Consider the following 144,179-nt stretch of genomic DNA (forward strand, 5'->3'; position numbering starts at 1 on the left):
GCAATTGTAGAACTATAATAGTAATAGTAATAGTAGTACTACAACAATATTAATAGTAATAGTAGTACTACAATAATAGTAGTACTACAATAATAGTAATAGTAATAGTAGTACTACAATAATAGTAATAGAACTGCAATAATAGTAATCGTAGTACTACAATAATGGTAATAGTAGTACTACAATAATAGTAATAGTAATAGTAGAAATACAATAATAGTAATAGTAATAGTAGTACTACAATAATAGTAATAGTAGAACTACAATATTAGTTATAGTATTTATAATAAGTAATTAGTAGTAATTATTAGTAGTAGTACTACAATAATAAGTAATAGTAGTACTTCAATAAAAATAGTAATAGTAATAGTAATAGTAGTACTACAATAATAGTAATAGTAATAGTAGTACTACAATAATAGTAATAGTAATAGTAGTACTACAATAATAGTAAAAGAACTACAATAATAGTAATCGTAGTACTACAATAATGGTAATAGTAGTACTACAATAGTAGTAATAGTAATAGTAGAAATACAATAATAGTAATGGTAATAGTAGTACTACAATAATAGTAATAGTGATAGTAGAACTACAATATTAGTAATAGTAGTACTACAATAATAGTAATAGTACTACAATAATAATAGTAATAGTAATAGTAGTACTACAATAATAGTAATAGTAGTACTACAGTAATAATAATAGTAGTACTACAATAATAATAATAGTAATAGTAGTTCAACAATAATAGTAATAGTAGAACTACAATAATAGTAATAGTAATAGTAGTACTACAATAATAGTAATAGCAATTGTAGAACTATAATAGTAATAGTAATAGTAGTACTACAACAATATCAATAGTAATAGTAGTACTACAATAATAGTAATAGTAGTACTACAATAATAGTAATAGTAGTACTACAATAATAGTAATAGAACTACAATAATAGTAATCGTAGTACTACAATAATGGTAATAGTAGTACTACAATAATAGTAATAGTAATAGTAGAAATACAATAATATTAATAGTAATAGTAGTACTACAATAATAGTAATAGTAGAACTACAATATTAGTTATAGTATTTATAATTAGTAATTAGTAGTAATTATTAGTAGTAGTACTACAATAATAAGAGTAATAGTAGTACTTCAATAAAAATAGTAATAGTAATAGTAATAGTAGTACTACAATAATAGTAATAGTAATAGTAGTACTACAATAATAGTAATAGAACTACAATAATAGTAATCGTAGTACTACAATAATGGTAATAGTAGTACTACAATAATAGTAATAGTAATAGTAGAAATACAATAATAGTAATGGTAATAGTAGTACTACAATAATAGTAATAGTGATAGTAGAACTACAATATTAGTAATAGTAGTACTACAATAATAGTAATAGTACTAGTAATAGTAGTACTACAATAATAGTAATAGTAGTACTACAATAATAGTAATAGTAGTACTACAATGATAGTAATAGTAATAGTAGTACTACAACAATATTAATAGTAATAGTAGTACTACAATAATAGTAATAGTAGTACTACAATAATAGTAATAGCAGTACTACAATAATAATAGTAATAGTAGTACTTCAATAATAATAGTAATAGTGATAGTAGTACTACAATAATAGTAATAGTAGTACTACAATAATAGTAATAGTAGTACTACAATAATAGTGATAGAACTACAATAATAGTATTACTACAATGATAATAGTAATAGTAGTACTACAATAGTAGTAATAGTAGTACTACAATAAGAGTAATAGTAGAACCACAATAATAATAGTAATAGTAGTACTACAAGAACAATAGTAATAGTAGTACTACAACAATATTAACAGTAATAGTAGTACTACAATAATAGTAATAGTAGTACTACAATAATAGTGATAGTAATACTACAATAATAGTAATAGACCTACAATAATAGTAATCGTAGTACTACAATAATAGTAATAGTAGTACTACAATAATAGTAATAGTAATACTACAATAATAGTAATAGACCTACAATAATAGTAATCGTAGTACTACAATAGTAGTAATAGTAGTACTACAATAATAGTAATAGTAGAACTACAATAATAATGGTAATAGTAGTACTTCAATAATAATAGTAATAGTAGTACTACAATGATAGTAATAGAACTACAATAGTAATAGTAGTACTACAATAATAGTAATAGTAGTACTACAATAATAGTAATAGTAATACTACAATAATAGTACTAGAACTACAATAATAGTAATCGTAGTACTACAATAGTTGTAATAGTAGTACTACAATAATAGTAATAGTAGAACTACAATAGTAATAGTAGAACTACAATAGTAATAGTAGTACTACAATAGTAATTGTAGTACTACAATAATAATAGTAGTACTACAATAATAATAATAGTAATAGTATCATTCATTCATTCATTCATTTTCCGAACCGCTTATTCCAATTCAGGGTCGCGGGGAAGCTGGAGCCTATCCCAGCTGGCTTTGGGCGACAGGCAGGGTACACCCTGGACAGCTCGCCAGTCCATCGCAGGGCCACACAGAGAGACGAAATCCCACACTCACGCTCACACTCACTCCTAGGGGCAATGTAGAGTGACCAATTAACCTATCATGCATGTCTTTGGATGGTGGGAGGAAGCCGGAGTACCCGGAGAGAACCCACGCATACACGGGGAGAACATGCAAACTCCACACAGAAAGGCCACTGTCCAAACCAGCCAAGGATCGAACCAGCAACCTTCTTGCTGTGAGGCCACAGTGCTAACCACTGCGCCACCGTGCAGCCTTATAAAGTACTACAATAATAGTAATAGAACTACAATAATAGTAATCGTAGTACTACAATAATGGTAATAGTAGTACTACAATAATAGTAATAGTAATAGTAGAAATACAATGATAGTAATAGTAATAGTAGTACTACAATAATAGTAATAGTAGTACTACAATATTAGTTATAGTATTTATAATTAGTAATTAGTAGTAATTATTAGTAGTACTACAATAATAAGAGTAATAGTAATACTTCAATAAAAATAGTAATAGTAATAGTAATAGTACTACAATAATAGTAATAGTAATAGTAGTACTACAATAATAGTAATAGTAATAGTAGTACTACAATAATAGTAATAGAACTACAATAATAATCGTAGTACTACAATAATGGTAATAGTAGTACTACAATAATAGTCATAGTAATAGTAGAAATACAATAATAGTAATGGTAATAGTAGTACTACAATAATAGTAATAGTGATAGTAGAACTACAATATTAGTAATAGTAGTACTACAATAATAGTAATAGTAGTACTACAATAATAATAATAGTAGTACTACAATAATAATAATAGTAATAGTAGTTCAACAATAATAGTAATAGTAGAACTACAATAATAGTAATAGTAATAGTAGTACTACAATAATAGTAATAGTAGAACTACAATAATAGTAATAGCAATTGTAGAACTATAATACTAATAGTAATAGTAGTACTACAACAATATTAATAGTAATAGTACTACAATAATAGTAATAGTAGTACTACAATAATAGTAATAGTAGTACTACAATAATAGTAATAGTAGTACTACAATAATAAGAGTAATAGTAGTACTTCAATAAAAATAGTAATAGTAATAGTAATAGTAGTACTACAATAATAGTAATAGTAATAGTAGTACTACAATAATAGTTATAGAACTACAATAATAGTAATCGTAGTACTACAATAATGGTAATAGTAGTACTACAATAATAGTAATAGTGATAGTAGAACTACAATATTGGTAATAGTAGTACTACAATAATAGTAATAGTACTACAATAATAATAGTAATAGTAATAGTAGTACTACAATAATAGTAATAGTAGTACTACAATAATAGTAATAGTAGTACTACAATGATAGTAATAGTAATAGTAGTACTACAACAATATTAATAGTAATAGTAGTACTACAATAATAGTAATAGTAGTACTACAATAATAGTAATAGTAGTACTACAATGATAGTAATAGTAATAGTAGTACTACAACAATATTAATAGTAATAGTAGTACTACAATAATAGTAATAGTAGTACTACAATAATAGTAATAGTAGTACTACAATAATAATAGTAATAGTAGTACTTCAATAATAATAGTAATAGTGATAGTAGTACAACAATAATAGTAATAGAACTACAATAGTAATAGTAGTACTACAATAGTAATAGAACTACAATAATAATAGTAGTACTACAATAACAATAATAGTAGTACTACAATAATAAAAGTAATAGTAGTACTACAATAATAGTAATAGTAGTACTACAATAATAGTGATAGAACTACAATAATAGTATTACTACAATGATAATAGTAATAGTAGTACTACAATAGTAGTAATAGTAGTACTACAAGAACAATAGTAATAGTAGTACTACAACAATATTAACAGTAATAGTAGTAGTACAATAATAGTAATAGTAGTACTACAATAATAGTGATAGTAATACTACAATAATAGTAATAGACCTACAATAATAATAATCGTAGTACTACAATAATAGTAATCGTAGTACTACAATAATAGTAATAGTAATACTACAATAATAGTAATAGACCTACAATAATAGTAATCGTAGTACTACAATAGTAGTAATAGTAGTACTACAATAATAGTAATAGTAGAACTACAATAATAATAATGGTAATAGTAGTACTTCAATAATAATAGTAATAGTAGTACTACAATGATAGTAATAGAACTACAATAGTAATAGTAGTACTACAATAGTAATAGTAGTACTTCAATAATAATAGTAGTACTACAATAACAATAGTAGTTCTACAATAATAATAATAGTAGTACTACAATAATAATAATAGTAATAGTAGTTCTACAATAATAGTAATAGTAGAACTACAATAATAGTAATAGTAATAGTAGTACTACAATAATAGTAATAGTAGAACTACAATAATAGTAATAGCAATTGTAGAACTATAATAGTAATAGTAATAGTAGTACTACAACAATATTAATAGTAATATTAGTACTACAATAATAGTAATAGTAGTACTACAATAATAGTAATAGTAATAGTAGTACTACAATAATAGTAATAGTAATAGTAGTACTACAACAATATTAATAGTAATAGTAGTACTACAATAATAGTAATAGTAGTACTACAATAATAGTAATAGTAGTACTACAATAATAATAGTAATAGTAGTACTTCAATAATAATAGTAATAGTGATAGTAGTACAACAATAATAGTAATAGAACTACAATAGTAATAGTAGTACTACAATAGTAATAGAACTACAATAATAATAGTAGTACTACAATAACAATAATAGTAGTACTACAATAATAAAAGTAATAGTAGTACTACAATAATAGTAATAGTAGTACTACAATAATAGTGATAGAACTACAATAATAGTATTACTACAATGATAATAGTAATAGTAGTACTACAATAGTAGTAATAGTAGTACTACAAGAACAATAGTAATAGTAGTACTACAACAATATTAACAGTAATAGTAGTAGTACAATAATAGTAATAGTAGTACTACAATAATAGTGATAGTAATACTACAATAATAGTAATAGACCTACAATAATAATAATCGTAGTACTACAATAATAGTAATCGTAGTACTACAATAATAGTAATAGTAATACTACAATAATAGTAATAGACCTACAATAATAGTAATCGTAGTACTACAATAGTAGTAATAGTAGTACTACAATAATAGTAATAGTAGAACTACAATAATAATAATGGTAATAGTAGTACTTCAATAATAATAGTAATAGTACTACAATGATAGTAATAGAACTACAATAGTAATAGTAGTACTACAATAGTAATAGTAGTACTTCAATAATAATAGTAGTACTACAATAACAATAGTAGTTCTACAATAATAATAATAGTAGTACTACAATAATAATAATAGTAATAGTAGTTCTACAATAATAGTAATAGTAGAACTACAATAATAGTAATAGTAATAGTAGTACTACAATAATAGTAATAGTAGAACTACAATAATAGTAATAGCAATTGTAGAACTATAATAGTAATAGTAATAGTAGTACTACAACAATATTAATAGTAATATTAGTACTACAATAATAGTAATAGTAGTACTACAATAATAGTAATAGTAATAGTAGTACTACAATAATAGTAATAGAACTACAATAATAGTAATCGTAGTACTACAATAATGGTAATAGTAGTACTACAATAATAGTAATAGTAATAGTAGAAATACAATGATAGTAATAGTATTTATTATTAGTAATTAGTTGTAATTATTAGTAGTAGTACTACAATAATAATAGTAATAGTAGTACTTCAATAAAGATAGTAATAGTAATAGTAGTACTACAATAATAGTAATAGTAATAGTAGTACTACAATAATAGTAATAGTAATAGTAGTACTACAATAATAGTAATAGAACTACAATAATAGTAATCGTAGTACTACAATAATGGTAATAGTAGTACTACAATAATAGTAATAGTAATGGTAGAAATACAATAATAGTAATAGTAGTACTACATTAATAGTAATAGTGATAGTAGAACTACAATATTAGTAATAGTATTTATTATTAGTAATTAGTAGTAATTATTAGTAGTAGTACTACAATAATAGTAATAGTAGTACTACAATAATAATAGTAATAGTAGTACTTCAATAAAGATAGTAAAAGTAATAGTAATAGTAGTACTACAATAATGGTAATAGAACTACAATAATAGTATTACTACAATGATAATAGTAATAGTACTACAATAGTAGTAATAGTAGTACTACAATAAGAGTAATAGTAGTACTACAATAATAGTAATAGTAGTACTACAATAATAGTAATAGTAATAGTAGTACTACAATAATAGTAATAGTAAGAGTAGTACTACAACAATATTAATAGTAATAGTAGTACTACAATAATAGTAATAGCAGTACTACAATAATACTAATAGTAATAGAACTACAATAATAGTAATAGAACTACAATAGTAATAGTAGTACTACAATAGTAATATTAGTATTACAGTAATAATAGTAGTCCTACAATAATAATAATAGTAGTACTACAATAATAATAGTAATAGTAGTACTACAATAATAGTAATAGTAGAAATACAATAATAGTAATAGCAATAGTAGAACTACAATAATAGTAATAGTAATAGTCGTACTACAATATTAATAGTAATAGTAGTACTACAATAATAGTAATAGTAGTACTACAATAATAGTAATAGTAATAGTACTACAATAATAGTAATAGAACTACAACAGTAATAGTAGTACTACAATAGTAATAGAACTACAATAATAATAGTAGTACTACAATAATAATAGTAATAGTAGTACTACAATAATAGTAATAGTAATAGTAGTACTACAATAATAGTAATAGTAGTACTACAATAGTAATAGAACTACAATAATAGTATTACTACAATGATAATAGTAGTACTACAATAGTAGTAATAGTAGTACTACAATAAGAGTAATAGTAGAACCACAATAATAATAGTAATAGTAGTACTACAAGAACAATAGTAATAGTAGTACTACAACAATATTAACAGTAATAGTAGTACTACAATAATAGTAATAGACCTACAATAATAGTAATCGTAGTACTACAATAGTAGTAATAGTAGTACTACAATAATAGTAATAGTAGAACTACAATAATAATAATAGTAATAGCAGTACTTCAATAATAATAGTAATAGTAGTACTACAATGATAGTAATAGAACTACAATAGTAATAGTAGTACTACACTAGTAATAGTAGTACTACAATAATAATAGTAGTACTACAATAACAATAGTAGTTCAACAATAATGATAATAGTAGTACTACAATAATAATAATAGTAATAGTAGTTCTACAATAATAGTAATAGTAGAACTACACTAATAGTAATAGTAATAGTAGTACTACAATAATAGTAATAGTAGAACTACAATAATAGTAACAGCAATTGTAGAACTATAATAGTAATAGTAATAGTAGTACTACAACAATATTAATAGTAATAGTAGTACTACAATAATAGTAATAGTAGTACTACAATAATAGTAATAGTAATAGTAGTACTACAATAATAGTAATAGAACTACAATAATAGTAATCGTAGTACTATAATAATGGTAATAGTAGAACTACAATAATAGTAATAGTAACAGTAGAAATACAATGATAGTCGTAGTATTTATTATTAGTAATTAGTTGTAATTATTAGTAGTAGTACTACAATAATAATAGTAATAGTAGTACTTCAATAAAGATAGTAATAGTAATAGTAATAGTAGTACTACAATAATAGTAATAGAACTACAATAGTAATAGTAGTACTACAATAGTAATATTAGTATTACAGTAATAACAGTAGTACAACAATAATAATAATAGTAGTACTACAATAATAATAGTAATAGTAGTACTACAATAATAGTAATAGTAGAACTACAATAATAGTAATAGTAAGAGTAGTACTACAACAATATTAATAGTAATAGTAGTACTACAATAATAGAAATAGCAGTACTACAAAAATAGTAATAGTAATAGAACTACAATAATAGTAATAGAACTACAATAGTAATAGTGGTACTACAATAGTAATATTAGTACTACAGTAATAATAGTAGTACTACAATAATAATAGTAATAGTAGTACTACAATAATAGTAATAGTAGAAATACAATAATAGTAATAGCAATAGTAGAACTACAATAATAGTAATAGTAATAGTAGTACTACAATATTAATAGTAATAGTAGTACTACAATAATAGTAATAGCAGTACTACAATAATAGTAAGAGTAAGAGTAGAACTACAATAATAGTAATAGTAGAACTACAATAATAGTAACAGTAATAGTAGTACTACAAAAATAGTAATAGTAATAGTAGAACTACAATAATAGTAATAGTAATAGTAGGACTACAATAATAGTAATCGTAGTATTACAATAGTAGTAATAGTAGTACTACAATAAGAATAATAGTAGAACTACAATAATAATAATGGTAATAGTAGTACTACAATAATAATAATAGTAGTGCTACAATAATTGTAATAGTAGAACTACAATAATAGTAATAGTAGTACTACAATAATAGTAATAGTAAGAGTAGTACTACAACAATATTAATAGTAATAGTAGTACTACAATAATAGTAATAGCAGTACTACAATAATACTAATAGTAATAGAACTACAATAATAGTAATAGAACTACAATAGTAATAGTAGTACTACAATAGTAATATTAGTATTACAGTAATAATAGTAGTCCTACAATAATAATAATAGTAGTACTACAATAATAATAGTAATAGTAGTACTACAATAATAGTAATAGTAGAAATACAATAATAGTAATAGCAATAGTAGAACTACAATAATAGTAATAGTAATAGTCGTACTACAATATTAATAGTAATAGTAGTACTACAATAATAGTAATAGTAGTACTACAATAATAGTAATAGTAATAGTACTACAATAATAGTAATAGAACTACAATAGTAATAGTAGTACTACAATAGTAATAGAACTACAATAATAATAGTAGTACTACAATAATAATAGTAATAGTAGTACTACAATAATAGTAATAGTAATAGTAGTACTACAATAATAGTAATAGTAGTACTACAATAGTAATAGAACTACAATAATAGTATTACTACAATGATAATAGTAGTACTACAATAGTAGTAATAGTAGTACTACAATAAGAGTAATAGTAGAACCACAATAATAATAGTAATAGTAGTACTACAAGAACAATAGTAATAGTAGTACTACAACAATATTAACAGTAATAGTAGTACTACAATAATAGTAATAGACCTACAATAATAGTAATCGTAGTACTACAATAGTAGTAATAGTAGTACTACAATAATAGTAATAGTAGAACTACAATAATAATAATAGTAATAGCAGTACTTCAATAATAATAGTAATAGTAGTACTACAATGATAGTAATAGAACTACAATAGTAATAGTAGTACTACACTAGTAATAGTAGTACTACAATAATAATAGTAGTACTACAATAACAATAGTAGTTCAACAATAATGATAATAGTAGTACTACAATAATAATAATAGTAATAGTAGTTCTACAATAATAGTAATAGTAGAACTACACTAATAGTAATAGTAATAGTAGTACTACAATAATAGTAATAGTAGAACTACAATAATAGTAACAGCAATTGTAGAACTATAATAGTAATAGTAATAGTAGTACTACAACAATATTAATAGTAATAGTAGTACTACAATAATAGTAATAGTAGTACTACAATAATAGTAATAGTAATAGTAGTACTACAATAATAGTAATAGAACTACAATAATAGTAATCGTAGTACTATAATAATGGTAATAGTAGAACTACAATAATAGTAATAGTAACAGTAGAAATACAATGATAGTCGTAGTATTTATTATTAGTAATTAGTTGTAATTATTAGTAGTAGTACTACAATAATAATAGTAATAGTAGTACTTCAATAAAGATAGTAATAGTAATAGTAATAGTAGTACTACAATAATAGTAACAGAACTACAATAGTAATAGTAGTACTACAATAGTAATATTAGTATTACAGTAATAACAGTAGTACAACAATAATAATAATAGTAGTACTACAATAATAATAGTAATAGTAGTACTACAATAATAGTAATAGTAGAACTACAATAATAGTAATAGTAAGAGTAGTACTACAACAATATTAATAGTAATAGTAGTACTACAATAATAGAAATAGCAGTACTACAAAAATAGTAATAGTAATAGAACTACAATAATAGTAATAGAACTACAATAGTAATAGTGGTACTACAATAGTAATATTAGTACTACAGTAATAATAGTAGTACTACAATAATAATAGTAATAGTAGTACTACAATAATAGTAATAGTAGAAATACAATAATAGTAATAGCAATAGTAGAACTACAATAATAGTAATAGTAATAGTAGTACTACAATATTAATAGTAATAGTAGTACTACAATAATAGTAATAGCAGTACTACAATAATAGTAAGAGTAAGAGTAGAACTACAATAATAGTAATAGTAGAACTACAATAATAGTAACAGTAATAGTAGTACTACAAAAATAGTAATAGTAATAGTAGAACTACAATAATAGTAATAGTAATAGTAGGACTACAATAATAGTAATCGTAGTATTACAATAGTAGTAATAGTAGTACTACAATAAGAATAATAGTAGAACTACAATAATAATAATGGTAATAGTAGTACTACAATAATAATAATAGTAGTGCTACAATAATTGTAATAGTAGAACTACAATAATAGTAATAGTAGTACTACAATAATAGTAAAAGTAGTACTACAATAATAGTAATAGAACTACAATTATAGTAATAGAACTACAATAATAGTAATAGCAGTACTATAATAATAGTAATAGTAGTACTACAATAGTAATAGTAAAACTACAATAATAGTAATAGTAATAGTAGTACTACAATAATAGTAATAGAACTACAATAATAGTAATAGTAATAGTAGTACTACAATAATAGTAATAGTAGAACTACAATAATAGTAATAGCAATTGTAGAACTATAATAGTAATAGTAATAGTAGTACTACAACAATATTAATAGTAATAGTAGTACTACAATAATAGTAATAGTAGTACTACAATAATAGTAATAGTAATAGTAGAACAACAATAGTAGTAATAGTAGTACTACAATAATAGTAATAGTAGAACTACAATAATAGTAATAGTAAGAGTAGTACTACAATAATAGTAATAGTAGAACTACAATAATAGTAATAGTAATAGTAGAACTACAATAATAGTAATCGTAGTATTACAATAGTAGTAATACTAGTACTACAATAAGAGTAATAGCAGAACTACAATAATAGTAATAGTAATAGTAGTACTACAATAACAGTAATAGTAGAACTACAATAATAATAATGGTAATAGTAGTTCTTCAATAATAATAGTAATAGTAGTACTACAATAATAGTAATAGAACTACAATAGTAATAGTAGTACTACAATAGTAATAGTAGTACTACAATAATAATAGTAGTACTACAATAATAATAGTAGTACTACAATAATAATAATAGTACTACAATAATAGTAATAGTAGAATTACAATAGTAATAGTAGTACTACAATAGTAATAGTAATAGTAGAACTACAATAATAGTAATAGTAATAGTAGAACTACAATAATAGTAATAGCAATAGTAGAACTACAATAATAGTAATAGTAATAGTAGTACTACAATAATAGTAATAGTATTACTAGAATAATAGTAATAGAACTACAATAATAGTAATCGTAGTACTACAATAGTAGTAATAGTAGTACTACAATAATAGTAATAGTAGAACTACAATAATAATAATAGTAATAGTAGTACTTCAATAATAATAGTAATAGTAGTACTACAATAGTAATAGTAGTACTACAATAATAATAGTAGTACTACAATAATAATAATAGTAATAGTATTTCTACAATAATAGTAATAGTAGAACTACAATAATAGTAATAGTAGTACTACAATAATAGTAATAGTAGAACTACAATAATAGTAATAGCAATTGTAGAACTATAATAGTAATAGTAATAGTAGTACTACAACAATATTAATAGTAATAGTAGTACTACAATAATAGTAATAGTAGTACTACAAGAATAGTAATAGTAATAGTAGTACTACAATAATAGTAAAAGAACTACAATAATAGTAATCGTAGTACTACAATAATGGTAATAGTAGTACTACAATAATAGTAATCGTAATAGTAGAAATACAATAATAGTAATAGTAATAATAGTACTACAATAATAGTAATATTAATAGTAGAGCTACAATATTAGTAATAGTATTTATTATTAGTAATTAGCAGTAATTATTAGTAGTAGTACTACAATAATAATAGTAATAGTAGTACTTCAATAAAAATAGTAATAGTAATAGTAATAGTAGTACTACAATAACTAATAGAACTACAATAGTAATGGTAGTACTACAATAGTAATATTAGTACTACAGTAATAATAGCAGTACTACAATAATAATAATAGTAGTACTACAATAATGATAGTAATAGTAGTACTACAATAATTGTAAAAGTAGTACGACAATAATAGTAATAGAACTACAATAATAGTAATAGAACTACAATAATAGTAATAGCAGTACTACAATAATAGTAATAGTAGTACTACAATAGTAATAGTAAAACTACAATAATAGTAATAGTAATAGTAGTACTACAATAATAGTAATAGAACTACAATAATAGTAATAGTAATAGTAGTACTACAATAATAGTAATAGTAGAACTACAATAATAGTAATAGCAATTGTAGAACTATAATAGTAATAGTAATAGTAGTACTACAACAATATTAATAGTAATAGTAGTACTACAATAATAGTAATAGTAGTACTACAATAATAGTGATAGTAGTACTACAATAATAGTAATAGTAATAGTAGAACTACAATAATAGTAATAGTAGAACTACAATAATAGTAGTCGTAGTACTACAATAGTAATAGTAGTACTACAATAGTAGTAATAGTAGTACTACAATAAGAGTAATAGTAGAACTACAACAATAATAGTAATAGTACTACATTAATAGTAATAGTAGTACTACAATAATAGTAATAGTAGAACTACAATAATAGTAATAGTAATAGTAGTACTACAATAATAGTAATAGTAGAACTACAATAATAGTAATAGCAATTGTAGAACTATAATAGTAATAGTAATAGTAGTACTACAACAATATTAATAGTAATAGTAGTACTACAATAATAGTAGTACTACAATAATAGTAATAGTAATAGTAGTACTACAATAATAGTAATAGAACTGCAATAATAGTAATCGTAGTACTACAATAATGGTAATAGTAGTACTACAATAATAGTAATAGTAATAGTAGAAATACAATAATAGTAATAGTAATAGTAGTACTACAATAATAGTAATAGTAGAACTACAATATTAGTTATAGTATTTATAATAAGTAATTAGTAGTAATTATTAGTAGTAGTACTACAATAATAAGTAATAGTAGTACTTCAATAAAAATAGTAATAGTAATAGTAATAGTAGTACTACAATAATAGTAATAGTAATAGTAGTACTACAATAATAGTAATAGTAATAGTAGTACTACAATAATAGTAAAAGAACTACAATAATAGTAATCGTAGTACTACAATAATGGTAATAGTAGTACTACAATAGTAGTAATAGTAATAGTAGAAATACAATAATAGTAATGGTAATAGTAGTACTACAATAATAGTAATAGTGATAGTAGAACTACAATATTAGTAATAGTAGTACTACAATAATAGTAATAGTACTACAATAATAATAGTAATAGTAATAGTAGTACTACAATAATAGTAATAGTAGTACTACAGTAATAATAATAGTAGTACTACAATAATAATAATAGTAATAGTAGTTCAACAATAATAGTAATAGTAGAACTACAATAATAGTAATAGTAATAGTAGTACTACAATAATAGTAATAGCAATTGTAGAACTATAATAGTAATAGTAATAGTAGTACTACAACAATATCAATAGTAATAGTAGTACTACAATAATAGTAATAGTAGTACTACAATAATAGTAATAGTAGTACTACAATAATAGTAATAGAACTACAATAATAGTAATCGTAGTACTACAATAATGGTAATAGTAGTACTACAATAATAGTAATAGTAATAGTAGAAATACAATAATATTAATAGTAATAGTAGTACTACAATAATAGTAATAGTAGAACTACAATATTAGTTATAGTATTTATAATTAGTAATTAGTAGTAATTATTAGTAGTAGTACTACAATAATAAGAGTAATAGTAGTACTTCAATAAAAATAGTAATAGTAATAGTAATAGTAGTACTACAATAATAGTAATAGTAATAGTAGTACTACAATAATAGTAATAGAACTACAATAATAGTAATCGTAGTACTACAATAATGGTAATAGTAGTACTACAATAATAGTAATAGTAATAGTAGAAATACAATAATAGTAATGGTAATAGTAGTACTACAATAATAGTAATAGTGATAGTAGAACTACAATATTAGTAATAGTAGTACTACAATAATAGTAATAGTACTAGTAATAGTAGTACTACAATAATAGTAATAGTAGTACTACAATAATAGTAATAGTAGTACTACAATGATAGTAATAGTAATAGTAGTACTACAACAATATTAATAGTAATAGTAGTACTACAATAATAGTAATAGTAGTACTACAATAATAGTAATAGCAGTACTACAATAATAATAGTAATAGTAGTACTTCAATAATAATAGTAATAGTGATAGTAGTACTACAATAATAGTAATAGTAGTACTACAATAATAGTAATAGTAGTACTACAATAATAGTGATAGAACTACAATAATAGTATTACTACAATGATAATAGTAATAGTAGTACTACAATAGTAGTAATAGTAGTACTACAATAAGAGTAATAGTAGAACCACAATAATAATAGTAATAGTAGTACTACAAGAACAATAGTAATAGTAGTACTACAACAATATTAACAGTAATAGTAGTACTACAATAATAGTAATAGTAGTACTACAATAATAGTGATAGTAATACTACAATAATAGTAATAGACCTACAATAATAGTAATCGTAGTACTACAATAATAGTAATAGTAGTACTACAATAATAGTAATAGTAATACTACAATAATAGTAATAGACCTACAATAATAGTAATCGTAGTACTACAATAGTAGTAATAGTAGTACTACAATAATAGTAATAGTAGAACTACAATAATAATGGTAATAGTAGTACTTCAATAATAATAGTAATAGTAGTACTACAATGATAGTAATAGAACTACAATAGTAATAGTAGTACTACAATAATAGTAATAGTAGTACTACAATAATAGTAATAGTAATACTACAATAATAGTACTAGAACTACAATAATAGTAATCGTAGTACTACAATAGTTGTAATAGTAGTACTACAATAATAGTAATAGTAGAACTACAATAGTAATAGTAGAACTACAATAGTAATAGTAGTACTACAATAGTAATTGTAGTACTACAATAATAATAGTAGTACTACAATAATAATAATAGTAATAGTATCATTCATTCATTCATTCATTTTCCGAACCGCTTATTCCAATTCAGGGTCGCGGGGAAGCTGGAGCCTATCCCAGCTGGCTTTGGGCGACAGGCAGGGTACACCCTGGACAGCTCGCCAGTCCATCGCAGGGCCACACAGAGAGACGAAATCCCACACTCACGCTCACACTCACTCCTAGGGGCAATGTAGAGTGACCAATTAACCTATCATGCATGTCTTTGGATGGTGGGAGGAAGCCGGAGTACCCGGAGAGAACCCACGCATACACGGGGAGAACATGCAAACTCCACACAGAAAGGCCACTGTCCAAACCAGCCAAGGATCGAACCAGCAACCTTCTTGCTGTGAGGCCACAGTGCTAACCACTGCGCCACCGTGCAGCCTTATAAAGTACTACAATAATAGTAATAGAACTACAATAATAGTAATCGTAGTACTACAATAATGGTAATAGTAGTACTACAATAATAGTAATAGTAATAGTAGAAATACAATGATAGTAATAGTAATAGTAGTACTACAATAATAGTAATAGTAGTACTACAATATTAGTTATAGTATTTATAATTAGTAATTAGTAGTAATTATTAGTAGTACTACAATAATAAGAGTAATAGTAATACTTCAATAAAAATAGTAATAGTAATAGTAATAGTACTACAATAATAGTAATAGTAATAGTAGTACTACAATAATAGTAATAGTAATAGTAGTACTACAATAATAGTAATAGAACTACAATAATAATCGTAGTACTACAATAATGGTAATAGTAGTACTACAATAATAGTCATAGTAATAGTAGAAATACAATAATAGTAATGGTAATAGTAGTACTACAATAATAGTAATAGTGATAGTAGAACTACAATATTAGTAATAGTAGTACTACAATAATAGTAATAGTAGTACTACAATAATAATAATAGTAGTACTACAATAATAATAATAGTAATAGTAGTTCAACAATAATAGTAATAGTAGAACTACAATAATAGTAATAGTAATAGTAGTACTACAATAATAGTAATAGTAGAACTACAATAATAGTAATAGCAATTGTAGAACTATAATACTAATAGTAATAGTAGTACTACAACAATATTAATAGTAATAGTACTACAATAATAGTAATAGTAGTACTACAATAATAGTAATAGTAGTACTACAATAATAGTAATAGTAGTACTACAATAATAAGAGTAATAGTAGTACTTCAATAAAAATAGTAATAGTAATAGTAATAGTAGTACTACAATAATAGTAATAGTAATAGTAGTACTACAATAATAGTTATAGAACTACAATAATAGTAATCGTAGTACTACAATAATGGTAATAGTAGTACTACAATAATAGTAATAGTGATAGTAGAACTACAATATTGGTAATAGTAGTACTACAATAATAGTAATAGTACTACAATAATAATAGTAATAGTAATAGTAGTACTACAATAATAGTAATAGTAGTACTACAATAATAGTAATAGTAGTACTACAATGATAGTAATAGTAATAGTAGTACTACAACAATATTAATAGTAATAGTAGTACTACAATAATAGTAATAGTAGTACTACAATAATAGTAATAGTAGTACTACAATGATAGTAATAGTAATAGTAGTACTACAACAATATTAATAGTAATAGTAGTACTACAATAATAGTAATAGTAGTACTACAATAATAGTAATAGTAGTACTACAATAATAATAGTAATAGTAGTACTTCAATAATAATAGTAATAGTGATAGTAGTACAACAATAATAGTAATAGAACTACAATAGTAATAGTAGTACTACAATAGTAATAGAACTACAATAATAATAGTAGTACTACAATAACAATAATAGTAGTACTACAATAATAAAAGTAATAGTAGTACTACAATAATAGTAATAGTAGTACTACAATAATAGTGATAGAACTACAATAATAGTATTACTACAATGATAATAGTAATAGTAGTACTACAATAGTAGTAATAGTAGTACTACAAGAACAATAGTAATAGTAGTACTACAACAATATTAACAGTAATAGTAGTAGTACAATAATAGTAATAGTAGTACTACAATAATAGTGATAGTAATACTACAATAATAGTAATAGACCTACAATAATAATAATCGTAGTACTACAATAATAGTAATCGTAGTACTACAATAATAGTAATAGTAATACTACAATAATAGTAATAGACCTACAATAATAGTAATCGTAGTACTACAATAGTAGTAATAGTAGTACTACAATAATAGTAATAGTAGAACTACAATAATAATAATGGTAATAGTAGTACTTCAATAATAATAGTAATAGTAGTACTACAATGATAGTAATAGAACTACAATAGTAATAGTAGTACTACAATAGTAATAGTAGTACTTCAATAATAATAGTAGTACTACAATAACAATAGTAGTTCTACAATAATAATAATAGTAGTACTACAATAATAATAATAGTAATAGTAGTTCTACAATAATAGTAATAGTAGAACTACAATAATAGTAATAGTAATAGTAGTACTACAATAATAGTAATAGTAGAACTACAATAATAGTAATAGCAATTGTAGAACTATAATAGTAATAGTAATAGTAGTACTACAACAATATTAATAGTAATATTAGTACTACAATAATAGTAATAGTAGTACTACAATAATAGTAATAGTAATAGTAGTACTACAATAATAGTAATAGTAATAGTAGTACTACAACAATATTAATAGTAATAGTAGTACTACAATAATAGTAATAGTAGTACTACAATAATAGTAATAGTAGTACTACAATAATAATAGTAATAGTAGTACTTCAATAATAATAGTAATAGTGATAGTAGTACAACAATAATAGTAATAGAACTACAATAGTAATAGTAGTACTACAATAGTAATAGAACTACAATAATAATAGTAGTACTACAATAACAATAATAGTAGTACTACAATAATAAAAGTAATAGTAGTACTACAATAATAGTAATAGTAGTACTACAATAATAGTGATAGAACTACAATAATAGTATTACTACAATGATAATAGTAATAGTAGTACTACAATAGTAGTAATAGTAGTACTACAAGAACAATAGTAATAGTAGTACTACAACAATATTAACAGTAATAGTAGTAGTACAATAATAGTAATAGTAGTACTACAATAATAGTGATAGTAATACTACAATAATAGTAATAGACCTACAATAATAATAATCGTAGTACTACAATAATAGTAATCGTAGTACTACAATAATAGTAATAGTAATACTACAATAATAGTAATAGACCTACAATAATAGTAATCGTAGTACTACAATAGTAGTAATAGTAGTACTACAATAATAGTAATAGTAGAACTACAATAATAATAATGGTAATAGTAGTACTTCAATAATAATAGTAATAGTACTACAATGATAGTAATAGAACTACAATAGTAATAGTAGTACTACAATAGTAATAGTAGTACTTCAATAATAATAGTAGTACTACAATAACAATAGTAGTTCTACAATAATAATAATAGTAGTACTACAATAATAATAATAGTAATAGTAGTTCTACAATAATAGTAATAGTAGAACTACAATAATAGTAATAGTAATAGTAGTACTACAATAATAGTAATAGTAGAACTACAATAATAGTAATAGCAATTGTAGAACTATAATAGTAATAGTAATAGTAGTACTACAACAATATTAATAGTAATATTAGTACTACAATAATAGTAATAGTAGTACTACAATAATAGTAATAGTAATAGTAGTACTACAATAATAGTAATAGAACTACAATAATAGTAATCGTAGTACTACAATAATGGTAATAGTAGTACTACAATAATAGTAATAGTAATAGTAGAAATACAATGATAGTAATAGTATTTATTATTAGTAATTAGTTGTAATTATTAGTAGTAGTACTACAATAATAATAGTAATAGTAGTACTTCAATAAAGATAGTAATAGTAATAGTAGTACTACAATAATAGTAATAGTAATAGTAGTACTACAATAATAGTAATAGTAATAGTAGTACTACAATAATAGTAATAGAACTACAATAATAGTAATCGTAGTACTACAATAATGGTAATAGTAGTACTACAATAATAGTAATAGTAATGGTAGAAATACAATAATAGTAATAGTAGTACTACATTAATAGTAATAGTGATAGTAGAACTACAATATTAGTAATAGTATTTATTATTAGTAATTAGTAGTAATTATTAGTAGTAGTACTACAATAATAGTAATAGTAGTACTACAATAATAATAGTAATAGTAGTACTTCAATAAAGATAGTAAAAGTAATAGTAATAGTAGTACTACAATAATGGTAATAGAACTACAATAATAGTATTACTACAATGATAATAGTAATAGTACTACAATAGTAGTAATAGTAGTACTACAATAAGAGTAATAGTAGTACTACAATAATAGTAATAGTAGTACTACAATAATAGTAATAGTAATAGTAGTACTACAATAATAGTAATAGTAAGAGTAGTACTACAACAATATTAATAGTAATAGTAGTACTACAATAATAGTAATAGCAGTACTACAATAATACTAATAGTAATAGAACTACAATAATAGTAATAGAACTACAATAGTAATAGTAGTACTACAATAGTAATATTAGTATTACAGTAATAATAGTAGTCCTACAATAATAATAATAGTAGTACTACAATAATAATAGTAATAGTAGTACTACAATAATAGTAATAGTAGAAATACAATAATAGTAATAGCAATAGTAGAACTACAATAATAGTAATAGTAATAGTCGTACTACAATATTAATAGTAATAGTAGTACTACAATAATAGTAATAGTAGTACTACAATAATAGTAATAGTAATAGTACTACAATAATAGTAATAGAACTACAATAGTAATAGTAGTACTACAATAGTAATAGAACTACAATAATAATAGTAGTACTACAATAATAATAGTAATAGTAGTACTACAATAATAGTAATAGTAATAGTAGTACTACAATAATAGTAATAGTAGTACTACAATAGTAATAGAACTACAATAATAGTATTACTACAATGATAATAGTAGTACTACAATAGTAGTAATAGTAGTACTACAATAAGAGTAATAGTAGAACCACAATAATAATAGTAATAGTAGTACTACAAGAACAATAGTAATAGTAGTACTACAACAATATTAACAGTAATAGTAGTACTACAATAATAGTAATAGACCTACAATAATAGTAATCGTAGTACTACAATAGTAGTAATAGTAGTACTACAATAATAGTAATAGTAGAACTACAATAATAATAATAGTAATAGCAGTACTTCAATAATAATAGTAATAGTAGTACTACAATGATAGTAATAGAACTACAATAGTAATAGTAGTACTACACTAGTAATAGTAGTACTACAATAATAATAGTAGTACTACAATAACAATAGTAGTTCAACAATAATGATAATAGTAGTACTACAATAATAATAATAGTAATAGTAGTTCTACAATAATAGTAATAGTAGAACTACACTAATAGTAATAGTAATAGTAGTACTACAATAATAGTAATAGTAGAACTACAATAATAGTAACAGCAATTGTAGAACTATAATAGTAATAGTAATAGTAGTACTACAACAATATTAATAGTAATAGTAGTACTACAATAATAGTAATAGTAGTACTACAATAATAGTAATAGTAATAGTAGTACTACAATAATAGTAATAGAACTACAATAATAGTAATCGTAGTACTATAATAATGGTAATAGTAGAACTACAATAATAGTAATAGTAACAGTAGAAATACAATGATAGTCGTAGTATTTATTATTAGTAATTAGTTGTAATTATTAGTAGTAGTACTACAATAATAATAGTAATAGTAGTACTTCAATAAAGATAGTAATAGTAATAGTAATAGTAGTACTACAATAATAGTAATAGAACTACAATAGTAATAGTAGTACTACAATAGTAATATTAGTATTACAGTAATAACAGTAGTACAACAATAATAATAATAGTAGTACTACAATAATAATAGTAATAGTAGTACTACAATAATAGTAATAGTAGAACTACAATAATAGTAATAGTAAGAGTAGTACTACAACAATATTAATAGTAATAGTAGTACTACAATAATAGAAATAGCAGTACTACAAAAATAGTAATAGTAATAGAACTACAGTAATAGTAATAGAACTACAATAGTAATAGTGGTACTACAATAGTAATATTAGTACTACAGTAATAATAGTAGTACTACAATAATAATAGTAATAGTAGTACTACAATAATAGTAATAGTAGAAATACAATAATAGTAATAGCAATAGTAGAACTACAATAATAGTAATAGTAATAGTAGTACTACAATATTAATAGTAATAGTAGTACTACAATAATAGTAATAGCAGTACTACAATAATAGTAAGAGTAAGAGTAGAACTACAATAATAGTAATAGTAGAACTACAATAATAGTAACAGTAATAGTAGTACTACAAAAATAGTAATAGTAATAGTAGAACTACAATAATAGTAATAGTAATAGTAGGACTACAATAATAGTAATCGTAGTATTACAATAGTAGTAATAGTAGTACTACAATAAGAATAATAGTAGAACTACAATAATAATAATGGTAATAGTAGTACTACAATAATAATAATAGTAGTGCTACAATAATTGTAATAGTAGAACTACAATAATAGTAATAGTAGTACTACAATAATAGTAATAGTAAGAGTAGTACTACAACAATATTAATAGTAATAGTAGTACTACAATAATAGTAATAGCAGTACTACAATAATACTAATAGTAATAGAACTACAATAATAGTAATAGAACTACAATAGTAATAGTAGTACTACAATAGTAATATTAGTATTACAGTAATAATAGTAGTCCTACAATAATAATAATAGTAGTACTACAATAATAATAGTAATAGTAGTACTACAATAATAGTAATAGTAGAAATACAATAATAGTAATAGCAATAGTAGAACTACAATAATAGTAATAGTAATAGTCGTACTACAATATTAATAGTAATAGTAGTACTACAATAATAGTAATAGTAGTACTACAATAATAGTAATAGTAATAGTACTACAATAATAGTAATAGAACTACAATAGTAATAGTAGTACTACAATAGTAATAGAACTACAATAATAATAGTAGTACTACAATAATAATAGTAATAGTAGTACTACAATAATAGTAATAGTAATAGTAGTACTACAATAATAGTAATAGTAGTACTACAATAGTAATAGAACTACAATAATAGTATTACTACAATGATAATAGTAGTACTACAATAGTAGTAATAGTAGTACTACAATAAGAGTAATAGTAGAACCACAATAATAATAGTAATAGTAGTACTACAAGAACAATAGTAATAGTAGTACTACAACAATATTAACAGTAATAGTAGTACTACAATAATAGTAATAGACCTACAATAATAGTAATCGTAGTACTACAATAGTAGTAATAGTAGTACTACAATAATAGTAATAGTAGAACTACAATAATAATAATAGTAATAGCAGTACTTCAATAATAATAGTAATAGTAGTACTACAATGATAGTAATAGAACTACAATAGTAATAGTAGTACTACACTAGTAATAGTAGTACTACAATAATAATAGTAGTACTACAATAACAATAGTAGTTCAACAATAATGATAATAGTAGTACTACAATAATAATAATAGTAATAGTAGTTCTACAATAATAGTAATAGTAGAACTACACTAATAGTAATAGTAATAGTAGTACTACAATAATAGTAATAGTAGAACTACAATAATAGTAACAGCAATTGTAGAACTATAATAGTAATAGTAATAGTAGTACTACAACAATATTAATAGTAATAGTAGTACTACAATAATAGTAATAGTAGTACTACAATAATAGTAATAGTAATAGTAGTACTACAATAATAGTAATAGAACTACAATAATAGTAATCGTAGTACTATAATAATGGTAATAGTAGAACTACAATAATAGTAATAGTAACAGTAGAAATACAATGATAGTCGTAGTATTTATTATTAGTAATTAGTTGTAATTATTAGTAGTAGTACTACAATAATAATAGTAATAGTAGTACTTCAATAAAGATAGTAATAGTAATAGTAATAGTAGTACTACAATAATAGTAATAGAACTACAATAGTAATAGTAGTACTACAATAGTAATATTAGTATTACAGTAATAACAGTAGTACAACAATAATAATAATAGTAGTACTACAATAATAATAGTAATAGTAGTACTACAATAATAGTAATAGTAGAACTACAATAATAGTAATAGTAAGAGTAGTACTACAACAATATTAATAGTAATAGTAGTACTACAATAATAGAAATAGCAGTACTACAAAAATAGTAATAGTAATAGAACTACAATAATAGTAATAGAACTACAATAGTAATAGTGGTACTACAATAGTAATATTAGTACTACAGTAATAATAGTAGTACTACAATAATAATAGTAATAGTAGTACTACAATAATAGTAATAGTAGAAATACAATAATAGTAATAGCAATAGTAGAACTACAATAATAGTAATAGTAATAGTAGTACTACAATATTAATAGTAATAGTAGTACTACAATAATAGTAATAGCAGTACTACAATAATAGTAAGAGTAAGAGTAGAACTACAATAATAGTAATAGTAGAACTACAATAATAGTAACAGTAATAGTAGTACTACAAAAATAGTAATAGTAATAGTAGAACTACAATAATAGTAATAGTAATAGTAGGACTACAATAATAGTAATCGTAGTATTACAATAGTAGTAATAGTAGTACTACAATAAGAATAATAGTAGAACTACAATAATAATAATGGTAATAGTAGTACTACAATAATAATAATAGTAGTGCTACAATAATTGTAATAGTAGAACTACAATAATAGTAATAGTAGTACTACAATAATAGTAAAAGTACTACAATAATAATAGTAATAGTACTACAATAATAGTAATAGTAGAACGACAATAATAGTAATAGTAGTACTACAATAATAATAGTAATAGTACTACAATAATAATAGTAATAGTCATAGTAGTACTACAATAATAGTAATAGTAGAACTACAATAATAGTAATTGCAATAGTAGAACGACAATAATAGTAATAGCAATAGTAGTACTACAATAATAGTAATAGTAGTACTACAATAATAATAGTAATAGTAGTACTTCAATAATAATAGTAATAGTGATAGTAGTACTACAATAATAGTAATAGAACTACAATAGTAATAGTAGTACTACAATAGTAATAGAACTACAATAAAAATAGTAGTACTACAATAACAATAATAGTAGTAATACAATAATAATAGTAATAGTAGTACTACAATAATAGTAATAGTAGTACTACAATAATGTAATAGCACTACAATAATAGTATTACTACAATGATAATAGTAATAGTAGTACTACAATAGTAGTAATAGTAGTACTACAATAAGAGTAATAGTAGTACTACAATAATAGTAATAGTAGTACTACAATAATAGTAATAGAACTACAATAGTAATAGTAGTACTACAATAGTAATAGAACTACAATAATAATAGTAGTACTACAATAACAATAATAGTAGTACTACAATAATAGTAATAGAACTACAATAATAGTATTACTACAATGATATTAGTAATAGTAGTAGTACAATAGTAGTAATAGTAGTACTACAATAAGAGTAATAGTAGAACCACAATAATAATAGTAATAGTAGTACTACAAGAACAATAGTAATAGTAGTACTAGAACAATATTAACAGTAATAGTAGTACTACAATAATAGTAATAGTAGTACTACAATAATAGTAATAGTTATACTACAATAATAGTAATAGACCTACAATAATAGTAATCGTAGTACTACAATAGTAGTAATAGTAGTACTACAATAATAATAATAGTAGAACTACAATAATAATGATAGTAATAGTAGTACTTCAATAATAATAGTAATAGTAGTACTACAATGATAGTAATAGAACTACAATAGTAATAGTACTACATAGTAATAGTAATACTACAATAATAATAGTAGTACTACAATAATAATAATAGTAATAGTAGTACTACAATAGTAATAGTAATAGTAGTACTACAATAATAGTAATAGTAGTACTACAATAATAGTAATAGAACTACAATAATAGTATTACTACAATGATAATAGTAGTACTACAATAGTAGTAATAGTAGTACTACAATAAGAGTAATAGTAGAACCACAATAATAATAGTAATAGTAGTACTACAAGAACAATAGTAATAGTAGTACTACAACAATATTAACAGTAATAGTAGTACTACAATAATAGTAATAGTAGTACTACAATAATAGTAATAGTAATACTACAATAATAGTAATAGACCTACAATAATAGTAATCGTAGTACTACAATAGTAGTAATAGTAGTACTACAATAATAGTAATAGTAGAACTACAATAATAATAATAGTAATAGTAGTATTTCAATAATAATAGTAATAGTAGTACTACAATGATAGTAATAGAACTACAACAGTAATAGTAGTACTACAATAGTAATAGTAGTACTACAATAATAATAGTAGTACTACAATAACAATAGTAGTTCTACAATAATAATAGTAGTACTACAAAAATAATAATAGTAATAGTAGTTCTACAATAATAGTAATAGTAGAACTACAATAATAGTAATAGTAATAGTAGTACTACAATAATAGTAATACTAGAACTACAATAATAGTAATAGCAATTGTAGAACTATAATAGTAATAGTAATAGTAGTACTACAACAATATTAATAGTAATAGTAGTACTACAATAGTTATAGTAGTACTACAATAATAGTAATAGAACTACAATAATTGTAATCGTTGTACTACAATAATGGTAATAGTACTACAAATAATAGTAATAGTAATAGTAGGAATACAATGATAGTAATAGTATTTATTATTAGTAATTAGTTGTAATTATTAGTAGTAGTACTACAATAATAATAGTAATAGTAGTACTTCAATAAAGATAGTAATAGTAATAGTAATAGTAGTACTACAATAATAGTAATAGAACTACAATAGTAATAGTAGTACTACAATAGTAATATTAGTACTACAGTAATAACAGTAGTACAACAATAATAATAATAGTAGTACTACAATAATAATAGTAATAGTAGTACTACAATAATAATAGTAATAGTAGTACTACAATAATAGTAATAGTAGAACTACAATAATAGTGATAGTAAGAGTAGTACTACAACAATATTAATAGTAATAGTAGTACTACAATAATAGTAATAGCAGTACTACAATAATAGTAATAGTAATAGAACTACAATAATAGTAATAGAACTACAATAGTAATAGTAGTACTACAATAGTAATATTAGTACTACAGTAATAATAGTAATACTACAATAATAATAATAGTAGTACTACAATAATAATAGTAATAGTACTACAATAATAGTAATAGTAGAAATACAATAATAGTAATAGCAATAGTAGAACTACAATAATAGTAATAGTAATAGTAGTACTACAATATTAATAGTAATAGTAGTACTACAATAATAGTAATAGTAGTACTACAATAATAGTAATAGTAATAGAAGAACTACAATAATAGTAATAGTAGAACTACAATAATATTAATCGTAGTACTACAATAGTAGTAATAGTAGTACAACAATAATAGTAATAGTAGAACTTCAATAATAGTAACAGTAATAGTAGTACTACAAAAATAGTAATAGTAATAGTAGAACTACAATAATAGTAATAGTAATAGAACTACAATAATAGTAATCGTAGTATGACAATAGTAGTAATAGTAGTACTACAATAAGAGTAATAGTAGAACTACAATAATAATAATGGTAATAGTAGTACTACAATAATAATAATAGTACTACAATAATTGTAATAGTAGAACTACAATAATAGTAATAGCAATAGTAGAACTACAATAATAGTAATAATAATAGTAGTACTACAACAATATTAATAGTAATAGTAGTACTACAATAATAGTAATAGTAATACTACAATAATAGTAATAGTAGAACTACAATATAGTAATAGTAATAGTAGTACTACAATAATAGTAATAGAACTACAATAGTAATAGTAGTACTACAATAGTAATATTAGTACTACAGTAATAGTAGTACTACAATAATAATAATAGTACTACAATAATAATAGTAATAGTAGTACTACAATAATAGTAATAGTAGAAATACAATAATAGTAATAGCAATAGCATAACTACAATAATAGTAATAGTAATAGTAGTACTACAATATTAATAGTAATAGTAGTACTACAAGAACAATAGTAATAGTAGTACTACAACAATATTAACAGTAATAGTAGTACTACAATAATAGTAATAGTAGTACTACAATAATAGTAATAGTAATACTACAATAATAATAATAGTAATAGTAGTACTTCAATAAGAATAGTAATAGTAGTACTACAATGATAGTAATAGAACTACAACAGTAATAGTAGTACTACAATAGTAATAGTAGTACTACAATAATAATAGTAGTACTACAATAACAATAGTAGTTCTACAATAATAATAGTAGTACTACAAAAATAATAATAGTAATAGTAGTTCTACAATAATAGTAATAGTAGAACTACAATAATAGTAATAGTAATAGTAGTACTACAATAATAGTAATAGTAGAACTACAATAATAGTAATAGCAATTATAGAACTATAATAGTAATAGTAATAGTAGTACTACAACAATATTAATAGTAATAGTAGTACTACAATAATAGTAATAGTAATAGTAGTACTACAATAATAGTAATAGAACTACAATAATAGTAATCGTTGTACTACAATAATGGTAATAGTACTACAAATAATAGTAATAGTAATAGCAGGAATACAATGATAGTAATAGTATTTATTATTAGTAATTAGTTGTAATTATTAGTAGTAGTACTACAATAATAATAATAATAGTAGTACTTCAATAAAGATAGTAATAGTAAAAGTAATAGTAGTACAACAATAATAGTAATAGAACTACAATAGTAATAGTAGTACTACAATAGTAATATTAGTACTACAGTAATAACAGTAGTACAACAATAATAATAATAGTAGTACTACAATAATAATAGTAATAGTAGTACTACAATAATAGTAATAGCAATAGTAGAACTACAATAATAGTAATAGTAAGAGTAGTACTACAACAATATTAATAGTAATAGTAGTACTACAATAATAGTAATAGCAGTACTACAATAATAGTAATAGTAATAGAACTACAATAATAGTAATAGAACTACAATAGTAATAGTAGTACTACAATAGTAATAGTACTACAGTAATAATAGTAATACTACAATAATAATAATAGTAGTACTACAATAATAATAGTAATAGTAGAAAAACAATAATAGTAATAGTAGAAATACAATAATAGTAATAGCAATAGTAGTACTACAATATTAATAGTAATAGTAGTACTACAATAATAGTAATAGTAGTACTACAATAATAGTAATAGTAATAGTAGAACTACAATAATAGTAATAGTAGAACTACAATAATATTAATCGTAGTACTATAATAGTAGTAATAGTAGTACTACAATAATAGTAATAGTAGTACTTCAATAATAGTAACAGTAATAGTAGTACTACAAAAATAGTAATAGTAATAGAACTACAATAATAGTAATAGTAATAGAACTACAATAATAGTAATCGTAGTATTACAATAGTAGTAATAGTAGTACTACAATAAGAGTAATAGTAGAACTACAATAATAATAATGGTAATAGTAGTACTACAATAATAATAATAGTACTACAATAATTGTAATAGTAGAACTACAATAATAGTAATAGTAATAGTAGTACTACAATATTAGTAATAGTAGAACTACAATAATAGTAATAGTAGTACTACAATAATAGTAATAGTAATACTACAATAATAGTAATAGTAGAACTACAATATAGTAATAGTAATAGTAGTACTACAATAATAGTAATAGAACTACAATAGTAATAGTAGTACTACAATAGTAATATTAGTACCACAGTAATAATAGTAGTACTACAATAATAATAATAGTAGTACTACAATAATAATAGTAATAGTAGTACTACAATAATAGTAATAGTAGAAATACAATAATAGTAATAGCAATAGTAGAACTACAATAATAGTAATAGTAATAGTAGTACTACAATATTAATAGTAATAGTAGTACTAAAATAATAGTAATAGTAGTACTACAATAATAGTAATAGTAATAGTAGAACTACAATAATAGTAATAGTAGAACTACAATAATAGTAACAGTAATAGTAGTACTACAAAAATAGTAATAGTGATAGTAGAACTACAATAATAGTGATAGTAATAGTAGGACTACAATAATAGTAATCGTAGTATTACAAAAGTAGTAATAGTAGTACTACAATAAGAGTAATAGTAGAACTACAATAATAATAATGGTAATAGTAGTACTACAATAATAATAGTAGTACTACAATAATTGTAATAGTAGAACTACAATAATAGTAATAGTAGTACTACAATAATAGCAATAGTACTACAATAATAGTAATAGTAATAGTAGTACTACAATATTAGTAATAGTAGAACTACAATAATAGTAATAGTAGTACTACAATAATAATAGTAATAGTACTACAATAATAATAGTAATAGTCATAGTAGTACTACAATAATAGTAATAGTAGTACTACAATAATAGTAATGGTAGTACTACAATAATAGTAATAGTAGAACTACAATAATAGTAATAGTAATAGTAGAACTACAATGATAGTAATAGTAATAGTAGTACTACAATAATAGTAATAGTAGAACTACAATGATAGTAATAGTAATAGTAGTACTACAATAATAGTAATAGTAGTACTACAACAATATTAATAGTAATAGTAGTACTACAATAATAATAATAGTACTACAATGATAGTAATAGTAATAGTAGTACTACAACAATATTAATAGTAATAGTAGTACTACAATGATAGTAATAGTAGTACTACAATAATAGTAATAGTAGTACTACAATAATAATAGTAATAGTAGTACTTCAATAATAATAGTAATAGTGATAGTAGTACTACAATAATAGTAATAGAACTACAATAGTAATAGTAGTACTACAATAGTAATAGAACTACAATAAAAATAGTAGTACTACAATAACAATAATAGTACTACAATAATAATAATAGTAATAGTAGTACTACAATAATAGTAATAGTAGTACTACAATAATAGTAATAGAACTACAATAATAGTATTACTACAATGATAATAGTAATAGTAGTACTACAATAGTAGTAATAGTAGTACTACAATAAGAGTAATAGTAGAACCACAATAATAGTAATAGTAATACTACAATAATAGTAATAGACCTACAATAAAAGTAATCGTAGTACTACAATAGTAGTAATAGTAGTACTACAATAATAGTAATAGTAGAACTACAATAATAATAATAGTAATAGTAGTACTTCAATAATAATAGTAATAGTAGTACTACAATGATAGTAATAGAACTACAATAGTAATAGTAGTACTACAATAGTAATAGTAGTACTACAATAATAATAGTAGTACTACAATAACAATAGTAGTTCTACAATAATAATAATAGTAGTACTACAATAATAATAATAGTAGTACTACAATAATAATAATAGTAATAGTAGTTCTACAATAATAGTAATAGTAGAACTACAATAATAGTAATAGTAATAGTAGTACTACAATAATAGTAATAGTAGAACTACAATAATAGTAATAGCAATTGTAGAACTATAATAGTAATAGTAATAGTAGTACTACAACAATATTAATAGTAATAGTAGTACTACAATAATAGTAATAGTAGTACTACAACAATATTAACAGTAATAGTAGTACTACAATAATAGTAATAGTAGTACTACAATAATAGTAATAGTAATACTACAATAATAGTAATAGACCTACAATAATAGTAATCGTAGTACTACAATAGTAGTAATAGTAGTACTACAATAATAGTAATAGTAGAACTACAATAATAATAATAGTAATAGTAGTACTTCAATAATAGTAATAGTAGAACTACAATAATAGTAATAGCAATTGTAGAACTATAATAGTAATAGTAATAGTAGTACTACAACAATATTAATAGTAATAGTAGTACTACAATAATAGTAATGGTAGTACTACAATAGTAATAGTAATAGTAGTACTACAATAATAGTAATAGAACTACAATAATAGTAATCGTAGTACTACAATAATGGTAATAGTAGTACTACAATAATAGTAATAGTAACAGTAGAAATACAATCATAGTAATAGTATTTATTAGTAATTAGTTGTAATTATTAGTAGTAGTACTACAATAATAATAGTAATAGTAGTACTTCAATAAAGATAGTAATAGTAATAGTAATAGTAGTACTACAATAATAGTAATAGAACTACAATAGTAATAGTAGTACTACAATAGTAATATTAGTACTACAGTCATAACAGTAGTACAACAATAATAATAATAGTAGTACTACAATAATAGTAATAGTAGTACTACAATAATAGTAATAGTAGAACTACAATAATAGTAATAGTAAGAGCAGTACTACAACAATATTAATAGTAATAGTAGTACTACAATAATAGTAATAGTAGTACTACAAAAATAGTAATAGTAATAGTAGAACTACAATAATAGTAATAGTAATAGTAGTACTACAATATTAATAGTAATAGTAGAACTACAATAATAGTAACAGTAATAGTAGTACTACAAAAATAGTAATAGTAATAGTAGAACTACAATAATAGTAATAGTAATAGTAGGACTACAATAATAGTAATCGTAGTATTACAATAGTAGTAATAGTACTACAATAAGAGTAATAGAACTACAATAATAATAATGGTAATAGTAGTACTACAATAATAATAATAGTAGTACTACAATAATAATAGTAATAGTAGTACTACAATAATAGTAATAGTAGAAATACAATAATAGTAATAGCAATAGTAGAACTACAATAATAGTAATAGTAATAGTAGTACTACAATATTAATAGTAATAGTAGAACTACAATAATAGTAACAGTAATAGTAGTACTACAAAAATAGTAATAGTAATAGTAGAACTACAATAATAGTAATAGTAATAGGACTACAATAATAGTAATCGTAGTATTACAATAGTAGTAATAGTAGTACTACAATAAGAGTAATAGTAGAACTACAATAATAATAATGGTAATAGTAGTACTACAATAATAATAATAGTAGTACTACAATAATTGTAATAGTAGAACTACAATAATAGTAATAGTAGTACTACAATAATAGTAATAGTACTACAATAATAATAGTAATGGTAATAGTAGTACTACAATAATTGTAATAGTAGAACTACAATAATAGTAATAGTAGTACTACAATAATAATAGTAATAGTACTACAATAATAATAGTAATAGTCATAGTAGTACTACAATAATAGTAATAGTAGAACTACAATAATAGTAATTGCAATAGTAGAACGACAATAATAGTAATAGCAATAGTAGTACTACAATAATAGTAATGGTAGTACTACAATAGTAGTAATTGTAGTACTACAATAATAGTAATAGTAGTACTACAATAACAGTAATAGTAGAACTACAATAGTAATAGTAATAGTAGTACAACAATAATAGTAATAGTAATAGTAGAACTACAATAGTAATAATGGTAATAGTAGTACTACAATAATAATAGTACTACAATAATTGTAATAGTAGAACTACAATAATAGTAATAGTAGTACTACAATAATAGCAATAGTACTACAATAATAATAGTAATAGTAATAGTAGTACTACAATAATAGTAATAGTAGAACTACAATAATAGTAATTGCAATAGTAGAACGACAGTAATAGTAATAGCAATAGTAGTACTACAATAATAGTAATGGTAGTACTACAATAGTAGTAATTGTAGTACTACAATAATAGTAATAGTAGTACTACAATAACAGTAATAGTAGAACTACAATAGTAATAGTAATAGTAGTACAACAATAATAGTAATAGTAATAGTAGAACTACAATAATAGTAATAGTAGTACTACAATAATAGTAATCGTAGTACTACAATAGTAGTAATGGTAGTACTACAATAATAGTAATAGTAGAACTACAATAATAGTAATAGTAATAGTAGAACTACAATAATAGTAATAGTAATAGTAGTACTACAATAATAGTAATAGTAGAACTACAATAATAGTAATAGTAATAGTAGTACTACAATAATAGTAATAGTAGTACTACAACAATATTAATAGTAATAGTAGTACCACAATAATAGTAATAATAGTACTACAATGATAGTAATAGTAATAGTAGTACTACAACAATATTAATAGTAATAGTAGTACTACAATAATAGTAATAGCAGTACTACAATAATAGTAATAGTAGTACTACAATAATAATAGTAATAGTAGTACTTCAATAATAGTAATAGTGATAGTAGTACTACAATAATAGTAATAGAACTACAATAGTAATAGTAGTACTACAATAGTAATAGAACTACAATAAAAATAGTAGTACTACAATAACAATAATAGTAGTACTACAATAATAATAATAGTAATAGTAGTACTACAATAGTAGTAATAGTAGTACTACAATAAGAGTAATAGTAGAACCACAATAATAGTAATAGTAATACTACAATAATAGTAATAGACCTACAATAATAGTAATCGTAGTACTACAATAGTAGTAATAGTAGTACTACAATAATAGTAATAATAGAACTACAATAATAATAATAGTAATAGCAGTACTTCAATAATAATAGTAATAGTAGTACTACAATGATAATAGCAATAGTAGTACTACAATAACAGTAATAGTAATAGTAGTACTACAATAACAGTAATAGTAATAGAACTACAATAATAGTAATAGTAATCGTAGAACTACAATAGTAATCGTAGTACTACAATAATAGTAATAGTAGTACTACAATAATAACAGTAATAGTAATAGTAGTACTACAATAGTAATAGTAATAGTAGAACTACAATAATAGTAATAGTAATAGTATTACTACAATAATAGTAATAGTACTACAATGATAGTAATAGTAATAGTACTACAATAATAGTAATAGTAATAGTAGTACTAGTATAATAGTAATAGTAATAGTAGAACTACAATAATAGTAATAGTACTACAATAATAGTAATAGTACTACAATATTAATAGTAATAGTAATAGTAGTACTACAATAATAGTAATAGTATAACTACAATGATAGTAATAGTAGTACTACAATATTAATAGTGATAGTACTACAATAATAATAGTAATAGTCATAGTAGTACTACAATAATAGTAATAGTAGTACTACAATAATAGTAATGGTAGTACTACAATAATAGTAATAGAACTACAATAATGGTAATCGTAGTACTACAATAATGGTAATAGTAGTACTACAATAATAGTAATAGTAACAGTAGAAATACAATCATAGTAATAGTATTTATTAGTAATTAGTTGTAATTATTAGTAGTAGTACTACAATAATAATAGTAATAGTAGTACTTCAATAAAGATAGTAATAGTAATAGTAATAGTAGTACTACAATAATAGTAATAGAACTACAATAGTAATAGTAGTACTACAATAGTAATATTAGTACTACAGTCATAACAGTAGTACAACAATAATAATAATAGTAGTACTACAATAATAGTAATAGTAGTACTACAATAATAGTAATAGTAGAACTACAATAATAGTAATAGTAAGAGCAGTACTACAACAATATTAATAGTAATAGTAGTACTACAATAATAGTAATAGTAGTACTACAAAAATAGTAATAGTAATAGAACTACAATAATAGTAAGAGAACTACAATAGTAATAGTGGTAGTACAATAGTAATATTAGTACTACAGTAATAATAGTAGTACTACAATAATAATAATAGTAGTACTACAATAATAATAGTAATAGTAGTACTACAATAATAGTAATAGTAGAAATACAATAATAGTAATAGCAATAGTAGAACTACAATAATAGTAATAGTAATAGTAGTACTACAATATTAATAGTAATAGTAGAACTACAATAATAGTAACAGTAATAGTAGTACTACAAAAATAGTAATAGTAATAGTAGAACTACAATAATAGTAATAGTAATAGTAGGACTACAATAATAGTAATCGTAGTATTACAATAGTAGTAATAGTAGTACTACAATAAGAGTAATAGTAGAACTACAATAATAATAATGGTAATAGTAGTACTACAATAATAATAATAGTAGTACTACAATAATAATAGTAATAGTAGTACTACAATAATAGTAATAGTAGAAATACAATAATAGTAATAGCAATAGTAGAACTACAATAATAGTAATAGTAATAGTAGTACTACAATATTAATAGTAATAGTAGAACTACAATAATAGTAACAGTAATAGTAGTACTACAAAAATAGTAATAGTAATAGTAGAACTACAATAATAGTAATAGTAATAGTAGGACTACAATAATAGTAATAGTACTACAATGATAGTAATAGTGATAGTACTACAATAATAGTAATAGTAATAGTAGTACTAGTATAATAGTAATAGTAATAGTAGAACTACAATAATAGTAATAGTACTACAATAATAGTAATAGTAGTACTACAATAATAATAGTAATAGTAGTACTTCAATAATAGTAATAGTGATAGTAGTACTACAATAATAGTAATAGAACTACAATAGTAATAGTAGTACTACAATAGTAATAGAACTACAATAAAAATAGTAGTACTACAATAACAATAATAGTAGTACTACAATAATAATAATAGTAATAGTAGTACTACAATAGTAGTAATAGTAGTACTACAATAAGAGTAATAGTAGAACCACAATAATAGTAATAGTAATACTACAATAATAGTAATAGACCTACAATAATAGTAATCGTAGTACTACAATAGTAGTAATAGTAGTACTACAATAATAGTAATAATAGAACTACAATAATAATAATAGTAATAGCAGTACTTCAATAATAATAGTAATAGTAGTACTACAATGATAATAGCAATAGTAGTACTACAATAACAGTAATAGTAATAGTAGTACTACAATAACAGTAATAGTAATAGAACTACAATAATAGTAATAGTAATCGTAGAACTACAATAGTAATCGTAGTACTACAATAATAGTAATAGTACTACAATAATAACAGTAATAGTAATAGTAGTACTACAATAGTAATAGTAATAGTAGAACTACAATAATAGTAATAGTAATAGTATTACTACAATAATAGTAATAGTACTACAATGATAGTAATAGTAATAGTACTACAATAATAGTAATAGTAATAGTAGTACTAGTATAATAGTAATAGTAATAGTAGAACTACAATAATAGTAATAGTACTACAATAATAGTAATAGTACTACAATATTAATAGTAATAGTAATAGTAGTACTACAATAATAGTAATAGTATAACTACAATGATAGTAATAGTAGTACTACAATATTAATAGTGATAGTACTACAATAATAATAGTAATAGTCATAGTAGTACTACAATAATAGTAATAGTAGTACTACAATAATAGTAATGGTAGTACTACAATAATAGTAATAGAACTACAATAATGGTAATCGTAGTACTACAATAATGGTAATAGTAGTACTACAATAATAGTAATAGTAACAGTAGAAATACAATCATAGTAATAGTATTTATTAGTAATTAGTTGTAATTATTAGTAGTAGTACTACAATAATAATAGTAATAGTAGTACTTCAATAAAGATAGTAATAGTAATAGTAATAGTAGTACTACAATAATAGTAATAGAACTACAATAGTAATAGTAGTACTACAATAGTAATATTAGTACTACAGTCATAACAGTAGTACAACAATAATAATAATAGTAGTACTACAATAATAGTAATAGTAGTACTACAATAATAGTAATAGTAGAACTACAATAATAGTAATAGTAAGAGCAGTACTACAACAATATTAATAGTAATAGTAGTACTACAATAATAGTAATAGTAGTACTACAAAAATAGTAATAGTAATAGAACTACAATAATAGTAAGAGAACTACAATAGTAATAGTGGTAGTACAATAGTAATATTAGTACTACAGTAATAATAGTAGTACTACAATAATAATAATAGTAGTACTACAATAATAATAGTAATAGTAGTACTACAATAATAGTAATAGTAGAAATACAATAATAGTAATAGCAATAGTAGAACTACAATAATAGTAATAGTAATAGTAGTACTACAATATTAATAGTAATAGTAGAACTACAATAATAGTAACAGTAATAGTAGTACTACAAAAATAGTAATAGTAATAGTAGAACTACAATAATAGTAATAGTAATAGTAGGACTACAATAATAGTAATCGTAGTATTACAATAGTAGTAATAGTAGTACTACAATAAGAGTAATAGTAGAACTACAATAATAATAATGGTAATAGTAGTACTACAATAATAATAATAGTAGTACTACAATAATAATAGTAATAGTAGTACTACAATAATAGTAATAGTAGAAATACAATAATAGTAATAGCAATAGTAGAACTACAATAATAGTAATAGTAATAGTAGTACTACAATATTAATAGTAATAGTAGAACTACAATAATAGTAACAGTAATAGTAGTACTACAAAAATAGTAATAGTAATAGTAGAACTACAATAATAGTAATAGTAATAGTAGGACTACAATAATAGTAATAGTACTACAATGATAGTAATAGTGATAGTACTACAATAATAGTAATAGTAATAGTAGTACTAGTATAATAGTAATAGTAATAGTAGAACTACAATAATAGTAATAGTACTACAATAATAGTAATAGTACTACAATATTAATAGTAATAGTAATAGTAGTACTACAATAATAGTAATAGTAGAACTACAATGATAGTAATAGTAGTACTACAATATTAATAGTAATAGTACTACAATAATAATAGTAATAGTAATAGTAGTACTACAATACTAGTAATAGTAGAACTACAATAATAGTATTTGCAATAGTAGAACGACAATAATAGTAATGGTAGTACTACAATAGTAGTAATTGTAGTACTACAATAATAGTAATAGTAGTACTACAATAACAGTAATAGTAGAACTACAATAATAGTAGTAGTAATAGTAGTACAACAATAATAGTAATAGTAATAGTAGAACTACAATAATAGTAATAGTAATAGTAGTACTACAATAATAGTAATAGTATTACTAGAATAATAGTAATAGAACTACAATAATAGTAATCGTAGTACTACAATAGTAGTAATAGTAGTACTACAATAATAGTAATAGTAGAACTACAATAATAATAATAGTAATAGTAGTAGTACAATAGTAATAGTATTACTACAATAGTAGTACTACAATAATAATAGTAGTAATAGTAGTTCTACAATAATAGTAATAGTAGAACAACAATAATAGTAATAGTAATAGTAGTACTACAATAACAGTAATAGTAGAACTACAATAATAGTAATAGTAATAGTAGAACTACAATAATAGTAATAGTAATAGTAGTACTACAATAATAGTAATCGTAGTACTACAATAGTAGTAATGGTAGTACTACAATAATAGTAATAGTAGAACTACAATAATAATAGTAATAGTTGAACTACAATAATAGTAATAGTAATAGTAGTACTACAATAATAGTAATAGTAGAACTACAATAGTAATAGTAGTACTACAATAGTAATAGTAGTACTACAACAATATTAATAGTAATAGTAGTACTACAATAATAGTAATAGTAGTACTACAATAATAGTAATAGTAATAGTAGTACTACAATATTAGTAATAGTAAAAGTAGTACTACAATAATAATAGTAATAGTAGTACTTCAATAATAATTGTAATAGTAATACTACAATAATAGTAATAGAACTACAATAGTAATAGTAGTACTACAATAGTAATAGTACTACAATAATAATAGTAGTACTACAATAATAATAATAGTAGTACTACAATAATAATAGTAATAGTAGTACTACAATAATAGTAATAGAACTACAATAATAGTATTACTACAATGATAATAGTAATAGTAGTACTACAATAGTAGTAATAGTAGTACTACAATAAGAGTAATAGTAGAACCACAATAATAATAGTAATAGTAGTACTACAAGAACAATAGTAATAGTAGTACTACAATAGTAATAGTAATAGTAGAATTACAATAGTAATAGTAATAGTAGTACTACAATAGTAATAGTAATAGTAGAACTACAATAATAGTAATAGTAGAACTACAATAATAGTAATAGTAGAACTACAATAATAGTAATAGTAATAGTAGTACCACAATAATAGTAATAGTAGTACTACAATAATAGTAATAGTAGTACTACAATAATAGTAATAGTAATAGTAGAACTACAATAATAGTAATAGTAGAACTACAATAATAGTAATCGTAGTACTACAATAGTAGTAATAGTAGTACTACAATAATAGTAATAGTAGAACTACAATAATAGTAATAGTAGAACTACAATAATAGTAATAGTAGAACTACAATAGTAATCGTAGTATTACAATAGTAGTAATAGTAGTACTACAATGAGAGTAATAGTAGAACTACAATAATAATAATAGTAATAGTAGTACTACAATAATAGTAATAGTAGTACTTCAATAATAGTAATAGAACTACAATAATAGTAATAGCAATAGTAGAACTACAATAATAGTAATAATAGTAGTACTACAACAATATTAATAGTAATAGTAGTACTACAATAATAGTAATAGTAGTACTACAATAATAGTAATAGTAATACTACAATAATAGTAATAGAACTACAATAATAGTAATCGTAGAACTACAATAGTAATCGTAGTACTACAATAGTAGTAATAGTAGTACTACAATAAGAGTAATAGTAGAACTACAATAATAGTAATAATAGTAGTACTACAATAATAGTAATAGTACTACAATAATAGTAATAGTAATACTACAATAATAGTAATAGAAATACAATAATAGTAATCGTAGAACTACAATAATAGTAATCGTAGTACTACAATAATAGTAATAGTAGTACTACAATAATAGTAATAGTAGTACTACAATAGTAGTAATAGTAGTACTACAATAGTAGTAATAGTACTACAATAATAGTAATAGTAGAACTACAATAATAATAATAGTAATAGTAGTACTTCAATAATAGTAATCGTAGTACTACAATAATAGTAATAGAACTACAATAGTAATAGTAGTACTACAATAGTAATAGTAGTACTACAATAATAGTACTACAATAATAATAATAATAGTAATAGTAGTACTTCAATAATAATAGTAATAGTAGTACTACAATAATAGTAATAGAACTACAATAGTAATAGTAGTACTACAATAGTAATAGTAGTACTACAATAATAATAGTAGTACTACAATAATAATAGTAGTTCTACAATAATAGTAATCGTAGAACTACAATAATAGTAATCGTAGTACTACAATAATAGTAATAGTAGTACTACAATAGTAGTAATAGTAGTACTACAATAGTAGTAATAGTACTACAATAGTAATAGTAGAACTACAATAATAATAATAGTAATAGTAGTACTTCAATAATAGTAATCGTAGTACTACAATAATAGTAATAGAACTACAATAGTAATAGTAGTACTACAATAGTAATAGTAGTACTACAATAATAATAGTACTACAATAATAATAGTACTACAATAATAATAATAGTAATAGTAGTACTTCAATAATAATAGTAATAGTAGTACTACAATAATAGTAATAGAACTACAATAGTAATAGTAGTACTACAATAGTAATAGTACTACAATAATAATAGTAGTACTACAATAATAATAGTAGTTCTACAATAATAGTAATAGTAGTACTACAATAATAGTAATAGAACTACAATAATAGTAATAATAGTACTACAATAATAGTATTACTACAATAGTAATAGTAGTACTACAATAATAGTAATAGTACTACAATAACAATAGTAATAGTAGTACTACAATAATAGTAATAGTAAAACTACAATAATAGTAATAGTAATAGTAGTACTACAATAATAGTAATAGTAGAACTACAATAGTATTAGTAATAGTAGTACTACAATAATAGTAATAGTAATAGTAGAACTACAATAGTAATAGTAGAACTACAATAGTAATAGCAATAGTAGAACTACAATAATAGTAATAGTAATAGTAGTACTACAACAATATTAATAGTAATAGTTGTACTACAATAATAGTAATAGTAATAGAACTACAATAATAGTAATAGTAATAGTAGAACTACAATAATAATAGCAATAGTAGAACTACAATAATAGTAATAGTAATAGTAGTACTACAATAATAATAGTAATAGTAGTACTACAATAATAGTAATAGAACTATAATAGTAATAGTAGTACTACAATAGTAATAGTAGTACTACAATAATAATAGTAGTACTACAATAATAATAGTAATAGTAGTACTACAATAATAGTAATAGTAATAGTAGTACTACAATAATAGTAATAGAACTACAATAATAGTAATAGTAATAGTAGAACTACAATAATAGTAATAGTAATAGTAGTACTACAATAATAGTAATAGTAATAGTAGTACTACAATAATAGTAATAGTAGAACTACAACAATAGTAATAGTAATAGTAGAACTACAATAATAGTAATAGTAATAGTAGTACTACAGTAATAGTAATAGTAGAACTACAATAATAGTAATAGTAATAGTAGAACTACAATAATAGTAATAGCAATAGTAGAACTACAATAATAGTAATAGCAATAGTAGAACTACAATAATAGTAATAGTAATAGAACTACAATAATAGTAATAGTAATAGTAGAACTACAATAATAGTAATAGTAATAGTAGAACTACAATAATAGTAATAGTAGTACTACAATAATAGTAATAGAACTACAATAATAGTAATAGTAATAGTAGAACTACAATAATAGTAATAGTAATAGTAGTACTACAATAATAGTAATAGTAGTACTACAATAATAGTAATAGTAGAACTATAATAATAGTAATAGTAATAGTAGTACTACAATAATAGTAATAGTAGAACTACAATAATAGTAATAGTAGTACTACAACAATAATATTAATAGTAGTACTACAATAACAGTAATAGTAATAGTAGTACTACAATAACAGTAATAGTAATAGTAGAACTACACAGTGAAATGAGTGTGGTAAAGAAGCTAAATAAGCCCTTTGATGTTTTTAACCCTTTCATACATCGTGGTCCTGTAGGGAAGCCTGTTTACAAGCTTTTCTCTGCTTAGTCATGAAGGTATTTCTGTAAACAAACCACCTCAGTGTTTTTTTTTTTTACAAAAATGTTTCATTGTTTTATTATTAATTAATGCATGAAAGGGTTAATGAACTTTAAGTTTCTGTATTTACTTTTCAGTGTTATTTTAATGTCCAGCAATGAGGCTTGAAGTTCATAAAAGTGTCTCCATGGTTCTTTGAATTTGCAAATGTGGATTTGATTTAGAACTTGCTGTGTTTGTTTTTGGTCATTTCTGTGCTATAAAACTATTAATCTATAGATGTATTTGTAGATCTACATGTATCAGCCATGTTTTTGTTCCATATCTGCATGACAAATTGACAGCAAGTCGTTAGGGGAGGACCACCACTTACTCTGTTCCACTTAAAGCTCTGTGTATTTGTACATATAGAACGTATCATTACTTTGTCTTATTTACATATTTCATGACATACATGAACCCATTCCACGTTTATTTCAGCTTAAATTGACCAAACTGATCTGAGGGTCAGACAGGACCCCCTGGTGGGCTGGTTTTGGCCCCCAGGACTCATGTTGGACCCCCATGAACGAAGACTTTTTGTATCTTTCTGAATGAACCTGAAGTGGATCAGAGGGTTTTATGTGCCGTCTTCTCCCAGCAGGCGAGGCGGACTGGATTCAGACAGGGAGCAGACACATTCATCGTTCCTCTTTTATTGCCTGTGGTCACATGCGACCAGTTGGGAAGGAGACGTGTTTACAAGCATGTTAGTGGTTTATTCCCAGCAACCTCCTCAGACACCGCCACCCAGTCCTCAGCCAGTCCCTCCAGGTCCAACCAGACCCAGGGTGGCACGCTTCGTCCTGCGGTGGATTACAAGGCACAATGTCTGTGTGTGAACACACACACCTCCGGGTCAAGGCACAGCGTCTGTGTGTGAACACACACACCTCCGGGTCAAGGCACAGCGTCTGTGTGTGAACACACACACCTCCGGGTCAAGGCACAGCGTCTGTGTGTGAACACACACACCTCCGGGTCAAGGCACAGCGTCTGTGTGTGAACACACACACCTCCGGGTCAAGGCACAGCGTCTGTGTGTGAACACACACACCTCCGGGTCAAGGCACAGCGTCTGTGTGTGAACACACACACCTCCGGGTCAAGGCACAGCGTCTGTGTGTGAACACACACACCTCCGGGTCAAGGCACAGCGTCTGTGTGTGAACACACACACCTCCGGGTCAAGGCACAGCGTCTGTGTGTGAACACACACACCTCCGGTGTGTGGCCGAAACAACACAGCTGATGTCCAAAATTGCTGCCACGATTCTGAAAGGTTGGTGTTGTCTGGTTGTGTCGGGTCCAGATGGTTCTGCCGGGTCCGGAGATGGTTCTGTCGGGTCCGGAGATGGTTCTGTCGGGTCCGGATGGTTCTGTCGGGTCCGGATGGTTCTGCTGGGTCTGGATGGCTCTGCCGGGTCCGGATGGTTCTGTCGGGTCTGGATGGCTCTGCTGGGTCTGGATGGCTCTGCCGGGTCCGGATGGTTCTGTCGGGTCCGGATGGTTCTGTCGGGTCCGGATGGTTCTGCTGGGTCTGGATGGCTCTGCTGGGTCTGGATGGCTCTGCCGGGTCCGGATGGTTCTGCCGGGTCCGGATGGTTCTGTCGATTCCAGGGATGGTTCTGTCGGGTCCGGATGGTTCTGTCGGGTCCGGATGGTTCTGTTGGGTCTGGATGGCTCTGCCGGGTCTGGATGGAACCGGTTTAACCCATCAGGAAGCTGTGAGAAGGAAGAGACGTTCTCCGTCAGACGGTTCCTGCGTTCCTCCGTCCACAACAGCAGAACCCACCTGTACGGGTATCCGTGGTACTTGGCTCTGAAGATGGACAGCAGCCAGCTGAAGAACAGCATCACCAGCCCGATGCCTGCTACACACATGACTGACACACACACACACACACACACACACACACAATCCACCATACAATCCAGATTAAACAGATCCCCTATACAATCCAGATTAAACAGATCCCCTATACAATCCAGATTAAACAGATCCCCTATACAATCCAGATTAAACAGATCCCCTATACAATCCAGATTAAACAGATCCCCTATACAATCCAGATTAAACGGATCCCGTTTACAATCCAGATTAAACGGATCCCGTTTACAATCCAGATTAAACGGATCCCGTTTACAATCCAGATTAAACACATCCCGTTTACAATCCAGATTAAACACATCCCGTTTACAATCCAGATTAAACGGATCCCGTTTACAATCCAGATTAAACACATCCCGTATACAATCCAGATTAAACACATCCCGTATACAATCCAGATTAAACAGATCCCCTATACAATCCAGATTAAACAGATCCCCTATACAATCCAGATTAAACGGATCCCCTATACAATCCAGATTAAACAGATCCCGTATACAATCCAGATTAAACGGATCCCGTTTACAATCCAGATTAAACGGATCCCGTTTACAATCCAGATTAAACGGATCCCGTTTACAATCCAGATTAAACACTTCCCGTATACAATCCAGATTAAACACATACCGTATACAATCCAGATTAAACAGATCCCCTATACAATCCAGATTAAACAGATCCCCTATACAATCCAGATTAAACAGATCCCCTATACAATCCAGATTAAACAGATCCCCTATACAATCCAGATTAAACAGATCCCGTATACAATCCAGATTAAACACATACCGCATACAATCCAGATTAAACAGATCCCCTATACAATCCAGATTAAACGGATCCCCTATACAGTCCAGATTAAACGGATCCCGTTTACAATCCAGATTAAACGGATCCCGTTTACAATCCAGATTAAACGGATCCCGTTTACAATCCAGATTAAACGGATCCCGTTTACAATCCAGATTAAACGGATCCCGTTTACAATCCAGATTAAACACATCCCGTATACAATCCAGATTAAACAAATCCCCTATACAATCCAGATTAAACAGATCCCTTATACAATCCAGATTAAACAGATCCCTTATACAATGCAGATTAAACATCCCGTATACAATCCAGATTAAACAGATCTCGTATACAATCCATATTAAACAGATCCCGTATACAATCCAGATTAAACAGATCCCGTATACAATCCAGATTAAACAGATCCCGTATACAATCCAGATTAAACAGATCCCCTATACAATCCAGATTAAACAGATCCCGTATACAATCCAGATTAAACAGATCCCGTATACAATCCAGATTAAACAGATCCCCTATACAATCCAGATTAAACAGATCCCCTATACAATCCAGATTAAACAGATCCCCTATACAATCCAGATTAAACGGATCCCGTTTACAATCCAGATTAAACAGATCCCGTTTACAATCCAGATTAAACGGATCCCGTTTACAATCCAGATTAAACACATCCCGTATACAATCCAGATTAAACACATACCGTATACAATCCAGATTAAACAGATCCCCTATACAATCCAGATTAAACAGATCCCCTATACAATCCAGATTAAACAGATCCCCTATACAATCCAGATTAAACAGATCCCCTATACAATCCAGATTAAACGGATCCCCTATACAATCCAGATTAAACGGATCCCGTTTACAATCCAGATTAAACGGATCCCGTTTACAATCCAGATTAAACACATCCCGTTTACAATCCAGATTAAACGGATCCCGTTTACAATCCAGATTAAACACATCCCGTATACAATCCAGATTAAACACATACCGTATACAATCCAGATTAAACACATACCGTATACAATCCAGATTAAACAGATCCCCTATACAATCCAGATTAAACAGATCCCCTATACAATCCAGATTAAACAGATCCCGTATACAATCCAGATTAAACACATACCGTATACAATCCAGATTAAACTGTTATTTGATTTCGTCAGATGAAACACTGGAATAATCCACATGCGCTTACCTTTCCTCTTTCCGATGTCCAGGTCAGAGGTCGCCGCCTCACACATCAGAACAATCCCCATGGTAACAGCAGCATCTGACAACAGTCAAGGCTCAGACTACATCCTGCAGACAATCTGACCAAGCCAAACCAAGTGTGTGATCTATGGAGTGACCAGGTCCAGCTGAAGGATACTGAAGAGCAGGATGATGTGTGTCTCTGCCACAAACTGGGCCTGGCTGCTGCCATGGATGTAACTCTGAAAAGACAGATGAAATCCTCTTCATTTTCCTGGTTTTCCTGCTGGAAAGTAGATCTGGCATCAGCCTGCGACATTCTGGCTGCTCCCTGGCTGGATGATGGACTACCAGCTTCCCTCCAGACTGTCCACAGACAGGTGAAGGACAGACAGCTGTCCACTCCTGTCCTGAGAAGCTGGAAACTCTGGACCTTCACCAGCAGCTGATCATGGTTGCTATGGGTTTTGGGTTATGAAGCTCTAATGAGAACCTGGCTCAGGGAGGACGGCCCCCCGTCTGGACTGGTACATCAGGTTGGCTTTGGTTGGACCACTGTCGCCACGCGCAAACTGAAGTCATGATTCAATGCAGTCTTTATGCTTTCCTTAAAGCTGGGGTTGGTTATGTTGGGGAGCTAGCAAGATGTAAAAGTGGCGCCCTGTCTTGGCTCCTCCCCGTGCATTGGCCCCTCCTCCTCGTGTTTTGGCTCCTCCCCCTGCATTGGCCCCTCCTGCTCATGTCTTGGCTCCTCCCCTGCCTTGGACTCTCCCCCTGTCTTGGTTCCTCCCCCTGCCTTGGCTCCAGCCAAGAGTTTTTACAGATTTACAGTAAATTGAGGACTAACTATATTTCTTTTTGTTGATGATTACAGGATGGATAGACTACAAACAGGACGAGGAACCGCTTCACCCAGAGAAAATGTCTCTCAGTAACATTACCTTCCTAAGCTTTAACTAAGTTATTCAGCAAAGGTTTGGACCAAGATGTGGATCTCCTGCTTGTACCATGTCACTGCCGGGATGTCCTCCCAGGACCACGTCATACCGTTCCTGCTGCAGGTGACGGCAGCATGGTTGCAGTCATGTCATGAATCACTTCTGGATCCAAGACAGTTTACAGGCATGCTGTGGTCTGCCCTTTACAATGTTTTCAGTCCAGAAAGTTCAGCGCGCCGTGAAGCTAAATGTTGGCTTGACGGCGTCAAGTCCAGTTTTCTGCTGATTGCAGGAATGATGCTAGTTACCTGAAAGAAACTGCTGAACCAGAATCAAACTATTTACAAATACTTTTCCAACAATCAAATATAACAAAGTGGTTCACACATTACGAAAAATAAACTATAAACATCAGCCCCTGATTGGACCTGATTGAGGCGATTGCAGATGTTCTGAGGGACAACATAACAGAAGAAGTGGGTGTTGCACTGTTTGTTGATGTGGAGGTAGACGAAACCACAGACATCACAAATAAGGCCCAACTCTCCATTGTTTTAAGATACATGTCTGGCAGTGAGGTGAAGGAGGCTTTTCTGGGCTTTGATGATGTCAGTGATGACAGGAGAGCAACAGCAATCGGCAGCTATAACATGGGTGTCCTGGACCAGTTAGACAAGCTGGTCGCACAGATGGTGCATCAGTTCTGGCATCACAGCTAAACGGAGTGCAGGCAAAGATCAGAGAAAAAGTACCCGAGGCATTGTTTACTGACTGTTACGGCACAAACTGAACCTCGTCCTCTCGCAGTCTGCACAGGTGATCCCAGAATGTAAAGTCTTTTTCAAGCCTCTGGAAGGCCTTGCTGCTTCTTTCAGCAGTAATCTGCTGGATGAAGCGGTCAGAAGACTCGTTCCACGCGCAGCAGCGACCCGGTGGACCTCCAGGCTTGTTCAGACCGTCCTGTCCCACTATGCAGAACTTCTGGAGGCGTTCAGGCTCATTCAGGAAAACCCTGATGACTGGGATGGACCAGCTCTGACTTTGGCCTCTGGTTTCAGCATCTGGCTCTCCAAAGCTGCTTCCTCCTCATGGTGTACGGCGCGGTTTTCACAGAGACAGACGCATTGTTCCGTGTTCTTCAGGCCAAGGTGATGGACATAGGATTCTGCTCTCTACGGGTCAGAGACACGATGAAAGCCTTGATGAACCAGCGCGAGTCCTTTGACTCATTTTATGCGCAGTTTCAGCAGCGGTGCAACGTGCTGAGCTTGGTGCACAGCGACACGCAGCCAGCGGGTGGATGGAGCCACGTCAGCTGTTTTACCGCGTCCTGGATAACATCAACTTGCACATGGAGGCCAGATTCAAGAACTTGGGAGAGCTGAATTTTCTGACTTTAATCAATCATCGAAATTTTGATGAATTGTCAGCCAAATTTGATGATGCAAAACTGCACAGCCTTGCTAAATATGGGAAGAATTTTGATTTTGTGAGGCTAAAGGCCGATCTTATTGGCCTGTACAGCTCACAGATGACCAGAAACACGTCACCCCATGAACACGACCTAGAACACACTGTTCCTGAGGCTGCAAAACTCTTGAAGTTGGCGTTGACCATTCCAGCCACCACAGCATCAGCGGAGAGGTCTTTTTCAACCTTAAAACGGATCAAAACCTACAGCTGCAACAGGACAGAGCGAGGAAGACTTTCATCTCTCGCTCTGATATCGATTGAAAAGGAGAGGCTCATCAAACTGAAGGCAAACACAGAAGAGTTTTAAAACGCTGTGATCAGCAACTTTGTCCAGAAAGACAGGCGCATGGAGTTCATCTTAAAGTAAGGTTAAACTCTTCCCTCCCTCTCTGTTGTTATGGCGGTGTTCACGTGTACGCCACGTGTAAGCCTTGTTTTGTTTTATGGATCTAAAATACTGACATGAATTTTTTTTTCTTTTAAAATTCTTAAACCTTAATAACCGTGTAAATTGCATAACAACGGCACGAGGAGCTGCACATGGGTGCAGTAGAGTATTCTTGTAGTTGTTGGTGTTGCGTTCAGGTATTTTTACATAAAATGTCTATCTGGGGTGTGGACCCTTGAGATCCCGACGTTTCAGCGCCGCAGACAGCTCCGAGTTGGCAGTCTCTCTACTTATTGCATTTGGGAAACAATCAGGCTGAGCTGTCATCAGTTGCGTAAACGTGGACGGTCCATACGGCTCAGTTGAATTTGCTGAGCATTAAGTTCGTAAGATTCTCCGTTATGATTCACGGGAATTTGGGGGATGTGGCAACTTCTAACTTGTATGTCGGAAAATTTAGCACTTCTGCTCTGTATTCTGTGTCCTGGTTGATTAAATTAGATTTCCTTTAGATGGCTGTGTAGAGGAAATGTTCTAAGAATCTGGGAGTTTTTCAGGAATAATAGTTTTAAGTGCTGTTATATTACAAGCAATGATACGAAGCATTGGCTGCTGCACTTGGTGCGGAAAGGCTGGTTTGCTGGATGGGTATATTGCCAGTCACAAATGGCTGTGCAGACGTATGTCCAAGCTCATGCGTGCTCGCTGCTGTGCGAACGAGCATGTCCATGAGTTTAGAGCGGGGATGGTGCGCACAAAAATATTTTCACAAAGGCATATAACCATAATGTTATTTATCCTACTGGTTGTTGTGACGTAAAATTATTGTGAGAATCTGACGTTTTGTTAGATTAAGTAGGGAGCTTTTATAAATGATCACTTCATTAAAAAAAAAAACAAAAAAAAAAACATATACATATATATATATATATATATATGTATTTATAGATATATATAGATATCTACTAAGGTAAACAACTGATCAGCGGTCTACTAAGGCCCATGTCGAACAGCTGTGTGTTTGTGTCTCACCACTTGTCCAGTATTTGGGTTCTTATGTGCATATGGTGGTCCTCGGATGTGGTTCCACATCTGGCCCGAAGTCATGATGAGAGTGAAGCACTGAAACACAAACACAGGGACATGACACACCAGCAGAGTACCTAGTATGTGACAATAGAGGCAGAGGACTATGGAGGACCTGGGGGGTCTTTGGAAAAGCAAAACAGCATTTTCAAAAGAAGTAATTATTTGTGAAATAAATATATATTGCTTAATATGATTTCAAAATAATCAATTAATTCATACAATAAAAAGCTAATGTTTTGTAATAAAACATGCATCTGTTCATTTCCTGCCACTTATCCAGGGTTTGGTTGCAGGGGCAGCAGGGGCCCCCGGGGGACACGGTCGAACGCCTTCTCTGCGGCCCAGGGAATCCTGATGCCAGGTGTACATATGGACACTCTTATGTTGGAACATGGTGTTCGTTATGGACAATCCATGATGAGCACAGAAGTCCAATAACAAAACACCATTTGGGTTCAGAGGGGGGGGACCATGCCTCCCAGTCACTCCCCTCCAGGCCTCACTGTCATTGCCCACGTGAGCATTGAAGTCCCCCAGCAGAACAATGGAGTCCCCAGAAGGAGCACCCTCCAGCACTCCCTCCAAGGACTCCAGAAAGGGTGGGTACTCTGAACTGCTGTTCGGTGCATAAGCACAGACAACAGTCAGGACCCGTCCCCCCACCCGGAGGCGGAGGGAAACTACCCTTTCATCCACCGGGGTAAACCCCAACATGCAGGCACCAAGCTGGGGGCTGATGAGAATGCCCACACCTGCTCGGCGCCTCTCACCATGAGCAACTCCAGAGTGGAAGAAAGTCCAGCCCCTCTCGAGGGTTCTGGTTCCAGAGCCCAAGCCATGCGTCGAGGTGAGTCCAACTATATCTAGCCGGAACCGCTCAACCTCGCGCACAAGCTCAGGCTCCTTCCCCACCAGAGAGGTGACGTTCCACGTCCCTAGAGCCAGCTTCTGCAGCCGGGGATCGGACCGCCAGGGTCCCCGGCCCAACGTGCAGGCATCAAGGCGGTGACCCCTTCCGGGCAAGGGAAAATTTAACCGCATGGTCTAAGGTTGCAACAATTACTCGGTTAACTCGGGTAAGTCGAGTACAAAAATTGATTGAGGCAAATTATTTGCATTGAGGCTCAGTTTAATTAACATCACGTGGTGATATATTTTAATATCTGCATCATGGCATCATTCTCAGACCACTGCGCTGTTCGGAGGGACGACATCACTGCTTCAGTAAACATATAAAACTTCTAAACATGTATAAAATCTATAAAAGCAGAGCCTGTGGCCTACGGTGTGTGTCTGTACAGTCTGACTGTTTCAGCCGGACTGATGACGGACATTTCCACCAGCAGCAGCGAGCGCTTTGCTTTCTGTCTGAAGATCCTCGTTGCTTTGGTCTCTAATGGCAGAGAATGAAGAAGAGGGGAGGAAAAGACCGAAAAAGTTGCAGTGTGGGACCATTTCACACTGAAAAAGACAGAAAACGTAGTGCAGTGTGTGTGCTGTAAAGCAGGTCTTAATGCTGCAGCAGCTGAAACGCTTTTAATCTTTTAAAAGGCAGAAATTCGCGATTGGTTGAGAGTTGTTTCTCCACACATTGAGCGCGTGCACAAACACGTCGGCACATTTTAAAACATGATACTTCTAAAACATTTTAAACATATCATTTTAAAACATTTTCCTCGTGCATTAGGTAGTAACAACACATGTAACAGCTTCACAGATATACATTTATAGATTTACTCTGGTTGAGTTTCTAGTATTTGTTTTACAAATTATAATAATTTTTTTTTTTTTTTTTTTTTTTAAAAACTCGATAACTCGAAAAAATAATCGACAGAGTATCCGATTCCAAAAGTACTGGATAGTTGCAGTTCTACCATGGTCGTCGTCATAGGAGTCTAAGCCGTACTTAGTCTGGTCCCTCCCCTAGAGACCTGTTTGCCATGGGTTTGCCAGGGGTTTACCAGGGGCATAAAGCCCCCGACAACAGCTGCTTGGATCTTCAGGACACACAAACCGCTCCACCACGATGAAGGGACGGCTCACGGACATTTTAAATTGAAATGTTAAAAAGGAATTGCAAATTGAAAAATTGATTCATGATTAAATACTGTGATTTGTAAATCAAATATTGAAAGGAAAAATCATCCAATTCCTAAATTTAGTTAGAAATGTCTTTTCATTTCTTCTGTATAAAAAGATTATTCCATTTTTTTCCCTTGTTGCATTTCCATTCAGCTTTCATTTCAAATTATGACCCATTTTATGAGGGTCACCAAGAAAAATCTTCTCCATCCAGTCCACCCTACTGGTAAAGATCTGAATGTGCAGGTAACCCATCAGCCAGAGGAAGTATGCCTTTTTCACGACACTCATCATTCGGAACTTTCCTGGTACTTGTTGGGTTAACAGTGTTACCAGAGCAGAGAAGGCCCAGACATTCCTGTTGAACAGAAACTCCAAGTTGTGTCTCCGTAGATACGCCAGTCCTCCAATCACAGCCAGCAGGAATCCCAGCAGCAGAGGTCCAGCGTAGTTGGGTGGACGGATGACCCGGATCTGAAACACAGCATCATCCTCATCCAGCTGCTGCTGTGGGACAGAAAGTCCTCATGTGTGTGTGACACTGACCTGGACGCCCGTGCTGTCCGCCACCCATCTGGCCAGCTGCTCAGCTGAAAAGCCTCGGACTTGCAGCTCATAGGTGTCGGATTTGCGGGGCTTCCCTTTGGATGGGAAGTGGAGGAAGGTCGGAGCAGAGTTCATATTAAGCTGCAAACACACACATGGAGTGAAAGTGTATTGTGTGTGTGGTTGAGGACTTCAGTCATACCACTAGACCTTATTATCCAATCCAATCCACTTTATTTATAAAGCACATTTAAAAAATAAAATATTGCCAAAGTGCTGTAAAGAGCCAAATATCACAAAATAAAAATAAAATTAAATAATGTCGTTAAAATAATAAAAACAGGTTAAACAATCAAAAATAAATACCCAATAAAATAATTAAAAGGAGAAATAAAACAAACTTGAACCAATTATTGAAATAATAGCAACTGTGAATGCCCATTTATTGAACTATGCTGAATGATTGAAATGACATTGCATAAGTATAAGAAATTGAGGGGAAAAAAAAAAAAAGCAAAGTTAACATATTTTCTAACTGCCCCACCTCGGGATCGAACCCATGACCTCCTGTATTGAAGCACACTGACGTCTCTCACTACACCACGAGCACTCCAAGTTACATCTTGGAAAAAGCGTTATAATTTTTCCCACGTCCAGCAGGGTGGAATTAGCAGGATTGCACAAACATGTGCATGGTTGAACTGAACTCCAGTAAAGATGTGACAGACTTTATTGTTCGATGTGAAAAACTCTTTTAATGTGTTTAAAATTTATCAAAGTGTTGAAATGTTGCAGGGAGCATTGTTGGAACAAATCCTTCATATTTAACTGGGACATTTGCAAATAAATTCCTTTTCTCCTTGAAGTGTGCCGCTCAGACCAACAGTTCACACTGAGCAGCCTGCAGAACTGCATGTCATCACACAAGCAGCAGCCGACAAACAACAGAGCTGTATGTTAAATGGAAGCCGAGACAGAGCAAACCGGACGGTGAAACAGATAGACGCTGAGCCAAGCAAAGTCACATCTGCTCACCAGTATTTTATATTTAGTCTCTGGTAAGTTGAAATGTTAAACAAACACAGTGATGTTTTCCCTCTTACATTCTCTACAGACTTGTCATTGCGTGCCTCGCGGCCGCGCTGCAGCAAAGAAAGCAGCGCTTAGCGTTTAGCCTCGTGAACGTGTGTGAAAGTTGGTAGCTGCGTGCTATTTACACAACTTCTGAATACTTATTATTATTAGTTAGGGCTGGGCGATATGACCTTTTAGTCATATCCCGATATTTTTATGGCATGTCACGATATACAATATATATCTCGATATTTACCTCAGCCTTGAATTAATGCTTTGGTGCATACAATCACATCAGTAAGATAATTTTGTGTCTCCATTAAAACATAATTATTCATACTGCATTAAGATATGCTGATTTTAAACATTCATGCCAAAAGGATGAAATTGTAACGAAGCAAACTGATCAAACCATATTTATTGAACAGTTAAAGCAGTGGCAGAAACATGTCATTTTAAAACAAAATAAAGTGTCTTTTCATGATGTAATAAATGCAACGTATGAAAATAGGTGCCAGCTGCCAGTCAGATCTGGCAGGCCCAAACGTGTTGTGAGGGTCTGCTGGGAACGTCTGGCTGAGTCCCCTGTCAGAGCGAGCTTCAACTCCCACCTTCAGCAGAGCTTCAACCATGTCCCGAGTGAGGCGGGGGACATTGAGTCTGAATGGGCTGTGTTCCGTGCCTCTATTGTTGAGGCGGCCAGCCGGAGCTGTGGCTGTAAGGTCGTTGGTGCCTGTCGTGGCGGTAATCCCAGGACTCGTTGGTGGACACCAACAGTGAGGGATGCCGTCAAGCTGAAGAAGGAGTCCTATCGGGCCTTCTTGGCCTGTGGGACTCTGGAGGCAGCTGATGGGTACCGGCGGGCTAAGCGGCATGCGGCTTCGGCTGTTGCCGAGGCAAAAACTCGGGCATGGGAGGAGTTCGGCGAGGCCATGGAGAAAGACTTCCGGACGGCTTCGAGGAGATTCTGGTCCACCATCCGGCGGCTCAGGAGGGGGAAGCAGTGCTCCATCAATACTGTGTACAGTGGAGATGGGGAGCTGCTGACCTCAACTCGGGACGTTGTGGGTCGGTGGAAGGAATACTTCGAAGACCTCCTCAATCCTACCAACACGTCTTCCCATGAGGGAGCAGAGCTGGTGGACTCAGGGGTGGACTCTCCTATCTCTGGGGCTGAAGTCGCTGAGGTGGTCAAAAAGCCCCTTGGTGGCAAGGCCCCGGGGGTGGATGAGATCCGCCCGGAGTTCCTTAAGGCTCTGGATGCTGTGGGACTGTCCTGGCTGACACGCCTCTGCAGCATCGCGTGGACATCGGGGACAGTACCACTGGATTGGCAGACTGGGGTGGTGGTCCCCCTTTTTAAGAAGGGGGACCGGAGGGTGTGTTCCAATTACAGGGGAATCACACTCCTCAGCCTCCCTGGTAAGGTCTATTCAGGGGTCCTGGAGAGGAGGGTCCGCCGGATAGTCGAATCTCGGATTGAGGAGGAGCAGTGTGGTTTTCGTCCTGGTCGCGGAACAGTGGACCAGCTCTATACCCTCTTTGGGGTCCTGGGGGGGGCATGGGAGTTTGTCCAACCAGTCTACATGTGCTTTGTGGACCTGGAGAAGGCATTCGACCATGTCCCCCGGGGGCTCCTGTGGGGGGTACTCCGGGAGTATGGGGTACCGGACCCCCTTGTACGAGCTGTCCGGTCCCTGTACGACAGGTGTCAGAGCTTGGTCCGCATTGCCGGTAGTAAGTCGGATTCGTTTCCGGTGAGGGTTGGAATTTCTAGGTGCAGCCGAGGTGTTGAGGGAATCCGGCTTGGTGGCCTCAGGATTGGGTCCCTGCTTTTTGCGGATGACGTGGTCCTGTTGGCTTCATCTGGTCGTGATCTCCAGCTCTCGCTTGAGCGATTCGCGGCCGAGTGTGAAGCGGCTGGGATGAGAATCAGCACCTCCAAATCTGAGACCATGGTCCTCAGCCGGAATAGGGTGGATTGCCCTCTCCGGGTCGGGAGTGAGGTCCTGCCTCAAGTGGAGGAGTTTAAATATCTCGGGGTCTTGTTCACGAGTGAGGGAAGGATGGAGCGTGAGATGGACAGACGGATCGGTGCGGCGTCTGCAGTAATGCGGACTCTGCGCCGGTCTGTCGTGGTGAAGAAGGAGCTGAGCCAGAAGGCGAAGCTCTCCATTTACCAGTCGATCTACGTTCCTACCCTCACCTATGGTCATGAGCTGTGGGTCGTGACCGAAAGAAGGAGATCTCGTATACAGGCGGCTGAAATGAGTTTCCTCCACAGGGTGGCCGGGCTCTCCCTTAGAGATAGGGTGAGGAGCTCGGTCATCCGGGAGGAGATCAGAGTAGAGCCGCTGCTCCTTCGCATCGAGAGGAACCAGTTGAGGTGGCTCGGGCATCTGGTCAGGATGCCTCCTGGACGCCTCCCTGGTGAGGTGTTCCAGGCACGTCCCTCAGGGAGGAGACCCCGGGGAAGACCCAGGACACGCTGGAGGGATTATATCTCTCGGCTGGCCTGGGAACGCCTCGGGATCCCCCCCGCAGAGTTGGCAAATGTGGCTGGGGAGAGGGAAGTCTGGGCTTCCCTGCTTAGGCTGCTGCCCCCGCGACCCGACCCCGGATAAGCGGCAGAAGATGGATGGATGGATGGATGGATGAAAATAGGTGCTCATATCGAACAGGTAGACATGAGTTTAAGAATGAGCTTAGAATGCAGTGTTTTAGCTTTGAGTGATATTTTGGAGTTTTTTCTGGTGGATGGACTTATCGGCCATTATATCAGCTCCCTATATCGGCTCTAAAGTCTTTATATCGGTATCCGTATGAAAAAAATCCATATCGGTCGGGCCCTAGAACATATCTCTGAATGGGCTGAAGAGTTTGATACCTGAATGGTTGAAGTGAGACAAACGGTGTTGGAAGAGTAGCGTTTCAAAGATTTAGCAAGAAAAGACACTGGAGACCAGGACCAAGACAAACCGGACACTGCAAACTGGTGCAGAGCTCCGAACCCCCGTTGAAGTCGTTTTCAGCTCATTATGCAAAACGTCCAATCTGGATTGGGTTTGAAAGACTTGCATCCAATCACAAGGCTGAACTTATTTTTACAAAATGCTAAATATCTCAAAAACTCCAAAGATTTCAAATAAAAAAAATTGTTGCACACAACTCATGCAGTGTTAAAAGCCAAAGAATAAAAGTGGGCCTATAGATGAGACTTAAAGCACTCCACCATGGGGGCAGCTCGGACATAGAGGGGCAGAGCTTTCCAGAGTCTTGGAACGACTACGGAGAACACCCTGTCCCCTCTAGTCTTCAGTCTCGGCTTGGGTACCACAAGCTGGGACTGGCCCCCACACCTTTAGAAGTGCAGACTGCAATGAAAAGCTTTGTAGCCCGACTGAAGTGGGTCTAAAACACCATTTGTGTCCAAAAACGGCAACAGTTTAGCAAAGACACATTTCTCCAAAATCTTAGAGACCATATTAGAGATAGGGCGATACTAAGTTGATTGGGTCAAGGCCAGAATTTTTCCATCAGCGGTTCAACAACAGCGTTTTTACAAAATATGGTCCCAGAGACCAAGCTCTTATTAATTTCTCCCTTATGAAGGACCCGATTGTGCCCCAAACCTCTTTAAAAAAAAAATCGAGAAACGAAAAATCATAAGACAGGACAAGGTCCAAAGTGTGTCCCTGCACCTGTGTTGGGCCACTAACATGCTGTGTCAGATTAAAAGCATCAATCAAGTCCATAAACTCCCCGGCCATGGGCTTGGACAGGCAACACACATGCACATTAAAATCTCCAACAATCAAAATCCTGTCATAACATGTAAGAATAGAAGCAACAAACTCATAAAAGTCTTTGATACAATTTTTGTTATGTTTCAGTGGTCTATAAATGACAGCACACAGAAGGCGATCAGGTATGATGCATTCACAGCTCAGAACAACTCAGTTCAATAGAGGAGAAAGACCACTTTGTGAAGCAGTTCTTTAAGACATAGCTATACCTCCACCATGACCAGTTTCCCTTTGTGTGTTGATAAAGGTAAAGCCAGGAGGTAACAGCTCTGAGAATGCAGTGGACTCACCAGTGCCGATCCAGGTTTCAGTTAAGAATAATACATCCAAGGATCGCGATGTAAAAAAGTCTTGAATAATAAAAGTATTGTTCACCGCGGATCTTGCATTCACGAGTGCACACCTCGTATCAGCCACCTTCATCATATTGCCACTTGAGCTGCGTGGCTCAGCGGCCTGAGGTTACCCAGGAAAACGCCTCCTGAAACCCGGCGAGGAGAACAATGAGGGCACAATATGAGGAGATCTGATACACTGTCCAACCAAGGGGGACTAGCCAAGCGCCGACAGGAGCAAGAATGCACCGGGAGACATAGCAGTGAAGACCAAATCGCATCTGGCGATTGGGTTAGCAGGGCCTTCAACTTCACAAGCCTGCCAGCTCGTACTCCCTGACATCAACGTTTCCTGGTTAAAGGGGCGTTCACTCAGAGAAGGAACTACGGCAGATCAGCCAGGTAAAAATAATCAGATTTTTTTAGCATCATAAATGGCACATGATTGCACCTTTTCTGATTTTCAACAAATCCTGACGGTTGGACACCAGCAGTGAGTCAGTGCAACACATCAGCAACACAGACACTCCGGCGCCATCATACTTATTTAAGGGCCTGAAATACATAGCAAATACATAAATGCTAAATAATTACTTTCACTAAAAGTAATTCAGGTGATCAATCAAGATTTATTATCATTTAACCTTAATTCATTCATGTTCCATAAGACTCAATTAAATGTAGGGCTGGTGCGGACTGGAGCCAATCTCAGGCATTAGCAGGCAAGAGGCTAGCCCTAATTTAATCTTAGAAAACTTAATAAATACATTTTAAATATTTTAGAGTTGGTTTGATCTGTAATTAGTGCTGAGAAGCTATTTAAAAAGTTTATTCAGGGTTAATCAAATTGTTCTGTCCAAAATTCATTGATTTGCAACTGGTTTGTTGAAAACTTCTCTGTATTCCCTTTTATGGCCCCCGTCACCCCACCCGAAGGCAAAGGGAAGCTACTCTCTCGTCCTCCAGGGTAAACCCCAATGTAAAGCGGCGAGCCTGTTGACAAAAACAGAAGCTGATTTTTAAATGCAGCAGCAGTTGACATGTGTCCCATAATCCTCCATTTTACGTTTTATTGTCATAAAATCCAAAAAGACCAAAAAGGATGAAAACTAAAAGATTTACTATTTAGAAGGAAGCAGCTATATGCACAGAGGTAAAAGCAGCTGCAATCAAAGATCTATAACTGACTCTAACCAGCTACAGACCCGTCTCTAACCAGCTACAGACCCGTCTCTAACAAGCTACAGACCCGTCTCTTACCAACTACGGCAGGTCAGGTGGGATATCATCATTAAGCTTAAAAGTAGCAACAGAAAACTACAAGTAACCTAAAAGTACCCAACAAGTGCCCAACAAGTCTCCAACAAGCACGCTACAAGTACCTTCCAAGTACCCAACAAGTGCCCTGTAAGTACCCAACAAGTGCCCTATAAGTACCCAACAAGTGCCCTATAAGTACCCAACAAGTGCCCTACAAGTACCCAACAAGTGCCCTACAAGTACCCAACAAGTGCCCTATAAGTACCCAACAAGTGCCCAGTAAGTACCCAACAAGTGCCCAGTAAGTACCCAACAAGTGCCCAGTAAGTACCCAACAAGTGCCCTACAAGTACCCAACAAGTGCCCTATAAGTACCCAACAAGTGCCCAGTAAGTACCCAACAAGTGCCCTACAAGTACCCAACAAGTACCCTACAAGTGCCCTATAAGTATCCAACAAGTACCCTACAAGTACCGTACAAGTGCTGTACAAGTACCGTACAAGTGCCCTACAAGTACCGTACAAGTGCCCTACAAGTACCGTACAAGTGCCCTACAAGTACCGTACAAGTAGCCAACAAGCACGCTACAAGTAGCCAACAAGCACGCTACAAGTGCCCTAAAAGTACCCAACAAGTGCCCTAAAAGTACCCAACAAGTGCCCGACAAGTGCCCGACAAGTGCCCTTAAAGTAGTCAACAAGTACCGTACAAGTACCCTACAAGACCATGAACCTGCTGATGGGTGGAGGAGTGTGTGTATGAACCTGCTGATGGGTGGAGGAGTGTGTGTATGAACCTGCTGATGGGTGGAGGAGTGTGTGTATGAACCTGCTGATGGGTGGAGGAGTGTGTGTATAAACCTGCTGATGGGTGGAGGAGTGTGTGTATGAACCTGCTGATGGGTGGAGGAGTGTGTGTATGAAACTCACCATCTGGAAGACATCTGATCCTTCATCAAAGTCGACTGAAGCGAAGAAGACCTTGGTGGTGAAGGCAGAGGAGTAGCGCCACGAATTAGCCAGCACCTGGAACTCCTCTGCAGCTTGTCTGACAAGAAAAGAGGCGGTAAAAAGGAGTGCACAGGGGTGGAAATGTGCGCCGATTGTGCTAACCTGCACACCCCGCACTGCCTGTGCGGCTGCAGCGCAGTGAACATGATGAACACTGAGTAGTTTCTGGGAGGAGCCTTGACGAAGCGTCGGAACTTGTCTCCATTCATCCGGATGACTGACCGCTTCGAGGCCCAATCCATCATCTGGGTCACCTTCTCTGCCAGCAGGGTCTGTTCGGGACACACACCAGAACCTCCGCTAGTGCCTTAACGCAAAACTTTACCGCCTTTACAGAGACTTTCAGCAGCCTAACATGCTACATGCTAACATGTAACATGCTACAAGCTAACATGTAACATGCTACAAGCTAACATGTAACATGCTACAAGTCAGAAGGCTAACATGTAACATGCTACAAGCTAACATGTAACATGCTGCAAGCCAGAAAGCTAACATGTAACATGCTACAAGCTAACATGTAACATGTTAAAAGCAGAGACTGTATACAAAAGATGGGCAGAGCCTCCGTGACATCACCTGTAGGTTTCTGAAGAGCTGAATTGAAGCTCGGTGGGCAGTTCCTACCATCGCCATGTTGGCAGCGTCATCTCGCCCGGAAAATACAAATATGGGCAAAGAGGTGGAGCTGAGAGAGGAGCCATGAGCGTCATGGTGGATGATTGACATCGAGCCAACTCCGAGCTTTCTGTAGCTAAAAGCTAACCCGGAGATAACAGGAGTTACCCAGCTAGCAGAGGTAAGTGGGCTAAAGCTAAGTCACATTGTTTACCGGCTAAAAACCGCAGTTGTTCTACGTTCTTCTCACTTGATGCCAGAGATTGGTACCTGTCAATCAAAACGACACGCCCCTAAATTTGCCAAACTTCGAGATTAAATTATTTTAATTAGCATAGGCTTCACTTTTAACTGCCGGAGGTTGCCGCTTGGTTACAAGCCAACAAGCTAATATGCTACAAGCTAACATGTAACATGTTACAAGCCAGCAGGCTAACATGTGACATGTTACCAGTCAACAAGCGAACATGCAACAAGCTAACATGTTAAAAGCCATCAAGCTAACATGTAACATGCTACAAGATAACATGTAACATTCTACAAGCCAGCAGGCTAGCATGTAACATGCTACAGGCTAACATGTTACAAGCCAACAAGCTAACATGTAACATGCTACAAGCTAACATGTAACATGTTACAAGCAGCAGGCTAACATGTAACATGTTATAAGCCAGCAGGCTAACATGTAACATGTTATAAGCCAGCAGGCTAACCTGTAACATGTTATAAGACAGCAAGCTAACATTTTACATGCTACGAGCCAGCAGGCTAACATGCTACTTGTTACAAACCAGCAAGCTAACATGCTACATGTAGCATGTTCAGGCGTTAGCATGTTCAGACGTCTAGCTCCCAGCGGCTGCAAACTTGGGAAGAGTGGCGAAAACTTCCCTCAAAACGAGGGAAGTTGCAACTTTCTAACTTCCAGACTACGTTACCTCTTTCTTCTTCTGCGCATCACTGATCTCGTTGTGGAAAACCAGCAGAAGCAGCAGAGAAATGACAAGTTTGCCAAACATTCTGCCAAAATCTGCGCTGGGCACGCGACCAACTCCTGTCAGCTTCTCATTGGTCAGCCCGGCTTCCGTGTTTACAAAAATGGCGCATGCGTTGTATATACAAACACACACACACACACCCACACACACCTATGTATGTATATATATATATATATATATATATATATATATATATATATATATATATATATATATATATATATATATATATATATATATATATATATATATATGTACTTATATATATATATATATGTATATATATATATATATATATATGTACGTGTGTGTGTGTGTGTGTGTGTGTGTGTGTGTGTGTGTGTGTTTGTATATTCAACGCATATATAAATATATATATATATATATATAGCTGTCCAGGGTGTACCCTGCCTGTCGCCCAAAGCCGGCTGGGATAGGCTCCAGCTTCCCCACGACCCTGAATTGGAATAAGCGGTTTGGAAAATGAATGAATGAATGAATATATATATATATATATATATATATATATATATATATATATATATATATATATATATATGCGTTGTATATACAAACACACACACACGTACATATATATGTACTTGGTAGGATAGGTAGGATATATATATATATATATATATATATATATATATATATATATATATATATATATATATATATCAGTACATATATATGTACGTGTGTGTGTGTGTGTGTGTGCTGACAGGACACACACACACACACATATATATATATATATATATATATATATATATATATATATATATATATATATATATATATATATATATATATATATATATATATATATGCGACCAACTCGCGACCAACTCCTGTCAGCACACACACACACACACACACACGTACATATATATGTACTAATATACATATATATGCAAAAGCTTCTCCTCTAATGAAGCTGACTTCAGAACTCCTGGAAATAAATTCTGACCAGAACTGCATAATTTTCCGAATTCCAACATATTCTCAGTGTTACTTTGCTCCTTTTCTTGATTAATTCTGGATAACAGTGTGTTGCAGAATGTTGGGGGTGGGTGTCCTGGTGGGACCAGGCGCGTGGGGGATGGGAACTGCAGGGGGCGGCAGTGAGCAGCAAACAGCTGATGCAGCCGCACACAATCGGAGAAGAAGCGCGTTCCTGGCTGGAGGAGGAAGAGGACTTTGTCGGCGGGCCTGGCGGCTGGAAGTCCTCAGATGACGGCGGACCCGCGGTGGACTGCAGGATCTCACGCAGGTGGGTTGGAGCTCGCTCACAGCGGTGCCGGTTCTGCTGGTGTGGACCGGGGTTGTGATGGAAGCGGCCATGCAGCAGAACAAAGACCAGCTGGAGGGATGAGGAGCGGGTTCTGGACGTTTTGGGTCGGGTTTCCGTTGTCTTTGTAACACCTGGTCAGGTAAACACACCTGGAACACTCCTACCATGTTTCTATCAGCGACACACACACTCTGCTGTCGGTCCCACTGGAACACTCCTACCATGTTTCTATCAGCGACACACACACACTCTGCTGTCGGTCCCACTGGAACACTCCTACCATGTTTCTATCAGCGACACACACACTCTGCTGTCGGTCCCACTGGAACACTCCTACCATGTTTCTATCAGCGACACACACACACTCTGCTGTCGGTCCCACTGGAACACTCCTACCATGTTTCTATCAGCGACACACACACTCTGCTGTCGGTCCCACTGGAACACTCCTACCATGTTTCTATCAGCGACACACACACTCTGCTGTCGGTCCCACTGGAACACTCCTACCATGTTTCTATCAGCGACACACACACACTCTGCTGTCGGTCCCACTGGAACACTCCTACCATGTTTCTATCAGCGACACACACACTCTGCTGTCGGTCCCACTGGAACACTCCTACCATGTTTCTATCAGCGACACACACACACTCTGCTGTCGGTCCCACTGGAACACTCCTACCATGTCTCTGTAGGGACACACACACTCTGCTGTCGGTCCCACTGGAACACTCCTACCATGTTTCTATCAGCGACACACACACACTCTGCTGTCGGTCCCACTGGAACACTCCTACCATGTTTCTATCAGCGACACACACACTCTGCTGTCGGTCCCACTGGAACACTCCTACCATGTCTCTGTAGGGACACACACACTCTGCTGTCGGTCCCACTGGAACACTCCTACCATGTTTCTATCAGCGACACACACACTCTGCTGTCGGTCCCATTGGAACACTCCTACCATGTCTCTGTAGGGACACACACACTCTGCTGTCGGTCCCACTGGAACACTCCTACCATGTTTCTATCAGCGACACACACACTCTGCTGTCGGTCCCACTGGAACACTCCTACCATGTTTCTATCAGCGACACACACACTCTGCTGTCGGTCCCACTGGAACACTCCTACCATGTTTCTATCAGCGACACACACACACTCTGCTGTCGGTCCCACTGGAACACTCCTACCATGTCTCTGTAGGGACACACACACTCTGCTGTCGGTCCCACTGGAACACTCCTACCATGTTTCTATCAGCGACACACACACTCTGCTGTCGGTCCCACTGGAACACTCCTACCATGTTTCTATCAGCGACACACACACTCTGCTGTCGGTCCCACTGGAACACCCCTACCATGTTTCTATCAGCGACACACACACTCTGCTGTCGGTCCCACTGGAACACCCCTACCATGTTTCTATCAGCGACACACACACTCTGCTGTCGGTCCCACTGGAACACTCCTACCATGTTTCTGTAGGGACACCGAAATAATATAGATTTTATAGATAATTTCTTTTCTGTTACTTTTAGAGCTGACGTCCGCTGGCGGATAATCCAAGGAACGGTGTGTGTCTACACACCGGTTGCGTTTATGTCTGAACACTGACGCTGAAGCCATGGGACCGAGGAGGAAGGCCTCTAAACTGCAGCTGGTGGTGGGCGGCGCTGGAGGGGAGGTGGTCCAGAAATCCCCTGAACCCAAAGACTACATCAACGAGCTGTCCCACGAAGTCCTCTGTCACATCTTCAGGTACTGGCCTTCATCGGTCCTCCCTCACCGCTGACCGCTGAACAACGAGCAGCTCCGCTCAGATCAGGCTGAGAAATGTCCAAAGTGTTGTCCTAGTGCCGACAGGACACAACGTCCACGCCTGCTGTTCACACTGCGGCTGTTTTTACTGAAACCTTTAACTGGTCAGTCGCTGAGTTTCCCTTGTCTGCAGGGAGAACCCGTTTACAGCAGCCACCAATCCCACACAGAGCAGCTGTACAATCAGCAGGAGATTCTCCAGCTCCAGAATGTGCTGAACCGGGTCGGGGGTTTCTGTAGGACCGGGTGGTGGGGGGTTCTGTGGGACCGGGTGGTGGGGGGTTCTGTGGGACCGGGTGGTGGGGGGTTCTGTGGGACCGGGTCGTGGGGGGTTCTGTAGAACCGGGTCATGGGGGTTTCTGTAGGACCGGGTGGTGGGGGGTTCTGTGGGACCGGGTGGTGGGGGTTTCTGTAGGACCGGGTCGTGGGGGGTTCTGTAGAACCGGGTCATGGGGGTTTCTGTAGGACCGGGTGGTGGGGGGTTCTGTGGGACCGGGTCGTGGGGGGTTCTGTAGAACCGGGTCATGGGGGGTTCTGTTGGACCTTATATTTCTTTGCTTGGTTTTCCAGGTACCTTCCCATGAAGGACATCATGTGCATGGAGTTCCTGTCCAGGAAGCTTCGAGAAGCCGTGACTCTGTACCTGCGGGTCATCAAAATGGTGGATCTGTGTGCCGGTTGTTGGTGGGAATATATGCCTTCAGGTAGGAGACTCCACACCCCCATTCCTGACTAACTGTAAGATGAAGATTTACATCAGGTTTTGTGGCCAGCATAAGGACCTGGAACCAAAACTGGTCCATAGGTCAATAAGGGATAGTGTCCGATGAGATGTCCATTATCAGAAACGAATGGACGACGTGGAGGAGTGAAATGAAATCCATTCATTTCTGGACGCCTGGAAGGGGATTGTCGTGCTCCTGCCATGGTCACTTTCCCGTGTGTGTCAAGAGGATGATGTAAAATTTTATTTAAAAGAATTGAAGTCAACAGACAGTTTCCTAAATTCTTTTTATTCCAAGGAATGTTCTCCACCATTCACTCATTAAATGTGTATCAAGTCCATCCTAAATCGTATTTATAAATGTTGTCTACCTTTCCCTCTACATCACGTAAAGTAACCAGAGACAGGTGACGAGTTATTCACGATGAAATGGAACATTGCCGTTGATGGAGATAAGGGCATGTCCATCATGGTGGCCTGGATGTTGCCGGATGACAAAATGTTGCCCTATTCCCATGTCTTCTCCACTGACGAGAACTTCCAGGTTTCTTTCCTGTCAAAGACACAATCTGGTGTGTGTCCTGTCAAAGACACAATCTGTTGCCATGGTTACTAGCCAGCACAATCATTTAAGACAATCAGGCTATTTGACCAGTGTTTTTTAAGGACACCTTGCCACCAATCAGAACAGATTATTCACCCAGACGATGGTCTAGTCCATTCATTCATTATCCAACCAGTTAGTCTGATTAAGGGCTGGGCGGAGCTCCAGCCTATCCCAGCAATCTTTCGGCAAGAGGCGGTGTACACCATCGACAGGTCGTCAGACTTGTCTTTTTTTTCTTACTGTAGGGGGCGCCGTAGAGCCATTTCTGTATTACAGTCTGTGCAGACCATAGATTATAGCTTACTGTGTGTGCCAAATTTCAAAACCTTTCATTTGCGCTCAATATGCTGACAATGAACTAAACATTTGGAAAAGAATAGGTTCTGTTTTATGATTCATATGGCTTGGAGCAGGGGTCACTAACTCCAGTCCTGAAGGGCTACCATCTGGCAGGTTTTATTTTTTTTCCAGGTACAACACACCTGACCCAAACCAATGGCTCATTAACAGGCAGGTTCAGAAGATGACAACAAGTTCTTGGAGAACCTTTTCACTTTGATCAAATATGTTGTACAAGGGAAACACTAAAACCTGCAGGATGGTAGCCCTCCAGGACTGGAGTTGGTGACCCCTGGCTTGGAGCCTATTGCAGTGACATGGTCGTAGGCTAAGTCAGACTGTTCCATCTGCAGATGTACAGAAACTTAAGTGATGGTTGGATACACAAAGCATCTTGATGTGCAACGATGCACAATGGCTTATTTGTCCTGGCTGGAGGACATGGCGCATGGGGACTCTGGAGTAACCCTTTTTTCAGAGATGATGATTGGTTTTTGGTCTGGTTTCAGGTTTCACAGACAGCAGTTTTCTGATCCTTCTGAAGAAGATGCCTGATCTGGAGCAGCTGTATGGCCTCCACCCACGATACCTGGAGAGGAGACGCGTCAGGGGTTACGAGGCTTTCAGCATCCCAGGAGTCCTGGAAGCACTGCAGGCCTGTCCCAATCTGCTGGTCAGAACCAGAACGTTTCCACACCCCCTCCCAGAAACACACTCTGCTTTGTCCTGTTTGATGCTGCAGGGTTGTGGGAGTCCATGTCATTTAGGGAATATTGGGAAAACTGTGGACTTGCTCTGATGGTTGATGTGATTTCAGGGGGTAGAGACGTCCCACCTGGAGCTGGTGGAGGCCATCTGGAACTACATGCCCCAGGTCCACATACTGGGAAAGTTCCGCAACCGGAACGGAGCGTTTCCCATTCCTGCCGAGAACAAATTGGTCATTCCAGTCACGGCAAAGATCCAGACCCTTCATCTTGTGGGTGAGCAGGGCATGACATATAGATCAGAGAGATCACCGTCTTAGGTCAGCTGGTTCAACATACCACATCTCCATGGTAACAGTAGTGTGTGTTCTAGGTGTGAATGTACCAGAGATCCCCTGCGTGTCCATGTTACGTCACCTGTACCTGAAGTGGGTGCGTTTCACCAAACCACAACCATTTAAGGACTTTCTGTGTGTGAGCCTGAGGACCTTCGTCATGAGAAACTGTGCTGGGCCGACCAACTCCCTCAAATACGTCCCCCTTGTTACTGGTTTGGCTTCAGCCCGGAACCTGGAACAGCTGGAGTTTGTCCGGGTTCCCTTCCTGGGGGGGTTGATCCAGCATGTGGTAGAGGACAGCTGGAGGTCAGGTGAGGGGTCTTTTCTTCTCTTATTGCCACATAATCTGAACAGCATCTGTTACCTGACTGGATGGATGGGACTGTAGCAGAACCCACGCGGTTTAACAGCTGTAGCGACCGAGGCAACAGCTGGGCTCCGTCTATTTGTTTCATGTGCCATTGGTTCTCCAAATGACACACATGTAGTTTGTAGACTCCTTTAATTCTAAACTGGATTACATACTAATGCACTGGGCAAATTGTAATTTTGAATGAAATGTAACCTTATGTAAAAACAAAAACTAGAAAGCTGCAAGCAGCTGTAAAAGCCTTCGCACCTACGGCGCTGCTCAGCCGTTTGGCGCCGCCTTCCCTGGCGACCCCCTGCCTCTCTCACCTTCATCCAGACTGCTCATCAGGTCATTTAAGCTTGAAAACAAGGGATGTCCTGTCTCCAGCAGGCGGGGCAATGCAATGTGATGTCATATCAAAAGTTTGTGGTCAGCATTGTACCGATCCGACGTCAGTTTGGTACAGACCGGGTATGTCTGTCAGAGATAAATAGTGACCTTGAATTAAAATGTACACTTCCTGTTTCTTGGGGGCGGGGCTAATTTGTAATCCAATTATAGACATGCAGTTGTATATAGGATGGGACTGGCGTCATATGTATCAATTTTGGTGTAGATATCTTGATTTATGTCGGAGTTATATGAATTTGTTCTTGATGGCGACAGTCCACCACCGTATGCCTGTCCAACACCTGTCCAACACCGTACGCCTGTCCAACACCTGTCCAACACCTGTCCAACACCGCACGCCTGTCCAACACCCTACGCCTGTCCAACACCTGTCCAACACCTCTCCAACACCCTACGCCTGTCCAACACCGCACGCCTGTCCAACACCGCACGCCTGTCCAACACCGCACGCCTGTCCAACACCGCACGCCTGTCCAACACCGCACGCCTGTCCAACACCCTACGCCTGTCCAACACCGCACGCCTGTCCAACACCCTACGCCTGTCCAACACCCTACGCCTGTCCAACACCCTACGCCTGTCCAACACCGCACGCCTGTCCAACACCGCACGCCTGTCCAACACCGCACGCCTGTCCAACACCTCTCCAACACCGCACGCCTGTCCAACACCGCACGCCTGTCCAACACCGCACGCCTGTCCAACACCGCACGCCTGTCCAACACCTCTCCAACACCGCACGCCTGTCCAACACCGCACGCCTGTCCAACACCTCTCCAACACCGCATGCCTGTCCAACACCGCACGCTTGTCCAACACCGCACGCCTGTCCAACACCGCACGCCTGTCCAACACCGCACGCCTGTCCAACACCGCACGCCTCTCCAACACCGCACGCCTGTCCAACACCGCACGCCTGTCCAACACCGCACGCCTCTCCAACACCGCACGCCTGTCCAACACCGCACACCTGTCCAACACCTCTCCAACACCGCATGCCTGTCCAACACCGCACGCCTGTCCAACACCGCACGCCTGTCCAACACCGCACGCCTGTCCAACACCGCACGCCTGTCCAACACCGCACGCCTCTCCAACACCGCACGCCTGTCCAACACCGCACACCTGTCCAACACCTCTCCAACACCGCATGCCTGTCCAACACCGCACGCCTGTCCAACACCGCACACCTGTCCAACACCTCTCCAACACCGCACGCTTGTCCAACACCGCACGCTTGTCCAACACCGCACGCCTCTCCAACACCGCACGCCTCTCCAACACCGCACGCCTCTCCAACACCGCACGCCTCTCCAACACCCTACGCCTCTCCAACACCGCACGCCTCTCCAACACCGCACGCCTCTCCAACACCGCACGCCTGTCCAACACCCTACGCCTGTCCAACACCCTACGCCTGTCCAACACCCTACGCCTGTCCAACACCGCACGCCTGTCCAACACCGCACGCCTGTCCAACACCCTACACCTGTCCAACACCGCACGCCTCTCCAACACCGTACGCCTGTCCTACGCCTGTCCAACACCGCACGCCTCTCCAACACGTACGCCTGTCCTACGCCTGTCCAACACCGCACGCCTGTCCAACACCGTACGCCTGTCCTACGCCTGTCCAACACCGTACGCCTGTCCTACGCCTGTCCAACACCGCACGCCTGTCCAACGCCGCACGCCTGTCCAACACCGCACGCTTGTCCAACGCCTGTCCAACACCGCACGCTTGTCCAACGCCTGTCCAACACCGCACGCTTGTCCAACGCCTGTCCAACATCGCACACTTGTCCAACGCTTGTCCTACGCCTGTCCAACACCGCACGCCTCTCCAACACCGTACGCCTGTCCTACGCCTGTCCAACACCGCACGCCTGTCCAACACCGTACGCCTGTCCTACGCCTGTCCAACACCGCACGCCTGTCCAACGCCGTACGCCTGTCCTACGCCTGTCCAACACCGCACGCCTGTCCAACACCGCACGCTTGTCCAACGCTTGTCCAACGCCTGTCCAACACCGCACGCTTGTCCAACGCTTGTCCAACGCCTGTCCAACACCGCACGCTTGTCCAACGCCTGTCCAACACCGCACGCCTGTCCAACACCACACGCTTGTCCAACGCCTCTCCAACACCGCACGCCTGTCCAACACCACACGCTTGTCCAACGCTTGTCCAACACCGCACGCCTGTCCTACGCCTGTCCTACGCCTGTCCAACACCGCACGCCTGTCCGATGCCTGTCCAACACCGCACGCCTGTCCTACGCCTGTCCAACACCGCACGCCTGTCCTACGCCTGTCCAACACCGCAGGCCTGTCCTACGCCTCTCCAAAACCGCAAGCATGTCCTACGCATGTCCAACACCGCACGCCTGTCCAACACCGCAGGCCTGTCCTACGCCTGCCCAACACCGCAGGCCTGTCCTACGCCTCTCCAACACCGCAAGCATGTCCTACGCATGTCCAACACCGCACGCCTGTCCAACACCGCACGCCTGTTCAACACCGTACACCTGTCCAACACCTGTCCAACGCCTGTCCAACACCGCACGCCTGTCCTACGCCTGTCCAACACCTGTCCAACCCCGCACGCCTATCTAACACCGCACGCCTGTCCAACACCGTACGCCTGTCCTCCACCTGTCCAACACCGCACACCTGTCCTACGCCTGTCCAACACCGCACACCTGTCCAACACCGTACGCCTGTCGTACGCCTGTCCAACACCGCACGCCTGTCCAACACCGTACGCCTGTCGTACGCCTGTCCAACACCGCACGCCTCTCCAACACCGCACGCCTGTCCAACGCCTGTCCAACACCGCACGCCTGTCCAACACCGCACGCCTGTCCAACGCCTGTCCAACACCGCACGCCTCTCCAACACCGTACGCCTGTCCTACGCCTGTCCAACACCGCACGCCTGTCCAACACCGTACGCCTGTCCTACGCCTGTCCAACACCGCACGCCTGTCCAACACCGTACGCCTGTCCTACGCCTGTCCAACACCGCACGCCTGTCCAACACCGCATGCCTGTCCAACGCCGCACGCCTGTCCAACACCGTACGCCTGTCGTACGCCTGTCCAACACCGCACGCCTCTCCAACACCGCACGCCTCTCCAACACCGCACGCCTGTCCAACGCCTGTCCAACACCGCACGCCTGTCCAACGCCTGTCCAACACCGTACGCCTCTCCAACACCGCACGCCTGTCCAACACCGTACGCCTGTCCTACGCCTGTCCAACACCGCACGCCTGTCCAACACCGTACGCCTGTCCTACGCCTGTCCAACACCGCACGCCTGTCCAACACCGTACGCCTGTCCTACGCCTGTCCAACACCGCACGCCTGTCCAACGCCGCACGCCTGTCCAACACCGCACGCCTGTCCAACGCCTGTCCAATGCCTGTCCAACGCCTGTCCAATGCCTGTCCAACGCCTGTCCAATGCCTGTCCAACGCCTGTCCAACACCGCACGCCTGTCCAACACCGCACGCTTGTCCAACGCTTGTCCAACGCCTGTCCAACACCGCAAGCTTGTCCAACACCGCAAGCTTGTCCAACACCGCACGCTTGTCCAACACCGCACGCTTGTCCAACGCTTGTCGAACGCTTGTCCAACGCCTGTCCAACACCGCACGCTTGTCCAATGCATGTCCAACACCGCACGCCTGTCCGATGCCTGTCCAACACCGCAGGCCTGTCCTACGCCTGTCCAACACCGCAAGCATGTCCTTGCCTGTCCAACACCGCAAGCATGTCCTACGCATGTCCAACACCGCACACCTATCTAACACCGCACGCCTGTCCAACACCGCACGCTTGTCCAACGCTTGTCCAACGCCTGTCCAACACCGCAAGCTTGTCCAACACCGCAAGCTTGTCCAACACCGCACGCTTGTCCAACACCGCACGCTTGTCCAACGCTTGTCGAACGCTTGTCCAACGCCTGTCCAACACCGCACGCTTGTCCAATGCATGTCCAACACCGCACGCCTGTCCGATGCCTGTCCAACACCGCAGGCCTGTCCTACGCCTGTCCAACACCGCAAGCATGTCCTTGCCTGTCCAACACCGCAAGCATGTCCTACGCATGTCCAACACCGCACGCCTGTCCAACACCGCACGCCTGTCCAACACCGCACGCCTGTCCAACACCGCACGCCTGTCCTCCACGTGTCCAACACCTGTCCAACGCCTGTCCAACACCGCACGCCTGTCCTACGCCTGTCCAACCCAGCACACCTATCTAACACCGCACGCCTGTCCAACACCGTACGCCTGTCCTCCACCTGTCCAACACCGCACGCCTCTCCGACACCGCACACCTGTCTTACGCCTGTCCAACACCGCACACCTGTCCAACACCGCACACCTGTCCAACACCGTACACCTGTCCTCCACGTGTCCAACACCTGTCCAACGCCTGTCCAACACCGCACGCCTGTCCAACACCGCACGCCTGTCCAACACCGCACGCCTGTCCAACACCCTACGCCTGTCCAACACCGCACGCCTGTCCAACACCGCACGCCTGTCCAACACCGCACGCCTGTCCAACACCGTACGCCTGTCCTCCACCTGTCCAACACCGCACGCCTCTCCAACACCGCACACCTGTCTTACGCCTGTCCAACACCGTACGCCTGTCCAACACCCTACGCCTGTCCAACACCGCACGCCTGTCCAACACCCTACGCCTGTCCAACACCGCACGCCTGTCCAACACCGCACGCCTGTCCAACACCGCACGCCTGTCCAACACCGTACGCCTGTCCTCCACCTGTCCAACACCGCACGCCTCTCCAACACCGCACACCTGTCTTACGCCTGTCCAACACCGCACGCCTGTCCAACACCCTACGCCTGTCCAACACCGCACGCCTCTCCAACACCGCACACCTGTCCAACACCGCACGCCTCTCCAACACCGCACACCTGTCCAACACCGCACGCCTCTCCAACACCGCACACCTGTCCAACACCTCTCCAACACCCTACGCCTGTCCAACACCGCACGCCTGTCCAACACCCTACGCCTGTCCAACACCGCACGCCTCTCCAACACCGCACACCTGTCCAACACCTCTCCAACACCGCACGCCTGTCCAACACCGCACGCCTGTCCAACACCGCACGCCTGTCCAACACCCTACGCCTGTCCAACACCGCACGCCTGTCCAACACCCTACGCCTGTCCAACACCCTACGCCTGTCCAACACCGCACGCCTCTCCAACACCGCACACCTGTCCAACACCTCTCCAACACCGCACGCCTGTCCAACACCGCACGCCTGTCCAACACCGCACGCCTGTCCAACACCGCACGCCTGTCCAACACCTCTCCAACACCGCACGCCTGTCCAACACCTCTCCAACACCGCACGCTTGTCCAACGCCTGTCCAACGCCTGCCTAACACCGCACGCTTGTCCAACGCCTGTCCAACGCCTGCCTAACACCGCACGCCTGTCCAACACCGCACGGCTGTCCAACACCGCACGGCTGTCCAACACCGCACGCCTGTCCAACACCGTACGCCTGTCCTACGCCTGTCCAACACCGCACACCTGTCCTACACCGTACGCCTGTCCTACGCCTGTCCAACACCGTACGCCTGTCCTACGCCTGTCCAACACCACACGCCTCTCCAACACGTACGCCTGTCCTACGCCTGTCCAACACCGCACGCCTCTCCAACACCGTACGCCTGTCCTACGCCTGTCCAACACCGCACGCCTCTCCAACACCGTACGCCTGTCCTACGCCTGTCCAACACCACACGCCTCTCCAACACCGCACGCCTCTCCAACACCGCACACCTGTCCAACACCGTACGCCTGTCCAACACCGCACGCCTGTCCAACACCGTACGCATGTCCTACGCCTGTCCAACACTGCACGCCTGTCTAACACCGCACGCCTGTCCAACGCCTGTCCAACGCCTTTCTAACACCGCACGCCTGTCCTACGCCTGTCCAACGCCTGTCCAACACTGCATTATTTTCCTATACACATTTCGGCCAGTTAAACACTGTAATATCCCTCCGTTACGAGGCGTTACCATAGCAACGCGTTAACCAGCTGGTTCAGATCAGCCGTCTTTTAACAGGTGAATGAGAGAAACGCACTGCAGCCTGACAGCGGTTGTTTGGCATAAAACGTACATCCAGGCCAACGTAAAATAGTTCCTATATAAGCGGTAAAAGCGGATTAAACAACTCGGAACCGTGCATTAGACGGTAGATAGATAATGCACGACACGGAGTCTAGAACACCACGACACGCAGCACTGTTTATAAATACTGGGTAATTGTGTTAAATAATTGAGATCTCAATTTCAGTCAAAATAATCGTGATTATAATTTTTGCCATAATCGAGCAGCCCAATGTGATTGCCGTGTCTCATGTCTGTCGTTTTTAATTTGACTTGTTCAGGTGTAATGGATGTCAGGTGACGCTGGTGGACCCCAGCTGATGGGGTGAATGAAGCGGTTCTGGATGTGGTAGATGCCGGACTCCAGGATCTGATGCTGTGGTTAACTCCATGTCTGTGTCCATGCAGGGGGATTTCGGAACCTCCATACCATTGTGTTTGGAGCTTGTAAGAATGCCCTGGAAGTGGACCTGGGTTACCTCATCATCACCGCGGCCCGCAGGTATTCAGCTTGCTCTGGCAGTTCAGGTGTAGACTGGTCCAAACACATCTGCTGAGACTCATCACTCTGGTTCCAGTCCTAGAGCTGGTGCTGGTGTATTTTCACAACATTCAGCTTTGCAGCTTGCGTTTCTGCACCACAGCGCCCCCATCAGGTTGAGATGCTGTGGTGGCACGTATCAAAGAGTTGGATGGACTCTGGATCCGTCCAACACATAGACTGTATATAAAAGATGGGCGGAGCCTCCGTGACGTCACCCATAGGTTTCTGAAGAGCTGAATTGAAGCTCGGTGGGCGGTTCCTGTTGTTGCCATCTTGGCAGGGGCATGCGTGTCGTCTCACCCGGAAAATACAAACATGGGCAAAGAAGTGGAGCTGAGAGGGGGGCTGTGAGCGTCATGATTCCAGGTGCCAAGCGGCAGGACAAAACGTTATAGGAACAGTTTTGTTCCATCTGCAGCAGTCCTCCTTAATAAATTTTAGGATTTTAAATAATTTTTATCTATTAATATAAGTATTTATTGATCTTTGACTTTGCGAGCCATTGTGAATGTCATGTGTCTATTTTATTAACTGTCTTCTGTGACACCGAACCTGAAATTGCTTTACAACTAATCTACCAACGGGTACAAATAAAGTCACCTGAACCTGAACCTAACGGAGGTAAGCGGGCTAAAGCTAAGTCACGTTGTTAACCGGCTAAAAACCGCGGTTGTTCTACGTTCTTCTGACTTGAAGCGGGAGATCGGGTACCTGTCAATCAAAAGGACACGCCCCTAAATATACCGAACTTCGAGATTAAATTACTTTTAAACGGGCGAGTTAGAAAAAAATTCACTCCCCCCACAGTTGTCATGAAGGTAAACCTGACCTATTAAACCTAAAATGGAGTTTTGTGCCAGGCTGTAAACATGTTTATTTCTGCTGTAAACATGTTTATTTCTGCTGCAAACGTATTTATTTCTGCTGTAAACGTGTTTATTTCTGCTGTAAACATGTTTATTTCTGCTGTAAACGTGTTTATTTCTGCTGTAAACATGTTTATTTCTGCTGCAAACATGTTTCTCTGATTGGTCAAACGCTGCAAACTCCACCCCTTTTATGGGCCTGGTTGGACTTCCTGGCTGGAGAGATTAGCAGGTCAATGAGATGTCCAGGTGTGCTGATCCAGATCGCAGCTGAAGTTTTGCTGAAAACAAACACGGCGCACTAACTTTTCTGTCTGGTTAAATTAGTGTTTAAACAACCACCAGTTCCGACCCAGCTTGGTTAATCGAACCGGTGAGCCTTCCTGTCTTCTCCTTTGTTGCCACGTTGACAAGATCCTGTCAGCTTCGGCTCTCTGAGCTGTGTGTTTCAGGTTGAAAGGGTTAGTGTAAAAGTGGACTTGGACCCGTGACGGACCGGTCCTCTGACCAGCGGTCCGGTCGAGTTCTGATGGCGACAGACCGGTCCTCTGACCAGCGGTCCGGTTGGGTTCTGACCGCCTTCAGCTGCAGGTTCTGGTCCTCAGTGGTCAGAATGAGAGAAATGTCTTCATGGTGTCTTGACAGGCTTCATGAGCTGCGTATCCAGCCGTCTCTCACCAAGGACGGAGTCTTCTCTGCTCTGAAAATGGCTGAACTTGAGTTTCCTCAGTTTGAGACGCTTCATCTAGGATACGTAGACGAGTTCCTCCTGCAGTGTAAGTTCTGTTTCCTTTCACCTCTTTGGGTTGGTTCCAGTGATGTTTCATCATGTCTATGTGATGTTCCTTCATGTCTATGTGATGGAACTTCATGTCTATGTGATGTTTCTTCATGTCTATGTGATGTTTCTTCATGTCTATGTGATGTTCCTTCATGTCTATGTGATGTTTCTTCATGTCTATGTGATGTTTCTTCATGTCTATGTGATGTTTCTTCATGTCTATGTGATGTTCCTTCATGTCTATGTGATGTTCCTTCATGTCTATGTGATGGAACTCCATGTCTATCTGATGGAACTCCATGCCTATGTGATGGAACTCCATGTCTATGTGATGGAACTTCATGTCTATGTGATGTTCCTTCATGTCTATGTGATGGAACTTCATGTCTATGTGATGGAACTTCATGTCTATGTGATGGAACTCCATGTCTATGTGATGGAACTTCATGTCTATGTGATGGAACTTCATGCCAATGTGATGGAACTCCATGCCTATATGATGGAACTTCATGCCTATGTGATGTTCCTTCATGTATATGTGATGTTCCTTCATGTCTATGTGATGTTCCTTCATGTCTATGTGATGTTCCTTCATGTCTATGTGATGGAACTCCTTGATGTCTATGTGATGGAACTCCTTGATGTCTATGTGATGGAAATCCATGTCTATGTGTTGGAACTCCATGTCTATGTGATGGAACGCCATGTCTATGTGATGGAACTTCATGTCTATGTGATGGAACTTCATGTCTATGTGATGGAACTTCATGTCTATGTGATGGAACTCCATGCCTATGTGATGGAACTCCATGCCTATGTGATGGAACTCCATGTCTATGTGATGGAACTCCATGCCTATGTGATGGAACTCCATGCCTATGTGATGGAACTCCATGTCTATGTGATGGAACGCCATGTCTATGTGATGGAACTCCATATCTATGTGATGGAACGCCATGTCTATGTGATGGAACTTCATGTTTGTGTGATGTTCTTCCATGTCTATGTGATGGAACGCCATGTCTATGTGATGGAATGCCATGTCTATGTGATGGAACTCCATGTCTGGGATGGAACTCCATGCCTATGTGATGGAACTCCATGTCTATGTGATGAAACTTCATGTCTATGTCCATGCTGGCTGGCAGCAGGAGCCTGTTGCCATAGAAACGTGTCTAACGGCGGTGACCTGCAGGTAAGATGAGCCACTCTGAGCTGGTGAAGTTCGGTCTGGCGGACGTGGTGGAAAATCCTGGAATCATCACAGATATCGGCGTGAAGGTGGTCAACGAGGTGTTTACCAACATCAAGTATCTGCACGTCTACAACTGTCCTCACCTGCACAACCCTCACCAGTGGATGACAGGTAAAGCTCTGCCCACACAGGTGATGCTGCAGCCAGGAGCTGCTGCTCTACCTTCTGCTGTTCCCAGATCAGTCCAGGTGGAGCCGTCTGGTGGACCTGACGCTGGTTAGATGCCACGCCGTCAGACTGGAGTCCTTCTCCCACTTCATAGAGCTGCTGCCCAGCCTGGAGTTCATCTGTCTGGACCAGATGTTCAGGGAACCCCCCAAGGTACCATACTGGGACGTCTAACTGGGACTGGGTTGTCTAACTGGGACTGGGTTGTCTCAAAGGGGCTGGGACGCTCAACTGGGACTGGGTTATCTCACTGGGACTGGGTTATCTCACTGGGACTGGGTTATCTCCCTGGGACTGGGACGTTCAACTGGGACTGGGTTGTCTCACTGGGACTGGGACGTTCAACTGGGACTGGGTTATCTCACTGGGACTGGGTTATCTCACTGGGACTGGGACGTTCAACTGGGACTGGGTTATCTCACTGGGACGTTCAACTGGGACTGGGTTATCTCACTGGGACTGGGTTATCTGACTGGGACTGGGATGTTCAACTGGGACTGGGTTGTCTCACTGGGACTGGGACGTTCAACTGGGACTGGGTGGTCTCACTGGGACTGGGACGTTCAACTGGGACTGGGTTATCTCACTGGGACTGGGTTATCTCATTGGGACTGGGACCTTTAATTGGGACTGGGTTATCTCACTGGGACTGGGTTATCTCATTGGGACTGGGACGTTCAACTGGGACTGGGTTATCTCACTGGGACTGGGTTATCTCACTGGGACTGGGACGTTCAACTGGGACTGGGTTATCTCACTGGGACTGGGATGTTCAACTAGGACTGGGTTATCTCACTGGGACTGGCTTGTCTAACTGGGACTGGGTGGTCTCACTGGGACTGGGTTATCTCACTGGGACTGGGACGTTCAACTGGGACTGGGTTATCTCACTGGGACTGGGTTATCTCATTGGGACTGGGACGTTCAAATGGGACTGGGTTATCTCACTGGGACTGGGATGTTCAACTGGGACTGGGTGGTCTCACTGGGACTGGGACGTTCAACTGGGACTGGGTTATCTCACTGGGACTGGGTTATCTCATTGGGACTGGGACCTTTAATTGGGACTGGGTTATCTCACTGGGACTGGGTTATCTCATTGGGACTGGGACGTTCAACTGGGACTGGGTTATCTCACTGGGACTGGGTTATCTCACTGGGACTGGGACGTTCAACTGGGACTGGGTTATCTCACTGGGACTGGGATGTTCAACTAGGACTGGGTTATCTCACTGGGACTGGCTTGTCTAACTGGGACTGGGTGGTCTCACTGGGACTGGGTTATCTCACTGGGACTGGGACGTTCAACTGGGACTGGGTTATCTCACTGGGACTGGGTTATCTCATTGGGACTGGGACGTTCAAATGGGACTGGGTTATCTCACTGGGACTGGGATGTTCAACTGGGACTGGGTTATCTCACTGGGACTGGGACTTTCAACTGGGACTGGGTTATCTCACTGGGACTGGGTTATCTCACTGGGACTGGGTTATCTCACTGGGACTGGGACGTTCAACTGGGACTGGGTTATCTCACTGGGACGTTAAACTGGGACGTTCAACTGGGACTGGGTTATCTGACTGGAACTGGGTTATCTGACTGGGACTGGGATGTTCAACTGGGACTGGGTTATCTCACTGGGACTGGGTTGTCTCACTGGGACTGGGACGTTCAACTGGGACTGGGTTATCTCACTGGGACTGGGTTATCTCATTTGGACGTTCAACTGGGACTGGGTTATCTCACTGGGACTGGGTTGTCTCACTGGGACTGGGACGTTCAACTGGGACTGGGTTATCTCACTGGGACTGGGTTATCTCATTTGGACGTTCAACTGGGACTGGGTTATCTCACTGGGACTGGGTTGTCTCACTGGGACTGGGACGTTCAACTGGGACTGGGTTATCTCACTGGGACTGGGATGTTCAACTGGGACTGGGTTATCTCACTGGGACTGGGACTTTCAACTGGGACTGGGTTATCTCACTGGGACTGGGTTATCTCACTGGGACTGGGACGTTCAACTGGGACTGGGTTATCTCACTGGGACTGGGACGTTCAACTGGGACTGGGTTATCTCACTGGGACTGGGTTGTCTCACTGGGACTGGGTGGTCTCATTGGGACTGGGACGTTCAACTGGGACTGGGTGGTCTCACTGGGACTGGGACGTTCAACTGGGACTGGGTTATCTCACTGGGACTGGGTTGTCTCACTGGGACTGGGACGTTCAACTGGGACTGGGTTATCTCACTGGGACTGGGTTATCTCATTTGGACATTCAACTGGGACTGGGTTATCTCACTGGGACTGGGTTGTCTCACTGGGACTGGGACGTTCAACTGGGACTGGGTTATCTCACTGGGACTGGGTTATCTCATTTGGACGTTCAACTGGGACTGGGTTGTCTCACTGGGACTGGGTTGTCTCACTGGGACTGGGACGTTCAACTGGGACTGGGTTATCTCACTGGGACTGGGTTATCTCATTTGGACGTTCAACTGGGACTGGGTTATCTCACTGGGACTGGGTTGTCTCACTGGGACTGGGACGTTCAACTGGGACTGGGTTATCTCACTGGGACTGGGTTATCTCATTTGGACATTTAACTGGGACTGTGTTATCTCATTGGGACTGGGACCTTTAATTGGGACTGGGTTAGCTCACTGGGACTGGGTTATCTCATTGGGACTGGGACGTTCAAGTGGGACTGGGTTATCTCACTGGGACTGGGTTATCTCATTGGGACTGGGACGTTCAACTGGGACTGGGTTATCTCACTGGGACTGGGTTGTCTAACTGGGACTGGGTGGTCTCACTGGGACTGGGACTAGGTTATCTCACTGGGACTGGGACGTTCAACTGGGACTGGGTTATCTCACTGGGACTGGGTTATCTCACTGGGACTGGGACGTTCAACTGGGACTGGGTTATCTCACTGGGACTGGGACTTTCAACTGGGACTGGGTTATCTCACTGGGACTGGGACGTTCAACTGGGACTGGGTTATCTCACTGGGCCTGGGACGTTCAACTGGGACTGGGTTATCTCACTGGGACTGGGTTGTCTCACTAGGACTGGGACGTTCAACTGGGACTGGGTTATCTCACTGGGACTGGGTTGTCTCACTGGGACTGGGTGGTCTCATTGGGACTGGGACGTTCAACTGGGACTGGGTGGTCTCACTGGGACTGGGACGTTCAACTGGGACTGGGTTATCTCACTGGGACTGGGTTGTCTCACTGGGACTGGGTGGTCTCACTGGGACTGGAACGTTCAACTGGGACTGGGTTATCTCACTGGGACTGGGTTGTCTCACTGGGACTGGGTGGTCTCATTGGGACTGGGACGTTCAACTGGGACTGGGTTATCTCACTGGGACTGGGTTATCTCATTTGGACGTTCAACTGGGACTGGGTTATCTCACTGGGACTGGGTTATCTCATTGGGACTGGGACCTTTAATTGGGACTGGGTTAGCTCACTGGGACTGGGTTATCTCATTGGGACTGGGACGTTCAAGTGGGACTGGGTTATCTCACTGGGACTGGGTTATCTCATTGGGACTGGGACGTTCAACTGGAACTGGGTCATCTCACTGGGACTGGGACGTTCAACTGGGACTGGATTATCTCACTGGGACTGGGTTGTCTAACTGGGACTGGGACATTCAACTGGGACTGGGTTATCTCACTGGGACTGGGACGTTCAACTGGGACTGGGTTATCTCACTGGGACTGGGTTATCTCACTGGGACTGGAACGTTCAACTGGGACTGGGTCATCTCACTGGGACTGGGACGTTCAACTGGGACTGGATTATCTCACTGGGACTGGGTTATCTCACTGGGACTGGGACGTTCAACTGGGACTGGGTTATCTCACTGGGACTGGGACGTTCAACTGGGACTGGGTTATCTCACTGGGACGTTAAACTGGGACGTTCAACTGGGACTGGGTTATCTCACTGGGACTGGGTTATCTGACTGGGACTGGGACGTTCACCTGGGACTGGGTTATCTCACTGGGACTGGGTTGTCTCACTAGGACTGGGACGTTCAACTGGGACTGGGTTATCTCACTGGGACTGGGTTGTCTCACTGGGACTGGGTTATCTCACTGGGACTGGGTTATCTCACTGGGACTGGGACGTTCAACTGGGACTGGGTTATCTCACTGGGACTGGGTTATCTCACTGGGACTGGGACGTTCAACTGGGACTGGGTTATCTCACTGGGACTGGGACGTTCAACTGGGACTGGGTTATCTCACTGGGACGTTAAACTGGGACGTTCAACTGGGACTGGGTTATCTCACTGGGACTGGGTTATCTGACTGGGACTGGGATGTTCAACTGGGACTGGGTTGTCTCACTAGGACTGGGACGTTCAACTGGGACTGGGTTATCTCACTGGGACTGGGTGGTCTCATTGGGACTGGGACGTTCACCTGGGACTGTGTGGTCTCACTGGGACTGGGACGTTCAACTGGGACTGGGTTATCTCACTGGGACTGGGTTGTCTCACTGTGACTGGGTGGTCTTACTGGGACTGGGACGTTCAACTGGGACTGGGTTATCTCACTGGGACTGGGTTATCTCATTTGGACGTTCAGCTGGGACTGGGTTATCTCACTGGGACTGGGTTATCTCACTGGGACTGGGTTATCTCATTTGGACGTTTAACTGGGACTGGGTTATCTCATTGGGACTGGGACCTTTAATTGGGACTGGGTTAGCTCACTGGGACTGGGTTATCTCATTGGGACTGGGACGTTCAAGTGGGACTGGGTTATCTCACTGGGACTGGGTTATCTCATTGGGACTGGGACGTTCAACTGGGACTGGGTTATCTCACTGGGACTGGGTGGTCTCCCTGGGACTGGGACGTTCAACTGGGACTGGGTTATCTCACTGGGAGTGGGATGTTCAACTGGGACTGGGTTATCTCACTGGGACTGGGTTGTCTAACTGGGACTGGGACGTTCAACTGGGACTGGGTTATCTCACTGGGAGTGGGATGTTCAGCTGGGACTGGGTTATCTCACTGGGAGTGGGATGTTCAACTGGGACTGGGTTATCTCACTGGGACTGGGTTGTCTAACTGGGACTGGGTGGTCTCACTGGGACTGGGACTAGGTTATCTCACTGGGACTGGGACGTTCAACTGGGACTGGGTTATCTCACTGGGACTGGGTTATCTCACTGGGACTGGAACGTTCAACTGGGACTGGGTTATCTCACTGGGACTGGGTTGTCTCACTGGGACTGGGTGGTCTCACTGGGACTGGGACGTTCAACTGGGACTGGGTGGTCTCACTGGGACTGGGACGTTCAACTGGGACTGGGTTATCTCACTGGGACTGGGTTATCTCATTTGGACGTTTAACTGGGACTGGGTTATCTCACTGGGACTGGGTTATCTCATTGGGACTGGGTTATCTCACTGGGACTGGGACGTTCAACTGGGACTGGGTTATCTCACTGGGACTGGGTTATCTCATTTGGACGTTTAACTGGGACTGGGTTATCTCACTGGGACTGGGTTATCTCATTGGGACTGGGTTATCTCACTGGGACTGGGACGTTCAACTGGGACTGGGTTATCTCACTGGGAGTGGGATGTTCAACTGGGACTGGGTTATCTCACTGGGACTGGGTTGTCTAACTGGGACTGGGTGGTCTCACTGGGACTGGGACTAGGTTATCTCACTGGGACTGGGACGTTCAACTGAGACTGGGTTATCTCACTGGGACTGGGTTATCTCACTGGGACTGGAACGTTCAACTGGGACTGGGTTATCTCACTGGGACTGGAACGTTCAACTGGGACTGGGTTATCTGACTGGGACTGGTTTGTCTAACTGGGACTGGGTTATCTCACTGGGACTGGGACGTTCAACTGGGACTGCGACGTTTAACTGGGACTGGGTTATCTCACTGGGACTGGGACGTTCAACTGGGACTGGGTTATCTCATTGGGACTGGGACGTTCAACTGGGACTGGGTTATCTCATTGGGACTGGGGCGTTCAACTGGGACTGGGTTATCTCACTGGGACGTTAAACTGGGACTGGGTTATCTCACTGGGACTGGGTTATCTCATTGGGACTGAGACGTTTAACTGGGACTGGGTTTTCTCACTGGGACTGGGTGGTCTCACTGGGACTGGGACGTTCAACTGGGACTGGGTGGTCTCACAGGGACTGGGACGTTCAACTGGGACTGGGTTATCTCACTGGAACTGGGACGTGCAACTGGGACTGGGTTATCTCACTGGGACTGGGATGTTTAACTGGGACTGGGATGTTTAACTGGGACTGGGATGTTTAACTGGGACTGGGACGTTCAACTGGGACTGGGATGTTCAACTAGGACTGGGTTATCTCACTGGGACTGGGTTGTCTAACTGGGACTGGGTGGTCTCACTGGGACTGGGACGTTCAACAGGGACTAGGTTATCTCACTGGGACTGCGACGTTTAACTGGGACTGGGTTATCTCACTGGGACTGGGTTATCTCACTGGGACTGGGACGTTCAACTGGGACTGGGTTATCTGACTGGGACTGGGACGTTCAGCTGGGACTGGGTTATCTCACTGGGACTGAGACGTTCAACTGGGACTGGGTTATCTCACTGGGACTGGGACGTTCAACTGGGACTGGGTTATCTCATTGGGACTGGGGCGTTCAACTGGGACTGGGTTATCTGATTGGAACATGGTTATCTCACTGGGACGTTTAACTGGGACTGGGTTATCTCATTGGGACTGGGACCTTTAATTAGGACTGGGTTATCTCACTGGGACGTTCAACTGGAACTGGGTTATCTCATTGGGGCTGGGTTATCTCACTGGGACTGGGTTGTCTCACTGGGACTGGGTTGTCTCACTGGGACTGGGACGTTCAACTGGGACTGGGTTATCTCACTGGGACTGGGTTATCTTATTTGGACTGGGACGTTCAACTGGGACTGGGTTATCTCACTGGGACTGGGTTATCTCATTGGGACTGGGACGTTCAACTGGGACTGGGTTATCTCACTGGGACTGGGTTATCTTACTAGGACTGGGATGTTTAACTGGGACTGGGACGTTGAACTGGGACTGGGTTATCTCACTGGGACTGGGATGTTCAACTGGGACTGGGTTATCTCATTGGGGCTGGGACGTTTAACTGGGACTGGGTTATCTCATTGGGACTGGGTTATCACTGGGACTGGGACGTTTAACTTGGACTGGGTTATATCATTGGGACTGGGACGTTCAACTGGGACTGGGATGTTTAACTGGTTATCTCATTGGGACTGGGACGTTTAACTGGGACTGGGTTATTTCATTGGGACTGCGACGTTCACCTGGGACTGGGTTATCTCACTGGGACTGAGTTGTCTCACTGGGACTGGGTTGTCTCACTGGGACTGGGTTGTCTCACTGGGACTGGGTGGTCTCACAGGGACTGGGATGTCTCACAGGGACTGGGATGTCTCACTGGGACTGGGAGGTCTCACTGGGACTGGGAGGTCTCACTGGGACTAGGTTATCTCACTGGGACTGGGATGTCTCACTGGGACTGGGTGGTCTCACTGGGACTGCATGGTGTCACTAGGACTGGGATGTCTCACTGGGACTGGGATGTCTCACTGGGACTGGTTGGTCTCACTGGGACTGCATGGTGTCACTAGGACCAGGATTTCTCACTGGGACTGGGTTATCTCACTGGGACTGGGTGGTCTCACTGTGACTGGACTATCTGAACTGGGTTATCTGAACTGGGGTTGGTTTTATTTGAACTGGGACTGGTTTTATTTGAACTGGATGTGGGACTGTTTTTCTGGTCAGAAGGGGACTGTCATCGTTGCTGAATGGTCTTGAGTCCAGCTGTTTTTCCACCTCACCCAGACTTAAGTTAAGCCCTCACATTTGCGGAAACACAACTTTGATGTTGTATCTATTATTGTGACTGACTGAGATATTGATCTGTTTATGTGTTAGGGCTGTGCTAGGGTTGGCCTCAGCGCAGGAACAGGTATCGGTGTGTCTTCTGCTCTAGTCAGCAACCAGAACTCCAACAATGACAACAATCACCATCATCACCCTCATGAGGCCAACATGGCTGCTGCTCCTCAACCTGTCAACGTCAACAACGTCAACAACAACAACCAGAGGCCGCAGCAACATAATGGTAAGTACACATTATAAACGAGATGTCATAGTATGTTGAAGAAAATGTCATACGAAATCATGGTATTTAACAAGTCTTAAATAATGTGTTGTGGGAGGTAGAACGTGTCATAAATGACATCACGGTGGGTAGAACATGTCATAAATAACATCACGGTGGGTAGAACGTGTCATAAATAACATCACAGTGGGTAGAACGTGTCATAAATGACGTTGTGGTGGGTAGAACGTGTCATAAATGAGGTTGTGTTGGGTAGAACGTGTCATAAATAACATCATGGTGGGTAGAACGTGTGATAAATAACATCATGGTGGGTAGAACGTGTCATAAATAACATCACGGTTGGTAAAACGTGTCATAAATGACATCATGGTGGGTAGAACGTGTCATAAATAACATCACGGTTGGTAAAACGTGTCATAAATGACATCACGGTGGGTAGAACATGTCATAAATAATGTGGTGGTGGGTAGAACGTGTCGTGGTAGGTTGAACGTTTGATAAATTACGTGGTCGGTAGAACATGTCATAAACGACGTTGTAGTGGGTAGAACGTGTCATGGTGGGCAGAACGTGTCATAAATGACGTTGTGGTGGGTATAACGTGTCATAAATGACGTTGTGGTGGGTGGAACGTGTCATAAATGACGTTGTGGTGGGTAGAACGTGTCATAAATGACGTGGTGGGTATAACGTGTGATAAATGACGTTGTGGTGGGTAGAACGTGTGATAAATGATGTGTTGGGTAGAACGTGTCATAAATGACGTGGTGGGTAGAACGTGTCATAAATAACATGACTGTGGGTAGAACGTGTCATAAATAAAATCACGGTGGGTAGAACGTGTCATAAATCATCCTGGTGGGTAGAAAGTGTTATGAATATCATCATGGTGGGTACAACGGTTCGTAAATCATCCTGGTGGGTAGAACGTGTCATAAATGACGTGGTGGGTATAACGTGTCATAAATGACGTTGTGGTGGGTATAACGTGTCATAAACGACGTTGTGGTAGGTAGAATGTGTCATAAATGACATTGTAGTGGGTAGAACATGTCATAAATAACATCACGGAGGGTAGAATGGGTCATAAATCATCCTGGTGGGTAGAACGTGTCATAAATAACATCATGGTGGGTAGAACGTTTCATAAATGACGTTGTGGTGGGTTGAACGTGTGATAAATGACGTTGTGGTGGGTAGAACATGTCATAAATGACATCACGGTGGGTAGAACGTGTTATAAATGACGTGGTGGTGGGTAGAATGTGTCATAAATGACACCACGGTGGGTAGAACGTTTCATAAATGACGTTGTGGTGGGTTGAACGTGTTATAAAGGACGTTGTGGTGGGTATAACGTGTTATAAACGACGTTGTGGTGGGTAGAACGTGTCATAAATGACGTGGTGGGTAGAACGTGTCATAAATGACGTTTTGGTGGGTAGAACGTGTCATAAATGATGTGTTGATGGGTAGAACGTGTCGTGGTAGACTGAACGTGTGATAAATGACGTGGTGGGTAGAACATGTCATAAACAACGTTGTAGTGGGTAGAACGTGTCATGGTGGGCAGAATGTGTCATAAATGACGTTGTGGTGGGCAGAATGTGTCATAAATGACGTTGTGGTGGGTATAACGTGTCATAAATGACGTTGTGGTGGGTAGAACGTGTCATAAATGACGTGTTGGGTAGAACGTATCATAAATGACATCACGGTGGGTAGAACGTGTCATAAATGACATCACGGTGGGTAGAACGTGTCATAAATGACGTGGTGGTGGGTAGAATGTGTCATAAATGACACCACGGTGGGTAGAACGTTTCATAAATGACGTTGTGGTGGGTTGAACCTGTGATAAATGACGTTGTGGTGGGTTGAACCTGTGATAAATGACGTTGTGGTGGGTAGAACATGTCATAAATAACATCACGGTGGGTAGAACGGGTCATAAATCATCCTGGTGGGTAGAACATGTCATAAATGACATCACGGTGGGTAGAACATGTGATAAATGACGTTGTAGTGGGTAGAACGTGTCATGGTGGGCAGAACGTGTTATAAAGGACGTTGTGGTGGGCAGAACGTGTTATAAAGGACGTTGTGGTGGGTATAACGTGTTATAAACGACGTTGTGGTGGGTATAACGTGTCATAAATGACGTGGTGGGTAGAACGTGTCATAAATGACGTTGTGGTGGGTAGAACGTGTCATAAATGACGTGGTGGGTAGAACGTGTCATAAATGACATCACGGTGGGTAGAACGTGTCATGGTGGGCAGAACGTGTCATAAATGACGTGGTGGGTATAACGTGTCATAAATGACGTTGTGGTGGGTATAACGTGTCATAAACGACGTTGTGGTAGGTAAAATGTGTCATAAATGACATTGTAGTGGGTAGAACGTGTCATAAATTACATCACGGTGGGTAGAACATTTCATAAATGACGTTGTGGTGGGTATAACGTGTCATGACGTGTTGGTGGGTCGAACGTGTCATGGTGGGCAGAACGTGTCATCAATGACATCACGCTGGGTAGAACTTGTCATAAATGATGTTGTGTTGGGTAGAACGTGTCATAAATGACATCACGGTGGGTAGAATGTGTCATAAATGATGTGTTGATGGGTAGAACGTGTCATGGTAGGTTGAACGTGTGATAAATGACATGGTGGGTAGAACATGTCATAAACAACGTTGTAGTGGGTAGAACGTGTCATGGTGGGCAGAATGTGTCATAAATGACGTTGTGGTGGGTAAAACGTGTCATAAATGACTTTGGGGTGGGTAGAACGTGTCATAAATGACATCCTGGTGGGTAGAACGTGTCATAAATGACATCCTGGTGGGTAGAACGTGTCATAAATAACATCATGGTGGGTAGAATGTGTCATAAATGACACCACGGTGGGTAGAACGTTTCATAAATGACGTTGTGGTGGGTTGAACGTGTGATAAATGACGTTGTGGTGGGTAAAACATGTCATAAATGACATCACGGTGGGTAGAACTTGTCATAAATGACGTTTTGGTGGGTAGAACATGTGATAAATGATGTTGTAGTGGGTAGAACGTGTCGTGGTAGGCTGAACGTGTGATAAAGGACGTTGTGGTGGGTATAACATGTCATAAACAACGTTGTAGTGGGTAGAACGTGTCATGGTGGGCAGAATGTGTCATAAATGACGTTGTGGTGGGTATAACGTGTCATAAATGACGTGGTGGATAGAACGTGTCATAAATGACGTTGTGGTGGGTAGAACGTGTCATAAATGACGTGGTGGTGGGTAGAACGTGTCATAAATGACGTGTTGGGTAGAACGTATCATAAATGACATCACGGTGGGTAGAACGTGTCATAAATGACATCACGGTGGGTAGAACGTGTCATAAATGACGTGGTGGTGGGTAGAATGTGTCATAAATGACACCACGGTGGGTAGAACGTTTCATAAATGACGTTGTGGTGGGTTGAACGTGTGATAAATGACGTGGTGGGTGGAACATGTCATAAATGACATCACGGTGGGTAGAACGGGTCATAAATCATCCTGGTGGGTAGAACATGTCATAAATGACATCACGGTGGGTAGAACATGTGATAAATGACGTTGTAGTGGGTAGAACTTGTCATGGTGGGCAGAACATGTTATAAAGGACGTTGTGGTGGGTAGAACGTGTCATAAATGACGTTATGTTCGGTAGAACGTGTCATAAATGACATCACAGTGGGTAGAACGTTTCATAAATGACGTTGTGGTGGGTAGAACGTTTCATAAATGACATTGTGGTGGGTAGAACGTGTCATAAATGACGTTTTGGTGGATAGAACGTGTCATAAATGACGTTGTGGTGGGTAGAACGTGTCATAAATGACGTTATGTTCGGTAGAACGTGTCATAAATGACATCACAGTGGGTAGAACGTTTCATAAATGACGTTGTGGTGGGTAGAACGTTTCATAAATGACATTGTGGTGGGTAGAACGTGTCATGGTGGGCAGAATGTGTCATAAATGACGTTGTGGTGGGTAGAACGTGTCATAAATGACGTTGTGGTGGGTAGAACGTGTCGTAAATGACGTTGTGGCGGGTAGAACGTGTCATAAATGACGTTGTGTTCGGTAGAATGTGTCATAAATGACGTTGTGGTGGGTAGAACTTGTCATGGTGGGCAGAACGTGTTATAAAGGACGTTGTGGTGGGTATAACGTGTTATAAACGACGTTGTGGTGGGTATAACGTGTCATAAATGACGTTTTGGTGGATAGAACGTGTCATAAATGACGTTGTGGTGGGTAGAATGTGTCATAAATGACGTTGTGGTGGGTAGAACGTGTCATAAATGACGTTGTGGTGGGTAGAACGTGTTATAAATGACGTGGTGGGTAGAACGTGTCATAAATGAGATCACGGTGGGTAGAACGTTTCATAAATGACGTCGTGGTGGGTATAACGTTTCATGACGTTGTCGTGGGTAGAACGTGTCATAAATGACGTTGTCGTGGGTATAACGTGTCATAAATGACGTGTTGGTGGGTAGAACGTGTCATGGTGGGTTGAACGTATGATAAATGACGTGGTGGGTAGAGCGTGTCATAAACGACGTTTTGGTGGGTCGAACGTGTCATGGTGGGCAGAACGTGTCATAAATGACATCACGGTGGGTCGAACGTGTCATGGTGGGTAGAACGTGTCATAAATGACGTGGTGGGTAGAACGTGTCATAAATGATGTGTTGAAGGGTAGAACGTGTCGTGGTAGGTTGAACGTGTGTTAAATGACATGGGTAGAACGTGTCATAAATGACATTGTGGTGGGTATAACGTGTCATAAATTACATCACGGTGGGTAGAATATTTTATAAATGACGTTGTGGTGGGTATAACGTGTCATGACGTTGTGGTGGGTAGAACGTGTCATAAATAACATCACGGTGGGTAGAACGGGTCATAAATCATTCTGGTGGGTAGAACGTGTCATAAATAACATCACGGTGGGTAGAACGGGTCATAAATCATTCTGGTGGGTAGAACGTGTCATAAATAACATCACGGTGGGTAGAACGGGTCATAAATCATTCTGGTGGGTAGAACGTGTCATAAATAACATCACGGTGGGTAGAACGGGTCATAAATCATTCTGGTGGGTAGAACGTGTCATAAATAACATCACGGTGGGTAGAACGGGTCATAAATCATCCTGGTGGGTAGAACGTGTCATAAATAACATCACGGTGGGTAGAACGTTTCATAAATGACGTGGTGGGTAGAACGTGTCGTGGTGGGTTGAACGTGTGATAAATGACGTGGTGGGTAGAACGTGTAATAAAAGACGTTGTGTTGGGTAGAACGTGTCATCAATGACATTGTGGTGGGTAGAACGTGTCATAAATGACGTGGTGGGTAGAACGTTTAATGAATGACGTGGTTGGTTGAACGTGTGATTAATGACATCGCGTTGGGCAGACCATTTCATTAATGATGTTGTGGTGTGTAGAACTTGTGATAAATGACATCACGGTGCGTAGAACATGTCATGACGGGTCGAACGTGTCATAAATTACGTGGTGGGTATAACGTGTCGTGACCTTGTGTTGGGTAGAACGTGTCATAAATGACGTTGTGGTGGGTATAACGTGTCATAAATGACGTTTTGGGTATAACGTGTCATGAGGTTGTGTTGGGTAGAACGTGTCATAAATGACCTGGTGGGTAGAACGTGTCATAAATGACCTGGTGGGTAGAACGTGTCATAAATGACCTGGTGGGTAGAACGTGTCATAAATGACGTTGTGGTGGGTATAACGTGTCATAAATGACGTTTTGGGTATAACGTGTCATGAGGTTGTGTTGGGTAGAACGTGTCATAAATGACCTGGTGGGTAGAACGTGTCATAAATGACCTGGTGGGTAGAACGTGTCATAAATGACGTTGTGGTGGGTAGAACGTGTCATAAATGACGTTTTGGGTATAACGTGTCATGAGGTTGTTGGGTAGAACGTGTCATAAATGACGTGGTGTGTAGAACTTGTGATAAATGACATCACGGTGGGTAGAACGTGTCATGGTGGGTTGAACGTGTCATAAATGACGTTGTGGTGGGTAGAACGTGTCATAAATGACGTTGTGGTGGGTCGAACATGTCATGGTGGGCAGAGCGTGTCATAAATGACGTGGTGGTAGAACGTGCCATAAATGACGTTGTGGTGGGTAGAACGTGTCATAAATGACGTTGTGGTGGGTCGAACGTGTCATTTGACCCTTGATAACGGCGTAACAGTGTTTTGACAGAATAGCAGTATAGCATACGTTTCTGGTTTCACCATCAGTGACTCCCGGTGTTTCACGGCGTTTCATCGACGTTCATCAGCAGCGTTTTATCAGCGTTTAACTGCAGCGTTTTATTGGTGTTTAACAGCGTTTTATCGGCGATTAACAGCTTTTTATTGGCGTTTAAAAGCGTTTTATTTGCGTTTAACCGCAGCGTTTTATTGGCGTTTAACAGCAGTGTTTTATCTGAGTTTATCCGCAGCATTTTATCGGCGTTTATCAGCAGCGTTTTATCGCCTTTTAACAGCAGCGTTTTATTGCCGTTTAACAGCGTTTTATCGGCGTTTAACAGCAGCGTTTTATCACCGTTTAACCGCAGCGTTTTATTGGCGTTTAACAGCGTTTTATTGGCGTTTAACAGGGTTTTATTGACGTTTAACAGCGTTTTATCGACGTTTATCAGCGTTTTATCGACGTTGAAAAGCGTTTTATCGGCGTTTAACAGCAGCGTTTTATCGGCGTGTAACAGCAGCGTTTTATCGGCGTGTAACAGCAGCGTTTTATCGGCGTTTAACAGCAGCGTTTTATCGGCGTTTAACAGCAGCGTTTTATCGGCGTTTAACAGCAGCGTTTTATCGGCGTTTAACAGCAGCGTTTTATCGGCGTGTAACAGCAACGTTTTATCGGCGTGTAACAGCAGCGTTTTATCGGCGTTCAACAGCAGCGTTTTATCGGCGTTCAACAGCAGCGTTTTATCGCCGTTTAACAGCGTTTTATTGGCGTTTAACCGCAGCGTTTTATCGGCATTTAACAGCAGCGTTTTATCGGCGTTTAACAGCAGCGTTTTATCGGCGTTTAACAGCAGCGTTTTATCGGCGTTTAACAGCAGCGTTTTATCGGCGTTTAACAGCAGCGTTTTATCGGCGTTTAACAGCAGCGTTTTATCGGCGTTTAACAGCAGCGTTTTATCGGCGTTTAACAGCAGCGTTTTATCGGCGTTTAACAGCAGCATTTTATTGCCGTTTAACAGCGTTTTATTGGCGTTTAACCGCAGCGTTTTATCGGCATTTAACAGCAGCGTTTAATCGGGTCGCCAACACGTTTCTCCCACGCGGAGGTTTCTGTGTCTGTCGTACGTTTCGTCGGCTTCCGGCTCCATCACCTGTAAGACACGGTGGACGATGCAGTCGTCCTGCCGGCAGCTCGGTTCCTGATGGGAAATGTTCTCCGTGTGCTTAGGGAGACACATGTTCCCAACGTAAAAGTCAAACCTTTTTTCTACTGATGTCTCAGTGCCAAGTTATTTAGATTCAGCTTGTTTGTTTTTCCGTGTGCTGATATGTAGACCTGGAACTTTTTACTTTAGTCATCAACGTGAAAGGTGTCGTAGTCCAGGTTCCACACTGACATCCTCACTGGGCCGGACCAGGTAGGGACCTTATCAAGGTGTTTTTGTTTCAGGAACCACATTACTTGCATTTTACTTTGTAAACCTAGTTTACTATTGAATTATTAGCTTTCAGCAGACAGCAGCACTGTTTCACTTGCATCTAAATGTCCTCCAATCACGTTTTATCTTTCTATTCCTGTTTTGTCATCAATGATCTTTGCTTGTTTCGCACAAGTTCTTCTCAGAAGTCTAATTTGTATCAGAAAAAGCTGATTTTCATGAAGCATGATGTTGGCTTCTTTTGTTTGTGTAGAAATGAAGCATCTCTGCCGTGTTGCGGTCGTGTTGTTCGGTGTGCGTGTGGGACACATCATGTTTGTTTAAACTCTTACAGAACGAGTGGAGATAAACGGGGTGGAAGAAGACGAAGAGGAGGAAGAGAAGGTCGCCTATCCTAATGAGAACATGGAGGAAGATCCTCAGTTGGACCTTGGAGAAGGGGAGGTGGGAATGGAGGAAGAATTGGATGTGGCAGAATCCAGTCATCCAGCTGGAACATCTGGCCTTCCGGATGAGGAACAAGCAGGTTTTAGACCTTCTGTAATACCTGACGATGATGGGAAAAGCCGTTTTCCAATGCAGAAATCCATCCCTGATGTTTGTTCTGCCACCTCCAGGTCCCAGTGGCCTCAGCCAGCAGTGCCGACCAGCTGGTTCTGCTGCTCAAAAGCCCCCGCCAGTGGTTTCAGACTCTGACAGTGAGGAAGAGGAAGGCCTTGCTTCGAGGCTCATGCCTGCTTCCTGTCTGCAGCAAACCGCTTCCTGTACAAAAGGTTTGAGGCCTCCCAGTTCACACCTCCCAGTGCTGGTGGAAAGATGTGACCTGACGTCTGGTTTTCAGGTAAAGGGAAGACTCCTCTCCGGCGAAACGTGCTGGGATGTGGCTCACCGTTGGAGCAGGCGAAGCCTCAGGTGTGTCGCAGCAGCTGTGAGAAGAGCTGCCAGGTGACCAGTGAGCAGATCAAAGCGGACATTAAGGCCGCTACGGACACCAGCAGAGGGGCTTTCAGTCAGGAACCCAACCCTGACTCTGCAGAGGCCACAGTGAGGCCAATGCCTGATGGGGGGTCGGCTCCATCCAGCAGCTCTGCACTAAGGACCGGAGTGAGGCCAGTTACTGGATCTCTGAGCAGGGAAGGACCTGCTGCAGTTGTGGGCAGATGTGGAAGGGTGATGGAGGGAAACTCCCACAGAGCAACCACAGACGGAGCCTCCGGGTTTGTCCGGACTAGTCCACGGTCTGAGACTCAGACTGGGGGGTCCGGCCTGAGGCCTGCTGGTGTGGACGGTTTGGAGTCGAGGAACCTTGGTGTGGACCACGGTCCAGCGCTGCAGGAACAACCCAGCCCGGCTGGAACTGCCTACGTTACTGGGTTAGGTTCACAGCAGAGTCGGATCAGTCAGGACTTTGTTCCCAGGAGACCCTTAACCCGATCCTGCACCCGCACCTCTTTGGTGCCTCTGGTACCTGAGACCGGTAAGGATGGACCGTCCCCTAAGGGACCTGTAGATTCATGCAGACATCTACTGACTGGTACATGACCAGTCAAGTACTGATTTAAAAGCCACGTTTTGAGCGCACACGCAACACCCGTCTTTATCATCACGCATACTCCAAGTACCACAGAGGAGCCCGGTAAGGAGCCCTTCCACTGGACCCGTCTGCTCCAGCAGTCCACCAGGCCACAGCAACACGGGCACCAGTTAGAACAGGGATCCCCAACCCTGGTCCTCGAGGACCGGTGTCCTGCAAGTTTTCCAAATGTTCCTGCTGCAACACACCTGACTCAGACCAGCTCTGCACATGTCTGCTAAATACACATTGATTTGAATCAGGTGTTTTGCAGCAGGGACACTTGGAAAACCTGCAGGATACCGGTCCTCGAGGACCAGGATTGGGGATCCCAGAGTTAGAAGACCGTCAACGAGAAAGGCGCCCTTGCCGCCATGGCCGCCATGACGGTCGGCGCCGAGGGCTCCCTCTGAGGAACAAAACTTGATAAAATATCAATTCTAAAGTAGAACTCACATTAAAATAGAATGAAATGAAGCAGGTTGGAGAAAATGATGAAATATCCACACGAAGCCTATAAATACCCGGTAAACAAGTTAAAAAGGGAGTTTTACTCCAAAAACATGAATGTTTTCTGCAGCCCTGCAGTCCTCTGGCAGGTGGGGGCCGTCATGCTGAACGGATGCCTCCCCATGGGTCCTGACTCTGGGAGGGATTAGACCAGACACAGGACCACAAACATTACAATTTCCCACAAGACCACCTTCTACCACTTCATTGGTTCAGACCTGGCTTACCTCAGGTTAAACATGAACATCATGCATAAGATGTGATTATTTCCTGTAGATCTTTCAAGAGCCAGGCCTCGAGTAGCAGTTAGAAGGAAACGGATGAGCGACAAATCAACCAGCACCTCAGACCCGGTCACAGAAGATGACCACGTACAGGTAAACACAAACCTCAATGAACATCACTGATTCATCCACTCAGAAAACTCCTGACTTCATGAAGTCCACCAAACTGCTGATCCGTCGAATCCGAAGCAAAAAGGTTTGATTTGAGGATTAAGAGGAGTTATGCAGATTAGTTAGTTTATTCTGAGATTACACTGGTTTTAATCCTGGCAAGTGCTGTTTGTTTTGCTGAATGTGGTGGTGTATTTACTACTTCTCCATTAAGTCTCTTCATGGATGCTTTTGATTGCACAGATTTTGACCCTGAAGAGCAAAAACCTGGTGGGCATCACATTGACCAACTGTGGAATCACTGACCTGGTCCTCAAAGACTGTCCCAAGATGATGTTTATCCACGGTAACCAGCCGCAGTCACTAGCTTCCAACCCTAACCAGCAGACCTTGGCCTGTAAAGGTCCATTTATGCTCTGTTCTAAAGATGATGTGGTGCCCTGCATTTGTCTTCTGCATCTTTTGCGTTTATAATTTGGTCCATTTCCAGGCTATTCAGGTTGCAGACACATTTGGTCCAAATCCAGCTACTTTTGGCACGTCTGGCTTCTTTAATCACAAGTATGTTGTGGGCCACATGTGGACCACATGCCACCAGCCGGCCAACACTGAGGTGTTGGTTCTCTTTAACTGGACCCTGGTTCTCTTTAAATGGATCGTGGTCCACTTCCAGGGATAGTCTGGTACATTTGCCTCTCCCTGATGCTGATCAAAGACGCAGACTTCTTCCTTTTGACAGCCGGGAGGCGGGGTCAGCTTGCAGACGGACTATCCAGCGACCAATCAGAAAGTGATGTCAAAACGCAACATAGCCTGAAGAAGAAGAAAGAAGTGATGCAGATCATTGTTTTGTAGAAAAAACAAAGCAAGCAGCATATGTTCAGAAAACCAGACCAGAGTCCTGCACTGGTCCAGTTTTACCCACCAGAACCCGTTAGGACGACCGAACCGACCTGCATGTTAACACATTAAGGTGGCTCTATGACGCACATTTCAGTCCAATTTATTTTAATACGCAAGGTCAGAAGGGCGTGAAATAATCAATCATTTTTCACAATCCCCTTTATTTCTTGTATATTGATCCTCTCAGATCTGCCAGAAATAAGCACAAGGAGAATGCTCCGCCCTAAGCCCCACCTTCCCCTGCTGCTGGCTGCGTCTGATTGGTCAGCTGCTAGTATTGCTGTTTGGACTGTTTTCTTCATAGTAGGCAGAAATGCTAAACAAACCAAAGTAGTTACTCTGGAAACCATGTTGAGAACAAACACCCAGCCGAACATGTTTGATCCCGGATAGGACCCCGAAAATCAGCGTGAATATCGGAGCAACCTGCAGCAACAAATGCAGCAGGACGTATCTGGTAAATACTCGCTTTCCAGCTAGAGTCTGAAAAAATATTGTTCACCCTTTTTCACTCGCCTTTTATAAGAGTAAATGTTGCTGTTAATAGGTGTAGCACAGTACCGTCTACATCTGTTGATTCTCGTAGCGTATCACCGGGAATGTTTTATCCTGGTCGGTTGGGTTTTACTTCCAGCTTGTGTCTCTGAATGGGAAACGCGGTCCTTGATTGTAGGAACAGACCCTCCTTTCAGCAGAAGCCTGGAATCAAACCCACGTCATGCTGGACCCTGTTTACCCAGCAGTCTGCAGTGAAGTGCCGGTCACAAATAAAAACCATGTTTCAATGTGGTGGCGGCTCCCAAAAACAAGCTCCATGCATTGCTGTCTGGTTGTTGTGAAGAAATGCAGCTTTCCCTCACAGCCAAAGAAGCATTTGTTGTGTAATGTGTTGGCGCTGAAAGCCTCCACCGTTCTCTTACACAGAGCAGTGAAGGTGGGCGTGGCTTTCTTCCTGTGAACGTGAAGTATGTGGTGGAGATAACCAATCGGCGAGTGTTGCTGCTCGCCTGTGTGATGAGTATTCAACACCGTAGAAAGCTCAGAAAACTCCAAATAGCATAATAGAGCCGTTTTACGTAATTATTGCATCCCATCCTTCCATCTCTTTTCCTTCTTATATCCAATGTGCTTCATGTCTTTATTACAATCAGAAGGGAAGAGTAAATAAATGTGAAAGTTTATTTTAAGCAGAACTTAATATTAAGATTTTTTTTTTTACCTTGTATAATAGACTGAAACAGCCGACCACCTCCCTGTCAGGTGTTTTACTACTTGGGGGCTTTATTCATGTGTCGGGCAGAGTGCTGCGTAAAGCAGGTATCATCCAGTATCCAAGTTCCAGCTGTGTTCAGCGTCCTGAATCACAGAACCAACCAGGGGAGCGCGGCCTGCCTGCACTGAGTAAATGTCCACCTGAATGATGTTTAATGGCCATGTGATGGACTGGTCACCTGTCCAGGTGGACCTGCCTCTTGCCCAATGATTGCTGGGATAGACTCCAGCTTTCCCCCAACCCTTAATTGAACCCGGCAGTTCAGAAAATGGATAAAAGATGTTTAATCTATCATTTTTACCTGATAAACTGTCTGTGTGGGAGTTTCATCCCAAACAGAACAGTTTTAACTGCGTGACGTTTCCAGAAGGAAAGTCACCTGTATTTAGACCACAGCTAGCCCATAAAATACTAGCCATAATCTGAGCCTGCTGGGAACTGGCATCTGGTCCACTTCTGACCCACACAACACTTGCCAAGCCAAGCCGTAAGGGGTTAAGTTAGCCTGGACCCGACCCAAACATGTCTCATATCTGAGTTGGACCATGTCAGTTGGGTTTGAGGATGCCAAGTCCATCCTGGGAATTTCCACCAAATATGGTCCAGAAAAAACACATTTCCTGTATGTTCTGACACAAGTGTGCTGTATGTGAAGGGCAAATATGGTCTGAGAGAACATTTCAGAAGTGTGTAACCTGTCACTGACCTCTGAGGTGCTATCCTGTAACTCTCACTTAGGCAATTTATGACAATTAATCATAATTGAAGAGCAAATCAGAAGGGATTTGCTTGTATCCTGTCCATCCTAATGACTTCCTGTCCTTCTGTCTGCAGCCACCAGGTGTCGGGTGCTGAAGCAGCTGCGAATAGACCGGGCCCCCATTGTGAACCGGTTTGACTACGCTCAGTGTAAGAAGCTGGACATGGTTCAGGTTCTGGATCAGATTCTGAGAATGCCTCCTGAGAGAAACCGCATTATCTACATGCGTCCAATGCACCAGGTGACTTTCCCGTCTTGTCCGCTTTGCTTCCTTCATGGTTACATTCATGCTGAACATGCAGCAGCAGGACTCTCTGGCATTTAGGTTAGCAGAACTGTTGTGGGCCACATTTCTACAGCAACTGGACCTGCTGGAGTTCAGTGGCACCAGCACTCTAACCTCTTCAATGACTCATCGTCATCAGGTTTACTAGTTATGGCCTCTGTTGTGGAAAAAAAGTCTGCCAATGACGAGGAGTCTGGTTCTGAAGTGAAAAGTTTATTGAACAGAAAATAAGAACAGAATAATACAAACTGTGCTAATTGTGCAAGATGGGGAATGAGACGAGCCAGACAACACGTACCACTTAGGAAGGTAAACCACATTCGTAGGACAGGCGTACCCCTCAGGAGATGGAGAATCACAGTCATCACGGGACGGTCGGAGACCCGAAGCCAAACAAGGAATAATCTATGTCAGATATACGAAGATCCCATGCATGTCCTAAGCTGGTGCACAAAAATCCTGGCTAAGCCGGCAGAGCAACATCTCACGAAACGCTCTCACCCTGAGACAAGGAAGCTTATGATTATTGTACTGCCTTTTCTAGTCTCCAAAGGATTGATTCCCTGTGGTTCCGTCACATTCCCTCTGGAGAAAGTTAGTTCATCTGTCTCATAGCGTTGTCGTTTGCCTGATCTTCTTAACAAATATAAGTTTACTTAAAAACAAAACAAACAAAAGGCTCATCAGAAAACAATGCACCAACTTCATATTAAAAAGCAGGCACTCTAGAGTTGCACAATTAACTGTTAAAATATCCCGATCTCGATTCATACGATCTCATTTTCAAATGACGAGGATTTAAAAAAAAAAAAAAGACCACGAATGTACCGTATTTCCAACTGGGACATCACCTGCATCAAAACAAGCGCTCCCTCTTTCTCCCTCAACAAACAACAACGGCGGATCCTTACGCCACGTGACGCAGATGCCAACTGGTAGGAAAAAACTTGGCAACTTTCTGGCTAAATCTGGCGACTTTCCAAACCCCCAAGGCGACTTTTTTTTGTTAAAAGCGACCAGTGACAAATCTAGCGACTCTTACTGGAGTTACTGGAGACGTTACTGGAGTTACTGGAGACGCTACTGGAGTTACTGGAGACGTTACTGGTGTTACTGGAGTTACTGGAGACGTTACTGGTGTTACTGGAGACGTTACTGGTGTTACTGGAGACGTTACTGGTGTTACTGGAGACGTTACTGGAGATGTTTCTGGTGTTTTGGCGACTGACTTGAAAGCACATCTTGTTTAGCAGTGACTGTCAGGAACGAGCGGTGGGAGCCTCTCCCCATCATAAAGCACTCCCAGCCGGTCAGAGGAGCAGAGAGGACACCTGCACAAGTCCACGTGCACGGTCACAATGAAGAGTGCACATGCAAATCCACAGCTGATCCCAGCCTGGTTTACAGAGTGGGATATAAACTAATATCTGTTGTCTCTGTTTGGTCCATTTAGATTGTTAATGTCCAGTTTAAACTGGCCATATGCTGTAATGTGATGGACGTTGTAGGAGAGAGGAATAATGTGGGAGAAACAAAAGATGAGTCAAAACCACCCTAAATATGTATAATATTATGAATAAACTCAGTTCTTTTGTTTGTTTTTTTTAAAGTTTTTATTGTACCATTGAAATAGGCTATCACTTTAAAAAAGTAGATTCTGAATCCCTTTAGATCCACATTGCATAAATCACTTTGTTCTCTAATGTTAAACGTCAGAATATTAAATTTAACCAAAGGACTGTGAAGTTTCTAGCTTCATGTCCAACCCTCCTGTTGTTTATATTGTAAGAACCATACTGACCTGTCATCACCTTATGCACAGAAAATATATTGTTAAAAATATTCCTATCAAAATTATTCAAAGAGAAGACATCAGAGACATTTATTGTTTTTATGTTCAGTGTCAGCTGTTGCAAAGTTGATATGCCGGTAATATGTGTAATAAATATTTGTATTGGAAAGATATCCTGAGAGAATCGTGATCTCAATTCTAAGCAAAAAAAATCCTGATTCTCGTTTCATCCAGAATCGTGCAGCCCTAATGTACTCTCTCACTGGCAATTTATCTTTTAAAAAAGTGAAGTCGCTACCATCCCTGGTTCACCATCTACAGCTCTTATCCAGGGCGGCTGTAGCTCAGGAGGAAGAGCAGTTGTCTTTAGACTCAAAAATCTAAAAGGCCTGGAGGTGGGGTACGAGAGCGAGCGTCTGGTGGCCGGCCCTTCGCCCATGGGGCCCGGTCGGGCTCAGCCTGAAAGGGTTAAATGGGCCCCACCTCCCGTGGGCTCACCATCTGCGGGAGGAGCCGTAGGGGTCGGGTGCAGTGTGAGCTGGGCGGCAGCAAGGGGCGGGGACCCTGGCGGTCCGATCCCCGGCTGCAGAAGCTAGCTCTAGGGACGTGGAACGTCACCTCTCTGGTGGGGAAGGAGCCTGAGCTTGTGCGCGAGGTTGAGCGGTTCCGGCTAGATATAGTTGGACTCACCTCGACGCATGGCTTGGGCTCTGGAACCAGAACCCTCGAGAGGGGCTGGACCTTCTTCCACTCTGGAGTTGCTCATGGGGGGGTGGCGCCGAGCAGGTGTCGGTATTCTCATCAGCCCCCAGCGTGGTGCCTGCACGTTGGGGTTTACCCCGGTGGATCAAAGGGTAGTTTCCCTCCGCCTCCGGGTGGGGGGACGGGTCCTGACTGTTGTCTGTGCTTATGCACCGAACAGCAGTTCAGAGTACCCACCCTTTCTGGAGTCCTTGGAGGGAGTGCTGGAGGGTGCTCCTTCTGGGGACTCCATTGTTCTGCTGGGGGACTTCAATGCTCACGTGGGCAGTGACAGTGAGACCTGGAGGGGAGTGATTGGGAGGTATGGTCCCCCCCCCTCTGAACCCAAATGGTGTCTTGTTATTGGACTTCTGTGCTCGTCATGGATTGTCCATAACGAACACCATGTTCCAACATAAGAGTGTCCATATGTACACCTGGCATCAGGACTCTCTGGGCTGCAGTTCTATGATGGATTTTGTAGTCGTATCGTCGGACCTGCGGCCACATGCCTTGGACACTCTGGTGAAGAGGGGGGCGGAGCTTCAACTGATCACCACCTGGTGGTGAGTTGACTCAGATGGTGGGGGAGGAGGCTGGTCAGATCTGGCAGGCCCAAACGTGTTGTGAGGGTCTGCTGGGAACGTCTGGCTGAGTCCCCCGTCAGAGCGAGCTTCAACTTTCACTTTCAGCAGAGCTTCAACCATGTCCCGAGTGAGACGGGGGACATTGAGTCCGAATGGGCCTCTATTGCTGAGGCGGCCAGCCGGAGCTGTGGCTGTAAGGTCGTTGGTGCCTGTCGTGGCGGTAATCCCAGGACTCGTTGGTGGACACCAGCAGTGAGGGATGCCGTCAAGCTGAAGAAGGAGTCCTATCGGGCCTTCTTGGCCTGTGGGACTCCGAAGGCAGCTGACGGGTACCGACAGGCTAAGCGGCATGCGGCTTCGGCTGTCTACGTTCGGTGAAGCCATGGAGAAAGCATTCCAGACGGCTTCGAGGAGATTCTGGTCCACCATCCGGCGGCTCAGGAGGGGGAAGCAGTGCTCCATCAACACTGTGTACAGTGGAGGTGGGGAGCTGCTGACCTCAACTCGGGACGTTGTGGGTCGGTGGAGGGAATACTTTGAAGACCTCCTCAATCCTACCAACACGTCTTCCGATGAGGAAGCAGAGCTGGGGGACTCAGGGGTGGACTGTCCTATCTCTGGGGCTGAAGTCGCTGAGGTGGTTAAAAAGCTCCTTGGTGGCAAGGCCCCGGGGGTGGATGAGATCCACCCGGAGTTCCTTAAGGCTCTGGATGCTGTGGGGCTGTCCTGGCTGACACACCTCTGCAGTATCGTGTGGACTTCGACGACAGTGCCTCTGGACTGGCAGACTGGGGTGGTGGTCCCCCTTTTTAAGAAGGAGGACCGGAGGGTGTGTTCCAATTACAGGGGAATCACACTCCCCAGCCTCCCTGGTAAGGTCTATTCAGGGGTCCTGGAGAGGAGGGTCCGCCGGATAGTCGAATCCCGGAATAAGGAGGAGCAGTGTGGTTTTCGTCCTGGTCGCGGAACAGTGGACCAGCTCTATACCCTCTTTGGGGTCCTGGAGGGGACATGGGAGTTTGCCCAACCAGTCTACATGTGCTTTGTGGACCTGGAGAAGGCATTCGACGGTGTCCCCCGGGGAATCCTGTGGGGGGTACTCCGGGAGTATGGGGTACCGGACCCCCTTGTACGAGCTGTCCGGTCCCTGTACGACAGGTGTCAGAGCTTGGTCCGCATTGCCGGTAGTAAGTCGGATTCGTTTCCAGTGAGGGTTGGACTCCGCCAAGGCTGCCCTTTATCACCGATTCCGTTCATAACTTATATGGACAGAATTTCTAGGTGCAGCCGAGGTGTTGAGGGGATCCGACTTGGTGGCCTCAGGATTGGGTCCCTGCTTTTTGCAGATGACGTGGTCCTGTTGGCTTCGTCTGGTCGTGATCTCCAGCTCTCACTTGAGCGATTCGCGGCCGAGTGTGAAGCGGCTGGGATGAGAATCAGCACCTCCAAATCTGAGACCATGGTCCTCAGCCGGAATAGGGTGGATTGCCCTCTCCAGGTCGGGAGTCAGGTCCTGCCTCGAGTGGAGGAGTTTAAATATCTCGGGGTCTTGTTCACGAGTGAGGGAAGGATGGAGCGTGAGTGACAGAGGGATCGGTGCGGCGTCTGCAGTAATGTGGACTCTGCGCCGGTCTGTCGTGGTGAAGAAGGAGCTGAGCCAGAAGGCGAAGCTCTCGATTTACCAGTCGATCTACGTTCCTACCCTCACCTATGGTCATGAGCTGTGGGTCGTGACCGAAAGAAGGAGATCTCGTATACAGGCAGCTGAAATGAGTTTCCTCCGCAGGGTGGCTGGAATTCAGTCTGCCAGTCCAGAGGCACTGCCTCTGTCCACGCGATGCTGCAGAGGCGTGTCAGCCAGGACAGCCCCACAGCATCCAGAGCCTTAAGGAACTACGGGCGGATCTCATCCACCCCCGGGGCCTTGCCGCCAAGGAGCTTTTTGACCACCTCAGCGACTTCAGCCCCAGAGATAGGAGAGTTCACCCCTGAGTCCACCAGCTCTGCTCCCTCATGGGAAGACGTGTTGGTAGGATTGAGGAGGTCTTCAAAGTATTCCCTCCACCGACCCACAACGTCCTGAGTTGAGGTCAGCAGCTCCCCATCTCCACTGTACACAGTGTTGAAGGAGCACTGTTTCCCCCTCCTGAGCCGCCGGATGGTGGACCAGAATCGCCTTGAAGCCGTCCGGAAGTCTTTCTCCATGGCTTCGCCGAACTCCTCCCATGCACGAGTTTTTGCCTTGGCGACAACCGAAGCCGCATCCCGCTTAGCCTGTCGGTACCCATCAGCTGCCTCCAGAGTCCCACAGGCCAAGAAGGTTCGATAGGACTCCTTCTTCAGCTTGACGGCATCCCTCACTGCTGGTGTCCACCAACGAGTCCACCTTACAGCCAAAGCTGGATTATTTCCATGTTACATATTTTTATATTTTGGGACAAAAAGAATGAAGCTGCTTCAATTTTATTTTTGCAATCACCAAACTTCACCAACTTTACTCTTTTGCCATCACAGAGATATTAATATGCCATTATGATTTGTATGATAGACACCTCTCTCTGAACAAAAGGTTTGTTTTTTAACCTAGACAACCGTATGTAGTGTATTTAACGTTAGCTATACTAATTTACATAAACCTGTAGATTGTATTGAACATTAGCCACACTAATTTACATAAATCTGTAGAGTGTATTTAACGTGAGCCATACTTTTACTAATTTACATAAATCTGTAGTGTATTTCCCGTTAGCCACACTAATTTACATAAATCTGTAGTGAATTTAACGTTAGCCACACTAATTTACATAAACCTGTAGCGTGTATTGAACATTAGCCATACTAATTTACATAAACCTGTAGAGTGTATTGAACATTAGCCATACTAAGTTACATAAATCTGTAGTGTATTTAATGTTAGCCATACTTTTACTAATTTACATAAACCTGTAGAGTGTATTTAACGTTAGCCATACTTTTACTAATTTACATAAACCTTTAGTGCATTTAACATTAGCCACACTACTTTACATAAATCTGTAGTGTGTATTTAATGTTAGCCATACTAATTTACATAAAGTTGTAGAGTGTATTTAATGTTAGTCATACTTTTACTAATTTACATAAACCTGTAGTGTATTTAACTTTAGCCACACTAATTTACATAAATCTGTAGAGTGTATTTAACGTTAGCCATACTTTTACTAATTTACATAAACCTTTAGTGCATTTAACATTAGCCACACTACTTTACATAAATCTGTAGTGTGTATTTAATGTTAGCCATACTAATTTACATAAAGTTGTAGAGTGTATTTAATGTTAGTCATACTTTTACTAATTTACATAAATCTGTAGTGAATTTAACATTAGCCACACTAATTTACATAAACCTGTAGCGTGTATTGAACATTAGCCATACTAATTTACATAAACCTGTAGAGTGTATTGAACATTAGCCATACTAAGTTACATAAATCTGTAGTGTATTTAATGTTAGCCATACTTTTACTAATTTACATAAACCTGTAGAGTGTATTTAACGTTAGCCATACTTTTACTAATTTACATAAACCTTTAGTGCATTTAACATTAGCCACACTACTTTACATAAATCTGTAGTGTGTATTTAATGTTAGCCATACTAATTTACATAAAGTTGTAGAGTGTATTTAATGTTAGTCATACTTTTACTAATTTACATAAACCTGTAGTATATTTAACGTTAGCCACACTAATTTACATAAATATGTAGTGTATTTAACGTTAGCCACACTAATTTACATAAATCTGTAGAGTGTATTTAACGTTAGCCACACTAATTTACATAAATCTGTAAAGTGTATTTAACGGTAGCCATACTAATTTACATAAACCTGTAGTGTGTATTGAACATTAGCCACACTAATTCACATAAATCTGTAGAGTGTATTTAACGTTAGCCATACTTTTACTAATTTATATAAACCTGTAGAGTGTATTTAATGTTAGTCACACTAATTTACATAAATCTGTAGAGTGTATTTAACGTTAGCCACACTAATTTAGATAAATCTGTGGAGTGTATAGCAGGTATTTAAGGCATTGCACGTGTGCCCATGTGTTTTTTGGATTCTTGTTAGGGTTATTTATTACATGTTTGTTAATGTCTTCATGATCATGGACCTTCTCATTTTTATGACCTGTGGTTGTGTGTGTGTGTGTGTTTAAAAGGTTATTTTATATTTTAGTGTATTTAACGTTAGACACATTAATTTACATAAACCTGTAGAATGTATATAACGTTAGCCACACTAATTTACATAAACCTGTAGAATGTATATAACGTTAGCCACACTAATTTACATAAATCTGTAGAGTGTATTTAACGTTAGCCATACTTTTACTAATTTACATAAATCTGTAGTGTGTTTAACGCGAGCCACACTTTCACTCATTTACATAAACTTGTAGAGTGTATTTAACGTTAGCCATACTGTTACTAATTTACATAAATCTGTAGTGTGTTTAATGTTAGCCACATTAATTTACATAAACCTGTGGAGTGTATTTAACGTTAGCCACACTAATTCACATAAATCTGTAGAGTGTATTTAACATTAGCCACACTAATTTACATAAATCTGTAGATTGTATTTAACGTTAACCACACTAATTTACATAAATCTGTAGAGTGTATTTAACGTTAGCCACACTAATTTACATAAATATGTAGTGTATTTAACGTTAGCCACACTAATTTACATAAAACTGTAGTGTATTTAACGTTAGCCACACTAATTTACATAAATCTGTAGAGTGTATTTAACGTTAGCCATACTTTTCCTAATTTACATAAACCTGTAGAGTGTATTTAATGTTAGTCACACTAATTTACATAAATCTGTAGATTGTATTTAACGTTAGCCACACTAATTTACATGAATCTGTGGAGTGTACAGCAGGTATTTAAGGCATTGCACGTGTGCCCATGTGTTTTTTGGATTCTTGTTAGGGTTATTTATTACATGTTTGTTAATGTCTTCATGATCATGGACCTTCTCATTTTTATGACCTGTGGTTGTGTGTGTGTGTGTGTTTAAAAGGTTATTTTATATTTTAGTGTATTTAATGTTAGACACATTAATTTACATAAACCTGTAGAATGTATATAACGTTAGCCACACTAATTTACATAAATCTGTAGAGTGTATTTAACGTTAGCCATACTTTTACTAATTTACATAAATCTGTAGTGTGTTTAACGCGAGCCACACTTTCACTCATTTACATAAACTTGTAGAGTGTATTTAACGTTAGCCATACTGTTACTAATTTACATAAATCTGTAGTGTGTTTAATGTTAGCCACATTAATTTACATAAACCTGTGGAGTGTATTTAACGTTAGCCACACTAATTCACATAAATCTGTAGAGTGTATTTAACATTAGCCACACTAATTTACATAAATCTGTAGATTGTATTTAACGTTAACCACACTAATTTACATAAATCTGTAGAGTGTATTTAACGTTAGCTATACTGTTACTAATTTACATAAATCTGTATAGTATATTTAACGTTAGCCACACTAATTTACATAAATATGTAGTGTATTTAACGTTAGCCACACTAATTTACATAAAACTGTAGTGTATTTAACGTTAGCCACACTAATTTACATAAATCTGTAGAGTGTATTTAACGTTAACCACACTAATTTACATAAATCTGTAGAGTGTATTTAACGTTAGCCATACTTTTCCTAATTTACATAAACCTGTAGAGTGTATTTAATGTTAGTCACACTAATTTACATAAATCTGTAGATTGTATTTAACGTTAGCCACACTAATTTACATGAATCTGTGGAGTGTACAGCAGGTATTTAAGGCATTGCACGTGTGCCCATGTGTTTTTTGGATTCTTGTTAGGGTTATTTATTACATGTTTGTTAATGTCTTCATGATCATGGACCTTCTCATTTTTATGACCTGTGGTTGTGTGTGTGTGTGTGTGTGTTTAAAAGGTTATTTTATACTTGTTAACTTGCAAACAGAGCTGTTTTTTTTACGATGGAAACCACTTTCTGCTGCCTCTGTATGAAAAGTGCATCATAAATAAAATGAGATGAAATAATTGTGGTGTTCAATACTGTGGTTAACTGTGGAATTCAAGTCATGGCGACTCTCCTGCTCTCTAGAGCTTGGGTTCTGGTCATCAAGTCCACTGTGTTCCTCTCGTCTCTCCTCAGATCGACTCGGTGGCTCTGGAACATCAGCTCTTCCGGGGACCATATCCCTATCACATCGCAATTGTACATGAGTTCAGCAACCCTCCAAACATACGCAACAAAGTGCGAATCCGCAGCTGGATGGACACCATAGCTAACATCAGCCAGTAAGTCTTTTGTAAACAGAAACTGTTGCAGGTACAGGTGGGAAGCTAAAGAACAGGGGAACCCAGGTGTGAAGGGAATCTTGAGATCCGACCCGCGACTGTGAGGTGTATTTGTTAGTTGTTTCCTCAAGACAGATGTGGAGACGGATGTGTCCTGTTGTTGTCGAAGCTGACGGATTCATGAACCTCCGTCCCACTCAATGACTTCTTCATGTTTGTCTCTCTCAGGGAGTTGATCAAGTACGAGTTTTTCCCAGAAGCCACCAGAACAGAACAAGATGTGAAGAAGTATCCCAAATACCCCTGGGGGCGAGACATTTACACACTGGAGGGTAAACAATCACTTCAGCACACACACCTGACAACCAGAAGATCATTCCCCTGTACAGGAACCAGAAGTGATGTTTTCTTCTCTGATGACTTCCTTTCTATAAATTCTAATTCATCCCTGTCAGAAACCAGGACGCCAGTTTGGTTGCTGGTTTCGGTTGGAGGACCGTTTCAGAACCATTTCTGTGTCAGATTATGAAAGGAAAAGCAGCCAGAAGGGACTGTTAGCAGGCAGAAACAAAAACTTACAGCCACTTTGGCAGCAGAGGAATACTGCAACTTTCAAGACGAGCAGACGAGCCAACTCGTCTGGAGAATCCTCAGCAGCTGCTGTGCTGCCAACAAGAGGCACTACTTTAGTTTGACAGACACACCATATGACCAATCACTGACCTGGATCTTACCATTAGGCATGGTAAATGGGGGCAGATACCCAGAATGCCCATGGGTTGTAGTCCATTTTAACCTTGGATTCGCCGGGTGTGGTTTTGGGTTGTAGTCCGTTTTTATCGTTGTGGATTCGCCGGGTGTGGTTTTGGGTTGTAGTCCGTTTTTATCGTTGTGGATTCGTCGGGTGTGGTTTTGGGTTGTAGTCCGTTTTTATCGTTGTGGATTCGCCAGGTGTGGTTTTGGGTTGTAGTCCGTTTTTATCGTTGTGGATTCGCCGGGTGTGGTTTTGGGTTGTGCATTTAAAGCTTTGATGAAAATGTCAAACAAAAAACATAAAATACGACTAAACTTGAAAATAATGATGTTTCTGTTCAGGTGTGGTGGACGGCGCCCCCTACAGCATGATCACAGACTTCCCGTGGCTCAGAACCCTGCGAGCAGCCGATCCGAACAGCTATGCCCGCTGTGACTTCGAGGATGATGAAAGCAGTGAGTGTCCATTCAGCAGTCAGTGTTGGTGACAGGTGACCCTGGTTAACCTGGTTCTTCTCTCTGGTAGGCACCATCTACGCGCCGCGGCGTAAAGGGCAGTTGTCGGCGGACATCTGCATGGAGACTATCGGCGAGGAGATCTCTGAGTGTCGACAGAGCAGACGAGGCGTGTTCCAGAGAGTGGTGGTCCTCTTCCTCCATCACTGCGATACCCCAGGAGAACCTGTGGACGACGACTACATATAGACATGCTGCGGGCAGTCCCGTCACTTCAGGCTCTGCCCACTCTTCCAGTCCAGGTCCCGTCTGACTCTCAGAGCTCAACAGGGCTTCTAGTGGACAGAGAAGCAGACCTGCGCCAGTTCGAACTGGTTTTCCTGCTTCCAGATCCATGTTTCCTCCTGATCCGCTTCCATTCCGTCAGACAGGAACATTTCGGAGAAGAAACCAGCACAGTCGGACTCTTCCAGAACCCTGTTCTGCTCAGGAGGACCGCCCATGTCCACCAGACCTGTTTCAGTTTGCTGTTATGGAACACAACAAATCATGTCAGTTAAGTTTTCCTCACTTGCTGTTTGCTCTTCTGATGAAGAACCTGCGGTCCTCCAAGGTTCTGACGGGTCTGTGTTGGAAAAGATGAACAGAAACGTCGGATTTCCTCAGTTTGAAGTTTGCAGATGTCACAAGATTCTGAAGTCTGTGTTTGTTTGGAAGAAAGAAGTAAAATACGGAAAACTAAGCTGTGTGTAGATTTTCTTTCTAATGCTGGATCCATCACAGACATGGAGCGAAAACCTGTCCAGGTTCAGAACCGGGCCTGAAAGTGGCGCTCATCGCTTACCGGTTGTGGTGTCCAAACTGAGTGGAAACTGTGGCAAATGTGTGGGATCCTGAATCCTGGTTTCATTCACACCTAACGTCAGATCCAGAATCCTGGTTTTCGTTCACACTTAACGTCAAATCCAGAATCCTGGTTTCGTTCACACCTAACGTCAAATCCAGAATCCCGGTTTTGTTCACACGTAACGTCAGATCCACAATCCTGGTTTCATTCACACCTAACGTCAGATCCAGAATCTGGTTTCATTCACACCTAACGTCAGATCCAGAATCTGGTTTGATTCATACCTAATGTCAGATCCAGAATCCCGGTTTCGTCGACACCTAATATCAGATCCAGAATCCCAGTTTCATTCACACCTAACGTCAGATCCAGAATCTGGTTTGATTCATGCCTAATGTCAGATCCAGAATCCCGGTTTCGTTCACACCTAGCGTCAGATCCAGAATCCAGAATCCCCGTTTCATTCACACTTAACGTCAGATCCAGAATCTGGTTTCATTTACACCAAACGTCAGATCCAGAATCTGGTTTCATTCACACCTAATGTCAGATTCAGAATCCCAGTTTCATTCACACCTAACGTCAGATCCAGAACCTCGTTTCATTCATGCCTAATGTCAGATCCAGAATCCCGGTTTCGTTCACACCTAATGTCAGATCCAGAATCCCGGTTTCGTTCACACTTAACGTCAGATCCAGAATCCCAGTTTCATTCACACCTAATATCAGATCCAGAATCCCAGTTTCATTCACACCTAACGTCAGATCCAGAATCTGGTTTGATTCATGCCTAATGTCAGATCCAGACACCCGGTTTCGTTCAAACCTAGCATCAGATCCAAAATCCAGAATCCCGGTTTCGTTCACACCTAATGTCAGATCCAGAATCCCGGTTTCGTTCACACTTAACGTCAGATCCAGAATCCCCGTTTCATTCACACCTAATGTCAGATCCAGAATCCCGGTTTCGTTCACACCTAATGTCAGATCCAGAATCCTGGTTTCATTCACACCTAACGTCAGATCCAGAATCAGGTTTCATTCACACCTAACGTCAGATCCAGAATCTGGTTTGATTCATGCCTAATGTCAGATCCAGAATCCCGGTTTCGTTCACACCTAATGTCAGATCCAGAATCCCAGTTTCATTCACACCTGACGTCAGATCCAGAATCCTGGTTTCATTCACACCTAACGTCAGATCCAGAATCCCGGTTTCATTAACACCTAACGTCAGATCCAGAATCCAGAATCCTGGTTTCATTCACACTTAACGTCAGATCCAGAATCCTGGTTTCATTTACACCAAACGTCAGATCCAGAATCTGGTTTCATTCACACCTAATGTCAGATTAAGAATCCCAGTTTCATTCACACCTAACGTCAGATCCAGAATCTCGTTTCATTCATGCCTAATGTCAGATCCAGAATCCTGGTTTCATTCACACCTAACGTCAGATCCAGAATCAGGTTTCATTCACACCTAACGTCAGATCCAGAATCTGGTTTGATTCATGCCTAATGTCAGATCCAGAATCCCGGTTTCGTTCACACCTAATGTCAGATCCAGAATCCCAGTTTCATTCACACCTGACGTCAGATCCAGAATCCTGGTTTCATTCACACCTAACGTCAGATCCAGAGTCCCGGTTTCATTAACACCTAACGTCAGATCCAGAATCCAGAATCCTGGTTTCATTCACACCTAACGTCAGATCCAGAATCCTGGTTTCATTTACACCAAACGTCAGATCCAGAATCTGGTTTCATTCACACCTAATGTCAGATTAAGAATCCCAGTTTCATTCACACCTAACGTCAGATCCAGAATCTCGTTTCATTCATGCCTAATGTCAGATCCAGAATCCCGGTTTCGTTCACACCTAATGTCAGATCCAGAATCCCGGTTTCGTTCACACTTAACGTCAGATCCAGAATCCCAGTTTCATTCACACCTAATATCAGATCCAGAATCCCAGTTTCATTCACACCTAACGTCAGATCCAGAATCTGGTTTGATTCATGCCTAATGTCAGATCCAGAATCCTGGTTTCATTCACACCTAACGTCAGATCCAGAATCTGGTTTCAGTCACACCTAACGTCAGATCCAGAATCTGGTTTGATTCATGCCTAATGTCAGATCCAGAATCCCGGTTTCATTAACACCTAATATCAGATCCAGAATCCCAGTTTCATTCACACCTAACGTCAGATCCAGAATCCCGGTTTCGTTCACACCTAGCATCAGATCCAGAATCCAGAATCCCCGTTTCATTCACACCTAACGTCAGATCCAGAATTCTGGTTTCATTCACACCAAACGTCAGATCCAGAATCTGGTTTGATTCATGCCTAATGTCAGATCCAGAATCCCGGTTTCGTCCACACCTAATATCAGATCCAGAATCCCAGTTTCATTCACACCTAACGTCAAATCCAGAATCCCGGTTTCGTTCACACCTAACGTGAAATCCAGAATCCCGGTTTCGTTCACACGTAACGTCAGATCCACAATCCTGGTTTCATTCACACCTAACGTCAGATCCAGAATCTGGTTTCATTCACACCTAACGTGAAATCCAGAATCCCGGTTTCGTTCACACCTAACGTGAAATCCAGAATCCCGGTTTCGTTCACACGTAACGTCAGATCCACAATCCTGGTTTCATTCACACCAAACGTCAGATCCAGAATCTGGTTTCATTCACACCTAACGTCAGATCCAGAATCTGGTTTGATTCATGCCTAATGTCAGATCCAGAATCCCGGTTTCGTTCACACCTATTGTCAGATCCAGAATCCTGGTTTCATTCATGCCTAATGTCAGATCCAGAATCCCGGTTTCGTTCACACCTAATGTCAGATCCCGAATGCTGGTTTCATTCACACCTGACGTCAGATCCAGAATCCTGGTTTCATTCACACCTAACGTCAGATCCAGAATCCTGGTATCGTTCACACTTAACATCAGATCCAGAATCCTGGTTTCATTCACACCTAGCGTCAGATCCAGAATCCCGGTTTCGTTCACACTTAACATCAGATCCAGAATCCTGGTTTCATTCACACCTAATATCAGATCCAGAATCCCAGTTTCATTCACACCTAACGTCAGATCCAGAATCTGGTTTCATTCACACCTAATATCAGATCCATAATCCCCGTTTCATTCACACTTAACGTCAGATCCAGAATCTGGTTTCATTTACACCAAACGTCAGATCCAGAATCTGGTTTCATTCACACCTAACGTCAGATTCAGAATCCCAGTTTCATTCACACCTAACGTCAGATCCAGAATCTCGTTTCATTCATGCCTAATGTCAGATCCAGAATCCCGGTTTCGTTCACACCTAATGTCAGATCCAGAATCCCGGTTTCGTTCACACTTAACGTCAGATCCAGAATCCCAGTTTCATTCACACCTAATATCAGATCCAGAATCCCAGTTTCATTCACACCTAACGTCAGATCCAGAATCTGGTTTGATTCATGCCTAATGTCAGATCCAGACACCCGGTTTCGTTCAAACCTAGCATCAGATCCAAAATCCAGAATCCCGGTTTCGTTCACACCTAATGTCAGATCCAGAATCCCGGTTTCGTTCACACTTAACGTCAGATCCAGAATCCTGGTTTCATTCACACCTAATGTCAGATCCAGAATCCCGGTTTCGTTCACACCTAATGTCAGATCCAGAATCCTGGTTTCATTCACACCTAACGTCAGATCCAGAATCTGGTTTCATTCACACCTAACGTCAGATCCAGAATCTGGTTTGATTCATGCCTAATGTCAGATCCAGAATCCCGGTTTCGTTCACACCTAATGTCAGATCCAGAATCCCAGTTTCATTCACACCTGACGTCAGATCCAGAATCCTGGTTTCATTCACACCTAACGTCAGATCCAGAATCCCGGTTTCATTAACACCTAACGTCAGATCCAGAATCCAGAATCCTGGTTTCATTCACACTTAACGTCAGATCCAGAATCCTGGTTTCATTTACACCAAACGTCAGATCCAGAATCTGGTTTCATTCACACCTAATGTCAGATTAAGAATCCCAGTTTCATTCACACCTAACGTCAGATCCAGAATCTCGTTTCATTCATGCCTAACGTCAGATCCAGAATCTGGTTTCGTTCACACGTAACGTCAGATCCACAATCCTGGTTTCATTCACACCTAACGTCAGATCCAGAATCTGGTTTCATTCACACCTAACGTGAAATCCAGAATCCCGGTTTCGTTCACACCTAACGTGAAATCCAGAATCCCGGTTTCGTTCACACGTAACGTCAGATCCACAATCCTGGTTTCATTCACACCAAACGTCAGATCCAGAATCTGGTTTCATTCACACCTAACGTCAGATCCAGAATCTGGTTTGATTCATGCCTAATGTCAGATCCAGAATCCCGGTTTCGTTCACACCTATTGTCAGATCCAGAATCCTGGTTTCATTCATGCCTAATGTCAGATCCAGAATCCCGGTTTCGTTCACACCTAATGTCAGATCCCGAATGCTGGTTTCATTCACACCTGACGTCAGATCCAGAATCCTGGTTTCATTCACACCTAACGTCAGATCCAGAATCCTGGTATCGTTCACACTTAACATCAGATCCAGAATCCTGGTTTCATTCACACCTAGCGTCAGATCCAGAATCCCGGTTTCGTTCACACTTAACATCAGATCCAGAATCCTGGTTTCATTCACACCTAATATCAGATCCAGAATCCCAGTTTCATTCACACCTAACGTCAGATCCAGAATCTGGTTTCATTCACACCTAATATCAGATCCATAATCCCCGTTTCATTCACACTTAACGTCAGATCCAGAATCTGGTTTCATTTACACCAAACGTCAGATCCAGAATCTGGTTTCATTCACACCTAACGTCAGATTCAGAATCCCAGTTTCATTCACACCTAACGTCAGATCCAGAATCTCGTTTCATTCATGCCTAATGTCAGATCCAGAATCCCGGTTTCGTTCACACCTAATGTCAGATCCAGAATCCCGGTTTCGTTCACACTTAACGTCAGATCCAGAATCCCAGTTTCATTCACACCTAATATCAGATCCAGAATCCCAGTTTCATTCACACCTAACGTCAGATCCAGAATCTGGTTTGATTCATGCCTAATGTCAGATCCAGACACCCGGTTTCGTTCAAACCTAGCATCAGATCCAAAATCCAGAATCCCGGTTTCGTTCACACCTAATGTCAGATCCAGAATCCCGGTTTCGTTCACACTTAACGTCAGATCCAGAATCCTGGTTTCATTCACACCTAATGTCAGATCCAGAATCCCGGTTTCGTTCACACCTAATGTCAGATCCAGAATCCTGGTTTCATTCACACCTAACGTCAGATCCAGAATCTGGTTTCATTCACACCTAACGTCAGATCCAGAATCCTGTTTGATTCATGCCTAATGTCAGATCCAGAATCCCGGTTTCGTTCACACCTAATGTCAGATCCAGAATCCCAGTTTCATTCACACCTGACGTCAGATCCAGAATCCTGGTTTCATTCACACCTAACGTCAGATCCAGAATCCCGGTTTCATTAACACCTAACGTCAGATCCAGAATCCAGAATCCTGGTTTCATTCACACTTAACGTCAGATCCAGGATCCTGGTTTCATTTACACCAAACGTCAGATCCAGAATCTGGTTTCATTCACACCTAATGTCAGATTAAGAATCCCAGTTTCATTCACACCTAACGTCAGATCCAGAATCTCGTTTCATTCATGCCTAATGTCAGATCCAGAATCCCGGTTTCGTTCACACCTAATGTCAGATCCAGAATCCCGGTTTCGTTCACACTTAACGTCAGATCCAGAATCCCAGTTTCATTCACACCTAATATCAGATCCAGAATCCCAGTTTCATTCACACCTAACGTCAGATCCAGAATCTGGTTTGATTCATGCCTAATGTCAGATCCAGACACCCGGTTTCGTTCAAACCTAATGTCAGATCCAGAATCCTGGTTTCATTCACACCTAACGTCAGATCCAGAATCTGGTTTCAGTCACACCTAACGTCAGATCCAGAATCTGGTTTGATTCATGCCTAAAGTCAGATCCAGAATCCCGGTTTCATTAACACCTAATATCAGATCCAGAATCCCAGTTTCATTCACACCTAACGTCAGATCCAGAATCCCGGTTTCGTTCACACCTAGCATCAGATCCAGAATCCAGAATCCCCGTTTCATTCACACCTAACGTCAGATCCAGAATTCTGGTTTCATTCACACCAAACGTCAGATCCAGAATCTCGTTTCATTCATGCCTAATGTCAAATCCAGAATCCCGGTTTCGTTCACACCTAACGTGAAATCCAGAATCCCGGTTTCGTTCACACGTAACGTCAGATCCACAATCCTGGTTTCATTCACACCTAACGTCAGATCCAGAATCTGGTTTCATTCACACCTAGCATCAGATCCAGAATCCAGAATCCCCGTTTCATTCACACCAAACGTCAGATCCAGAATCTGGTTTCATTCACACCTAACGTCAGATCCAGAATCTGGTTTGATTCATGCCTAATGTCAGATCCAGAATCCCGGTTTCGTTCACACCTATTGTCAGATCCAGAATCCTGGTTTCATTCATGCCTAATGTCAGATCCAGAATCCCGGTTTCGTTCACACCTAATGTCAGATCCCGAATGCTGGTTTCATTCACACCTGACGTCAGATCCAGAATCCTGGTTTCATTCACACCTAACGTCAGATCCAGAATCTGGTTTCATTCACACCTAATATCAGATCCATAATCCCCGTTTCATTCACACTTAACGTCAGATCCAGAATCTGGTTTCATTTACACCAAACGTCAGATCCAGAATCTGGTTTCATTCACACCTAACGTCAGATTCAGAATCCCAGTTTCATTCACACCTAACGTCAGATCCAGAACCTCGTTTCATTCATGCCTAATGTCAGATCCAGAATCCCGGTTTCGTTCACACCTAATGTCAGATCCAGAATCCCGGTTTCGTTCACACTTAACGTCAGATCCAGAATCCCAGTTTCATTCACACCTAATATCAGATCCAGAATCCCAGTTTCATTCACACCTAACGTCAGATCCAGAATCTGGTTTGATTCATGCCTAATGTCAGATCCAGACACCCGGTTTCGTTCAAACCTAGCATCAGATCCAAAATCCAGAATCCCGGTTTCGTTCACACCTAATGTCAGATCCAGAATCCCGGTTTCGTTCACACTTAACGTCAGATCCAGAATCTGGTTTCATTTACACCAAACGTCAGATCCAGAATCTGGTTTCATTCACACCTAACGTCAGATTCAGAATCCCAGTTTCATTCACACCTAACGTCAGATCCAGAACCTCGTTTCATTCATGCCTAATGTCAGATCCAGAATCCCGGTTTCGTTCACACCTAATGTCAGATCCAGAATCCCGGTTTCGTTCACACTTAACGTCAGATCCAGAATCCCAGTTTCATTCACACCTAATATCAGATCCAGAATCCCAGTTTCATTCACACCTAACGTCAGATCCAGAATCTGGTTTGATTCATGCCTAATGTCAGATCCAGACACCCGGTTTCGTTCAAACCTAGCATCAGATCCAAAATCCAGAATCCCGGTTTCGTTCACACCTAATGTCAGATCCAGAATCCTGGTTTCATTCACACCTAATGTCAGATCCAGAATCCCGGTTTCGTTCACACCTAATGTCAGATCCAGAATCCTGGTTTCATTCACACCTAACGTCAGATCCAGAATCTGGTTTCATTCACACCTAACGTCAGATCCAGAATCTGGTTTGATTCACACCTAATGTCAGATCCAGAATCCCGGTTTCATTAACACCTAACGTCAGATCCAGAGTCCAGAATCCTGGTTTCATTCACACTTAACGTCAGATCCAGAATCCTGGTTTCATTTACACCAAACGTCAGATCCAGAATCCCGGTTTCGTTCACACCTATTGTCAGATCCAGAATCCTGGTTTCATTCATGCCTAATGTCAGATCCAGAATCCCGGTTTCGTTCACACCTAATGTCAGATCCCGAATGCTGGTTTCATTCACACCTGACGTCAGATCCAGAATCCTGGTTTCATTCACACCTAACGTCAGATCCAGAATCTGGTTTCATTCACACCTAATATCAGATCCATAATCCCCGTTTCATTCACACTTAACGTCAGATCCAGAATCTGGTTTCATTTACACCAAACGTCAGATCCAGAATCTGGTTTCATTCACACCTAACGTCAGATTCAGAATCCCAGTTTCATTCACACCTAACGTCAGATCCAGAACCTCGTTTCATTCATGCCTAATGTCAGATCCAGAATCCCGGTTTCGTTCACACCTAATGTCAGATCCAGAATCCCGGTTTCGTTCACACTTAACGTCAGATCCAGAATCCCAGTTTCATTCACACCTAATATCAGATCCAGAATCCCAGTTTCATTCACACCTAACGTCAGATCCAGAATCTGGTTTGATTCATGCCTAATGTCAGATCCAGACACCCGGTTTCGTTCAAACCTAGCATCAGATCCAAAATCCAGAATCCCGGTTTCGTTCACACCTAATGTCAGATCCAGAATCCCGGTTTCGTTCACACTTAACGTCAGATCCAGAATCTGGTTTCATTTACACCAAACGTCAGATCCAGAATCTGGTTTCATTCACACCTAACGTCAGATTCAGAATCCCAGTTTCATTCACACCTAACGTCAGATCCAGAACCTCGTTTCATTCATGCCTAATGTCAGATCCAGAATCCCGGTTTCGTTCACACCTAATGTCAGATCCAGAATCCCGGTTTCGTTCACACTTAACGTCAGATCCAGAATCCCAGTTTCATTCACACCTAATATCAGATCCAGAATCCCAGTTTCATTCACACCTAACGTCAGATCCAGAATCTGGTTTGATTCATGCCTAATGTCAGATCCAGACACCCGGTTTCGTTCAAACCTAGCATCAGATCCAAAATCCAGAATCCCGGTTTCGTTCACACCTAATGTCAGATCCAGAATCCTGGTTTCATTCACACCTAATGTCAGATCCAGAATCCCGGTTTCGTTCACACCTAATGTCAGATCCACAATCCTGGTTTCATTCACACCTAACGTCAGATCCAGAATCTGGTTTCATTCACACCTAACGTCAGATCCAGAATCTGGTTTGATTCACACCTAATGTCAGATCCAGAATCCCGGTTTCATTAACACCTAACGTCAGATCCAGAGTCCAGAATCCTGGTTTCATTCACACTTAACGTCAGATCCAGAATCCTGGTTTCATTTACACCAAACGTCAGATCCAGAATCTGGTTTCATTCACACCTAATGTCAGATTAAGAATCCCAGTTTCATTCACACCTAACGTCAGATCCAGAATCTCGTTTCATTCATGCCTAATGTCAGATCCAGAATCCCGGTTTCGTTCACACCTAATGTCAGATCCAGAATCCCGGTTTCGTTCACACTTAACGTCAGATCCAGAATCCCGGTTTCGTTCACACTTAACGTCAGATCCAGAATCCCAGTTTCATTCACACCTAATATCAGATCCAGAATCCCAGTTTCATTCACACCTAACGTCAGATCCAGAATCTGGTTTGATTCATGCCTAATGTCAGATCCAGACACCCGGTTTCGTTCAAACCTAGCATCAGATCCAGAATCTGGTTTCAGTCACACCTAACGTCAGATCCAGAATCTGGTTTGATTCATGCCTAAAGTCAGATCCAGAATCCCGGTTTAATTAACACCTAATATCAGATCCAGAATCCCAGTTTCATTCACACCTAACGTCAGATCCAGAATCCCGGTTTCGTTCACACCTAGCATCAGATCCAGAATCCAGAATCCCCGTTTCATTCACACCTAACGTCAGATCCAGAATCCTGGTTTCATTCACACCAAACGTCAGATCCAGAATCTGGTTTGATTCATGCCTAATGTCAGATCCAGAATCCCAGTTTCATTCACACCTAACGTCAAATCCAGAATCCCGGTTTCGTTCACACCTAACGTGAAATCCAGAATCCCGGTTTCGTTCACACGTAACGTCAGATCCACAATCCTGGTTTCATTCACACCTAACGTCAGATCCAGAATCTGGTTTCATTCACACCTAGCATCAGATCCAGAATCCAGAATCCCCGTTTCATTCACACCAAACGTCAGATCCAGAATCTGGTTTCATTCACACCTAATATCAGATCCAGAATCCCAGTTTCATTCACACCTAACGTCAGATCCAGAATCTGGTTTGATTCATGCCTAATGTCAGATCCAGACACCCGGTTTCGTTCAAACCTAGCATCAGATCCAGAATCTGGTTTCAGTCACACCTAACGTCAGATCCAGAATCTGGTTTGATTCATGCCTAAAGTCAGATCCAGAATCCCGGTTTCATTAACACCTAATATCAGATCCAGAATCCCAGTTTCATTCACACCTAACGTCAGATCCAGAATCCCGGTTTCGTTCACACCTAGCATCAGATCCAGAATCCAGAATCCCCGTTTCATTCACACCTAACGTCAGATCCAGAATTCTGGTTTCATTCACACCAAACGTCAGATCCAGAATCTGGTTTGATTCATGCCTAATGTCAGATCCAGAATCCCGGTTTCGTCCACACCTAATATCAGATCCAGAATCCCAGTTTCATTCACACCTAACGTCAGATCCAGAATCCCGGTTTCGTTCACACCTAACGTGAAATCCAGAATCCCGGTTTCGTTCACACGTAACGTCAGATCCACAATCCTGGTTTCATTCACACCTAACGTCAGATCCAGAATCTGGTTTCATTCACACCTAGCATCAGATCCAGAATCAAGAATCCCCGTTTCATTCACACCAAACGTCAGATCCAGAATCTGGTTTCATTCACACCTATTGTCAGATCCAGAATCCTGGTTTCATTCATGCCTAATGTCAGATCCAGAATCCCGGTTTCGTTCACACCTAATGTCAGATCCCGAATGCTGGTTTCATTCACACCTGACGTCAGATCCAGAATCCTGGTTTCATTCACACCTAACGTCAGATCCAGAATCCTGGTATCGTTCACACTTAACATCAGATCCAGAATCCTGGTTTCATTCACACCTAGCGTCAGATCCAGAATCCCGGTTTCGTTCACACTTAACATCAGATCCAGAATCCTGGTTTCATTCACACCTAATATCAGATCCAGAATCCCAGTTTCATTCACACCTAACGTCAGATCCAGAATCTGGTTTCATTCACACCTAATATCAGATCCATAATCCCCGTTTCATTCACACCTAACGTCAGATCCAGAATCTGGTTTGATTCATGCCTAATGTCAGATCCAGAATCCCGGTTTCGTTCACACCTAGCGTCAGATCCAGAATCCAGAATCCCCGTTTCATTCACACTTAACGTCAGATCCAGAATCCTGGTTTCATTTACACCAAACGTCAGATCCAGAATCTGGTTTCGTTCACACCTAGCATCAGATCCAGAATCCAGAATCCCCGTTTCATTCACACCTAACGTCAGATCCAGAATTCTGGTTTCATTCACACCAAACGTCAGATCCAGAATCTGGTTTGATTCATGCCTAATGTCAGATCCAGAATCCCGGTTTCGTCCACACCTAATATCAGATCCAGAATCCCAGTTTCATTCACACCTAACGTCAAATCCAGAATCCCGGTTTCGTTCACACCTAACGTGAAATCCAGAATCCCGGTTTCGTTCACACGTAACGTCAGATCCACAATCCTGGTTTCATTCACACCTAACGTCAGATCCAGAATCTGGTTTCATTCACACCTAGCATCAGATCCAGAATCCAGAATCCCCGTTTCATTCACACCAAACGTCAGATCCAGAATCTGGTTTCATTCACACCTAACGTCAGATCCAGAATCTGGTTTGATTCATGCCTAATGTCAGATCCAGAATCCCGGTTTCGTTCACACCTATTGTCAGATCCAGAATCCTGGTTTCATTCATGCCTAATGTCAGATCCAGAATCCCGGTTTCGTTCACACCTAATGTCAGATCCCGAATGCTGGTTTCATTCACACCTGACGTCAGATCCAGAATCCTGGTTTCATTCACACCTAACGTCAGATCCAGAATCCTGGTATCGTTCACACTTAACATCAGATCCAGAATCCTGGTTTCATTCACACCTAGCGTCAGATCCAGAATCCCGGTTTCGTTCACACTTAACATCAGATCCAGAATCCTGGTTTCATTCACACCTAATATCAGATCCAGAATCCCAGTTTCATTCACACCTAACGTCAGATCCAGAATCTGGTTTCATTCACACCTAATATCAGATCCATAATCCCCGTTTCATTCACACCTAACGTCAGATCCAGAATCTGGTTTGATTCATGCCTAATGTCAGATCCAGAATCCCGGTTTCGTTCACACCTAGCGTCAGATCCAGAATCCAGAATCCCCGTTTCATTCACACTTAACGTCAGATCCAGAATCCTGGTTTCATTTACACCAAACGTCAGATCCAGAATCTGGTTTCATTCACACCTAATGTCAGATCCAGAATCCCAGTTTCATTCACACCTAACGTCAGATCCAGAATCTGGTTTGATTCATGCCTAATGTCAGATCCAAAATCCCGGTTTCGTCCACACCTAATATCAGATCCAGAATCCCAGTTTCATTCACACCTAACGTCAGATCCAGAATCTGGTTTGATTCATGCCTAATGTCAGATCCAGAATCCCGGTTTTGTTCACACCTAGCGTCAGATCCAGAATCCAGAATCCCCGTTTCATTCACACTTAACGTCAGATCCAGAATCCTGGTTTCATTTACACCAAACGTCAGATCCAGAATCTGGTTTCATTCACACCTAATGTCAGATTCAGAATCCCAGTTTCATTCACACCTAACGTCAGATCCAGAATCTCGTTTCATTCATGCCTAATGTCAGATCCAGAATCCCGGTTTCGTTCACACCTAATGTCAGATCCAGAATCCCGGTTTCGTTCACACTTAACGTCAGATCCAGAATCCCAGTTTCATTCACACCTAATATCAGATCCAGAATCCCAGTTTCATTCACACCTAACGTCAGATCCAGAATCTGGTTTGATTCATGCCTAATGTCAGATCCAGACACCCGGTTTCGTTCAAACCTAGCATCAGATCCAAAATCCAGAATCCCCGTTTCATTCACACCTAACGTCAGATCCAGAATCCTGGTTTCATTCACACCAAACGTCAGATCCAGAATCTGGTTTCATTCACACCTAATGTCAGATCCAGAATCCCAGTTTCATTCACACCTAATATCAGATCCAGAATCTCGTTTCATTCATGCCTAATGTCAGATCCAGAATCCCGGTTTCGTTCACACCTAATGTCAGATCCAGAATCCTGGTTTCATTCACACCTAACGTCAGATCCAGAATCTGGTTTCATTCACACCTAACGTCAGATCCAGAATCCTGGTATCGTTCACACTTAACATCAGATCCAGAATCCTGGTTTCATTCACACCTAGCGTCAGATCCAGAATCCCGGTTTCGTTCACACTTAACATCAGATCCAGAATCCTGGTTTCATTCACACCTAATATCAGATCCAGAATCCCAGTTTCATTCACACCTAACGTCAGATCCAGAATCTGGTTTCATTCACACCTAATATCAGATCCATAATCCCCGTTTCATTCACACCTAACGTCAGATCCAGAATCTGGTTTGATTCATGCCTAATGTCAGATCCAGAATCCCGGTTTCGTTCACACCTAGCGTCAGATCCAGAATCCAGAATCCCCGTTTCATTCACACTTAACGTCAGATCCAGAATCCTGGTTTCATTTACACCAAACGTCAGATCCAGAATCTGGTTTCGTTCACACCTAGCATCAGATCCAGAATCCAGAATCCCCGTTTCATTCACACCTAACGTCAGATCCAGAATTCTGGTTTCATTCACACCAAACGTCAGATCCAGAATCTGGTTTGATTCATGCCTAATGTCAGATCCAGAATCCCGGTTTCGTCCACACCTAATATCAGATCCAGAATCCCAGTTTCATTCACACCTAACGTCAAATCCAGAATCCCGGTTTCGTTCACACCTAACGTGAAATCCAGAATCCCGGTTTCGTTCACACGTAACGTCAGATCCACAATCCTGGTTTCATTCACACCTAACGTCAGATCCAGAATCTGGTTTCATTCACACCTAGCATCAGATCCAGAATCCAGAATCCCCGTTTCATTCACACCAAACGTCAGATCCAGAATCTGGTTTCATTCACACCTAACGTCAGATCCAGAATCTGGTTTGATTCATGCCTAATGTCAGATCCAGAATCCCGGTTTCGTTCACACCTATTGTCAGATCCAGAATCCTGGTTTCATTCATGCCTAATGTCAGATCCAGAATCCCGGTTTCGTTCACACCTAATGTCAGATCCCGAATGCTGGTTTCATTCACACCTGACGTCAGATCCAGAATCCTGGTTTCATTCACACCTAACGTCAGATCCAGAATCCTGGTATCGTTCACACTTAACATCAGATCCAGAATCCTGGTTTCATTCACACCTAGCGTCAGATCCAGAATCCCGGTTTCGTTCACACTTAACATCAGATCCAGAATCCTGGTTTCATTCACACCTAATATCAGATCCAGAATCCCAGTTTCATTCACACCTAACGTCAGATCCAGAATCTGGTTTCATTCACACCTAATATCAGATCCATAATCCCCGTTTCATTCACACCTAACGTCAGATCCAGAATCTGGTTTGATTCATGCCTAATGTCAGATCCAGAATCCCGGTTTCGTTCACACCTAGCGTCAGATCCAGAATCCAGAATCCCCGTTTCATTCACACTTAACGTCAGATCCAGAATCCTGGTTTCATTTACACCAAACGTCAGATCCAGAATCTGGTTTCATTCACACCTAATGTCAGATCCAGAATCCCAGTTTCATTCACACCTAACGTCAGATCCAGAATCTGGTTTGATTCATGCCTAATGTCAGATCCAAAATCCCGGTTTCGTCCACACCTAATATCAGATCCAGAATCCCAGTTTCATTCACACCTAACGTCAGATCCAGAATCTGGTTTGATTCATGCCTAATGTCAGATCCAGAATCCCGGTTTTGTTCACACCTAGCGTCAGATCCAGAATCCAGAATCCCCGTTTCATTCACACTTAACGTCAGATCCAGAATCCTGGTTTCATTTACACCAAACGTCAGATCCAGAATCTGGTTTCATTCACACCTAATGTCAGATTCAGAATCCCAGTTTCATTCACACCTAACGTCAGATCCAGAATCTCGTTTCATTCATGCCTAATGTCAGATCCAGAATCCCGGTTTCGTTCACACCTAATGTCAGATCCAGAATCCCGGTTTCGTTCACACTTAACGTCAGATCCAGAATCCCAGTTTCATTCACACCTAATATCAGATCCAGAATCCCAGTTTCATTCACACCTAACGTCAGATCCAGAATCTGGTTTGATTCATGCCTAATGTCAGATCCAGACACCCGGTTTCGTTCAAACCTAGCATCAGATCCAAAATCCAGAATCCCCGTTTCATTCACACCTAACGTCAGATCCAGAATCCTGGTTTCATTCACACCAAACGTCAGATCCAGAATCTGGTTTCATTCACACCTAATGTCAGATCCAGAATCCCAGTTTCATTCACACCTAATATCAGATCCAGAATCTCGTTTCATTCATGCCTAATGTCAGATCCAGAATCCCGGTTTCGTTCACACCTAATGTCAGATCCAGAATCCTGGTTTCATTCACACCTAACGTCAGATCCAGAATCTGGTTTCATTCACACCTAACGTCAGATCCAGAATCCCAGTTTCATTCACACCTAACGTCAGATCCAGAATCTGGTTTCATTCACACCTAACGTCAGATTCAGAATCCCAGTTTCATTCACACCTAACGTCAGATCCAGAACCTCGTTTCATTCATGCCTAATGTCAGATCCAGAATCCCGGTTTCGTTCACACCTAATGTCAGATCCAGAATCCCGGTTTCGTTCACACTTAACGTCAGATCCAGAATCCCAGTTTCATTCACACCTAATATCAGATCCAGAATCCCAGTTTCATTCACACCTAACGTCAGATCCAGAATCTGGTTTGATTCATGCCTAATGTCAGATCCAGACACCCGGTTTCGTTCAAACCTAGCATCAGATCCAAAATCCAGAATCCCGGTTTCGTTCACACCTAATGTCAGATCCAGAATCCTGGTTTCATTCACACCTAATGTCAGATCCAGAATCCCGGTTTCGTTCACACCTAATGTCAGATCCAGAATCCTGGTTTCATTCACACCTAACGTCAGATCCAGAATCTGGTTTCATTCACACCTAACGTCAGATCCAGAATCTGGTTTGATTCACACCTAATGTCAGATCCAGAATCCCGGTTTCATTAACACCTAACGTCAGATCCAGAGTCCAGAATCCTGGTTTCATTCACACTTAACGTCAGATCCAGAATCCTGGTTTCATTTACACCAAACGTCAGATCCAGAATCTGGTTTCATTCACACCTAATGTCAGATTAAGAATCCCAGTTTCATTCACACCTAACGTCAGATCCAGAATCTCGTTTCATTCATGCCTAATGTCAGATCCAGAATCCCGGTTTCGTTCACACCTAATGTCAGATCCAGAATCCCGGTTTCGTTCACACTTAACGTCAGATCCAGAATCCCGGTTTCGTTCACACTTAACGTCAGATCCAGAATCCCAGTTTCATTCACACCTAATATCAGATCCAGAATCCCAGTTTCATTCACACCAAACGTCAGATCCAGAATCTGGTTTGATTCATGCCTAATGTCAGATCCAGACACCCGGTTTCGTTCAAACCTAGCATCAGATCCAGAATCTGGTTTCAGTCACACCTAACGTCAGATCCAGAATCTGGTTTGATTCATGCCTAAAGTCAGATCCAGAATCCCGGTTTAATTAACACCTAATATCAGATCCAGAATCCCAGTTTCATTCACACCTAACGTCAGATCCAGAATCCCGGTTTCGTTCACACCTAGCATCAGATCCAGAATCCAGAATCCCCGTTTCATTCACACCTAACGTCAGATCCAGAATTCTGGTTTCATTCACACCAAACGTCAGATCCAGAATCTGGTTTGATTCATGCCTAATGTCAGATCCAGAATCCCAGTTTCATTCACACCTAACGTCAAATCCAGAATCCCGGTTTCGTTCACACCTAACGTGAAATCCAGAATCCCGGTTTCGTTCACACGTAACGTCAGATCCACAATCCTGGTTTCATTCACACCTAACGTCAGATCCAGAATCTGGTTTCATTCACACCTAGCATCAGATCCAGAATCCAGAATCCCCGTTTCATTCACACCAAACGTCAGATCCAGAATCTGGTTTCATTCACACCTAATATCAGATCCAGAATCCCAGTTTCATTCACACCTAACGTCAGATCCAGAATCTGGTTTGATTCATGCCTAATGTCAGATCCAGACACCCGGTTTCGTTCAAACCTAGCATCAGATCCAGAATCTGGTTTCAGTCACACCTAACGTCAGATCCAGAATCTGGTTTGATTCATGCCTAAAGTCAGATCCAGAATCCCGGTTTCATTAACACCTAATATCAGATCCAGAATCCCAGTTTCATTCACACCTAACGTCAGATCCAGAATCCCGGTTTCGTTCACACCTAGCATCAGATCCAGAATCCAGAATCCCCGTTTCATTCACACCTAACGTCAGATCCAGAATTCTGGTTTCATTCACACCAAACGTCAGATCCAGAATCTGGTTTGATTCATGCCTAATGTCAGATCCAGAATCCCGGTTTCGTCCACACCTAATATCAGATCCAGAATCCCAGTTTCATTCACACCTAACGTCAGATCCAGAATCCCGGTTTCGTTCACACCTAACGTGAAATCCAGAATCCCGGTTTCGTTCACATGTAACGTCAGATCCACAATCCTGGTTTCATTCACACCTAACGTCAGATCCAGAATCTGGTTTCATTCACACCTAGCATCAGATCCAGAATCAAGAATCCCCGTTTCATTCACACCAAACGTCAGATCCAGAATCTGGTTTCATTCACACCTATTGTCAGATCCAGAATCCTGGTTTCATTCATGCCTAATGTCAGATCCAGAATCCCGGTTTCGTTCACACCTAATGTCAGATCCCGAATGCTGGTTTCATTCACACCTGACGTCAGATCCAGAATCCTGGTTTCATTCACACCTAACGTCAGATCCAGAATCCTGGTATCGTTCACACTTAACATCAGATCCAGAATCCTGGTTTCATTCACACCTAGCGTCAGATCCAGAATCCCGGTTTCGTTCACACTTAACATCAGATCCAGAATCCTGGTTTCATTCACACCTAATATCAGATCCAGAATCCCAGTTTCATTCACACCTAACGTCAGATCCAGAATCTGGTTTCATTCACACCTAATATCAGATCCATAATCCCCGTTTCATTCACACCTAACGTCAGATCCAGAATCTGGTTTGATTCATGCCTAATGTCAGATCCAGAATCCCGGTTTCGTTCACACCTAGCGTCAGATCCAGAATCCAGAATCCCCGTTTCATTCACACTTAACGTCAGATCCAGAATCCTGGTTTCATTTACACCAAACGTCAGATCCAGAATCTGGTTTCGTTCACACCTAGCATCAGATCCAGAATCCAGAATCCCCGTTTCATTCACACCTAACGTCAGATCCAGAATTCTGGTTTCATTCACACCAAACGTCAGATCCAGAATCTGGTTTGATTCATGCCTAATGTCAGATCCAGAATCCCGGTTTCGTCCACACCTAATATCAGATCCAGAATCCCAGTTTCATTCACACCTAACGTCAAATCCAGAATCCCGGTTTCGTTCACACCTAACGTGAAATCCAGAATCCCGGTTTCGTTCACACGTAACGTCAGATCCACAATCCTGGTTTCATTCACACCTAACGTCAGATCCAGAATCTGGTTTCATTCACACCTAGCATCAGATCCAGAATCCAGAATCCCCGTTTCATTCACACCTAACGTCAGATCCAGAATCTGGTTTCATTCACACCTAACGTCAGATCCAGAATCTGGTTTGATTCATGCCTAATGTCAGATCCAGAATCCCGGTTTCGTTCACACCTATTGTCAGATCCAGAATCCTGGTTTCATTCATGCCTAATGTCAGATCCAGAATCCCGGTTTCGTTCACACCTAATGTCAGATCCCGAATGCTGGTTTCATTCACACCTGACGTCAGATCCAGAATCCTGGTTTCATTCACACCTAACGTCAGATCCAGAATCCTGGTATCGTTCACACTTAACATCAGATCCAGAATCCTGGTTTCATTCACACCTAGCGTCAGATCCAGAATCCCGGTTTCGTTCACACTTAACATCAGATCCAGAATCCTGGTTTCATTCACACCTAATATCAGATCCAGAATCCCAGTTTCATTCACACCTAACGTCAGATCCAGAATCTGGTTTCATTCACACCTAATATCAGATCCATAATCCCAGTTTCATTCACACCTAACGTCAGATCCAGAATCTGGTTTGATTCATGCCTAATGTCAGATCCAGAATCCCGGTTTCGTTCACACCTAGCGTCAGATCCAGAATCCAGAATCCCCGTTTCATTCACACTTAACGTCAGATCCAGAATCCTGGTTTCATTTACACCAAACGTCAGATCCAGAATCTGGTTTCATTCACACCTAATGTCAGATCCAGAATCCCAGTTTCATTCACACCTAACGTCAGATCCAGAATCTGGTTTGATTCATGCCTAATGTCAGATCCAGAATCCCGGTTTCGTCCACACCTAATATCAGATCCAGAATCCCAGTTTCATTCACACCTAACGTCAGATCCAGAATCTGGTTTGATTCATGCCTAATGTCAGATCCAGAATCCCGGTTTTGTTCACACCTAGCGTCAGATCCAGAATCCAGAATCCCCGTTTCATTCACACTTAACGTCAGATCCAGAATCCTGGTTTCATTTACACCAAACGTCAGATCCAGAATCTGGTTTCATTCACACCTAATGTCAGATTCAGAATCCCAGTTTCATTCACACCTAACGTCAGATCCAGAATCTCGTTTCATTCATGCCTAATGTCAGATCCAGAATCCCGGTTTCGTTCACACCTAATGTCAGATCCAGAATCCCGGTTTCGTTCACACTTAACGTCAGATCCAGAATCCCAGTTTCATTCACACCTAATATCAGATCCAGAATCCCAGTTTCATTCACACCTAACGTCAGATCCAGAATCTGGTTTGATTCATGCCTAATGTCAGATCCAGACACCCGGTTTCGTTCAAACCTAGCATCAGATCCAAAATCCAGAATCCCCGTTTCATTCACACCTAACGTCAGATCCAGAATCCTGGTTTCATTCACACCAAACGTCAGATCCAGAATCTGGTTTCATTCACACCTAATGTCAGATCCAGAATCCCAGTTTCATTCCCACCTAATATCAGATCCAGAATCTCGTTTCATTCATGCCTAATGTCAGATCCAGAATCCCGGTTTCGTTCACACCTAATGTAGGATCCAGAATCCTGGTTTCATTCACACCTAACGTCAGATCCAGAATCTGGTTTCATTCACACCTAACGTCAGATCCAGAATCTGGTTTGATTCATGCCTAAAGTCAAATCCAGAATCCCGGTTTCGTTCACACCTGACGTCAGATCCAGAATCCTGGTTTCATTCACGCCTTACGTCAGATCCAGAATCCCAGTTTCATTCACACCTAACGTCAGATCCAGAATCCCGGTTTCGTTCACACCTAACGTCAGATCCAGAATCTGGTTTGATTCATGCCTAATGTCAGATCCAGAATCCCGGTTTCGTCCACACCTAATATCAGATCCAGAAACCCAGTTTCATTCACACCTAACGTCAAATCCAGAATCCCGGTTTCGTTCACACCTAACGTCAGATCCAGAATTCTGGTTTCATTCACACCAAACGTCAGATCCAGAATCTGGTTTGATTCATGCCTAATGTCAGATCCAGAATCCCGGTTTCGTCCACACCTAATATCAGATCCAGAAACCCAGTTTCATTCACACCTAACGTCAAATCCAGAATCCCGGTTTCGTTCACACCTAACGTCAAATCCAGAATCCCGGTTTCGTTCACACCTAACGTCAGATCCAGAATCCTGGTTTTCGTTCACACCTAACGTCAAATCCAGAATCCCGGTTTCGTTCACACCTAACGTCAAATCCAGAATCCCGGTTTCGTTCACACCTAACGTCAAATCCAGAATCCCGGTTTCGTTCACACGTAACGTCAGATCCACAATCCTGGTTTCATTCACACCTAACGTCAGATCCAGAATCTGGTTTCATTCACACCTAACGTCAGATCCAGAATCTGGTTTGATTCATGCCTAAAGTCAGATCCAGAATCCCGGTTTCGTTAACACCTAATGTCAGATCCAGAATCCTGGTTTCATTCACACCTGACGTCAGATCCAGAATCCTGGTTTCATTCACACCTAACGTCAGATCCAGAATCCCGGTTTCATTAACACCTAACATCAGATCCAGAATCCTGGTATCATTCACACCTAGCGTCAGATCCAGAATCCCGGTTTCGTTCACACTTAACGTCAGATCCAGAATCCTGGTTTCATTCACACCTAATATCAGATCCAGAATCCCAGTTTCATTCACACCTAACGTCAGATCCAGAATCCCGGTTTCGTTCACACCTAGCATCAGATCCAGAATCCAGAATCCCCGTTTCATTCACACCTAACGTCAGATCCAGAATTCTGGTTTCATTCACACCAAACGTCAGATCCAGAATCTGGTTTGATTCATGCCTAATGTCAGATCCAGAATCCCGGTTTCGTCCACACCTAATATCAGATCCAGAATCCCAGTTTCATTCACACCTAACGTCAAATCCAGAATCCCGGTTTCGTTCACACCTAACGTGAAATCCAGAATCCCGGTTTCGTTCACACGTAACGTCAGATCCACAATCCTGGTTTCATTCACACCTAACGTCAGATCCAGAATCTGGTTTCATTCACACCAAACGTCAGATCCAGAATCTGGTTTCATTCACACCTAACGTCAGATCCAGAATCTGGTTTGATTCATGCCTAATGTCAGATCCAGAATCCCGGTTTCGTTTACACCTATTGTCAGATCCAGAATCCTGGTTTCATTCATGCCTAATGTCAGATCCAGAATCCCGGTTTCGTTCACACCTAATGTCAGATCCCGAATGCTGGTTTCATTCACACCTGACGTCAGATCCAGAATCCTGGTTTCATTCACACCTAACGTCAGATCCAGAATCCTGGTATCGTTCACACTTAACATCAGATCCAGAATCCTGGTTTCATTCACACCTAGCGTCAGATCCAGAATCCCGGTTTCGTTCACACTTAACATCAGATCCAGAATCCTGGTTTCATTCACACCTAATATCAGATCCAGAATCCCAGTTTCATTCACACCTAACGTCAGATCCAGAATCTGGTTTGATTCATGCCTAATGTCAGATCCAGAATCCCGGTTTCGTTCACACCTAGCGTCAGATCCAGAATCCAGAATCCCCGTTTCATTCACACTTAACGTCAGATCCAGAATCCTGGTTTCATTCACACCAAACGTCAGATCCAGAATCTGGTTTGATTCATGCCTAATGTCAGATCCAGAATCCCGGTTTCGTTCACACCTAGCGTCAGATCCAGAATCCAGAATCCCCGTTTCATTCACACTTAACGTCAGATCCAGAATCCTGGTTTCATTTACACCAAACGTCAGATCCAGAATCTGGTTTCATTCACACCTAATGTCAGATTCAGAATCCCAGTTTCATTCACACCTAACGTCAGATCCAGAATCTCGTTTCATTCATGCCTAATGTCAGATCCAGAATCCCGGTTTCGTTCACACCTAATGTCAGATCCAGAATCCCGGTTTCGTTCACACTTAACGTCAGATCCAGAATCCCAGTTTCATTCACACCTAATATCAGATCCAGAATCCCAGTTTCATTCACACCTAACGTCAGATCCAGAATCTGGTTTGATTCATGCCTAATGTCAGATCCAGACACCCGGTTTCGTTCAAACCTAGCATCAGATCCAAAATCCAGAATCCCCGTTTCATTCACACCTAACGTCAGATCCAGAATCTGGTTTCATTCACACCTAATGTCAGATCCAGAATCCCAGTTTCATTCACACCTAACGTCAGATCCAGAATCTCGTTTCATTCATGCCTAATGTCAGATCCAGAATCCCGGTTTCGTTCACACCTAATGTCAGATCCAGAATCCCGGTTTCGTTCACACCTAATGTCAGATCCAGAATCCTGGTTTCATTCACACCTAACGTCAGATCCAGAATCTGGTTTGATTCATGCCTAAAGTCAGATCCAGAATCCCGGTTTCGTTCACACCTGACGTCAGATCCAGAATCCTGGTTTCATTCACGCCTAACGTCAAATCCAGAATCCCAGTTTGATTCACACCTAACGTCAGATCCAGAATCCCGGTTTCGTTCACACCTAGCATCAGATCCAGAATCCAGAATCCCCGTTTCATTCACACCTAACGTCAGATCCAGAATTCTGGTTTCATTCACACCAAACGTCAGATCCAGAATCTGGTTTGATTCATGCCTAATGTCAGATCCAGAATCCCGGTTTCGTCCACACCTAATATCAGATCCAGAAACCCAGTTTCATTCACACCTAACGTCAAATCCAGAATCCCGGTTTCGTTCACACCTAACGTCAAATCCAGAATCCCGGTTTCGTTCACACCTAACGTCAGATCCAGAATCCTGGTTTTCGTTCACACCTAACGTCAAATCCAGAATCCCGGTTTCGTTCACACCTAACGTCAAATCCAGAATCCCGGTTTCGTTCACACCTAACGTCAAATCCAGAATCCCGGTTTCGTTCACACGTAACGTCAGATCCACAATCCTGGTTTCAATCACACCTAACGTCAGATCCAGAATCTGGTTTCATTCACACCTAACGTCAGATCCAGAATCTCGTTTCATTCACGCCTAATGTCAGATCCAGAATCCCGGTTTCGTTCACACCTAATGTCAGATCCAGAATCCTGGTTTCATTCACACCTAACGTCAGATCCAGAATCTGGTTTCATTCACACCTAACGTCAGATCCAGAATCTGGTTTGATTCATGCCTAAAGTCAGATCCAGAATCCCGGTTTCGTTCACACCTAGCATCAGATCCAGAATCCAGAATCCCCGTTTCATTCACACCTAACGTCAGATCCAGAATTCTGGTTTCATTCACACCAAACGTCAGATCCAGAATCTGGTTTGATTCATGCCTAATGTCAGATCCAGAATCCCGGTTTCGTTCACACTTAACATCAGATCCAGAATCCTGGTTTCATTCACACCTAATATCAGATCCAGAATCCCAGTTTCATTCACACCTAACGTCAGATCCCGAATGCTGGTTTGATTCATGCCTAATGTCAGATCCAGAATCCCGGTTTCGTTCACACCTAGCGTCAGATCCAGAATCCAGAATCCCCGTTTCATTCACACTTAACGTCAGATCCAGAATCCTGGTTTTCGTTCACACCTAACGTCAAATCCAGAATCCCGGTTTCGTTCACACCTAACGTCAAATCCAGAATCCCGGTTTCGTTCACACCTAACGTCAAATCCAGAATCCCGGTTTCGTTCACACGTAACGTCAGATCCACAATCCTGGTTTCATTCACACCTAACGTCAGATCCAGAATCTGGTTTCATTCACACCTAATGTCAGATCCAGAATCCCAGTTTCATTCACACCTAACGTCAGATCCAGAATCTCGTTTCATTCATGCCTAATGTCAGATCCAGAATCCCGGTTTCGTTCACACCTAATGTCAGATCCAGAATCCTGGTTTCATTCACACCTAACGTCAGATCCAGAATCTGGTTTCATTCACACCTAACGTCAGATCCAGAATCTGGTTTGATTCATGCCTAAAGTCAGATCCAGAATCCCGGTTTCGTTCACACCTGACGTCAGATCCAGAATCCTGGTTTCATTCACGCCTAACATCAAATCCAGAATTCCAGTTTCATTCACACCTAACGTCAGATCCAGAATCCCGGTTTCGTTCACACCTAGCATCAGATCCAGAATCCAGAATCCCCGTTTCATTCACACCTAACGTCAGATCCAGAATTCTGGTTTCATTCACACCAAACGTCAGATCCAGAATCTGGTTTGATTCATGCCTAATGTCAGATCCAGAATCCCGGTTTCGTCCACACCTAATATCAGATCCAGAATCCCAGTTTCATTCACACCTAACGTCAAATCCAGAATCCCGGTTTCGTTCACACCTAACGTGAAATCCAGAATCCCGGTTTCGTTCACACGTAACGTCAGATCCACAATCCAGGTTTCATTCACACCTAACGTCAGATCCAGAATCTGGTTTCATTCACACCTAGCATCAGATCCAGAATCCAGAATCCCCGTTTCATTCACACCAAACGTCAGATCCAGAATCTGGTTTCATTCACACCAAACGTCAGATCCAGAATCTGGTTTGATTCATGCCTAATGTCAGATCCAGAATCCCGGTTTCGTTCACACCTATTGTCAGATCCAGAATCCTGGTTTCATTCATGCCTAATGTCAGATCCAGAATCCCGGTTTCGTTCACACCTAATGTCAGATCCAGAATCCTGGTTTCATTCACACCTAACGTCAGATCCAGAATCTGGTTTCATTCACACCTAACGTCAGATCCAGAATCTGGTTTGATTCATGCCTAATGTCAGATCCAGAATCCCGGTTTCGTTCACACCTATTGTCAGATCCAGAATCTCGTTTCATTCATGCCTAATGTCAGATCCAGAATCCCGGTTTCGTTCACACCTAATGTCAGATCCAGAATCCTGGTTTCATTCACACCTAACGTCAGATCCAGAATCTGGTTTCATTCACACCTAACGTCAGATCCAGAATCCTGGTTTTCGTTCACACCTAACGTCAAATCCAGAATCCCGGTTTCGTTCACACCTAACGTCAAATCCAGAATCCCGGTTTCGTTCACACCTAACGTCAAATCCAGAATCCCGGTTTCGTTCACACGTAACGTCAGATCCACAATCCTGGTTTCATTCACACCTAACGTCAGATCCAGAATCTGGTTTCATTCACACCTAACGTCAGATCCAGAATCTGGTTTGATTCATGCCTAAAGTCAGATCCAGAATCCCGGTTTCGTTCACACCTAATGTCAGATCCAGAATCCTGGTTTCATTCACACCTGACGTCAGATCCAGAATCCTGGTTTCATTCACACCTAACGTCAGATCCAGAATCCCGGTTTCATTAACACCTAACGTCAGATCCAGAATCCTGGTATCATTCACACCTAGCGTCAGATCCAGAATCCCGGTTTCGTTCACACTTAACGTCAGATCCAGAATCCTGGTTTCATTCACACCTAATATCAGATCCAGAATCCCAGTTTCATTCACACCTAACGTCAGATCCAGAATCCCGGTTTCGTTCACACCTAGCATCAGATCCAGAATCCAGAATCCCCGTTTCATTCACACCTAACGTCAGATCCAGAATTCTGGTTTCATTCACACCTAACGTCAGATCCAGAATCTGGTTTGATTCATGCCTAATGTCAGATCCAGAATCCCGGTTTCGTCCACACCTAATATCAGATCCAGAATCCCAGTTTCATTCACACCTAACGTCAAATCCAGAATCCCGGTTTCGTTCACACCTAACGTGAAATCCAGAATCCCGGTTTCGTTCACACGTAACGTCAGATCCAGAATCTGGTTTCATTCACACCTAGCATCAGATCCAGAATCCAGAATCCCCGTTTCATTCACACCAAACGTCAGATCCAGAATCTGGTTTCATTCACACCAAACGTCAGATCCAGAATCTGGTTTGATTCATGCCTAATGTCAGATCCAGAATCCCGGTTTCGTTCACACCTATTGTCAGATCCAGAATCCTGGTTTCATTCATGCCTAATGTCAGATCCAGAATCCCGGTTTCGTTCACACCTAGCGTCAGATCCAGAATCCCGGTTTCGTTCACACTTAACGTCAGATCCAGAATCCTGGTTTCATTCACACCTAATATCAGATCCAGAATCCCAGTTTCATTCACACCTAACGTCAGATCCAGAATCCCGGTTTCGTTCACACCTAGCATCAGATCCAGAATCCAGAATCCCCGTTTCATTCACACCTAACGTCAGATCCAGAATTCTGGTTTCATTCACACCTAACGTCAGATCCAGAATCTGGTTTGATTCATGCCTAATGTCAGATCCAGAATCCCGGTTTCGTCCACACCTAATATCAGATCCAGAATCCCAGTTTCATTCACACCTAACGTCAAATCCAGAATCCCGGTTTCGTTCACACCTAACGTGAAATCCAGAATCCCGGTTTCGTTCACACGTAACGTCAGATCCAGAATCTGGTTTCATTCACACCTAGCATCAGATCCAGAATCCAGAATCCCCGTTTCATTCACACCAAACGTCAGATCCAGAATCTGGTTTCATTCACACCAAACGTCAGATCCAGAATCTGGTTTGATTCATGCCTAATGTCAGATCCAGAATCCCGGTTTCGTTCACACCTATTGTCAGATCCAGAATCCTGGTTTCATTCATGCCTAATGTCAGATCCAGAATCCCGGTTTCGTTCACACCTAATGTCAGATCCAGAATCCTGGTTTCATTCACACCTAACGTCAGATCCAGAATCTGGTTTCATTCACACCTAACGTCAGATCCAGAATCTGGTTTGATTCATGCCTAATGTCAGATCCAGAATCCCGGTTTCGTTCACACCTATTGTCAGATCCAGAATCTCGTTTCATTCATGCCTAATGTCAGATCCAGAATCCCGGTTTCGTTCACACCTAATGTCAGATCCAGAATCCTGGTTTCATTCACACCTAACGTCAGATCCAGAATCTGGTTTCATTCACACCTAACGTCAGATCCAGAATCTGGTTTGATTCATGCCTAAAGTCAGATCCAGAATCCCGGTTTCGTTCACACCTGACGTCAGATCCAGAATCCTGGTTTCATTCACGCCTAACGTCAAATCCAGAATCCCAGTTTCATTCACACCTAACGTCAGATCCAGAATCCCGGTTTCGTTCACACCTAGCATCAGATCCAGAATCCAGAATCCCCGTTTCATTCACACCTAACGTCAGATCCAGAATCTGGTTTGATTCATGCCTAAAGTCAGATCCAGAATCCCGGTTTCGTTCACACCTGACGTCAGATCCAGAATTCTGGTTTCATTCACACCAAACGTCAGATCCAGAATCTGGTTTGATTCATGCCTAATGTCAGATCCAGAATCCCGGTTTCGTCCACACCTAATATCAGATCCAGAAACCCAGTTTCATTCACACCTAACGTCAAATCCAGAATCCCGGTTTCGTTCACACCTAACGTCAAATCCAGAATCCCGGTTTCGTTTACACCTATTGTCAAATCCAGAATCCCGGTTTCGTTCACACCTAACGTCAAATCCAGAATCCCGGTTTCGTTCACACGTAACGTCAGATCCACAATCCTGGTTTCATTCACACCTAACGTCAGATCCAGAATCTGGTTTCATTCACACCTAACGTCAGATCCAGAATCTGGTTTGATTCATGCCTAAAGTCAGATCCAGAATCGTGGTATCATTCACACCTAGCGTCAGATCCAGAATCCCGGTTTCGTTCACACTTAACGTCAGATCCAGAATCCCGGTTTCATTCACACCTAATATCAGATCCAGAATCCCAGTTTCATTCACACCTAACGTCAGATCCAGAATCCCGGTTTCGTTCACACCTAGCATCAGATCCAGAATCCAGAATCCCCGTTTCATTCACACCTAACGTCAGATCCAGAATTCTGGTTTCATTCACACCAAACGTCAGATCCAGAATCTGGTTTGATTCATGCCTAATGTCAGATCCAGAATCCCGGTTTCGTCCACACCTAATATCAGATCCAGAATCCCAGTTTCATTCACACCTAACGTCAAATCCAGAATCCCGGTTTCGTTCACACCTAACGTGAAATCCAGAATCCCGGTTTCGTTCACACGTAACGTCAGATCCATAATCCTGGTTTCATTCACACCTAACGTCAGATCCAGAATCTGGTTTCATTCACACCTAGCATCAGATCCAGAATCCAGAATCCCCGTTTCATTCACACGTAACGTCAGATCCAGAATCTGGTTTCATTCACACCTAACGTCAGATCCAGAATCCCGGTTTCGTTCACACCTATTGTCAGATCCAGAATCCTGGTTTCATTCATGCCTAATGTCAGATCCAGAATCCCGGTTTCATTCACACCTAATGTCAGATCCCGAATGCTGGTTTCATTCACACCTGACGTCAGATCCAGAATCCTGGTTTCATTCACACCTAACGTCAGATCCAGAATCCTGGTATCGTTCACACTTAACATCAGATCCAGAATCCTGGTTTCAATCACACCTAGCGTCAGATCCAGAATCCCGGTTTCGTTCACACTTAACATCAGATCCAGAATCCTGGTTTCATTCACACCTAATATCAGATCCAGAATCCCAGTTTCATTCACACCTAACATCAGATCCAGAATCTGGTTTGATTCATGCCTAATGTCAGATCCAGAATCCCGGTTTCGTTCACACCTAGCGTCAGATCCAGAATCCAGAATCCCCGTTTCATTCACACTTAATGTCAGATCCAGAATCCTGGTTTCATTTACACCAAACGTCAGATCCAGAATCTGGTTTCATTCACACCTAATGTCAGATCCAGAATCCCAGTTTCATTCACACCTAACGTCAGATCCAGAATCTGGTTTGATTCATGCCTAATGTCAGATCCAGAATCCCGGTTTCGTCCACACCTAATATCAGATCCAGAATCCCAGTTTCATTCACACCTAACGTCAGATCCAGAATCCCGGTTTCGTTCACACCTAGCATCAGATCCAGAATCCAGATTCCCCGTTTCATTCACACCTAACGTCAGATCCAGAATTCTGGTTTCATTCACACCAAACGTCAGATCCAGAATCTGGTTTGATTCATGCCTAATGTCAGATCCAGAATCCCGGTTTCGTCCACACCTAATATCAGATCCAGAATCCCAGTTTCATTCACACCTAACGTCAAATCCAGAATCCCGGTTTCGTTCACACCTAACGTGAAATCCAGAATCCCGGTTTCATTCACACCTAACGTCAGATCCAGAATCTGGTTTCATTCACACCTAGCATCAGATCCAGAATCCAGAATCCCCGTTTCATTCACACCAAACGTCAGATCCAGAATCTGGTTTCATTCACACCAAACGTCAGATCCAGAATCTGGTTTGATTCATGCCTAATGTCAGATCCAGAATCCCGGTTTCGTTCACACCTATTGTCAGATCCAGAATCCTGGTTTCATTCATGCCTAATGTCAGATCCAGAATCCCGGTTTCGTTCACACCTAATGTCATATCCAGAATCCTGGTTTCATTCACACCTAACGTCAGATCCAGAATCTGGTTTCATTCACACCTAACGTCAGATCCAGAATCTGGTTTGATTCATGCCTAATGTCAGATCCAGAATCCCGGTTTCGTTCACACCTATTGTCAGATCCAGAATCTCGTTTCATTCATGCCTAATGTCAGATCCAGAATCCCGGTTTCGTTCACACCTAATGTCAGATCCAGAATCCTGGTTTCATTCACACCTAACGTCAGATCCAGAATCTGGTTTCATTCACACCTAACGTCAGATCCAGAATCTGGTTTGATTCATGCCTAAAGTCAGATCCAGAATCCCGGTTTCGTTCACACCTGACGTCATATCCAGAATCCTGGTTTCATTCACGCCTAACGTCAAATCCAGAATCCCAGTTTCATTCACACCTAACGTCAGATCCAGAATCCCGGTTTCGTTCACACCTAGCATCAGATCCAGAATCCAGAATCCCCGTTTCATTCACACCTAACGTCAGATCCAGAATTCTGGTTTAATTCA

General features: G+C 39.4%; 2 protein-coding genes across 4 annotated transcripts; one reads left to right on the forward strand and one right to left on the reverse strand.

The window, feature by feature from the left end:
* Nucleotides 1–44,619: 44,619 nt before the first annotated feature.
* LOC306763114 (dolichyl-diphosphooligosaccharide--protein glycosyltransferase subunit MAGT1-like) lies at nt 44,620–63,549 on the reverse strand. Of its 2 annotated transcripts, none has more exons than XM_079249819.1 (10): nt 63,417–63,549; nt 61,963–62,132; nt 61,780–61,897; nt 54,375–54,515; nt 54,162–54,302; nt 51,690–51,779; nt 48,037–48,100; nt 47,863–47,937; nt 45,747–45,837; nt 44,620–45,676 (listed from the first exon to the last, which is right to left on the reverse strand). In XM_079249819.1, the coding sequence occupies exons 1-10, from the start codon at nt 63,495–63,497 to the stop codon at nt 45,661–45,663; spliced, it is 987 nt and encodes a 328-aa protein (XP_079105945.1). In that variant the 5' UTR covers nt 63,498–63,549; the 3' UTR covers nt 44,620–45,660. The 2 variants fall into 2 exon arrangements, with proteins under 2 accessions (XP_079105945.1, XP_079105946.1); XM_079249820.1 differs by lacking the exon at nt 63,417–63,549 and adding an exon at nt 62,440–62,578.
* Nucleotides 63,550–64,612: 1,063 nt separating this feature from the next.
* On the forward strand, nt 64,613–112,787 carry fbxo38 (F-box protein 38). Of its 2 annotated transcripts, XM_079250244.1 has the most exons (21): nt 64,613–64,752; nt 66,323–66,542; nt 67,173–67,306; nt 68,782–68,945; nt 69,090–69,255; nt 69,353–69,628; nt 76,664–76,757; nt 78,311–78,441; nt 79,642–79,812; nt 79,880–80,022; nt 87,860–88,049; nt 96,112–96,303; nt 96,395–96,550; nt 96,619–97,254; nt 98,137–98,237; nt 98,499–98,601; nt 101,266–101,432; nt 110,829–110,974; nt 111,203–111,306; nt 112,070–112,183; nt 112,254–112,787. In XM_079250244.1, the coding sequence occupies exons 2-21, from the start codon at nt 66,409–66,411 to the stop codon at nt 112,430–112,432; spliced, it is 3,501 nt and encodes a 1,166-aa protein (XP_079106370.1). In that variant the 5' UTR covers nt 64,613–64,752; nt 66,323–66,408; the 3' UTR covers nt 112,433–112,787. The 2 variants fall into 2 exon arrangements, with proteins under 2 accessions (XP_079106370.1, XP_079106371.1); XM_079250245.1 differs by lacking the exon at nt 111,203–111,306 and having other exon boundaries at nt 112,254–112,394.
* The last annotated feature ends 31,392 nt before the right edge of the window (nt 112,788–144,179 follow it).

This window comes from Telmatherina bonti (assembly GCF_933228915.1).
Source record: "Telmatherina bonti genome assembly, chromosome: 12".
Classification (NCBI taxonomy): Eukaryota; Metazoa; Chordata; class Actinopteri; order Atheriniformes; family Telmatherinidae; genus Telmatherina; species Telmatherina bonti.

Excerpts from the sequence above, each read along its gene's own strand:
- fbxo38 (XM_079250244.1), top strand. The coding sequence starts at position 66,409 with ATGGGACCGAGGAGGAAGGCCTCTAAACTGCAGCTGGTGGTGGGCGGC. Across the intron at positions 96,304-96,394 it reads TCCGGATGAGGAACAAGCAG|GTCCCAGTGGCCTCAGCCAG; the intron begins GTTTTAGACCTT and ends TGCCACCTCCAG. Across the intron at positions 98,238-98,498 it reads CAGAAGATGACCACGTACAG|ATTTTGACCCTGAAGAGCAA; the intron begins GTAAACACAAAC and ends TTGATTGCACAG.
- LOC306763114 (XM_079249819.1), bottom strand. The coding sequence starts at position 63,497 with ATGTTTGGCAAACTTGTCATTTCTCTGCTGCTTCTGCTGGTTTTCCAC. Across the intron at positions 54,516-61,779 it reads GATCAGATGTCTTCCAGATG|CTTAATATGAACTCTGCTCC; the intron begins GTGAGTTTCATA and ends GTGTGTTTGCAG. Across the intron at positions 54,303-54,374 it reads CGGACAGCACGGGCGTCCAG|ATCCGGGTCATCCGTCCACC; the intron begins GTCAGTGTCACA and ends GCTGTGTTTCAG.